Source organism: Cavia porcellus, unplaced genomic scaffold, assembly GCF_034190915.1.
Source record: "Cavia porcellus strain 051 isolate PalLab524CR breed Dunkin Hartley unplaced genomic scaffold, mCavPor4.1 scaffold_32, whole genome shotgun sequence".
NCBI classification, from domain to species: domain Eukaryota; kingdom Metazoa; phylum Chordata; class Mammalia; order Rodentia; family Caviidae; genus Cavia; species Cavia porcellus.
In genome coordinates, this window is record NW_026947515.1 from 12,210,565 (window position 1) to 12,338,026 (window position 127,462).

General features: G+C 45.3%; 2 protein-coding genes across 7 annotated transcripts; one reads left to right on the forward strand and one right to left on the reverse strand.

Annotated features, from left to right (window-relative positions):
* Positions 1 to 6,951: 6,951 nt before the first annotated feature.
* Positions 6,952 to 103,004, forward strand: Epn2 (epsin 2). Of its 6 annotated transcripts, none has more exons than XM_003465224.4 (11): positions 6,965 to 7,105; positions 51,415 to 51,513; positions 52,511 to 53,266; positions 55,430 to 55,600; positions 79,250 to 79,362; positions 81,356 to 81,448; positions 82,445 to 82,619; positions 94,623 to 94,796; positions 95,343 to 95,429; positions 97,826 to 98,041; positions 100,378 to 103,004. In XM_003465224.4, the coding sequence occupies exons 3-11, from the start codon at positions 52,672 to 52,674 to the stop codon at positions 100,674 to 100,676; spliced, it is 1,923 nt and encodes a 640-aa protein (XP_003465272.1). In that variant the 5' UTR covers positions 6,965 to 7,105; positions 51,415 to 51,513; positions 52,511 to 52,671; the 3' UTR covers positions 100,677 to 103,004. The 6 variants fall into 6 exon arrangements, with proteins under 6 accessions (XP_063097794.1, XP_003465272.1, XP_003465273.1 ...); XM_063241722.1 differs by lacking the exon at positions 6,965 to 7,105 and adding an exon at positions 9,923 to 10,055; XM_003465225.4 differs by lacking the exon at positions 55,430 to 55,600.
* A 4,112-nt stretch (positions 103,005 to 107,116) lies between these two features.
* B9d1 (B9 domain containing 1) lies at positions 107,117 to 116,401 on the reverse strand. Its single transcript, XM_003465228.5, has 7 exons — positions 116,204 to 116,401; positions 114,693 to 114,761; positions 112,189 to 112,300; positions 110,251 to 110,347; positions 109,808 to 109,870; positions 107,816 to 107,883; positions 107,117 to 107,437 (listed from the first exon to the last, which is right to left on the reverse strand). The coding sequence occupies exons 1-7, from the start codon at positions 116,264 to 116,266 to the stop codon at positions 107,295 to 107,297; spliced, it is 615 nt and encodes a 204-aa protein (XP_003465276.1). The 5' UTR covers positions 116,267 to 116,401; the 3' UTR covers positions 107,117 to 107,294.
* Between the last annotated feature and the right edge of the window lie 11,061 nt (positions 116,402 to 127,462).

Sequence of the window (127,462 nt, forward strand, 5' to 3'; positions counted from 1 at the left end):
AGAAGTGGAGTACATGCTCAGCTTGCTTAGCATCCTGAGTTTGATCCCCAGCACTGCAAAAGGAAGAAAGAATGACAACAAAAATGAGCTGTATATGGATGAGATTTAATGAGTACTGCAAGTATGCAAGCCTGGAACTGTCAAAAAATTAAATGAAAACCATGATGGTGCATGCCCCTGATGGTCCATGCCTGTAATCCTAGCATTCTGGGAGGCTGAGGCAGGAGGACCACAAGTTCGAAGCCAGGCAATTTATTGAGACCCTGTCTTGAAATTTTTAAAAAAGGTTTTTTTTAAATTTATTTTTATTTTAAAAAAAGTTTTCAAAGGGCTGTTGGTAGGGTACACTTTTGTAAATGCTAGCTCTTGGGAGACTGAGGCAGGATGATCACCTTGAGTTTGAAAACGCTGGGTACTATGTGAGTTTGAAGCCAGCCTACTACACAGTTAAGAGTTAACGATTTGAGCCAACAGTTAAACAGTTTGGGTCTGTTTAAATGGGGGATCTGGGAACTGTCCTGTCTCAAAAAAAAAAAAAAAAAAAAGGTTGCCACATAGCTCAGTGGGAGGGCCCTGGGTTCAATCCCTAGTGCCAAACAAACAAACAAACCTATTGGGAAAAGGGATCATTGTGAGGATTCAGCACTGGCCAATGAAATTGCAAGTCAACTGGCTGAAGGAGAAAAGGGAATGGAAACAGTGACCATTGCTTGATCCCTCCCAGCATTTGCTCCCCTCACATAATTCTGTCCTCAACTTCAAGAGTGAGCCCTGATTGGCCCCTAAGCCAATTACTGTAACTCTCCATATCACCCTTCTTCCAATCAGGGCAAAGCTTGGGTTCTAGTCTGTCAAGTTGTGACAGAGAGGTGCCTGTCTGCTTATGGGTAGTGTGGATACAAATAAGAATCTGCTACAGTCAACTAACAGCTAGTCAGGGCACCAGCCAAGGAAAATGATCCTATGTCTAGGAAGTGTATGTCCAAAACAAGACGGCAGAACCTTGATCATTATATACCTGAAGCCATAGCTCTGGAGATTTTAGTTAAATGAGTTGACTGAGTCTAATCATCATTTAAGCCAGTTTGAAGTGGGTTTTCTATAGGTCTCTAATGGATTTATTGGCGTGGGCTGGGAAATCCAGGGTGAGAGAGTTAGGTATGGCTGGTTAAAAGTGTCCCTTGTCATCAGGGTACTTATTTTTTCTCTCAATTCTGCCCCTACCTGTTGGTTTCGTTCTTAGGCTGGTTCTTCAATGTGCAGTTAAGTACTTATGCACTCATAAACTCAGCAGCCTGATGGCAGAATTTTCCATGATTCTCTGGAAGTCCTAGGCTTGAGTCTTGTTGGCCTGCCTGGAATCAGGCAGTCCTGAACCAATCACAGTGACGGAGAGAGAATGCTGTTTGACTCAGTCTGGGTTGTACACCTGCTCTCAGAGCTGGCAGAGAGCGGTCTCCTCCCTTTACCCTATTCAAATTCCTCTTCAGTTTAGCTCTGCAATCCAGCAGGCCTGGAATTTTCTGCTCCATGTGTTCTTGACTCCTCCATCCTTCTAGGATTCTGGGAGGGACTGGGATGACTCTGCTAGTCTCTGTCTTTATTTTTTTTTTTTCCCAGACAGGGTCTTGCTATGTTGTTAAGGCTGGCCTTGAACTCACTATGTAGCTCAGACAGGCCTTGAAATCATGGTGATCCTCCTGCCTCAATTTTCCTAGTCCTGGGATTATAGGTGTGCACCACCACGCCCGGCAGTTTCTTTTCTTCTAAATCCATTATAGCCCAATCCCTTAAAGAAATTTTTTTTCCCCCCATCGGTACCAGGGATGGAACTCATGACCATGCGCTTGCAAAGCAGGCACTTATGTTGCTGAGCTAAATCCCCAGCCCTAAAGAAACTTTAAATCCATAAATTAATTTGGTTGATAAACCAGTTATGGTGGCACATACCTGTAATCCTAGAACTCTGGAGGCTGAGGCAGGATTGTTTTGAATTCGAGGCCAGCATGAACTATATAATGAAACCTTATCTCAAAAAACCAAAACATAAACAAGCAAGACTAGTTGATAGAGGACCAAAACCTAATTTTAAGATAAAGGAACAAGCCAGGCTTTTTTATTCTTTTCTTTTTCTTTTTCTTTTTTTTTTTTTGAGAGAAGGTCTCCTTACGTAGTTCAGATTGACAGTCATTCTGGTCCTTCCCCCAGAAGCCTAGAAGGAAGAAGTCAAGAACACAAACAGCAGGAAGTTCTACGCCTGTCTGATTGCCAAGCCAGGCATTTTGGTTTATAATCTTAGAATCTGGAAAGCTGAAGTAGGAAGATCTCCATGAGTGTAAGCCTGGGTTACATAGCAAGTTCAAGTCCAGCTTGAGCTACATAGCCAGAGCCTGTCTCAATGTATTAGAAATAAAAGAAAGAAAGAAAAAAAAAAAAAGGAATAGATTGAGAAGGTTTAAAAAAATGTTTTTAGACAAAACTTCTTTGTTTGCTTTTTTTTTTTTTTAATACAGGGTCTTGATATGTAGTTCAGGCTGGCCTTAAACTCTCTGTGATCCTCCTGGTTGAAACCCCAAGTACTGGGATTCTAGGTGTGTGCCACCATGCCTGGTGAGGCAAACATTTTACTTTATGTATTTATTATTATTATTATTTTTTTTTATCGCTACCGGGGATCGAACTCACAACCACGTGCTTGAAGGCAGATGCTTATGCCGCTGAGCTAAATCTCCAGCCCCCAAACATTTTAGATTACCTCCTCTAAAGACACTGGGTGCCCATGACTTTCACTTGTAAAATGAACTAGCCTCTTTCTGGGGCGGGCGATCCTTTTTCAGATAAACCAAGACCAAGAGGAAACAAATTCCACAGATTCAAAAACACATACAGCTGGGGATACAGCTCCGAGACAGCACCTGCCTGGCAAGCACAAGGTCCTAAGTTTGATTCCTTGTACCAAAAACAAAAACACAAACAGCCCACTTATGAATTTCTGGCTCCAAGCAGTAGTGAACTTATCTCTTCAGGACACTCATTCTCCTTTCCTGACTGTAAACTTGCACATTTGTGCCGAATGCCTTTGTGCCTCTTTCACATCCTGCAAGTACTTGTTCTGTGACAGAATGTTGCAAACTTGCAGTTTACTCCAGTTGAGGCAGGATAGGTTAGGTTCCCCATCATTGCTTTGGAAACCTTGGACCCTATCTGGTGACGAAGCCAAGGCCTTTGGTTTTATTTTCAGACACAGTTTAGCTAAATTGTTGAATTTTCCAGGCTGGACTGAAACTTTCAGCCTTCCTGCCTCAGCTTACCAGAGAGCTGGGATTACAGGTGTGCCCCACTGCCTCTCTCTGCTTGTCTGTCAATCTCCCTGTCAGAGTCACTCCCCACTTGAAGCCCTCCTCTAATCCCACAGAAATCCCTGGCCTGCCCTGTTCTCTCTGTCTCTGTCTGTCTGTCTGTCTGTCTGGAATACAGCCCTCTTACTAGCTGTAGTCATTCTGCTCCATTACCCATATAGAGCCAACTTCCAAAGCCTTGGGGAAGGGCAGATGGTCATTGCTGTAGGCAGCTGAGTTAGAAGTATAGGCAGGTTGATTAGGGCTGCCTATTAACAGGAGCCAGTGCAGAAGGCCAGCAACCTTGGAGGAGACAGACATTTCTGCTGTGGGCCAGATCTCAAGAAAAAAGGCAAAACAAATGCAACCACACCCAAAGTATAAATTGATATTCCAAATAGGTATCGGTCTCCTTGAGGAAGTCAGAAGGAGCCATTAACCCAACACTTTACCATCGAAGATCCTATTCTATATTCAGCTCGCTTGTTATATGACTCACCTCCCCGTATGAAACCAATTTAACCAAATTTATTGAGTAATTACACTTGTAATCATATGGGTTGACCATAGTTCTGTCCAACCTCATGTCCCCCTGCCTTTCAGGTTTCTATTGTTCCCACCTTAGACCCTCTTTACCTCTTGATTTTGCTCTATACAAATCTCTAGAGAAGGTACAGTCCTTGACAACCCACTTGGGACCCCCTGTGTCTCTCTCTGGGACAGAAGCTCTCTGTCTTTCAATAAATATATTTTGCTCTTAACCCCTGTTGTTCCTAAAAATTCATTGTTTGATTTTAGAGAACACAAACTCATACTGCACATCCGTTAGGTTGGGAGTTCTTTTCCCTATAGCAGGGCCAGTTCAGTCCCCTTAGAATGCTTTGGAAAAGTGTCAGCTTATTCCACACTCAACTCTACAAGATTCCTGGAGACTTGGTAGAAATTCCAGCACTACTGTGTTTTCCTTTTGTTTGCTCATCTGTAAAATGGTAAAAGAGCTGTGGACTTCAAGGGTACATGTGAGGGAGTGTGATACACTTTGAAGGGGGCTGGGGAAGGAGGAATGACTTAGAGGAATTCAGGATGTCCCCTCTGACCTTACAGGTGGGTGATAGTCTTCTGACCACTCCCAAAGCTGGTTTAGTTTCTGGCTTTCGAGCTTATTTCCTGTCATACATGTGTTAGCCTGTCACCTCTTTCTTGTATTCAGCTGTTTTCCAAGCTTGTGTCTTATCTCTGTAACTAAACACATTTGCTAGCAGGGTGATTCAGGGGGTGTCTGCCTGGTGAAACATGGGCCTGGATGCACAAGCCCAGCATCTTTCCACTTAAAATGTGGACAATAAGAATGTATATCTTGTGGACATGTTGATGCACCCCTATGGTCCCAGCAACTGGGTGGGTGGGGGGCAGCTGAGGCAGGATGATCTCACTTTGAGCCCAACCTTGACAATATAGTGAGACAATGAATTGCCTCGAGTTTGAGGCTAGCCTGAACCATAATAGTGAGACAGTGTCTCAAGTCCCCTCCCCCCAAAGGGGGGTATAACTCAGTGTGAAGGCCCCACTTTAATCCCCAGGATCAAAAACCAAAAATATTCCTCAACACCCCAAAGTATAGCACTTTGGCATGCTGAGAACTTTGAACTGGAGATCAGAAGCAGATTCTATAATCTTTTTCTGCTATTCTTTTGTCCCGCTTTGTGCCCCAAGGCAGGTCACAGAAACTAGAACTCTCCACCAAAGATAGCCACAAAATTTAAACATGTTACTTTAACCTTCTCTCCATGTTCCTGTATAGCAGCTGGCTAGAGAGAAATTCTTTGACTTAGTGTACCTTGACTGATAGTTTATGAGACCCTCGTTCTAAAAGGAGGCTTGGCCTATATCTGGTAGGAAGGAAAGCCGGAGAGACCAAAAAGAATGTGAGCAGACAGGCCTTGCTGGGTTCCCCTCTACATTACATCATTTGTTTTTGTCCAATCACATTTCTGCATGGAAACTAAGCATGAAATAGCTTTCTCTGCATCTTTGGATCTTCATTTCTGAAAGCTCCTATAAAACTTTGATTAAATAAATGTCATTTTTCTCTCATTAACCTGTCTTTAGGAGTATTGACCATGACTTTATGTTGGGGAGGGAAGAGACTGTATACACCTTTCCACCTTTATCTGGCTGACCAAGTTCAAAACAAAGTTACAATTCTTGCCAAGAGGCAGACACATAAGGTGTAATTCACTCCTCTGGTGGAGAGCAACATTGAATAGTGGAAGTGAAGGGCTTCTAGCATCTAGAACTTTCCACTCTTAGACTTTTCAAGTAAAAAGTAGCCATATGGGTTTGTAGCTATGCTAGGTCTCCTCTCCCCAATTTAACTGTGTTTTTGTGAGACAAGAGCAGTTCAATTACAGCTTCTGAGACCCACCTGGTGCCTTTTAAAGAGAAAATTAATTTGTGGCTCAGAGAAGCACAGTGATTTGTTAAGGGTCTCTCTGTGAGCATGCAGAGTAGGACTTCTATGAGCAGCTTCCTTGAAGCCAGAGCTTGACATTGTTAATATTACCCAGGTGATGCAGAGGGTACCCTCTAGCCTTATTGCAAGCCCAGCTGTTGGGTGGGGGTGGGGGGTCTCTGCTGATACCTGCTTTGACTAGAGCTTTGAGGTGCAGCCTCCATTCTGATCCCCAGGTTCTGGCTGTCTCTTTCTGGGCCCAGCACACAGCCTGGAACATAAGACATGCCTTGTGGGTGATGATGTAACCAATGGGAAGAGATCACTTGTCTTGCTTTTGTGTGTATGTGTGTGTGTGTGTGTGTGTGTGTGTATGACCATGTGGCCTGCATTTGTTTTGTTTGTGTAAATCCCCAGTGATCAAGGGTTTCTGCCTTTTTTGTGCAAGAACGCTTTTGCCTAGTGAAGCATGTGAGCCCTTCGCTACAGTACTTTTGGGGTATAGTTTATTGAACACATACACACACACAGAATGGTGCACACATCTAATGAGCATTTTCACAAAGCGCACACACTTGCAGCATAAGAAATCAACCGTGACCGGAGCCCCAGAGGCTCCCCAGAGCTCCCAGGCTCTATCCAGTCTCCACCTTCCAAAAGGAGCCTCTTCGCAATGCTTTCAAATGCAAATTCCTAGAGTAGGGCCTGAGGCGAGGGTGTGAGTGTGGGGTGAGGGTGACGGTGGTGTGTGGAGTTGTGGGAAGTGTACAAGGGTGGGAACATTTTGTGGGGGTTTGAGCAAACGTTGCTAAACAGGAGGTTAGGGTATTAACGTGGCGGCTGGGATACAGGGGTTGTCCAGGCAGTTTGGGCGTAGCTGCGGGGCGGTGTCGGAGGGCAGGCTGTCCAAGCAGGGTACAAGTAACTGAGGAGAGACTGTGCGGGACTGCGCAGAGTGCAGGAGGGGAGCATGCGGGGAGGGGCGGGGCCTGGAGAGGCTGGGCCGCGCGTGGGTTTGGGGGACCAGGGTAGCAGGGTAAATGGGCGGGGCCTCGAAGGGATTCCTCCGGGGTCTCAGGGGCGGGGCTGGTGGGTGCCGGGGCGTGGCTTCAGGGGGCGTGACCGGCGGGCGCGCGCACGCCGCCGGCGCGCCCCCTCCCGGCCGCCATGTTGGCTGGTGTGTGGGTGTCAAACGGAGCCAGACGCGGCGGCAGCGGCGGCTGTAGCGGGAGCTCCGCGGACTCGGGTCGTCCCGGTTTTTTTGGCGCTGCCGGCGGCCGCAGCCGCGCACCCGCGCCGGAGCGGCGGAGCGGAGGTGAGCCGGCACTCAGGGAGCTCGAGCTCCCGGGCGGGACTTAGGGCGCGGGGCCTCTTTCCTAGGCGCGGACACCCCCGAGGCACAAGCTGCCTCCACCCCAGCAGTCCCCCAGAGCGTGCACCCCTGCTGCCCCAACTTGAACCCATTCTGGGAGGGACTCCCTTCTTTCCAGCCAGGCCCCACCCCACAGGCTGGAGCATGCCCCCCTCCTCACCTGGATCCCGCTTCTCTCTGCAAAGGACCCCCGTTTCCCTATCGGGAAGCGCTTCGTTTTATATCCTTGGTGTTGGAGGCTCCTACTAGCCCACTTCAAGTCCAGGAGGCCTTTCACATTGGAGCAGCGCCGCCCTCCTCCCCAGAGCACATTCTGACCCCTCCCGGACCGGGCGCCCCTTCCTCCAGACCCCAGCTTGGTCTCCTCCCGCCCCCGTAGGGACAGCCACCCGGCCTCCCCTAGGGATCGGCGGAGGGGTTCCCTGCCCGTCACGATTTCGGCCTGTGTTCCTTCCCTTGGGGCTGGAGCGGGGCCCCCTTTCTCTCTTGGGGGACTACGTTCCCCCCTCCCCAGCCTCCACCCCCACAGCACAGAGGGGACGGAGGTGGCAGAGCCAGGCTCCAGCTGCCTTTTGTTCCGCGTGGGACGGCAGAGACCCGGCCTGGCGGTCTTGCTTCGCTAATTGGGGTGGGTGAAACGGTGCGTAGGGCCGGCGTCTTCCAAGAGACCCTTCCTCTTTCTCCTGGGGCGGCTCCCGGAGCGGGAGTCTACCGTTTGCAAAAGGTAGGGCCTTCCTAGCAGAGGTGGTGCCAACAGGTTTTTGTTTGCGACCCGAAGTTGGCCCAGTGGCTTTCCAGAGGGGCAACTTGAGCTCCCTAGAAATCCCAGCAAGGCCTGTGAAAGCCATTTCTCAGTCATCTGCCTTGGCGGCTTTTTCGTTGTTGTGTTAACTTGGGATGAATTTGAAGTCCACTTTAAGAGAGTAAGGAGCTTAACCATCACCGGGTTTTTACCAAGAGAAACTGAGGTCCGGAAATGCAGTGATTTGCCCAAGGTCATATACCAATACTCTGGCAGTGGCACAGTTGGAAGTTCAGTCTCCAAGGTTTTTCACCACACCTAATTATTGTTTTAAAAGAGAGATGTTCAGGGTTCCCTCCAACCTCCTGCCTTCTGTTTTTAATGTTTACACAAGAAAATAGGCAGGAACAGATGAGAAATATGAATTATTTCCATCTCCAGAATGTGGCTTGGGAAAGAGACTGGTTGAAATGATTGAAAAAGATCAATTTTAATTGTTTTCATGCTCCTCCATTATGTAATATAATGAAAATTTGGCAGAAAATGTGCATCTTGTAGCTGTAAACATGGAGTGATAGCTACTGAGAAAATCACATACTAAATTCTGCACAGCAGTGATTGAGTTTACACTGATAATTAAGTTTTCTTCTGTGTTTAAATGAACACCAAAAGGGACTCAATTTGTTTCTGAATGGTACTTGTTCAGGTGCTTAGTTTTGGACAAATTATTGTTTTGGGGAGACCACCTAGATGTGCGTATCATCTTTATCTGCATTTTGTTTTTTATATTTGTACACAATTCTTTTTTGACACTGGGAATCGAACTCAGGACCTCGAACTTGCCAGGAAGGCACTGTGCCTTTTATTAAAGTTTTTTTTTCTTTCAAGTTTTAAAATTGGGCTACTCATTCTTACCAGTCTCATTTTTGTAGCTATTTGTTGTTAATAGTTTGGTAGATTATCATAAGGCATGGATCAAGATTGCTCACATCTTACAAGTTCTTGGACTAGGAACAATTTTGGATAGTCCTATGGAATTTATTGATCTCTCCAAGTGGTAATACCTGGCATGCTGTATGGAGTCATGAAAAATGACCCATCCTTTTTAGAAATCCTCTGTAGAAATACGTCTGCCACTTGTATAACCTTCTTTCATAATCCTTCTTTCCAATGAGTGGATTTCCTAAGAGTTGAGATTCTGATAAGGCTCCTACAAAAGTTGAAAAGTGTTTGGGACTCTTATTTTAATGATTTTTTTTTTCCCCCTGAAGAAAAGGAAGACCTTTTTTTATGAGGTGGACTGGCAGTTTCCAGTTCTTTATGGTCTAAAGTGCTAAGAAAATGTATTTCATGAAACTCATGGAATTGTCACTGTCGTACTTTTGGGACCACCATAAAGTTTTCCTTTTTTTGTGTTTTTATTTTTTTGAGACAGTGTGATGAATTCACCCTATAGTCCAGGCTGACCTCAAAATGCAGGTGGATCCTCCTGGTTTAGCCTTCTCAGTGTTAGAGTGTTAGGATTACAGGGGTGTGCCTTCACACCTGGCCACACCTTTAAAATTTTCTAAACTTACAGGCAGTTTGTTTTTACTGTTTCTCAGAGCCTTCCTATCATGTGGATGGGATGTGAATTATTTTATGGCATATGTACCTGGTGACCCAGAGTCTTGAAGTCAAAGTGCTTGAATTTGAAGGTTTGAAGCACAGAGGAGGAATTATGTAGTTTTACTCCTTTAACTCATGTGTTCTGTTACACAAACTTCTGTCAGGCCTTTGCCAGCCAGCTCCACTGGGATCCTGTTCAGCTATCCTAGCCTCCCCATTCCATGTCATTTTGAGCTTTTTGTGCATTGTGTGTCTGGGACCTTTTTGACACTGACATTTTTGAGGCCAGTGGTTGCCTTGTCTTCTTTAATGGCTAACTCAGTCTGTGACACAGGATAGATGTCTGGTAAAGGTCTGTAATAAGTACACCTGTGGCAATGGAACACATTTTTATTGATTCTTTACTACAGGCTCTCCACGGTTGTCTTTTGGTCTTGCATAAACCACTGCTATTGATCCAGCAGTCAGGTACCCAGTCGCACAGGTGTCATTTCCCTTTCTAGGGATGAGGAAGCCGAGAGCCTGTATGTTCAGGATCACACAGTAAGTGATGAGACTGGGGTTTGAACGGGTGTGTTGAATGCTTAGAATATTATTAAACCTGTGTCCTCATTTGAGAAACTGAGTCTCACAGGTGTAAAGAGATGTACGCCAGGTTAACAAGGGATGTGGAATGATACAGTTAAGAGCATCAAGAGTAGAGAGCACATTTTGTTTTTGTCATGTGCTGTGAGATGACTGTTTCATCTGTTGAGTTTTTGAAAATTGACAAGCTTTCTAGTAAGTTAGTGGAATATTTTTCTTAATGAGCTTGTTCATAGTACCTAAAAATAGAAATTTAAATACAGTGAAATAAGTTTGCATGCAGTTAAATATATGTTCAATCACTTCCCTCTGTGACTATGCTTGACTGTACCAGATAAGATACTTTGCATGTTCTGATTTTATTTGATTTATTTAGTATGGTTCTGGGGGAACTGAACCCAGGGCCTTTGAACTGAGGCTTGACACGTAAAATGTTTTGTGTAGAAACAGTGTTTTGATAAGTTTTCTAAGTTGTCCAAACTGGGCTCAAATTTGGAATCCTCCTGCCTCAATCTCCCAGAGTACTAGGATTTGCAAATTACGTGTCATCACAACTGGCTCATGTTCAGAAATCTTTTGAAAGCTGTTTCAGTAGTCTTTAAGAAAACAAAAGAGAGACAAACAATTCATTTTAATTTCACATTGGCATATAACAGGGATTACCACTCATCTGTGAATGGAAAACTTGAGACTCAAGAGAGGTTAAGTAATCTGAGAGGAACTTGGCATAGCCAGGACTCAAACCGAGGTCTATGTGATTTCCAGATCTGAGTCCCTTTTCTTCTAGCAGCTACCATAGAAAATGCTGGAGAATAATGGATATTCATTACTTTTTGGGGTAAATCTGTGACCTGAAAGCATTGTCAGGTTTATTTAGATGGCTGGGAACTGGAATGAGATTTCTGGTTTTCTTCTAACCATAGGCTCTATGAAAGCATTGTTGTTTGAATGTCAGTAATTTAGTGTGTCAGTTTATCTGACAGAGGCTAGATTTAGGGTTTGATTAAAACAAAAAACTAAAACAGTCCAGCCTCCTTTGAACCAGATCTGCAGCCTTGTTACAGTGCTCTCTATATGTGTTGGATTCTTTCTGGTGACTCACTCTCACCTTTCCTGGGTACTGGATCTGCTGCCTTTCTGCATACTGAAAGGCTTTTTCCTGGTTTTGTTTTCGCTGATCTTGGTCTAGGTGTAGTGTGTTGCAGTTTTAAGCCTGTTTTAGAGACAGAACAGGTAACTTCTCTTTCTGTTAAAGAGTAGTGCATGAAATTGGGCACTCAGAGAGCTGTAAATAAAGGGACTCTCATCTCCTTTTCATGTGACCCAACTGATCAATAGCACAGGGAAAATAGGCTCATCCTGGGGGATGACTGGCCATTTAGGGCTAATGCATGATGTGGATTTAAAAGCATTTATAATTAATCACTTCTGAGTGCCTGCATCCGTCCTCTCCCACCTCTCTGTGGTAATGTCACACTGAAGCAGCTCAGTAGCTGAGTACCAAATGGCACAGACAATTTGGCTACAAAGGCTGTGTTGAAGATTGCCCTGGAATCCGATATGGGTGCTAATGAACATCCTGGCTGAGTGGCTTGGGACACCTCAATCATTGAGCTTTGGTTTCCTCTTCTCTGACATGGGGCTAGTAATGACCACTTTATGGAATAGTTCACAGTGCTTTTCAAACCCTAGCATGGATTAGATCACCAAGGATGCTAGTCAGTACGTTGGTAGGCTATATCCTAGAGTTTCTGATCAGTAGGCAAGACCTAACCAACCTTCAAGTGCTACTGATGCTGCCAATCTGGGTTGGCAGAAAAGGCATTAAGCATTTGGTGGTAGATCACACACCCAGCCTGCACAAAACCCTGGGTTCAGTCCCCAGCACTAGTTGGTGGTGGGGATTAGTGTAGGTATCCAGTACCGCCTGGCCATGCAGAGGAAACTCAGAATGATGGTTCCTTTCTGCCATTGAAGTGCTTCTACATATTGCTGTAAAGATGGTGGTATAACATTGGGAAAGGAAACTTGGCCAGGTGTTTGTATTGTGGTTATAACTTCAGTGGGTTTGTAGAAATGTTATCCTCTTTAGAGGGAATGTGAGATGTCAGTGGCCTTCAAAAAAGCAGTGAGTTCATTTTCACGCACTTGGCAAGAGGCTCACTGTTGAGGCAGCTTTTGGAAACATAAGTGGAAGAGGTGGTTGTTGTTGGTGGTGATAGGTCTCAGCCTACTCAATGGACCACTGGGGATGGACCACTATTCTGTTTTCCAGACTGATCATAAAAAGCCTAGCACACGCATCACCCCTCCCCCTCACTGGGGAATTGAACCCCAGGACCTTGCATAAACGGGGCAAGCAGTTCACCGCTGAGTTATTTCCCAGCACTTTTTATCTTTTCTTCTCAGGCAGGATCTCAGTAAGTTGACTGTCTTCAAATGTGTGATCCTTCTGCCTTACTTTTGAAAGCAGCCAGGCTTGTGCCACCAATTCCAGCTCTCGTTTCTCTTTTCTCTTATCTCTCCTCTCTTTGACAGAGTCTCACTATGTAGTTCAGGCTGGCTTTGAACTCATTAGACACTGAAGGCTTGTGTTGAACCTGCAGTGATCTTCCTGCCTCAGCTTCCTGAGTGCTGAGGTTATGGGCATTTGCTACCACTCCTGACCCATTTCTCTTTTTGTTATTTATTTGTTTACTTTCTTATTTATTTTTTGAGACAGGTTGGTTTTGAATTCACTTATGTAGTGTAGGTTGTCCAAAAATTCACGGGATCTGGAGTGCTGGTCCTTTCTCTTTTTGCATTTGAAAATAAACAAGATTCAGGGGTCAGTAACCTGCTCCAGGGTATACAGCCAGTGAGAGTGTCCCAGCTGGTATTTGCTGCCATCTGTGTCAGCTTCAGAACCACATTGTTGAGGCCAGGGGGTTTAGCTCAGCAGTGTAAGTGCCTGCCTGGCAAGCATGAGATCGAAAGTTCGATCCCTGGTACCAAAAAAAAAAAAAAAAAAAAAAAACCACTGAAAAAGCTCTGGTAGTAGTGTTAAAACAATGATCACATTTGTGCAGATGAACATGGTATATTTAAAAAGTTGTATGCAAGTGAAAATTTAAAGTGTCTCCTCCCTGTTTTGGTGATTAACACAGGAGTTCCGGCCAGTGGGTGGTTTTCTCTGGTCTTGTAGTGCCCCAAAGAGGCTGGGGTTTGGGCACTTTCCCAAGGCTTGAAAAGTGCCTGCAGGTCTTGATCTGAGAATGGTAAACAGCTCTCTGTGTTGGTGCCTGCCCTGCTCTTGTAGGAGGCCCTAGAAGTTTGGACTAGTTTTGTAGACTTTTTAAGACTGATGTGAAAAAATGAATGTGAGCAAAACATTGCTATTAAATGACAGCCCCCTACTCTATCTTACCCTCGAAAGTCATAGCAATGAAGGAATGCTGACAGGCTAAAGGTGATTCTCACTTTTTTTGAAAGCGAAGTCCTCTGTGTGCATGTTTGATATCCAGAGCTGTCCTGGGAATACAATGGCTCTACTATGTTTGTTTTTGTGGTTTTTTTTTTTTTTTTGGAGACAGGGTTGCGTAGTTCAGGCTGGTCTTGAGCTCACTATGTAGTCTAGGCTGGCCTCTAACTTGGGTGATCCTCTTGGGTCACCCTCCCAAGTGCTAGAATTACAGGCATGCACCACCACACCCAACCTAACCACTCTACTTTGGATCAAAATATTTGGGAACCATGATCAGAGAAAGGGGTTTTATGACACTTGTAGGAGAGAGGCAGTGAGGAGATGTAGAGCTTGTAGATGGACATTTCGAGGACAGTTTCGTGACAGTAGAGGAGAATATCTGAGGTCTTTGTTAGCTTGAAAAATATGCAGTATATGGTCTCAGTTCTACTAGTGGGTGTACATGAAATACCATGATTCTTGTCACCCTGAGTTTAATCTAGTTGAGAATGCAAAGTTAACATTTGTGAGACAGCAGACTAGCAACGTGTTTTACAGTGATTTTGATTTGTCAAGAGGTCAAGAATGAAGAAACAAGCATCTAAAAATTAGGAAAGGTGACAAAGAAAAGAAAGAATTTGAGCTCTGTCTTGAAGAAACATGACTCCTTTCTTTATTTTTGTGGGAAAGCAGATGGGCAGGCATTTCACATTTAGGGACCTGGAGGCAGCATGCTTGATGTGGGCCTGCATGTGGTATAGGGGTGTGTGTGTGTGAGAGGGAGAGAGAGAGGGAGAGAGAGAATGTGTTTTTGTCTGTGCTTGCCCACCTGTGTATGTGCAGGCTTTTAAGCAGCTTTGCCCTGAGGATGCCTGCTGGGTGTAGTGAGGACTGAGGTAGCCAGACATCCCCAGCTCTGATGAAACAACAGCCTTGGGACTTTTTTTTTGTGGCGGGGAGGTTGCTGGGAATTGAGTCCAGGGCCTTTTGCATACACAGCATGAACTCTATCACTGAGCATCCCCATGTAGGATGTGTTTTTATTGGCTGTAAGAACAAGAGAGTGTTTTTGTTCTTGTTGTTGTTGTGTGTTTGTTTGTTGTTGTTTTTGAGACAGGGTCTCACTGTGTAGTTCAGGCTAGTTTTGAGTTCACTGTGTAGCCCAGACTGGCCTTTAACTCACAGTGATCCTCCTGTTGCTAGGATTTCAGGGGGCTGCCACCAGGCCCTGCTAAGGTAGGTCTTGAGTGTGTACCATATGTGGGGGAAAGGAGCCCTCTGGCAGTAGCTGCACAGTGAAGTGCTTCCTATCTTCCGATGGTGAGGGCCTATCCTGGGCTGGCTCCAGGAAAGTGGCTATATCAAAGTTGCACAGACCAGGTGTGAAGTGAGGCCAGAATCTAGCTTTGTGTGTGGGAGACCGCAGGGCCTTGCTGTGAAGTTTAGAGTTGACACCCTGAGATCCTGCAAGTCTTATCCCTGGTTGCACCTGAAAATCACGTGGTCTGGAAAGCTTTTAAAAAATGCTTCTGCAGGAGCCCTACCCCAGACCACTCAGGGTGGAGTCGGTAATTTTTAGAAGTGCCCCAGACAGTTCTAATGGTCTGTGTGGGCTGAGAAATTGAGTGCTCAGGGGAGCCTATGGGAGTGTCAGGAATTGGAAGGTGGGAGGAAGTTGGAATCAAGGAGAAGAGTAATGAGGTGTGGATGCTGGGGCTTTGAGCGCTCTTAAATTTCTGGATGGGCTGCCCAGAGAGACTGTCACCTCTGAGCCTCCTTGGAGAAGAGGGTAATTCAGCAGAGTGTAAAAAAGGTGAGGGCAGGAGGAGACGTTACCATCCACCTGGTTGGTACTCCTCCTTGCCAGTTCTTAGGCATGTAGCTGGCAAATCAGGTTCTTATCTGTTCTTTCAAGCTTGCCAGTCAGGTTCCTTCCCACACCATGAACTGTGATGACCACAGCAGACAGTACTAACAGAATCTAAAACTGCACTTCCTGATTGGGTGTGATGATGCACACCTGTAATCTCAGCTCTGGGAAGGCTGAGGCAGGACGGTTACTGAGTTCATGGCCAGCCTGGGATACATAAGAAAGTTCAAGACCTACCTGGACTACATAGTGAGACTATGTTTAACAAAACAAAACAAAACACATTTGAAAAGTGCCCCAAGTTAAGTTCTTTGATGTATGTGCTGGGATGCAGGGTGGGGCAGGGAGGGAGCAGCTGAAGCTTCTCCTAGATAACCTTCATAGCCCTCACTCTTTAGTGTGCAAGTGAGAAAGGTAGAGCTGGGCGGAGTTTCTGTCCCCCCTCTCATCTAGGCCAGTTTCTTAGGTTCAGTGTGACAGCTTGGTGATGGGTTGGTGCTGCAGATGAGCCTGCCCCTTGGAACTAGAACTCTATTTTCCAGAAATTCCTAGAGAGTTTATGACCACGTGGTAAGGAAAAGGTTCATCCTGATTAATTTGAGACATACCAGAGAGCCACTGTTAGTAGATCTGTGCTGGGTGCTGAGGAGATCATCCCAGCTCTCAGATCTTCCATGTCTGGACTAGAGAAAATCTGTGGGTACATTAAGACTATAGTGGGGCTGGGGATTTAGCTCAGCGGCATAAGCGCCTGCCTTGCAAGCAGGCAGTCGTGAGTTCGATCCCCGGTACCGATAAAAAGGAAAAAGACAAAAAAAAAATAGAAGACTATAGAAGTTTCTGTTTAGCTGTATGTACTTTGCTTCTTTTTAAATGTTCACACTGGATTATTGCTGCGTCAGTTTCCTGCTGGTGCTATATCAACTGACCATAAACTGCTAGTTAGAACATCACAGCTGTATAGGCCAGAGATCCAGCATGGGTCTGAGAGAAATAAGATCATCTCCTGGCTACATTCTTTTAGAAGGCTCTTAAGGGAGAATCCATTTCCTTACCTTGTCCACTTTCTAGGTCAGTGATGGTGAACTTTTTCTCTTTTTCTTTTCTTTTCTTGCACTGGGAATTGAATTCAGGACCTCATGTTTGCCAGGTAGGTGCTGTACATTCCCAGCTCCATCTCTGAGCTATATTTCCAGCTCCACGGTGAGCCTTTTAGAAACCAAGTGTCCAGACTGCAACCCAAAACCCATTTATTCATCACAGAGTGCCAATACTGCAGTTAAACAATTATTAGCTGATGTTTGGCTGCTGGGGCTACTTGGCTTGGTTGCTGGCTGGGGCTCTGCTGTGGCCGTGTGCCACAGGATTGCCACCATTGGTCTAGGCCATCTGGATTTCTTGGTTCATGCCTCTTTTGTCCTCATAGCCAGCTGTATCAGTCTCATCTACCTCACAGCTTCTGTCTGACTCTGATTCTCCAACCTTGCATTTCCACTTTGAAGAACACTTGTGATTACATTGACTTCAGTCTGTCTTCCTATTTAAAACCAGCTGTTTAGAAACTAATTGTACCACCTTCATTCCCCTGTTCTATGTAGTCTTACATTTGCAGACAGGTTCCAGGATTAGGATGTGGTCATCTTTGGGAGACCATTTTGTCGAATATAGTTGCCAACATTAAGATCAGGAGATCTTGCATAGCCATCCACACTTGCAGCTTTATGGACAAATCAGAATACTTGGCAGTCAGGGTTGCACTGTTGCCAGGCAACAGTGGGTCAGAGCCAGTACTGGGCACCATCTCTAGATGGGACCTGTACATACCAGTTCTCTGCAGGCCCCAGGCCTCTCTGTGGTGCCCACTCATTTCCTTTTGTCTGGTCTCTCCTCTGGGCAAACAGGCTTATGCAGAGTCCAGTAGAGGCAGTGTGCTACGTTCAGGATGGTTGAACTTGCCCCCTCCCTGTTTGTACTCTTCTCCTGCACTTTATATCCACTGCTGGACCTCAGACTCTTGTCCAACCTCTTGCCTCTGCCTGGTACATACTGTTCCTCCTCCTCTCATGGCCTAAGGCTTTGTGCTCTGCAGCATCTCTGAAGCTATTGTTTGTCCTCTGACACCTTGTCTCCCATCCTCTCCGTTTCTGGCAGCTAACTCTGGGACATCTTGGTGTCTTCGGCTCTGTCTTTAATTGGAGTTTGTGAAAAGCAGGTTTTCATGATACACCTTTACAACGGTTCAAAAGTCAGGGTAACACAAGCATGTAGTCAGACACCTCTGTGGTGTGCATTCCTAGACAATGGGGGTGCAACACAAAATGAGATAAAGACTCTCGTCTGCCTTCCCTACAAATCTGGTTTTACAAGATTGGGCAGGACAGCCAAGTGAATAGGCAGTTACTGTATCAACTTCCTACTGCATCTAGGGGGTTTTCTTCCCTCAGCCTTGAGGCCTGGAGGTATCTCTGTTTGCACTGTGTATGAATGTTGTTTCAGGCTCTTGTTTGAGGCATTTTGGTTAAAGATCTGCTCATTTCTGAACATTGCCTGACGACAATTACATTTTGAGCAGACATCTTGAGGCCTGATTATCATTGGTTTGTAGTGGGAAGACCTGGGCCACACATCGTCCCGCATTGTGCTGGTGATCTCAGCTGGTGCTCTGGTTAATTCTGAGGAGGCTTTATTTTGCCAGTGGAGAGGCCTGTGTCCTGTGACCTTGAACTGTTAGCCTCAGGATGTGGAGGGTGCCCAGGGTCTCCCTATGTAGTTCAAGTTGGTGTTGGGCACTTTGAAGCCCAGGCTGGTTTCTAACTCTCTTGCCTCAGCCTCCCAAGTGCACCACCATGCCTGGCTTTTTTTTTGTACCAGGGACTTATAACCTGACACGTGCTTGAGCCACTGAGCTAAATCCTAGCGCGCCCCCCCCCCCATCCTTTTTAAAGACAGGGTCCTCGAACTTGTGGCAGTCCTCTGCTTCAGCCTCCTCTGAGTGCTGAGCACAGGTGTGCACCACCATGCCTGGTGCATTAAGAATTTTACCTTGTCCAAATATTTAAAGGCAAATCCTAGGGTTTCCTCCCCCATCCAGTGCTGGGGTTTGAACCCAGAAGCTTTACACTGTGCTGCATGGCTCACTCCTTTTTTTTTTTTTTTTTTAAAGTTGGTACTGGAGATCGAACTCATGACCGTGTGCTTGCAAGGCAGACACTTATGCCACTGAGCTAAATCCCCAGCTCCTTTTTTGGTGTTTTTGAGACAGGACCTCACTGTGCAGTTCAACCAGGCCTTGAACTCACTTTGTAGCCCAGGCTGGTCCCCAGGCTGGTCTTGAACTTGCAGTGATCCTCCTGCCTCAGCCTCCTGAGTGCTAGAATTACAGGCGTGCACCACCACACTATGCAAGCTTATCTGTCTTTATGGCAAAGTGGTACTCTATTGTATAAGATAACTCACATCATTGTTTTTTGAAGACATCTACACAGCCAATTTTATTTTTTTCCAAATCCATTTTACTTCCAAGGATAAAAAAAAAAAAGAAAAAAAAACCTACAAAATTTTAAAGCATGTTTATCAGGGAGCAACAGTGGTACATACATTGCAGTGTCATCCCCTAATCATTCACCCACAGCACAAGACGTCTGCCTTCAATTGTCTAAACAATACAAGCACAGATCTTTCTCTTCAGTGAACTCAGAAGTCAGTAGTATAACTATCTTAACTATTACTTTTATACACATATGTATTCACATATGTTTTTCAGCTTCTCACACTAATGAGACAGTATAGTGTTTATACATGTCTTGTCTCACTAATGAATATGTTCTCAAGATGCATCCATTTGCCTGTAAAGTCTCCAGTATGTCCTTCTTTGCAGCTGAGTAGTAGTCTATTGTAAAAAAAAAATACCACATCTTTTTTTATCCATTTTTCAGTTGTTGGGCATTTAGGTTTTTTCCAAGATCTGGCTACTATAAGCTGTGCTGCTGTAAACATGGGCTCACATATTCACTGTGAAAAGGATGTTTTAATTCTTTTGGGAAGATATCCTGAAGGGGAATAGTTGAGTCAAATGGGACCTCCAATCCTAGTTTTTTTGAGGAATGTCTACACTGATTTCCACAGTGGTTACACCAGTCTGCGTTCTCACCAGTGGCAGAGAAGAGTTCCTTCCTGTCCAGCATTTGTTATTGCTTGTTTCTTGACAGTAGCCATTCTCTAAAGGATAAAGTGGAATCTCAGTGTTTTTAAAAATTTGCTCTAATGACCAGTGATGTTGAACATTGATTCATGTATTTATTTGCTGTTTGTATTTTTTCATCTGAAAAGTGTGTATTCATTTCAGATGCCCATTTTTGGGTTGGGTGTTTAAATTTGGGAGGACTAATTTTTTTGAGTTCTTTATATGTTCTCGATTGTAACCCTTTGAGGAACAGCTGGAAAACATTTTGTCCCACATTATGGGTTGTCTTTTCACTCTAGTGGTGGTTTCTCATGCTGTGCTAGATTTTCAGTAGGGTGAGATCCCAGTTATTGATTTTTTGTGATAGTTCCTGTGCGATCTAGGTTTTGTTCATAAAGTCTTTGCCTATACAAATGTCTTCAAGGGTTTTCCAGCAGATATGTTTCTGTTTTGATATTAAGATCTTTGATCCATTCTGATTCTGGCATAGTGAATGGTGAAAGATACAGCTCCAGTTTTAATCTTCAGCATGTGTCGAGTTAGTTTTTCTAGCACCATTTATTAAAGAGGCAGTCTTTCTTCTAGTGAATGTTTGACATCTTTATCAAAGATAAAGTGGCTTGGTATGTCTGGAGTTGTTTCTGCATCTTCTAATCTGTTCCACTGACCTTTGGGTCTTTTTTTTTTTTTTTTTTTTGCTAATACCACAGTTTTTATCACAGTGGCTTTACAATATAATTTCAAGATAGAGATTGTGATGCCCTCTGCCTTGCATCTGTTGCCCAGGATTGTCTTTGCTATTCTATAGTGTTTTTTTTTTTTTTTTTTGGTACCAGGGATCGACCTGGCATTTACCAGGCAGGCACTTATGCTGCTAAGCTAAAACCCCAGCCCAGCCTTTGCTATTCTAGATCCCATTTTTTTTTTTTTTTTGTATTTGAGATTGAACTCATGATCTTGCACTTGCCAGGCAGATGCCTGTGCTGCTGAGCTAAATCCCTGGCCTCTAGATCTCTTCTGCTTCCAGATGAATTTTACAATTGTTTCTTGTAATTTCGTGAGATATGGTATTGAAATTTTGATTGAGATTGCATTGAATCTGTATAACAGTTTTGGAAGTAGGACCATTTTCATAGTATTGGTTCTTCCTACCCAAGAGCATGGGATATCTCTGCATTTTCTAATATCTTCAGTCTCCTCTACTATAATTTTCAGTGGTCTTTTACATCCTTTGTTCGATTGGTTCCTAGGTATTTTCATTTTTATGGATGCTATTGTAAAAGATATTTTTTTTTTTTTTTGTCTTTTTCGTTTTTATCGGTACCAGGGATCGAACTCACAACTGCCTGCTTGCAAGGCAGGCGCTTATGCCACTGAGCTAAACCCCCAACCCCTTGTAAAAGATATTGTTTCCGTGATTTCTCTCTTTCAGTGAGTTTGTTATTTGTGTACAAGAAGGCTATTGTTTTTGTTTGTTTGTCTTTTTGAGACAAGATCTTGTCATGTGGTTCAGGCTGGTCTTGAGTTCACCTTGTAGACCAGGCTGGTCTGGAACTTACAGTGATCTTTCTGCTTTAGCCTCCCAAGTGCTGGGATTACAGGAGTGCACCACTATGCCCGGCCTTTGTGTGTGTGTGTGTGTGTGTGTGTGTGTGTGTGTGTGTCTTTTTGAGACAAGGAATATTGATTTTTGAGTGTTGACTTTGTAACCAGCTACATTACTGAATTTCCTTATTCTATCTAGAAGCCTTTTGGTGGAGTTTTTGGGCCTTCTAAGTAGAGTATTATGCTATCTGCAAATAATGATAGTTTAACTTTATCCTTTCCTATCTTTATTCCTTTTATTTCTTTCTCTCTGATTGCTCCAGCTAAAGTTTCCAGGACTATGTCGAATTAAGAATGGAAACAGTGGACATTCTTGTCTTGTACCTGATTTTAGAGTGAAAACTGAGTTTTTGTCTATTTGGTATGATGTTGGCTGTTGGTTTGTTGTAGATGGCTTTTATAAGATTGAGATAAAGACCACTATTGCAATTTTCTGTAGGGTTTTTATCGTGAATGTGTCCTGAACTTGGTCAAAAGCTTTTCTTGCATCTATTGAGATGATCATATGATTTTCTTTTTTATCATATTTGTTTTTGTCCTTGACTCTGTTAATATGGTGCATTCTAGTTACGGATTTACGTATGCTGAACCATCCTTACATTCCTGGGATGAATCTTACTTGATCATGGTGTACAATCTTCTTGACAATTTGCTGCAGTCTGTTTACCAATATCTTATTGAGGATTTTTGCATCAGTGTTCACTAGGGAGACTGGTCTGTAATTCTCTTTTGTTGGGTCCTTTTCTAGTCCTTGTATCAAAGTAATGTTTGCTTCTAGGAATGAATTTGGAAGCAATTTCATTAAAGAGTTTGGGAAGTAGTGGTGTTAGGTTTTCTCTAAATTTCTTGTAGAGTTCGGCAGTGAATCCATCAGGCTTTTCTTTGTTGGTGAAATTGTATCTTTGATTTTATTTATTGATTTTGGGTTACTTAGGATTTTTATGTCTTCTTGATTTATCTTTGGTAATTCATGTGTATCTAGAAACATCATTTCTTCTATATTTTCCATCTTATTAGGATACAAGTTCAAAGTAGACATAGATGATTTTCTGGATTCCTGCAAGGTCTGTTGCAGTTTTGCTCTTTTCATTCCTAATTGCATGGATTTGAGTCTTTTCTTTCCTTTTTTTGATAAGGTTGGCTAAGGGTTTGTCCGTTTTGTTTAAACTTTCAAAGAATCAACTCTTGGATTCACTGATTCTTTATATATATATATATATATATTTTAGTCTCCAGTGTGTTAATTTCTGCTCTGATCCTTATAATTTCCTCCCTTGTGTGAGCTTTTGGTTTAGCCTGCTCTTCTTTTCCTTGGAAGTTTGAGGTTCCACATTAAGTTGTTTACATGTACTTGCTCTGTTTTCCTGATATGGGTATTTACTGCTATAAATTTCCCTCAGTACTGCTTTCATTGTGTCTCACAAGTTCCAGTATGTTGTATTGTCATTATCATTCAACTGTAAAACCTAATTTCTTTTTTTTTGTCTTTTTGAGAAAGGGTCTCTCTATGCAGTTCAGGCTGACCTTGAGCTCATTTTATAGCCTAGGCTTGTCGGAGCTGGCAACATCCTGCCTCAGCCTCAGCCTCAGCCTCAGCCTCCCCAGTGCTGGGATTACAGGCATGAGCCACCACGCCCAGCTCAAAACTATCTAATTTCTTCTTTAATTTTATCTGTAACCCATTGGTTGTTCAGTAAGGTGCTATTTAATTTCCATGTGTTAATGCAGTTCTTGTGGTTTCCTGTGGCATGGATTTCCAGTTTCATTGCACTGTAATCTAATAGTGTATGCATGAGATAATTTCAGTTCCTTTGCATTTACTTAAGCATGTTCTATGAGCTAGTATATGGTCTGTTTTGGAGAATGTGCCATGTGCAACTGAGAAGAATGTGTATTCTGATGTTGTGGGGTGGGACAGTAGATATCTGCTACATCCATATGTTAAAAAGTTTGATTTAGTTCAGTATTTAATTACTGATTTTTTTGTCCAGTTAATCTGTCTTTTTGTGTCATAATTTTCATGTCTATTAGTAATTGTTCCAAAAAAAAAAGTAATTGTTTTATATAGTTGGGTGCACTGGTATTTGTTGCATATATATATATATGATTGTTAGTGCTTCCTCTTCGATCGTTCCCTTTATGAGGATATAGTGACCTTTTTTATCTCTCTTAATGAGACTTGGCTTGAAATTTACTTTGTCTGCAAATAGAATAGTTACCCCTACTTTTTTTCTGGGTTCCTGTTACATAGAGTACTGTTTTCCATCCTTTGACTTGCAGTCTATGAATTTCTTTTTGAATTAAGTATATTTCTTATATGTAGCATATTGTTGGATCTTGCTTATTGATCCATTCTGCCAGTCTGTATCTTGTGACTGGTAAATTGAGACTATTGATATTGAAGGATATATCTGAAATGTATTGGCTTATCCTTGTCATGTTATTTTTCTGGTTCCCCCTGTTTTTTCCTTCCTTTTCTCTATTTGTTTGCCTTCCCTGGTGGATTCCTTCTGTTGGAGTTCATAGAGCTGTACTTCTTATTATCTGTTTCTAGAATGTCCTTCAGAACATCTTGGAGTGCTGGTTTGGTGATCATAAATTTCCTCAGATGTTCTTTGTCATGGAAGTATCTTTATTTTTCCATCTTTTTTTTTTTTCTTTTTGAGACAGAGTCTTCTCTATGCAATTCAGGCTGGCCTTGAGCTCACTTTGTAGCTTAGGCTGATCTCAAAGTTGAAACAATCCTCCTGCCTCAGCCTCCTGAGTGCTGGGATTACAGGCGTGAGCCAGCACGCCCAGCTTTCTCCATCTATTTTGAAAAATAGTTTTGTGGGGCACATCAATCTGGGTTGAAAGTTATTTTCCTTTAGAATTTTTGAGTACTTCAAACTCTCCTTGACTTGAGACTCTGTGCTGAGAAGTCATCTGTAATTCTGATGGGCTTTTCTTTTTATAGGTGATTTGTTTTTCTCTAATAGCTTTTAGGATTCTATTCTTATATTGGATTTGTGGAATCTTGGCTATGAATGCCTGTCTGTACATTTTTTTTTTTTTTTTGATCATTGCTAATTGGAGGTCTACATGCCTCACTTACTTACATGTCAAATTCTTTTTCTCTACCAGGAAAGTTTTCTGTCATGATGTCTGCAAACAGGTTTTTAATGTTATTTGTGGTATCTCCTGCTTGTTCATTGACTCCAGTTAATCTTTTTTTATTTTTTGGTACTGGGGTTCAAACTCAAGACTGCGCGCCTATGCCACTGAGCTAAATCCTCAGCCCCAACTCCAGTTAATCTTAAATTATTCTTTGTCTTATCTAGCAGCTGCTGGATTGATTTCTCATGGCCCCTTGCTATATTTGAGAAGTCTTTCTTTTCCTGATTGCTAACTGCAAGCATGTCTTCAGTGTGTCCTCACACTGGCCTAATCTGCTTTGAATACTTTCGGTGGAGTTTTTATTCTCCTGGATATCTGCTTTAATCTGCTTTATGGATTCCTTTTCTTTCCTATGCTGAACTTACATTATTTGCTTAAGCTCACCTATTTTTCTGTTTGTTTGTTTGTGTCTGCTCTAACATCTGTAAGCATGGTATGTATTTTGGTAATTTCTGTAGTTATCTGAGAGATTATTTCTGATTTCATTTTTTCCAGATCCTCATTCAATTGATTTGATGTTTCTCCTTCAGAGAGACCTGGTGGGGGGCTTTTGAATTGTCCCACCTCGTTGCCCTTTGATTTGCCTTTGGTAAACTGATTATCTGAGGTAGCATTTTGCTTAAATGCTCATTTTATTTTCTCTTTTTTTTAGTTTAATTTCTGGGGTGGTGCTTTTAAGTTGCCTGTGGTGGATTGCTTTATTGATAATATTTAGGACCCTTAGATGATGATTACTTCGCTGAGGTATCTTACAGGTATAGCTGGTTTTTGGGTTTTGAGTCTATTGGAAGATTTTACCTCTTCAGTTTGTTGGAGATGAGAAATTGTTGCTTATTCGGCCTAGTCCCCGTTTTTTGTTTTTTTTTGGAACTGTGCCACTGTATTTTCTTTGACCCTTAGTTAATCTCAGTCATGGATTATCAGGACCAACAGTTTATTTAGAACAATTATGTCAATTTTGGCTACAGTGATACCAGTAGCATCAAACACAGCCTAGAAGAGAACAAACTGAGCTAATCCTTACTTTGTAACTTTTAACCCTGTGAACGAGATTTGTAGAACAAACCCAAATAATTATATGCAATACATAAGTCTAATGTGTCAGTTTTGCCCTGGGTGTTAACATTTAAAATGGATTAATGAGAAAATAGAGAAGGTAAAGAAGAGAAAGAGATTAAAAGTAAAGTTGGAGGACAAGGAGGGAGCACACCAACTTGGGGAAACTGATGCAGAACACTAAAGGAAACGAGAGAGATAGAAGAGATAAAAGAGCAAAATAGGCAGGCATGGTGGTGCATGCCTGTAGTCCCAGCGCTTGGGAGGCTGAGGCAGGAGGATTGTTGTGAGTTCAAGTGCCCAAGACCAGCCTAAAACCGTATAGTGAGACTTTGTCTCAAAAAGACAGAAAACACCGGGTGTGATGGCTCACGCCAGTGATCCCAGCACTTGGAAGGCTGAGGCATGAGGATTGTTGTGAGTTCGAGACTATCTTGGAGTACAAAGTAAGCTCAAGACCAGACTCATTGGGCTCACCACAGTCCAAGCTATTGCCACAGGTCTGCACCTAGCTAGGAGCTGCTAGAAAAAGCTGGCAGCAGTTATGGGTTCCGGGCTTATTGGGACTGACTTCAAAATGGCTTCCAGCTAGTCACTCTCCCCCCACAGGAGGGCTGAGTCCTCTGCACTCACCACCAGCCAATGCAGTCTTCCATGTGTGCTGCTCCCCTCCACTGCTGTGTTTCTCTGCAGAGGCCTTTGGAGTCGCCAGCTGTCACTGGCACTGTGTGCCCCCAGGTTCCAACAGTTCCTGTCTCATAGTGAGTGCTGTCTCAGGGCGCAGGTGCTGCCAGCTACCAATTTCTTCTTTGGTGAAATTTTTCTTTTTACTATCTCTGAAGGCTTCAGTTCACATGTCAGATTCTTCCTGGGTCTGAGGGACCCACTTCCTTTTTTCTTAGCACTTCTACCATCTTCCCAGAGGTCCCCAAACCACATCTTCTTTATCCATTCACCAGTTGTTGGGCATTTAGGCTATTTCCAAGATTTGGCTATTACAAACTGCCACTGTGAACAGTCCACTCTTTTTGAGATAGGGTACACTAAAAATTGCCCAAGCTGTGTTTGAATTTGCTGACCTCCTGCCTCAACCTTCCAGAATGCTGGAGTCACACGTACTTGGTTCAGATACAGACTACTGGGGCTGGAGATTTAGCTTAGCAGCTCGAGTTTGATCCCCGGTACCACCCCCCCCCAAAAAAAAAAAACCTAAACAAACAAATAAAAAAACCACATACAGACTATTTGCAAATTTAAAAATAAAGATTGACCACCAGCTCTCCTAATTCTGATTTTTTTTTTGACACAGAGTCTTACTATGTAACCCAGGTTAGGCCTCAGTGAGACCTCAAACTCATGGTGAGGCTTCAGCCTTCCAAGTGCTGGAATGATGGCCATGTGCCACCACATCTAGCTGAATTCTGATTTTTATACTCTGTTCAAACCTGATTTTGTTTTTTAAATGTTCTCTCTATAGTTCAGATTGGTATTGAACTTACTTTGTAGCACAAGTAGACTTTTGAGTTTGTGATGATCCTTTTGCCTCTGCCTCTTGAGTGCTAGGATTATAGGTGTGTGCCACCATGCCCAGATAAAAGATGATTTTTTAAAAATTGTGTAATGATGATCATTTTTCCACAAATTTTCATTTGCATTGATATTTTGTTTCTTTTTTTTTTTTTTTTTGGTCTTTTTTGTTTTTTTTATCCGTACCAGGGATCGAACTCACGACTGCCTGCTTGTAAGGCAGGCGCTTATGCCGCTGAGCAAAATCCCCAGCCCCTTGTTTTTGTTGCTTTGAGACAGGGTTTCACTATGTAGTTCAGGCTGGCGTTGAACTCACTATGTAATCTAGGCCAGCCTTGTACTTGGAGATATTCCTGCCTCAACCACCCAAGTGTAGGGATTATAGGAATGTGCTATGACACCTAGTATTTATGTTGATTTTTTTTTCTTGTACCAGAAATCGAACTCAGGATCTTGCACTTGCCAGGCAGGCACTGTGCCACTGAACTATATCCCCAGCCTTATGTTGAGTTTTTTTTGTTTTTGTTTTTGTTTTTTTTTTAGCAGCTGTTTTAGGGCAAAATAATGAGAGTCTTGATATTTTATTTGTCTTTTAAATACAGGATCTCACTATGTAGTTCAGTGGCCTTAAACTCATAGTGCATCCCAGGCTGGTCTAGAACTGGCAATCCTCCTTCCTCAGGCTCCTGAATGCTGGGATTACAGGCATGTGCTACCATGTCTGGCCTATGTGATTTTTTAAAATTATAAAATACACATAAAATTTACCATTGTAGGCATTTAAAAGTGAATTGTTCAGTGACATTGAGTACAGTGTTGTAGTTTTAGAGCTTTTTTTATCACTCCAAAAGAACGACTCCAATCTTTCCCCATCCCCTGGTCACTAAGTTTGTGTGTGTGTGTGTGTGTGTGTGTGTGTGTGTGTGTGTGTGTGTGTATGTGTATGATACCTGGGATCGAGCTCACAACTTTGCGCTTGCCAGGCAGACAGTTATACCGCTGAACTAAATCCCCGATCCAACATTTGAGGGGTTTTTTGTTTGTTTGTTTGGTTGGTTTTTGTTTTTGGTACTGGGGATTGAACTCAAAACCTTATGCATGCCAGGCAGGCACTTGTGCTGCTGACTGACCTAAATCCTCAGCCCACCCCTGGTAATCATTAAGCTACTGTTATCTCTGGATATGCCTAACCTGTTTGTTTCAAATCAATTGAATCATTTATTATGTGCTCTTTTCGTTTGGTTTTTCTTTGTTTTGTTTTTTGGATACAGAGGATCAAACTCATGACCTTTCGCTTGCCAGGCAGGCGCTTGTGCCACTGAGCTAAATCCCTGGCTTTGCTTCCTTTCCTTTCTCTCTTTCTTTCTTTCTTGTGTTTTTTTTTTTTTTTTTTTTTTTTTTGAAAGTGTCACTATATAGTTCAAGCTGGTTTTGAACTCACTTTGTAGCTGATGATCGATCCCATCAGCTTTGTGGGGCTCTTCCTACCTCAGCCTCTTAAATGCTGGGATTATAAATGTGTGCCACTACGTCTGGTTACGTGACCTTTTCATTAGTCTGTTTCACTGTGTAGTAGCATGTACCAAGACTTGGTTCCTTTTCATGGTTCTACCCTAAGGCTAGACTACAATTTGTTTACCCATTGGTGATCATTTGTGTTATTTGTATCTTTGGCTCCTTTGAATACTTGGTATTTTAACTTGTTGCTTAATCTGAAATGTGGTGAAGTTCGTCAGTCAAAGAGAAGGCAGAAGGGCAATTTGGTTTTGATTTTATTTATTGCTACACATTTTGGAAGATATACAGAAATACAAGGCTCAGTATATCCAAAGTTAGAGGCCACTTTTTTTCCTCCCCTTTTTGGTGACCATCAGACCTGCTTAAGAAACAGCTCATCTGATGGACAAACCTTACCATGCTTTGTAGCTTGAGAGACCCACTGCAGGTGTGAGGTGAGGTTGGATGGGTGGAGGAAGTATGCAGCAATCTCTGGGATTTGGGTTCTCCTTCTGAGTTACAGGGATTGGCAGACGTGTACTTTTAGTGTTTCCATGAGAGCCATTGACAGAACAATTTTTTTCTGAGTACTGAGCTAGTACCTTTATTTGTGTGCCTCAGTAAAGGAGTCAGAAAGCCTACATTTTTGTCTTAGCTTTGTATTTTTCTGCTGTGATTCAAGAGAGCAGATTACATACATTGTTATCAGAGTAGAAAATGAAGTGGATTTATTGGGTAGCTCCTTCTAAAAGTGGCTTGCCAAATACACATTACAGGGTTCTGGGTTGCTTGCATCTCCTTCTGGAAGTTTTTACGTTGAACAAAAAATTGAATGATGAGCAAGAAGCAGTAGCAAAATTCATTTGAAAAGTGCTGGGTATAGTGGCACATGCGTGTAATCCCAGCACCTGGGAGGCTGAGGCAGGAGGATTGACTTCAAGTTAGAGGCTAGCCTGGGCTCCTTAGTGAATTCAAGGTTGTCCTGAACTACATAGTGAGACCCTATTTCAGAAAATCAAAAAAAATGAAGAAAAAGTGAAAGTGAAGAGTGAGAGGGACAAACCAGCTCTGCACATTGAGGTTTTACTGTATAAAAGAAGAAAAAAAGCAAGATTAAAGTACACCCTGGAGAAAGCAGGGTGGGTTATCATGAGGAGAGCCACAATAGCATGCTCTTCTTTTCATCTGGCTCTTTTTGTACTGTCCAGATCTGGAGGAAGCCCACAAGAACTTCTACCTAGGAATCCTGAGGGGCGGTGCTGCGATCTCATCCTCAGGCTGACGTCAGATCCAGAGTGCCCTATTGAAAACCTGCTGGGGTTTTCTCAGCGTTCATGTGTGGGCCTGTGGGAACCATTCTGCCTCTGTGTTCTGGAATCTCATGATTAACTGGTCCACTTCCCCAGCCAGTTTTGCCATGCCCTAATATCCTATGTCAGATTGGTAGGATTCTTTTTATGCAGGACATTGAATTCATGGAGGATTTAGTGGGCAGGAGGGCATCCTTCTAGAGGACTCCTGTGAACTGTGCTCCCTGAGACAGGTGAAAAGTGGCCCCTGCCACATTTCTGGATAGCATACCCTACTACATTGTCTCAAAAAAAAAAAAGAAAACCCCAAAGCAACAAAAAATAGATGATACACATTATGCTGTGTCCAAGCAGATTTCCTTTTTTATTATATGTCTCTGGGGTTTTAAAGGATTGTTGTGTTTGTTTGGTATTTTTTTTTTTGTGGTACCAGGGACTGAACTCATGACCTTGCACTTGCCAGGCAGGCTCTTACGCCGCTGAGCTAAATCCCCAGCCCTGTTTGGTATTTTTTTTTGTTGGTTTATTTTTGCTTATTTCTTTTGTGGTACTGGGTATGGAACCCAAGACTCACTTATACTGAGTAAACATTGTACCACCGAGTCCCCAGCCCATTTTATTTGGAGAGAGGGTCTCACTGGGTTGCCAAGGCTGGCCTTGAACTTGTGATCCTCTTGCCCCAGTCTCCTGAGTAGTCCCTGTTACAGGCCTGCATCATGCTCTGTTTTTCTTAAAGGAAACAATCTGTCATTTGCTGAACACACTGGTCACTGAATCAAGCTCTCAGAAAACTGAGGCTTTTTAAAAAATGAAAATCTTTTTTTTTTTTTTTTGGTGCTGGAGATCAAACTCATGACCTGGTTTGCCAAGCAGGTACTTAACGCTGCTGAGCTAAACCGCTGGACCCCTAAAAATGAAAATCTTTGATGCCCATGGAAATATAATTTGGAATTGGTTGGCCTTAGGTTTTCTTCCAGTAGGTGATGTGGAAGCACGATTTTGTTGTTTTTTTTTCTTGAATGTGAGAGCAGTAACTTGCTTATCAGGTATCTTTTGAACTTTGGGTCAGTTTAGAGAGGAATTTCCAGAAAATGAACCTCATCCCTTAGAGGCTCAAAGTCTTTCATCTTTACTCACAGCTTTTTTTTTTTTGAATGCAAAATTATTGAAAGTGCAGTGGAACTTGTTGAAAGCTTAAAATACTGGGACTCGAACTAAGGACCTTGTGCTTGCCAGGCAGGTGCTTGTGCCACTGAGCTGCATCCCTGGCATGGCTTCCTTTCCTGCTGCTCTTCTCTAATTTTTCTCAGCTAAGCTGTGCAGCGAGCTACCCATTTTGCTTGAATGTGCTTTACTTGCTGCTCACCCACCTTGTCTAGCCCCTTGCCTGCTCAGTGCCTGACCTGAAAGGCACCTGTTATCATCTGTTTTGCTTGCGTCCTGCGCACCATGTCATCTGAGCTCTTCCAAACAGGCTGTGTCAGGTGGACCTGCCCCCTCAGCTCCATACCCAGTGCCTGGGGAGCTCAGTGCTGAGGAAAGGCATGCCACATGAGTGGCTGTCGAGCAAACTGTCCTGCCTGGCTGAGCCTGTCCCTGTATGGAGGCACAGACCTGCTCAGGACTACATTGGTTGTGGGATACACAGTGCTGAGTGATTCGTAGGAGAGGGAAAGCTCAGAGCAGAAAGAATGGTGGGTTGAATGGGGCTGTGAACAGGGTGGGGAAGCCACCAGCGTGTGACCCAACGTGTGAACTAGAGGAGAGTCATAGAGGGAAGGGACAGCAGCAGGAAGGACTGCAGCCCTTATCCTTTAGCTGACAGGTATTGGTGCCTGGCTCTGTACTTGTGGACACAAAGGATATGGGTTAGTCTGATTGGGACTCATTACTTGACTACTAAGCATCTAAGATCTATTGGCCAAAAGTTTTGATGTGACTCTGGGATCCCATTTTTTCCCTCAATGAGATGGGCTTTTTTTTTTGAAATGGTAATTTTAATAGGCAGTGTGTTTTTCCTTACTCATTCTGAGTGGCTGTCTTTCACCTCTGGTTTTCTCCTTTTCCATCTTGAAATAAATTGCTGCTTTTTATTTTAAAAACAAATTGAAAGAGCGTTATAATATACTTTGAAGAAATACTGCCATTTATTCCTGATGTCATCTGCTCTGTCTGCCATTCTAGCTGATAACCACTTTTGTATTTTGAACATTCTAGTTTTTTTGTAGAATCTTACTTTTCTTCTGCTAAATAAAAGATAGGATATTGTGTAAACTATCCTACACCTGGCTGTTTTTTTTATTGAATAATGTATTTTATAGATTTTTATTTTTATTTTTGAGATGAGGTTCTTGCTTTATAGCTCAGCCTGGCCTTCAACCCACTATATAACGCAGGCTCTTCTCAGACTTGAAGCGGTCCTCCTGTCTCAGCCTCCTGAATGGTGGGATTGCTGGGATTACAGGCTTGGGTCACAACACTTGGCTATAGATTTCCTATATCAGTACATAGAGAGTCATTGTTATTCTTTCAGTGTAATATTACTGAATCTTAAAAGAAAAATTTCATCTCATAACCTGAAGAAAAAGGCATGTGGGTCATCTCCAGCATGCTGTTTCATGACATGTCTGCAGCGTGTTGTCTTCTGTATCATCTCCCACATGTGCATGTGGTCCTCAGGGCTGCCTACCACAGCCTAGGATCAGTAAGGAGACACATTTGTCATTTTGGCAGATTTTGCACAGTTCTCCTCCAGCATGGGTGTGCTTATTGTCTTTCTGCCAGCCCCATACATGACTGCATGTCCAAGTCTTGTCACCAGCAGATATAGTCAACTGTGTGGATTCCTGCCAGCCTGACAGGTGTATAGAGCATCTCAGTATAGTTCTCATTTACATTTTTCTGGAAAGACTGATGATGCTGTCGTGTTTAAGGATTTATATTTTTCCATGTTTAAGGATCATTTACATTTTCTGTTCTCATTTTTCTGTTGAGTTGTTGCTCACTTCTTGATTTTTTGTATAGTTTTGAAAGGTTGGTTTATTGGGTAATAAGTTGTATTTTTCCAAAGAGCACTGAGATTGAGGGTTGGCCTCCCTGAGTCTTCTGTAGAGGGGATAGGGCCCAGGAGAGAAAGCACAGAGCCTCTCCTCAGCTCTGTGACTTTCCCTCTCTTCACTTGCAAGATTGGTTCTTTGAGCCATGTGGATCAATGCTGGGCACATAGGAACTCAGTACATTACGCCCATCACCTTTGTACATTTGACCAGAAATTGTGATTGAGATACTCTTTGAGTAACTCCATTCTCCAGTTTTTTGGGCTTAGAGATTCAAACTGTGGCCTTGGGACAGAGCTTGCTTCCTACTGAATTACAGGGGGAATTACAATTTTCTCCTGGATAGAATTACAACCTTGGCTTTTAGGATTTTAAGTTAATTGGCCACAGGCAGCTTTCAGCACAAACATATGATGGGTGGGTGTGCTTGAGTTGAATCTGAGTGGGCTCCGTGATGCTGTGAGGACATCGGCTCTCAATCTCAGGGTCTGGTGGCACAGCATGACTTGTTTTTCCCTGGTTCTGTGTGTCCAGTGTGTGTGTGTGGGGGACTTCAACCCTTGCAGTCATTGATGAACCTCAGATGATGGCAACACAAGCCTTTTCCATTGTTACTAAGTTTTATTGGTCCATAATTTGTGTATGTACCATGTAATAAAATGTAAAAGTTCACCCATTTGAAGTGTACAAATGGCTTTTATTTTAAAGAGAAAAAAACAATAAAAAAAGTAAAGAATTTCAATAACAAGATAATAGGAAATTGACAATGGTTAATATACTTTTAGTATTGTGTCTCAGTACTTTTTAGTACTATTTAGAGTTGTACATTCTCCATCAGTCTTACTGTAGAACATTCTTCACCCCAAAAGGAAACCCTGTGCCCACTGAGCATTGTCTCCTCTGCTCTTTCCTCATGCTCTGGCAGCTATCACTCTGCTTTGTTTCCTGAAGGCTTTGCTTGTTCTGAACATTGTGTGTAAGTAGAATCACGTAATAAGACATAGCTCTTGGGAAGGAGACAGCGCAGCTGCCATGGATTGTATGCTCCTTTCCATGTCCTCATCTTAATAAACCTGTTTGTTTTGTTAAAAAAAAAAAAAAAAAAAAAAAAAGAGATGCTCTTGGAGCCTGCTTTTTTCACTGAGCATTGTGTTTTCAAGCTTAATCTGTGTTGTAACGTGCTAGGACATTATTCTTCAAGACTGAGTAATATGGGGCTGGGGATTTAGCTCAGCGGCATAAGCGCCTGCCTTGCAAGCAGGCAGTTGTGAGTTTGATCCCCGGTACTGATAAAAAGGAAAAAGACAAAAAAAAAAAAAAAAAAAAAAAAGAGGACTGAGTAATATTCCATTGCATGGACGGACCATGTTCATTTATTCATGAACACAGCCTTCTCCACTTTGTAGTGAGTAGTAGAGCTGTGCACATAGTACATGAATCTGTGTGTGCGAATCTGGGTTCATGTGCCTTCCTCTCTGGTAGAAGAGAGTCTGTTTTGACACCAGTGTTCACTGTCACTTCCATGGTGGGAGGGGAATGTGGAGAACAAATTCTGCCTTCTAATGCGTTTAACAAGCACTCTGGGTTGCTGCAGTAGGGGGTTTGAAAGTTCAAGTTCAACCTTAGCCACTTGATAGGAACTTAGTGAGACTTTGTCTCTTTAGAGGAGTGGGCTGGGAATGTAGCTCAGTGCAAAGGGCTTGGATTCAATTCCTAGTTCCCTTCTCCCTCATGTTTGCAAGGAGTAACAGTAACATGTCTCACCTCTGTCTCATCTCATTGTCCAGTGCCAAGACTGACTGTCTTTTCTCATTGCGGAGACAAACTACCTGATACCCAAAGTTAAAGGAGGAGAGGTTAATTTTGACTTGGAGTTTGTACAGGTTTCAATTTATAGTTGGCTGGCGCCAAGGCAGAATGGCATGGCATGGGGAAATGGCAGTGGAGAAACAGTCCCTGGTGAGGCAGGTGGAAGGCAGTGAGCAGCTGCAGCAAGCCTGCTTTCTTTTTTTTCTCTGCCTTTTATTTTCCATCCATACTACAAGCTTATTGATTGATTCCATCTACACCCAGGGTGGGCTGCCATTATCCACATCGACCTTTAATCCGCAGTCATGCACCCAAATCAGATCCAGCCATCTTCAAAACTCCCCACGTTTGACCACATGAGGCCTTGGATACAAGCCATAACACTGACTTCAGAGAAGGTGAGAGGAAGGTCATTTCTGTTCTAGGTTCAGCAGGAACTGCACATATGTGGGAGAACCGATATACCAGAACCGAGGAGAGGGTAGGCCCCAAGAAAGTGGTCCATTGTGGGTAGATACTCTGGAAAACACATATCAGTTTGGGTTTCCAGGCTAGAAGTTACATGGATTGACCTTAAAAGGTTCTTGGTGAACTACCTCGTATCTTCAGAGGGCATCTTAGATGTATAGCATGGTGATACTCTGGTAGAAAAGGGTAAGCCCCTAGGAGGAAGGCTGCACTAGCCTAAAGTGGAGGATTGAGCCCTTTGGGGTCTTCAGTGGAGGCAGTGTGGCTCAGGAGAGCATAGAGCCTTATCCCAGCTCTGTGGTTTGCCTCTGTCTTTGTACTTGTACTTTGTATTTTGTACTTGTAAAATGGCTCCCCTGCAGAATTGCAGTAAGATCTGTGCTGTGACCCGCCTGGGCCAGTGAGTGCTGAGGTACAGTAGTACTCAGTAATTTAGAACCATCGCCTGGGTGCGTGTGACACTGTGGTAACGTTTGAAGACCTCCATATTGCCAGGCCTTACCTTCCAACGTTCATGGTTTCCATGAGATACATAAATGTGCTCACAGTCAGCCCAGTTCTCGTGGCCTGCTTTCCTTGTGGAAGTTGAAGGAGAAGGGGGCAGAGCTGACAATGAGCAGTGTGTGTTGGGAGGGCAAGCTAACCATACTTCCTTGGCCTCTTAGTGCAGGTTTCTAAAGTAGAGCGTTTGCTGGGCACAGGAGCAGCTGGGCAGATGCATGTAACTAGCTCACTAAGTTGTCAGTGCTGGAAACATTCCCCTTGATGATTATTTTCCCAAACAAAGCAGGACAATGGCAGTGTAAACACTGTTTGAATAAAAGCATGTGGCTAATGGAGATAAAACCAAAAGGAAAATAACAACTTTCATTTCATGTTGGTTTTTGTGTTTTGACATTTGGCAGCACACTTCTAATCTTTCAAGAATTCAAAAATTATATGGTATGCAAACCTTCTGTTTGTTTATGCTTGTTAAATTTAGTGTGAAATAGACTCAAAAATTCCCTTCCTGTTCCTTGTCAGCTTGCTGTGTTTTGCTTTTCTTCTGGGGGGGGTGTGGTCAAGGGAGGGGTGGGTTAGGGAAAACAGTCAGAAGCTGTGGGACACATGGGTACTCCTGCTGCTGAAGTAAAAACAGCCTTATTTCCTGCAGCTCTGAGGTCCTTTGTCTTGCTGATGTTTGAAAGCTATTCCCACTTTATGAACAGAGCACTGAGGTTCATCAGGTGACTAAATAGGTAGACCAGTGATCTCTCTATTCTTTGGAATTGTTTTAAAGCTGTGTATGAGACTCTGTTTGAAGTGGGAGTGGTGATATATTCCTGTAATCCCAGCACTCAGGAGGCTGAGAGTGGCATATCCCTGTGAGTTTGAGGCAAACCTGGGCTGTTCTTAGTGAGTTCAAGACCAGCCTGAACTGTCTCAAGCAAGACCCTGTCTCAAATAAAAAAAGGTGTCACTTTGTTGGCTTATGTATGAATCTGACTTGAGAATATTCTTCTGGGGCTGGAGATACAGCTCAGTGGCACAGTGCCTGCCTGGCAAGCATGAAGTAGAGTTCAGTTCCCAGTAAACTCCCCCCTGCCGCCGTGTTCTGGAATTGAGCTCGTTCATAAGTTCAGGAATTACTGCAGAACAAGATAAATAGACCGTGTTTTATATTTAGTGTGGGCATTTGGGGGTGTTTGCTTTGCTTTGGAGGTTTGGTGGTGGAGGTAGGGTTGATCAGAGAGCTCCAAGGAGAAAGGGAGAGGAGAGAGTGTGAACACATGGGGGCTGGACTCAGTGCCCTGCAGGGTCATTCATTCCTGTAGCAGATGTGTGCCAGGCCCAGCCTGCAGCAGTAAACAGACAGTTGGGGCCTCTGTTTCCTGAGAGCCTTGCATCCAGAGGTCATGGGAGGAAAGAGTAAGGGTGGAAGGAGAGGTGGAAGCCAAGATGGGCTCTGTTGCCCCTGGCTGTGTCTGCCTGGTGGCAGCTGGTTGATCCTGGGCATAGGAACCCTGAGGGATGGGGAAGAGGGAGCAGACAGGGAATGAGAAGCAATCTGTTTAGTTTTATCCTGAGATTAGTGTATGACAAAGGTGTGTACTAGGGTACCTGTGCCATTCTTGGTTGACATTGGTAGGAGAAGGAATTCTTCTGTGCACAGTTACAAAAGTGTGCCCCTCTACCCTCTGCACCCCTGGTGCTGAATGCATTTATCCGTGCCTTTCTCCTGGCCTCTTTGCTGACCACTACTTGTGTCTTCCTAATTTGTATCCTGTCCCTGAAGACCTGTGCTCTGTTGCCTAGCCCTCCTACCTTTTCCTCCCAGATACATATGCTGGCTTTGGTGCCACTCCTATCTCTGTTTCTGGCCTGTCCTGCCAGCGCACCAGATACATTTGTTGGAAATAAAACTAAGTATTCTGTCTCATCTCTTTCCCTGGAACCTCTTTAGTTTTACTTTCGGCCAAGCTTTACTTTGTCCTGGGTATTCCTTCCCCTCTATGTTACCACACTGACATTTGATAATCAGGTTCTGTGTTCCTTTCTCTGTTTATGACCATTTGCCACCCTTCCCCATTCCCTCGTCACATCCAGATTCAGGCCCAAATGTTTTCTTTTTTTTTTTTTTTTGTCTTTTTTGTTTTTATCGGTACCAAGGATCGAACTCACGACTGCCCGCTTACAAGGCAGGCGCTTATGCCGCTGAGCTAAATCCCCAGCCCCACCAAATGTTTTCTTAACACTCTGTTGTGGCATTGAAGCATCCTCTCTTCCTTCCTCTGCCCCATCTTCTCTCCTTTGCTGCTTGACGAGGATTCAGAAATACTGTTCTGATCACATCAGTTCTCTGTTCCAAAACCAAACAAAAACCAGGGCTTCAGTACCTTCCCTTTCAGTAGTACTTAGCCTAAAACAAATTTTAAGTAGTATGCATTTCAGTGATGTTAGGATTTTTTTTTGGGGGGGGTGTTTTGTTTGTTTGCTTTTTGGTTTTTTTAGACACTGTGTTGCTGTGTAGCCCAGGCTGGCCTCAAAATTTGCAGCAATCCTCTTGCCTATGCCTCCTAAGTGCTAGGATTCACCATGCCCAGCCTAGTAAATATTTTTTCTCCTCTCCTCTCCTCTCCTCTCCTCTCCTCTCCTCTCCCTCTCCCTCTCCCTCTCGCTCTCCCTCTCCCTCTCCCTCTCCCTCTCCCTCTCCCTCTCTCCCTTCCCCTCCCTTCTCCCTCCCCCTCCCTTCCCCTCCCCCTCTCCCTCCCCCTCTCCCCATTCCTATTCCTGTTCTTCATTTGTCTTTTTGAGACAGGGTCTTGTTACACAGTTCAGGTTGGCCTTGAGCTCATTTTGTAGGCTAGGCTGGTCTTGAACTCATAAGGATCTTCCTACCTCAGCCTCCTAACTGCTAGGATTATAGGTATGTACCATCATGCCTGGCCAGCCTAATAAATCTTTAATTTTAAAATGGCTGTAATACTTTGGGAGTTCCTTAAAGAGTTAAACATTATATTAACATAGGACCTAGCAGTTCCATTTATTAGTATATACACAGGAGAGCTAAAAACACACCTCCGCAAAAATGTTTATACAGGTATTCTTCTGACTTTTTTTTTTGTAATGGGAATCGAACTCAGGACCTTGTGCTTGCCAGGCAGGTGCTTGTGCCTCTGAGCTATGTCCCTAGCCCCATGTTAACATTATTTGTAACAGCCAAAAAACTGCGACAGCCCAGATGCCCATCAACTAATGAATGGGTAAATAAGATGTGGTTTACCCATGCAGTGGGAAATTATTCAGCCATAAAATGCAATGTGCTGATACATAACCAGGGATGAACTTTAAAACTCGATACTAAGTGAAAGAAGCCAAACATGTATTGTGTTTTCCTTTTATATATGTAAAGTAATCAGAACAGACAAATTTATGGAGACAGAAAGTAAACTTGTAGTTGCTGGAACAGAGGGGAAAGGTTAGACTGCTGATGGATATGAGATTTCTTTTGGGGATGACAGAAATATTCTGGGATGAGAGAGTAGTGATAGCTGCACATCATTTTGGGTATCTTTGTCTGTGTTTTTGATGTGATAACTTTTTTTTTTCCTTTTTTTCTTTTTTCTGGTACCAGGGATTGAACTCACAACCGCCTGCTTGCAAGGCAGGAGCTTATGCCACTGAGCTAAATCCCCAGCCCCTTTGTCAGTGTTTTTGAGATGGGGTCTTTTTTTCTTCAGTGCTGGGGATTGAACCTAGGACCTTACACATATTATATAAGTGTCTATCACTAAGCTACATCCCCAGCCCTTAAGATAAGGTCTTGCTTTATATAGTTCAGACTAGCCTTGAATTGGATGGAGCCCAGGCTTGGCTCGAACTCATAGTGTTCCTCCTGACTTAGCCTCCCCAGTACTGGGATTACAGCTGTGTGCCACCAGGCCTGGCTCATTTTAAATATAGCCCCCTGCTACAAAAGACAAAGCACTGAATTGCATACTTTAAAATTGGTGAGTTTTATTCTGCATAAGTCATGTCTCAATAATAATAAAACAAAAGGGCACTCTCTAATACTACTCTCTAATTTCATATGTGTTACTACCCAAAATTGGTATTTGAATTTAAAAGCAAATTGACTTAAAGAAAAATATTAAGCAAACAATAGCATAGTTTGTAGTAAGGATTCATTAGATTATTCCTGAGTACTTGCTGCAGAGTAAGTACTCTGTTAATTGTAATCATTGTTACTCTTTGGAGTTGATGGCAAGAATTTTAAAATGTAAATAACTAAAGTTATCAAGTCCATATTCCTCCCCTCCACTCCCCTTCCCTCTTCTTATACAGGATCTTGCTATGTAGTTCCATATATATTAGGCTTGGTCCGTATTTCTTAGCACACCTGATGAGGCCTTAGTAGCGAAGCCTGTTTCCTAGTGTATGGGTATCTTCCTGCTGCTCTGCTGCCTCAGCAAATGTATCTCTCTCTAAGGGCACCTGTTCTGCCTGTTCCTTAAGCAGTCTCTCCTCTGTCATTCTTCGTGGCATTGCTACCAATGCACTTAATGGCTTCAAGCCTGTCCCTGTCTTCTCAGGAGCTGCATGGAGCAACCAGTGAAAGTGTTTTTCTTGTCCTGTATGGGGTTGCCATTTCCTACTGCACTGGAGACCATGTCTTATGCTTTTATAAATCCCTTGTGCCTGCAGGCATCACCTTTATGCACAGTGTAGAAAGCACTTGTTAAATGTAGTATCAACTAAACTATCAGCATATCTTTATGACAATGAAATGATATTACCAAACAGAACTGCATCTCCGAAAGACATAAGACTAGCTGGCGTGGTGGCACATACTGTAATCCCAGCACTTGGGAACATGAGGCAGGAGTATCACCACGAGTTCAAGACCAGCATGCAATACATAGTGAGTGAGCTCAAGGCCAGCCTGTACTATCTATAGTGAGACCTGTTTCAAAAAGCAAAAAAAGAAGACACAGGACTGAAACCTAGGCTGTTTGCCCCAGGTGTGGAGGAGGGTATGGAGAGCTTAAAGAGGCCATGGGGTCAGGTGGCTCATTTTGTTTGTGCTTTACTTGTGGTTTGCATATACTGCCTTCTGTGTATTCAGCAGTCCATATCAAAACATTTCAGCAAACAGGAGGAGCAAAAGGAAAATAGCCATGGTCCCCCCTCCCCCCTCCCCGGCCCAGCGCCTGGGACTCCGGAGCACCTCAGACTCAGACATTTAAGAATTAGGAAGGAACATTTCCTCCCAGTGTAGCTAGTCAGTGTGGGGGAGTAAATAAAACACTGGGAATGTCTCCAGCAGAGGAGGAAAAGTAGTATTTTTATTTTGTACCAAAAAGGAAGTTTACCTCATAATTTTAAAAGGCCCATTTCAGAGGAGCAATGCAGACTTTTCAGGTCATTAAATTTGATGTGACTGATTTAGTAGAAGATATTGTTACAGCTAAAGTGGCATCATTTTTAAGAATAAGAGTTTTTTAAAAATAATATTTCTAGGAACTATTCTGAAGTTCATGTGGTCCTGCCTGCTTTTTTCAACTGATTGTGCTGTGCTGCTAACCTGTAGACTACGCTCTTTAAAGTAGAGCATTCTTTGACGCCCTCAGAGCTTCTTTCCCATTGCTGGCATTGGCATCCACATTCATACTTGGTGAGTCTGAGCCCTTCCCACTCCACTGTCTACTTCCTGCTTGTTTAATGTAGTGAGCCTGCTGAGAAAAGGACCTTTTGTGACCTGCTGAACAGGGTAGGAAGACAGTTGGTTCCCTGTCATCTTCTGGCCCCAAACATCTGGATAAGAAATCTTTTCTTTTTTTTTTTTTTTGGTATCAGGGATCAAACTCACGACCTCACGCTTGCCAGGCAGGCGCTTATGCTGCTAAATCCTCAGCCCCAAGAGATCTTTTCTAGGCTTCAGTGAATCTTCCCTTGCTGAGTCGCAAGGAAAAATTTCTTTCTAGACTTTGAGTGCTAGATTGTCTAAGCCAGAAAGAATAAGAATAAGAAATAGACTGGGATCTGTCACTTGGCTGGTAGTGCAGCCTTGGGCTAGTTAATTGCATAAGTTTTTTGGGCCTCAGGTTCCTCTGTAAAATGGGAATCAGGAGGTTAATGCCTTCCTAGGATTGTTACGAAGACCTGTGAAGTACTTTGAACAAGTGCTTGGGGACAGTGAGCTCTCACCCTGTTAGTGTTGCAGTCTTCTGCTAAAAGCCTCTGTTATTTTGCAGTACTTACAGTTCCGTTCTGCTACAGAACTTGTGCTTAGCAGCTTCTCTTTAGTGCCTGGTCCCCTCAGTCAAGCATCCTTGTTCCCTTTGAGGAACTGTGGTACTGGAAATGCAGAGGCTGTGAATACCTGGCTGAGGGCCCTGTGGCTCACTCCCCCCACACCCAGGAGATGGCGACAGCCCAGCACTTAGCAGCACCACGGCCACTAGCCAGGTCTAAATTAAGCACGAAATCATGGGAACTCGAGATTTTCCCATGCAGCTCTGCATTTTTTTTCTTTTTATTTTGGTACCAAGGATCGAACTCATGACCTCGCACTTGCCAGGCAGGCACTTGTGCCACTGAGCTAAATCCCTGGCCCTCTGTATTTTTTTCAAATGTCTCAAGCTAGAAAGTTTTACTAATATAGGCCACAGTGATCTATAGTGTTGCTTGCCTGGTGGCAAGGCATCGTCACCTTCCATTAGCATGTTTCCTGTGACAGAGTCATAGTGCATTTGAAACACTTTTTTCTTTAAGTATCGGAAATCAAACTCAGGACCTTGTGTTTGCCAGGCAAGGCATTGTGCCATTGAGCTAAATCCCTGTCCTTACAGTGCATTACAGGTGGAGAACTCTGTGTGTTTGCATTAGAGATGGAGAACTAGGGTAGGCAGAGCCAGGCTGCCTTCATCAGAGGCAAGGTGTTCTGAGGGCTGCACTTTACATTTTCAAGGGCCTAAGGAAAGACTTCCCTTTCGCTCCCCATGGAGCCCCACAAACCAATGGAAACATTTGCTGTTGTCTTATGGCCAGAGAGCCATCCTCTCAGCCTATGACCTGTGGCTGGGTTTGAGCTCTCAGGACACCATGGGAATAGCAGGGAACCAGCCTTTGGGACTGAAAGATTTGGGAATGGTCTCTGTTAGAAGCTTCTTTGGTGCCTCAGAGTAGTCACAGCACTGGACCTTGGTCTTGGTCACAGCACTAGATTTTGGTCCCTGATTTTCTGGGCTTTTTCTGTTATTTCTGTTTTTGCGGGGTACCTCTGTGAAACAATCTCACTGTGTAGTTCAGGTTGGCCTTGGACTTATTTGAAATGGTCTTCCTGCCTCAGTGTCCAGTGTGCCAGCACACTTGCTTCTTTTTGTGTGATTTTTAAAGACTGTTGTTCATGATTTGGTCTTTTGCAAAACTAAGGGGTAGAAATGAGGTGGAGCAATATTAAAGAATTCTCATTTTCCTTTAAACCATGTTTTATGCATCCTGTTTGTGCATAAACAGGTCTTCTACTTTGGGAGGGAGGTGCAGGCCATATGTCCTCATTCCTTGCCTAGACTAGGCTCAGATTTTTGATACGCTTCTCTCAGCTTTTCAAAGTGCTAGAATTATAGGCATGTACTGGGACCATAGGTCAAGTCTTAAGTGTTTGTTTTCTCTTGCAGTTCTTTAAGAATGTAAACATAAAGTTTCTTTAAGCTCACTTCTTGAATAGTAGTCTAAAATTTGGCTTCTCTAGCAAACAAGAAGCCATTGGAGCCAGGCATGGTGGTGCATGCCTATAGCCTATAATCCCAGCATTCGGCAGGTTTGAGACAGGAGGATCCTCTAAAGGCCAGCCTATACTACATAGTGAAATCAAGGCCAGCCTGAACTCACTCACACACTCTCTCTCTCCCCCTCCCCTCCCCTCCCCTCCCCTCTCTTTCCTCCCCTCCCCTCCCCTCTCTTTCCTCCCCTCCCCTCCCCTCCCCTCCCCTCCCCTCCCCTCCCCTCCCCTCTCCTCTCCTCTCCTCTCCTCTCCTCTCCTATCTTAAAAAAAGTCATTGGAATGAAGATACCTAGGTTAGGTTAGGAGAACATTTCTTTTTGGCTGAAACTCACTTTCTTTAGGTGTGAGAGAGAGAAAGGAATTTTTCCCCTTTTCATTTTTCCCCTCTGCATGAGCCACAGTTATTGGGCTTTAAATTAATACCAGTTTGGCTGAGGCAGGGTCATAATAGTCCTTTCTCTTTAGGCTGAAATGATTACTGTTGAAAAGAATGTGGCACTGTCCATATTGTCCTGACTGGGCCGTTGTCTTCTGGGGGGCCTGTTTGGCTAGGTCATGTGAACTGCAGCCTCAGCCACCCCTGACTAGGCCTCTTAATGATTGTCATGCCCTTTTCTCCAGTGGGAGGATAGAGGTGTATCCTCTTTCATGAGCTGCACATAGCTAGTGAATCAAGGACTGCTGAGTATTCACATGTTTTGGGTTCCTGCACACTGGATACCATGGTTCTCATTTCAGTATGCTTAAAAACCAACAGGCAGCTGGTTAGAATGTGACATCCCCTTGGCTGTATATAACTTATTTATTCTACTTCAGGATTTTTAAACAGGTTCTCAGGAGATCCCGATAATGTGGTCTATGGACAGCATTGGTATGACACTAGGGGAATGGAAGGTCCCTGCTGAGCCTACTTTTAGAAAAATGAGTAGATGTAAAGTTGCAGAAAGCTGCCAGACTCCCATTCTTTGAGCTGCCATCTGAGGTGAGCATGTTTAGTCAATTTGTTTAGTCAGATTTACTGATTGGGACTGGGTGACCACAGTTACAGTTGAGTGACTGTGGTTGTTAGGCGGGTATTGGAGGACAGATCTTCCTTCACAGCTCCTCATCCTTGGTAATGCCAGCTGAAGAGCCACTGCCCAAAATCTCCTTAGGGATTTGATGGAGACTTACTGGTAGGGTGCAAGGGGTGGGAGCTTTGACGCGCATATACCTGCATATACCTGGGCTGCTCAGAACCACATAAAACTTCTCTGTCTCCCGTGATCAAAGCCCTAGATTTGGAAGGAATTTCCCCACCTCGCTCTAAAACTTTGGAACACATATTTATGGAATTCTTATCTCTAGGAGTATCAGTCTAGCAGTGGAGTGTTTTCCAGTTTTTTTTTTTTTGTTTGTTTTGTTTTTTTTCTTTTTTCTATTTTATTCAGTCTCTCTTCAGTCTCCATTGCTATTTGGACTCTGATTGGGTTTTCAATATGCCAGAATGCCATGTTTTCAGTATGCCAGAATTTCCCCTTCTCTGGTTCTGCTTATGTATCACTTTTGTCATTCTTGCAAAAGAGCAGATGATCCCAGATTCTGGTTGAGGTTGCTTTGTTCTTAGGGAGTGTTGTGTTTTCCTAGGAGGATGCAGCCGCTCTGTCAGACTGGGGCTGGGGACTGGGTATGACTCTGGAGCCTGGCAGTGTCTCCACCCCTTACTTGAATGCTCTTGGGGAGTCTAGGGAGCACCGACAGCCTGTTGTTTCCCTTCCCTTATCCTCCTAGGTGCTCCTTGCACAGGGCTAGTGGTTACAAGTGAGAACACACCTATTACAGGTTACAAATGACTCCTGTGACTGAGAAATTTAGGGAATGAGTAGCTTCAGGCACAGGTGGACCAGAGGTTTGACTGATGGGAGGATGTATCATATACCCCTCTGTTCTTGGCTCCTTGCTGTCCCCACTGTCTGTTTTAGTCTTAAGTAACCTCTGCCCTGGCCCTTTGTTTCAGGGCCATCCAGGGAGGTCTTCAGGTATCACACTGTGTATTGTCCCTGGATCCCTCATCTGGCCACAGGGCTAGGTGACTGTGGTGCTCTGTTAGGCCCTGCCTGAGTTCCCAGTCTGCCTCATCCTGGCCAGTTTTCCAGGAAAGAGAGGGGCACTCTTTCCAGAACATTGGAGGTGTACACAGGCAAAGTCAGCAGGTTGTATTTCTAGGCTGAAACTTAAGTGTTTGATTTAAAGGAGCTTCCTAGTTAAGGAGACAAACAGTGGAAAACTGATTGTTTCCTTCCCTGCTAAATAGATGTGCTTTTGATAATGGAGTTTCCAAAGCTCCCAAAAAGGCTTCATAATTTTTTTTTTTAAACTGGAGGTGGAAACTTATGTTATTTTAAAGAGGAAAAAACCCAGAATTTCAAAACACAGTTTAGAGGGTAACAATGTATATACACTGTGTATTTTTATCTTCAAATCAGTTATTCAAGAGTACAATACATTACATTTAATCCTCCAAATAATACCAGCACAAACCTTTATCTTCACTGAGCTCAGGAAAATCAATAGTATAAATATCTTTTTTTTTAAAAAGTTTTTTTTTTGTCTTTTTCATTTTTATCAGTACCAGGGATCAAACTCACAACTGCCTGCTTGCAAGGCAGGCGCTTATGCCGCTGAGCTAAATCCCCAGCCCCAATATCTTAATTATCTTTTATGTATATAGTTTCTTTCAACTTATCATACTAGTGAGACAATGGATGTTTTACACATGCATGTCTGATTTATTTCACTAACAAGTACAGTCTCAAGTTGCATCCATTTACCTATAAAAGTCTCAAATTTATCCTTCTGTGTGGCTGAGTAGTATTCATTGTATAAAATACCACATCTTTTTTTTTTATCTGTTCCTTAGCTGGTGGGCATTTTGGTTGTTTCTATGATCTAGCTATTAACAAATTGTGCTAATGTAAACATAGGTGCACATATATTGCAATGGTATGATGTTTTTAATTCTTTATGGGAAGATACCCAGAAGGGAAATAGCTGGGTCAAATGGGACCTCCAATCCTAGTTTTTTTGAGGAATCTCTACACTGATTTCCATAGCACTTGCACCAGTCTACACTCCCACCAACAGTGGAGAAGGTTCTTTTTTCCCCACATCCTGCCCAGCATTTGTTATTGGTTGATTTCTTAATAATAGCTATTCTTTCCAGGGTGAGTTGGAATCTCAGTATTGTTTTAATTTGCATCTCTCGAATGACCAATGATGTTGAACATTGTTTCATATATTTATTTGCTGTTTGTATTTCTTCACCTGAGAAGTGTGTATTCATCTCAGATGCCCATTTTTGGGTTGGGTCTTTAAATTTGGGAGGACTAATTTTTTTGAGTTCTTTGTATGTTCTCGATAGTAATCCTTTGTCTGAGGAACAGCGGGCAAAACATTTTGTCTCACATTGTGGGTTGTCTTTTCACTCTATTGGTGGTTTCTCTTGCTGTGCTAAAGCTTTTTTTTTTTTTTTTTTTTTTGTCTTTTTCCTTTTTATCGGTACCGGGGATCGAACTCACGACTGCCTGCTTACAAGGCAGGTGCTTATGCTGCTGAGCTGAATCTCCAGCCCCGCTAAAGCTTTTTAATAAGATGAGATCCTAGTTGTTGATTCTCTATTCCTGTGCAATAGAGATTTTGTTCATAAAGTCTTTGCCTACACTTATGTCTTCCAAGAGTTTTACCTACTCTAACTTACAGTAAGTTTATTGTTTCTGTTTTAATATTTAGATCTTTGGCCCATTTTGAATTTAATGCATGGTGAAAGACATGGGTCTTGCTTTATTAAAATCTTTGGCATGTGTAAAGCTAGTTTTTCTAGCACCATATATTTTTTTTTTTTTTTGTCTTTTTCCTTTTTATCGGTACCAGGGATCGAACTCACGACTGCCTGCTTGCAAGGCAGGTGCTTACGCCGCTGAGCTAAACCCCCAGCCCCTCTAGCACCATATATTAAAGAGGCTATCTTGTCTTATACTCTGGGTGAATGATTTGGGGATGACAATGTACAGTAAATATGCCATTGTTTCCCTTGATTGACGTGTTTTGAATATTTGTTGTTTTTTTTTCTTTTCTTTTTATCCTTGAAATAATATGGATTTGAAAAAAGTAGAGAGGCTATTTTTCTTCCAGTGAATGTGTTTAGTACCTTTGTCAAAGATAAGGTGGCTTAATGTGTCTGAAGTTGTTTCTGCATCTTCTAATCTGTTCCACTGGTCTTTGGGCCTGTTTTTTTTTTTTTTTTTTTCCCCAGTACCATGCTGTTTTTGCCACAGTGGCTTTTAGTATAATTTCAAGTTGGAGATTATGATATCTTTTGCCTTGCCTTTGTTGGCCAGGATTGCCTTTGCTATTCTAGGTCTTCTTCAGTTCTGTGAGATAAGTTACTGGAATTTTGATTGGGATTGCATTGAATCTGTGTAACAGTTTTGGAAATATGGTCATTTTCACTACCTTGATTCTTCCTACCCAGGAACACGGGATCTCTCTCCATTTTCTAATATCCTCTTCAATCTCCTTTTTCAGAGTACTGTAGTTTTCAGTGTAGAGGTTTTTTACATCCTTTGTTAAATTGATTCCCAGCTATTTCATTTTTTGGGGTGCTGTTGTGAAAGGTGTTAAAACCATGGTTTCTTGCATACCAGGCAGGTGCTGTTACTGAGCTGCACCCCTAGTCAACAGTGTGAACTTCACAGGCCAGCTAGTACACTGTTTCTTTCTGTTGGAATTTTATCCACTTACTGTGGTTGATAGATAGTGGTTATCTTATGTACACTTGAAACTTTGATTCTTAATAAAGTGAGTTATTAATAAATACAGTATCAAAACAGGCTTTTTAGGACTGGGGTTAGCATGGGACAGGGAGGTAGTGTTGAACATCTTTGGCTGTGGTCCTACCTGGTTCTGTTCAATTTCTGATAGGCATAGAAAGTTTGTTCACTTTGTATGATGAATTCTAATGTGAAGTCATTTTGTTTACTCCAGTCAGAAATATTTAAAAGTATAACAGCTCCATAAACTCACAATGGCATTTGGCCCTTCAGTTGTCACTGTGTAATTTATAAAAATAAGCCCTTCTAGCGGGCTGGTAATTCAGTTATAGTGGCATAAATGCTTGCCTGGCAAGTTCAACTTTGTGAGTTCAATCCCCAGCACCAAAAAAAGCTCTTCTACTTTTTTTTTGCTCCTATTTTTGTTCTAAATCTTTAACAAAATTTATTTTTCCACCTTTTTTTAAAATTTGAGACTGGGTCTCACTGTGTAGTTCAGGCTGACATTGAACTCACTAGTCCATGCTGGATTCAGTCTTGATTATTCTGCCTCATCTTGAATGCTGGGATTACAGGTGTATCTGTAACCCCACCTGGCTCTGTATTGGAATCCTTAAAGCATGATTTGTGAACTATTATACTTCCTCAGGTTTGACTGAGGAGTCCATAAGGTAACAAATGATTCTGATGTAGCATGCTCATTAATTCATCCTCAGCAGACTGGAAATGAAGAAAATGAGGGAGTTTGGAAGGGGAAAGTGGAGTGTGTAAGCCATTCAGAAGAAAGTGAAAATAAAGCAAAACTCGGGTTCTGGAAATACCAAGGGTATGTTCAGGGACAGGAGCGTGGGTTAGAGGTGGGTTAGAGGCTTACCCTCGGGAGGGTGTCATGGTAGAGGTTTGCTACGAGAGGAACTGATTCAGCGTTTGCAGCCCAGTTCTGAGGGTGAGGGAGAGAAGTTTAACCGAGTTCCACTGGCTTGAACCACTGGTGGTACATACCTGACTGTCGGGGAGGTTGGAGCCCCGCCCAGTGGGACTGTTCCTGCTGCCAGATGGGTTAAGCTGGCAGGAATGTAGCACATTCAAATTAGTGCTGCCCAGCAGCAAGACATAAGAATTACAGCCCTGTTGTGAATGTGTTTAAAATGAGAAAGTGAGGTCTGAGTATCACGGCCCAGTTTGGCAAAGCTGTGGAGGTTCAGGTGTTTGAAGCTTGAAGCTCTGCCTGCTTCAAGGGTCCTGCTGCTTTGCTAGTGTTGATCTTACAGTTCAGAGTTTCAGTTTGCAGCATGTTACTTCAGTAAGGTGCACAGCCCAGTCAGTGTAGAAGATAGTCACCTGGTGTCCTTTCAAACTACTGGGTATCTTATCCCCAGATATCTCCCTTACCATCTGTTGGTTCTGAAACTTGGCGGTTAAGCCTTAAGAAAATAGTAGCTACCCAACACCATGGAAAACTAAAGTAGGAGTGTTTTAAGTTCTAAGTAAGTCCTGCTGGGTAACTTCGCAAGACCCTGTCTTCAAAAAGGGTGGTACGGTGGGTACTAAGAATGTAGGTCAGTGTGAAGGCCCTGGGTTCAGTCCTTAGTACTGTACACAGGTGCGTGCAGACACACACACACACACACACACACACACACACACACAGTAGCTAGGTAGTAAATTACATGGATTATGGATTGGCTTGCTTTCTTTTTGTAACTGTAGCAAATATTGTATTAGCTTTTTTGCTTCTTTGTGAAGCCCAAGTATTTCAGAAGTCACAGCAGACTGAACCTGTTACAGAAAGGCCTGCCTCTCCAATGGCCCTGGTTTCTGAATTGCTAATTGCTTGGCATTCCTTTCCCAACCCCTGTATATTCTAGTCTTCCTCACAGAAATACCTGCTGGTTTTTTTGTTTTTTTTTTTTTTTTTTTTTTTTTTTTTTTTTTGGCTACAGGCCTAGAGAGGGAGCTTTGGACCTCTCTCAACCCTCTGGAGGATGCTGGACCCAGTGAGACATCTGCCAGCAGCCCACATCCTATCTCCCCTGCCCAGGTGGCCAGACTGGAAGGCAATAGAACAGAGGTTACTGTATCTCCCTTGGGGAGAGCATCCTTTTTGTTTTTCTGTGGTATCCCCAGCCATTAGAGGCCGTTTGTAGCAGCACCATTTACTCTTGTGCTTCATTGAAGCTTGGAGGGTGGTGCCCAGTTGTGCTCACTTCTACGAAGAGTAGGCCAGGCATGCCTGCGGTTCACCAACTAGAATGACAAATATGGAAGTACTGGGGGCCCTGGCATATCACAGGACTCCTGGGCATTACTGCTGATTTTGGCATGTATTTGCAATTTAAATTAGGAAGTACTGAAAATTAGAGTGTTTTTTCCCCTCTTTGTGAGGTCTATTCCATTTATGCCAGTAGCAAATGTAGCATTTTGAATGAAAAACCTTGTAAAGTCAAGTATGTCGGTTAGCATGAAAAGTTTTATCTCTAGTCCTCTGACAGGCTTTGGAGGATTCATGAGAGATGGACAGATGGGTGGAGAAGCAGAATATACCTCTCTTAGGTAAAGTCGGTTTTGTGGCCTCAAAAGAAGATATGAAAACTTGGCATTACTATGGTGAGAAAGTGGTGAAGCGTTACGAACTGCCCCCTTCTCACTTGGGTGACATGTGTGACGACTGGCCTCTGCATTCCCTGTGCCCTTACTTTTTCTGACTTGTTTATTTTTCATGTACCCATTTTCACCTAAGGTTTAGATGAGGAAGCTGGAGCTGTCCAGTATTTCTCTGGTATAAGCAGAATGGCAGCTAAGTGCAGCGTAAAAGCCTCTGTGGGGAGAGAGAGGAGGTTTTAGATCCTGGGCTACTCTGGGCAGTTGTGTCAGGACGCAGGTTGGTGAGAGGGGGGTGGAAACAGGTCCTAGTTAGACAGTCATAATTAGCCAGCATAGTGACTCTAGGCCTGGGTTCCTCATTGGTACGTAGGAAGAATGTCCTCATCTGAAAGTTTTTCATGAGCAATAAATTAGAGCCTGACTTGAAGGACTCCAAATGGTCAAGTAGGTGACCATGGTAGATTGGGTCTCACTTTCTCTGCGGGCGCCAAGTGTGCTGTTGTATCTGTGGGCACTCCTGGAGACTTCTGGGCCTCAGTTTCTTCATTTTATAGATGAGAATCTCTGTCCTCTGCTTGGGGACTAATTTATGGACTTTGGAACATTGCTTGACTTTGGAATGTCATATATTCAACAGTGTTTATTCCATGTTTGACACAGTAATAGGTGCTGGGTACTCATTGTGAACAAGACAGATGTCGGTCACCAGGCTTGAGGACCAGAGCCGTGTGTCAGAGATGTGGACCTGACTCTAGCTCTGTAAGTACTTTTCATGTGGAAGAAGAAGGGGATGGGTGTGTTTGGAGCGAGTGAATGTGCAGTCTTGGTCTCAGTTTTGTCTCCTGTGACATGAAGTAATTGGCCAGAACCAGGAAAGTTTTCAGGGTGTTTTAGCTGAGCTAGGTGCTGGAAGATCTTCAAAGCCCAGTGGAGGTTGTTAGCCTTGCCCTGGTAGAGCAGTCAGAAACTTCATAAATTCTTGAGCAGGGAAGGTCTGGAGTGAAGTGGCCATTAAGGAGAATTCCCTGAGTGGTTGGATGCCTGGTGGACCAACATCAAATGTTTAGCAATCTTAAAGATAGAGATAGGCACTTTGAAGTTGAGAGAACCCTGAAATGACATTCTTGCCCTGCATACAGTTTTGAAACTTGAATTCGGCTGCATGTAGCTCAATGGTAGAGTGCATGCTTAGCATGCACAAGGCCCTGGGTTTAATTTCCAGCACTTGGGTACACATGTGCACAGACACACACACACAAATAAATCTGTCTGATTCAGCTTCCCAATGTCCTGATTGTACTTGACATTGAAAGTGCAACTCACGAAATATCTGTTGTCCAATGAAAGCCTTTTGAAAGTACAATAATTTTTTTCAGGCTTAAACTTGATTTTAATGTTATTCATTATTAATTGATTTTATTGACTTTATTTTGGAGACAGGGTCTTGCAGTGTAATTCAGGCTGACCTTGAACTCAGCATGTAGGGCAGGTTGGCCTTGAACTCACAGCAGTCCTTCTACTTTAGCCTCCTGAGTGATGGGATTACAGGTGTGCACCACCACACTTTGCACTGATGTTACTGATCTTGTCTTAGTTTTGAAAGCAGGATGGACTCTTTCACCCCAGAATAGACAGTCTGTCCATTCACAAAGCTCAGCTAGTCACCCAGTACCTGCCATGTATGGAAGTACTTTAGCTAGGCTCTCTCTCCCTTGTGGACTGCTTGGCTCACAGTGGAGTGTATTTTCTCCTTTAGGTCATGGCTAGTTTCTTGGATCTGAGGCTCCAGAGGAGGAAATGACTTCAAGCCTCTTACCCCAGCTTGATCACAGAAAGTGGACCTTCATAGGGTGTGGACTTACTGAACATAGGAAATTCTGTCTTTTTGAAAGGCTTTAAATTTGTAACAAAATAAAAATGACGACTTCATCTATTAGACGACAGATGAAAAACATTGTGAACAATTACTCAGAGGCTGAAATTAAAGTCCGGGAAGCCACCTCTAATGACCCGTGGGGCCCATCCAGCTCTCTGATGACTGAAATTGCTGACCTGACCTACAATGTGGTGGCCTTCTCAGAGATCATGAGCATGGTGTGGAAGCGGCTCAATGACCACGGCAAGAACTGGCGGCACGTGTACAAGGCACTGACACTGCTGGACTACCTCATCAAGACAGGCTCTGAGCGTGTGGCCCAGCAGTGTCGTGAGAACATATTCGCCATCCAGACTCTGAAAGACTTTCAGTACATTGACCGTGATGGCAAGGACCAGGGCATCAATGTGCGTGAGAAATCAAAGCAACTGGTGGCCCTTCTGAAGGATGAGGAACGGCTGAAGGCTGAACGGGCCCAGGCTCTCAAAACCAAAGAGCGCATGGCCCAGGTGGCCACTGGCATGGGTAGCAACCAAATCACTTTTGGCCGTGGCTCCAGTCAGCCCAACTTGTCAACCAGCTACTCGGAGCAGGAGTACGGCAAGGCTGGGGGATCTCCAGCCTCCTATCATGGCTGTGAGTAATCAGAGTGCTCCCTGTCCCTTGTGTGACTGGACACCTTGTACAGATGTGGCAGCAGGGGAGGGGGAGGTAGGTAGTATGGTATGTGTGCCCTGGTGCTGAGGGAGTAGTGGCCACCCCAGGGCCTGACTCTGTTCTCAATTCTCAGCTTTTGGCAACCTAGACAACTTCCCTTGGTCTGGATTGAGATATGGTCACTAAAAGGCTTTTGAGTCCTTTGAGTGCTCTGTGGGTCTCCTGCTTCTGGGTAGAGCAGCCCCTGTGGCTTCCTGGGTTCTCAGGAAAAGATGGATACTAAGGTAGGTCTTAGAATTTCCCTTCTGAGAAGGTGTGCCAACAAAAAGATTGTCCTGCTCAAACAATGGGGAACTGGCTCTGGTAGCCAGAAAAAAAATAAGTGTTTTTTTCTTGATCATCTTATTTCTTTAATCTCTCCACCCCCCACCCCCCACCCCCCCGTATCAGGAATTGAACTCATGGCCGTGTGCTTGCCAGACAAGCACTGTGCTGCTGATCTACATCCTTGACCCCGATATCTTTCTTCTTTTTTTTCTTCCTTTTTCTCCAAGTTTCTTTAATCTTGTATTAAATTGTTTCCTACTGAATGAGCTGCAGGTCTCTTGAATGGCTCAGTGCATTTATTCTATTTCAGCATCACACAGGATGGAGGTTTGATTTCTCTGTTTAAAAGAGGGAAAACTGTGAAGAAACCTTTACATGTGGTTAGTATGAATTCCAGTCCCTGTAATTTGGTTGCATAGTTGTATTTGCACTGGGTAGAGGCGGCCTGTGTTTTGGATTTGCATGTTGGGTCACTGTAGGCCTTTGCTGTTGGTTCAGAATTGATCTGTGGGAGTAGAAGTGGTGTTCAGGAAGTGATGGATGCTGGTCTTTGAACCATGTTGGCATCCTGGTTTTTCACTGAAAGACTCTTGGAACATTGCCCTTCCTCCACCTTCACTGTGCTGTGTTGCCAAGTATGGACCCCATACTCAGCAAGGTGGCTCTGGTGGCCTTGTTTTATGGGGAAGGTATGACACAAAAATTGTATCTTCTGGCTGCAAAAACAAAAGTGCAGGGTTTTTTTGTTTGTTTGTTTGTGTTTTACAGTGCAGGTTTTCATTTCCTGATTTTTTAAGAATTAGTAACACTATATCAGCATAGCACAAAAATTTTTTAAAGGAAGTTGTTTGTAGTTTGACAAATCCATCTCAACCCTTGCTTGGTTAATGATTTTGTCACTGGACCACTTACTAACATTTCCTGCTTTTGCAGGTTCAGTTAGACTTTGTATCACCTGCCACCAAGAGTTTGAGAAACGTGGCAAATGAGAGATATACGTATTGAAGTCAAGCTCTCTAGGAATTCTAAATTACTATCAAGTGTGGTGCAGGTTAGCATTTTCTTGTGTCATTTTAAATTCTTATTTCCTCTTAGTTCGAACTGCTTTGCTTAAATGATGATTGTGACCTCTGTGAAACCAGTTGAAAATGATTCAACCTTAATCTACATTGGTCTCCTTTAGGGCTTAAGTTTGAACTCCCACCCCCACTCCAAGATTGCCCTTTAAGTAGGGAAATTGATTTGTTTCTCTCAAGGACCTTCCTGCCATCGCCCCAGAAAAGGTTGTCTTTGCATTGCCTTAGTGTCCCATTCCCTTGCCTTTCTCTGTTCTACACTGCTGTGGTTGTGATGTATGGTCAGAGGAGTAGCACTTTTCTTTCCGTGCCTCTTATAGTCATTGTATCTTTGGAAGCTAGAGGGTACAAAGCAAGGAGCTGAAACAGCATCATGTTCATGAACAGTCTGTGGAACATTCCACACACAGGAGCAAGACTGAGGGCACAGGAGTCTGTTTGATCTGGCCCTTCCTCCTTATTTTGAACCAGAGCCGTGGGTCTTGCTGGGCTTCCACTGGGCTGAATGATGCTCCAGCTCTGAAGTTTGTAGTTCCCCCAGACCTTGAGTCTGAATTACATAATTAGGGTCAGATTGTAGTCAACAGGCTCTTTATGACTAGCTTCCAAGCCCAGGGGACGGCAGGTGTGGTGCAGGGCTCTGGGTGGCCTCAACCCATGCCCCCTGCAGGACTGCTGCACATCCTCTAATGGTCTGTCTCTCTCTGTGTGTATGTGTGTGTGTGTCCCTGCCCAACAGCGCCTGAGGCCTCGCTGTGCCCTCAGCACCGCACAGGGCCCCCACTGGGTCAGAGCGAGGAGCTACAGCCACTGAGCCAGCGCCACCCTTTCCTGCCGCACCTGGGGCTGGCTTCCCGCCCAAATGGCGACTGGGCCCAGCCTTGCCTCACTTGTGACCGTACAGCCCGAGGTGGGAAGGCAGTTTGCTTTTCTCCTTCCTAGAAATGCTGGGCAGCTTGCTGGGGGATGCTTGTACCAGTACAGCCAACTCTCTTCCTTTCTCCTGCAGGGCCTGGAGGTCCAACCTCTAGCAGTCTGGGACCCTCTTACACGTTTGTCCCTAGGAGATCTTGGCCTAGCCATGCTCCCTTTCACGTGATCACATACCTCTTGCTTAGTATGCTTGGAATGCTTTTTGGGTGGGCATGGGTGCTGGCTCCTGGTCTCCCCATGTCTCATGTCCTGACAAATTGGAGAGGGCTCTGCTGCCTGCCAGGCTACCAATGGTGGTAGACCAGACCACTTGACTTGTTGAAGTGGAAATATCTCATTTAAGCCTCACATTGCTGGGCACCCACCAGATCCTCAATTGATGGTCACTGGAAGCCATCATCCTTTATGCAATAATTGATGCTTTGCTGATTATCCATTAGGATTGCTTTTGCTTCCCAGTCAATTGCTGTCATTCCTGAAATCCCTATTAACCACAGTAAATAGAGAGTTAGCTGTACTGTCAATTCTAGGTTATCGTGTTTGAAGATGCTGAATTCAATGAGTAACTAAAAATGGTGCTTCTCTTTTTAACTAAATAATGTATCCTGGTCAGAGCGTACACTGGTGCAGGTTAAACTGGAAACAGGTTGTCGCTGTTGCCTATAAGAAAATCCTCTCAGTCTAACCTTCCTTTGGTTGAAGGTGGGGGTCTGTGCTTGTGAAGAAAGCTGTCTTTTCTACTCTGACCAAAGGGGCTCCGACAGCAAGCTTTTGTGTGATTTCTCTGGTAAGGTAGCCAGCCTCTTAAGCAGCCCTGGAGAGTTACTGTTCATTCATGCTTTATTAGTATTACAGCTTTATTTGACTTGGTGTTTGTGTGATCACTGTATTTAGCCCTGAGATATTTTCCTTTATCTTCCTGTCTTCCCCTAACAGTTTATACAAGATTTTGGTTTCTTCTACACTGATCTTAAAAAAATGTAAGTAGGACCAACTTTGTGCTGAAAAAAATGTCAAGGTCAAAGCTTATTTAAATGGGCACATGAATTACATGTCCATTTTTCTTTATCTGTCCCTGTAGTTTTGGCTTTCTTGGGACATACTTTTTTTTTTTTTTTTTTTTTTTTTGGGACAGGGTCTCACTGTGTAATTCAGGCTGGCCTTAAATTCACTATATAGCCAAGACTGGCCTTGAATTTGTAGTGATCCTTCTGCCTCAGCCTCCCAGGTGCTGTGATTGCAGGTGTGTGCCACTGTGCCTGACAACATTTGTGTATTAAAACCAGGCCTGGTTATCTTCTGTTGGGCCCTCTCTGGTCCTCCCTCTGTACCTTTGCCTGTGTGATTCATTCTGCATGGATAGCTACCCCCAAATCAGGCAAGCTGCTCAAGGTATACAGTCCATGTGAATCTCTATTCTTTTTCATCTCTGGTATGAATTAAAAATAAAAATCATTGTCTTTATTTAATAATTTTTTATACCCTGGATGAATTTTCAGCAACAAGTGCTACCTGGAATTGCAGTTCATCCTTAACTGTTTGGTATGAGCATTGCTTTCCATATTCTTCACCTGTCCTGTGATGCCATGGAGGTACTTTTCTGTTTTTTCTTGTGTTAACTGTTAGGTAGGTGGATTTGGAATGCACCCATTTGGAATCTAGCCATACCCTGCAGGAGCAGAGGCAACCAGTTGCTGAGAAGCCTCCTTGCATGAGAGCAGCCATAGTGGGATGGTGTCTCATGCGTTTGACTGTTGTCTTATTGGGTAGTAATGTGCTGGTGTTTGGGGACTGCTTTCTAGCATGAACTAGATGTCATTTCATCCCTCCTCTTTCTCACTGCCCTGACCATGGATATCTGTCATATTCTGTCTATTAATCTCATTTTGTCACTTCAGACTAGTGCTAATCTTTTGATTATTTTTTTTCCATTTCTTTATTGTGACAGAGTCATGCTGTGCAGTTCATGCTAACCTTCAATTCACTTTGTAGCCCACTGGCCTCAAACTCACAGCAATCCTCCTACTTCAGCCTCTCACGTGTTGGGATTGCAGGCGTGTACCACAGTGCCAGGCTTTGATTGATTTCTTTCCCGTTAGCCTATACCTATATCCAGCCTCATTTTTACCCTTGCTCTTGGTTCTAGAGCTTAGATGCCAGCTTGCCTGCAGGTCATACCTGAGTTTTTGTCAAGGCAAATGAAGCCTTCCCTGGTTGACCTTGGTGTCACCTCCTTCTCTCTCTCTCTCTCTCTCTCTCTCTCTCTCTCTCTCTCTCTCTCTCTCATACACACACACACACACACACACAGACACACAGTATGTCTGGGTCCTTGTCCTTGCACAAAAGCACCTCAGATCTCAGGTCTGTTCATGTCTGCCCACAGTGCAAGGCTTTAGGTTCTGCCTTTGTAGCTCATCCCACCTGTGCTCTAGGCTCTTACATTCCCTTTGACACATTGTTTCCTGAGTTCCTAGCCACACCTTGCTTTTAATCTTTGGAGCTGGTGAAGGAGAGTAGCTGGTAGGGCAGTAGAACATGCTCAAGTCTGGCCTGTAGAAGGCGTAGGGCAGAGTTGCTCAAACTACTTTTGCCAAGGAACATTCCTTTAATTCCTAGTCTGTCCTGGTCAGATACTTGTGTGTCAGTGTTTGGATGTTGTAGCAGTGTCCGATGGCTATAAAAAGCGCCTCACTGTATTTGTCTTGTCACAGACCACATGCTTTACTCTGTGAACTGGCATGTGGCCTGGGTCACATCAAAAGGCCTGTTGGGTTTTACTCACCCAGATGGGGAGCTGGGGAGAGGTGGTTTGAATGTAGGACAGAGTCCAACTGAATTAAGGATGAGAAGGATTAGGAGGATCGCTCTGGCTATATGTGGGGTTGGGCAGGAACAGGATACTGCCCTGGTCCAGAGGAAGACCATGTGCTGCAGGAGTGTGGGAAGTGGCCAGGCCTTTCGGAGCAACTTACTGAAGGCATGTGAGCAGGGTGCTGGGAGTGAGACCGGGTGCAGCAGGTTTGAGGAGGACATGTTGAAATTGTGTACCTGACATGCAAGTAGAGATGTTGAGACTTCTGGAGTATGGGGGAGTGTCCCAGGCTAAAAAGGGAGGTATTGGTACTAGATAGTGCTTCTGACTTTTAGATCTTTGGCCTCTCTATGCTCATGTTTTCTTAAAGGCTCAGGGCATATTGGCTGCCTCCCCACCCCTAAGGCCTCAGCTTAACCAAATTAGCTATCCTCATATGGTCCTGGTACATGGTTGGCACTTGGGACTATATCATTGGCCAAAGCTGTGTTGCTTGTAGGAGGCCTCTCAGCTTAGAGGGTTGAGAGATTCACCCAAGATCACAGAAGTAGGAGCCACTTGGATTGGGAACCAGACAAGAGCACTCTACTTGTTCACACAGCCAGGGATTTTGTCTTCCTCTCAGCTTTTGTGGGACTGACCATAGCACTTCATAGGCTGTAAGAAATTACAAAAGCTCTTGGAAAATAGTGGGAACCTTGCTATGTCAAAGGTCTGTGAAGGGGTCTGTGAAGATCCTAGATACAAGGCTGAGGTTTGAGGGAAAAAAGAATTGCTACTGTCCTATGTGGGTGGAGTTGGGGCTACATCTCCTCCTCCTCCTGTCTCTCCTGCTCTGGCTTGGCCTCTATTGGAAGCCAGTGGGAGGCAGCAATGCCTGCCTACCTCCATAGTCTTTGCTTTTTTGCTGATCTTCCTCAACTTTTGGTGATGTACCCTCTGTCGTGATATACCATGAACTAAACTCTGTGTTTTTGGTGGGACTTTAACTGCTAGTATCCCTGTTCTTAAAAAAAAAAGAAAGAAAGAAAAAGGAAGGAAGGAAATCAGAGTATAAATTCTTGTTACCTACTAATTTGCTTTAATGAATCAGAACAATTTTAATTCTAGAACCAGGGTTTTGGTGTTGGGCTTTTCCTCAGGTGAATGCTACCATTCAATCCTCATCTTCACCAAACTGCCTGACAGCCATATCTGTTTGAGTAATGCCTTTGGCACTGTGTCTGGGCAGGGCAGCAAGCTTTCGTGTGGTTCCGGTCTTCTCACAGAGGATCGTTAGTGAGCCCTTCACCTCAAGGTCCTCATGCAGCGGCTGCTCACCTCATGTACTGCAAGCATTGGGTTACTAAGTGATTACTGGAGATTATGACTGTTTAATGTATTTGCCCTGCTTTACTCTAGAAAGGATTTGAGTTAGCTTGCAGAACACAGGATGCCAGAGGATTAACTAGAGACCAGAAGAAACTGGGCCAAAAGGGAAATAAGGGTGACAAAACCGGACCAGGGTCATACACAGTTGGTAGAGGTGGATCCAAATTTGGCTTTGACCTTCTTAGCCACCAACATCAAGAAGACAGTATCTCTTTGGATTCTGGACAGATATCCAGGGAGAAGATACAAGTACAGGGATTCAGGGATTCAGGTGCTTACTCTGGTGCAGGTGAAAGGGGCAGGCAGGGCCTGAAAGCAGCTGCCTAGAACAGCTGGCACAGTGGTAGGCACTCTTCTGCAGCTGTCCTCCCAGTGCTGAGCCTGGAGCCACCTGGCTTTGACCTCACACCCTAGTGTTCCAGCTCGGAGGAATCTGAAGGGAGTTCCAGGTCTCTTCGTAGCTATTGTATTTCCTCCACAGTAAGTAGCCATTCTAAACTGAGTGGGAGAATCTGAAGGCTTCTTGTCACCATGTCATAGGGTATGTGGGAAGTCCACAGGGGCAATGTGCTTTCTGACAAACTGATTCTCTTTGGCACAGGAGCCTTAGGAGTAAACCAGGGTGGCCATGGGCCCAACCCTGCTGGCCAGACTGTGGGAGAAGATCTGGAACTTGTTCACCCACAGAAGAAAACACTTAAAAAGTAGATGTCTGAGAAAGGAAGTCCAATCCAGGCTTGTTTTTGAAAACCTTAGGTGGTTGGGGAAATATATTAGTTTAAGGAAAAAAAGAAACCCAAACCAGTGGAGCCAGTCTGAGTTCCCCCAGAGGATGGTGGGGTGGGGGAGGATAGGCAGGGAACCTCCGAGGGGTAGGACATAGAGTGGAGGGTAAAATAGGACTTAGCCATTACTACTTCTAGTCAGGAAAGGCCAGGGACAGACAGCCAGCCACTAGAGAAGATGCTTGGCCTTTAGGGGCTTCTACCACCTTTGAGGTGGGGCAGGCATTTGGTGGGAGATGAAACTCATTTGCACAGTTTTACTGAAACAGGTGCTCTGCACATTCTGGGAACCTTGTGTCTTTGCAGCAGTAAAACCAGGGCAGGGACAGTTGAAAAACTTATTGTCTTTGAATGAAAAACAAAATTATGGAGAATGCTGATCTGTAGTATGTGAACATTGTTGAAGGTGGCAGTTTTATTGACACGTGTATCTTAAGTGTTAGATGTATAAGATACTCATTCTTGCCACAGGGGCTTAGTTCTTAAGGGGGATTTGAATTTGAATGTGAAAGGTTGGTTGGATGAGCTGTGGAAGCTGAGGTTTGCCAGAGAGCCAGAGGGCCCAAGGGTCACCTCTCCGAGCCTCTGCTTTCCCTTGTGAGAAGGCCATTTGTTTCCCACAGATGCTCCAGGAGTTAGGAAGGGTGGGTGTGGTTAAGTAGGAATTAGGAAATTGAGATGGACTCGCTTCACAAATCCACTTAGTTAGAAGGGAAGAAGCCAGAATTTGAATGGGGCTTTTGGGGAATACTGATTCTTTCTTCCTCTTTCTTTCCTTTTTAAAATATGTATGTATGTATGGATTGAGACTGGGTCTCACTATCTCATTATGCAGTTTAGACCACCTTGAACTCAATGGTGATCTTTCTGCCTCAGCCTCTGTTAGTGCTGGGATTATAGGTGTGTGCCACCATCCCTGACTGGTTCTCTTTTCTTTCCCTACAATTAAAAAGTAGTTTTCAACTTTGTTTATGAAATAGAGGTATAGTATATGCCTCTTGCAATTTCAGGATTGTATGGTTCAGCTTAAATAGTTCTTTCACTTTTTGTAGTTTTTATAAGCATAAAACTATTTAGTTGAGGGATGATAATACAAGCCTGTAATCTCAGGCGACTGAGGCAAGAACGTCACAAGTTAAAGTTGAGCCTGATAAAATTTTATCAAACCCTGTCTCAAAATAAAAAGGGGTGGGGCTATAGTTTAGGAGTGGAATGCTAGGCTAGGATGTGCAAGGCCTGTGATAAGTACTTGCCCCAGTACTGGAAAACAAAATTAAGAATGTCTGAGTAAACTAACTCTAACTTGAGATCCAGGTCTTACAGAGCTCTCTGATGGCAAAGAGGATGAAATTGGTCTGAGAATTCAAACACGGCTTCAAAATTATCGATTAGGGATTATTAATTACACAATTGACTTGTGCCACAGAAAGTTGAAATCAGCAGTATAATATCCATGTGCTTTAAAGCATCCTTAGTAGTACAAACAAAACACTATTGATAACACTATCAGTAAGTGTGTTGAGAAAAGGAAAGTGTTATCAGGTTAAACAACCTGGTCACAGTCAGTGACTGTCAGGGACGCTCAGGATAGTAGTCACTAGTAGTCAGCTTTAAGGTCTTGCTTAGAAGTTATGTGAGTAAGAGCCGGCAGTGGTGGTACATACCTGATTTCCCAGCACTTGGGAGGCTGAGGAGGCAGGATTATCACTGTGAGTTCAAGAAGGCCATCCTGGGCTACAAAGTGAGTTCAAGGTTAGCTTGAACCGTATGGCAAAACCCTGTCTTAACCAACCCCCAAATGTGAATAAAAATAGAAAGATTTAAATATATAGTGTATTTTTCTTTATGTGAGGAAATAGACATAGAAGCTCTCCATCCTGGGACAAATTAGAGGAGAAACAGTTGGTTTTTACTGATAGTTTTGGAGGTTTTAGTCATGTTGTACATTACTTTGCTGCTGAGGGAAGGCCAAACATAGTGTCAGAGCTGTGTGGTGAGGCAAAGTTGTTTATCTTTTGGCAGCTGGGAAGAAGAAAGAGGGCAAGAGGAGGAAGTGGGTGCAAAATATACCCTTCAAGGGCTGAATCCCAGTGATTTACTTCCTACAAATAGGATCCATCTCCAAGTCTCCACTACTTCCCAAAAGCTCATTAAGCTGTGAACCCATCTATGGATCAGTCCATTCATGAGGTCAGAGCCTTATAATCCAATCACTTCCCAGGAGCCCAGCCTCTGAATCCGTATTGTGTAGCAACTAACACTTTAACATGAGCTTCCTTCCAGTAGACATTTAAGATTCAAACTATGGCATAGGCCATATAAAATTTGAATATATAATCTCTCTCTACCATCCAGTTATCCAGTATGGTTTTAACCATCTGAGATTCTCCAATTTGTCTTCTCTCTCTTTTTATCTTTTTGAGACAGTGTCTCACTATGCAATTGGCATTACTTACTTTGTAACCCAGGCTGGTCTGGAACTTTTAATGATCCTCCTGCCTCAGGCTCCTGAGTGCTGGGATTATAGGTGTGTGTCACCACACCTGGCTCCTACTGTAGTATTTTTATATGACATGGTTATCTCTTGATATCAGTCCTGTGTATGTTAATAATTTGAAAATAAGTTTTCCAGGCATGCAGAAATATTTTATATACACTTGTGTGACATTTCCGTCAGTGATAGGCCATATACTTGACGGTGGTTCAGTAAGATTATAATGGAGCTGAAAAATTCCTGTCACCTAGGATTTTTTGTATTTTGTCCATATGGAGTGTTTAGTGCTTATCATAATGATTTGCCACTGAGCTACACCATCAACCCTCATCTAGATTGTTTTTGTGTGACTCAAGAGATTGAACCTGTGGTCTTCATACCAAGACTGGGTTTGAGTCTGCCTTTCTTACAAATGATATCACCATACTCAGCTCAGCTAAAGGATTCTTTATTCATTTCCCTTCACCTCCTGACTAGGTAGCAGTGCCCTTTTACAGAGTTACAGGCCACTGGTGATAGTCAGTTCTCAGCAGCTTCGAGATTGGTGTTGCAAACTGGCTTAGTCCCTTCCTGCTGACTGTTAAAGGAGAGCTCAGTTCTGATGGGCGCCCTCTCTTTTTAGCCCCCAGAGACTAATTTTGTCAACACAAGGCAGAAACATGGGTCTGTCAAACCCATGCCTATTCTTTAGAATATTTCTACTGATGAATTATTTTAGTTTTATGAGTTTTATTATATTAAACAATGAATAGTTAACAGGAAAAAATCACAAAGAGAGCACTTAACAGGAAAAATCCCCACAAAAGTACTGTTTTTAACATTTATTGAATGTTTATAAAAAATCAAAATTTTCAACATTGGTTTTTGGTGTACAGAGTCTAAAAAACATCAGAAATAAGGGAAACTACTCATAACAGTCTATAAAATAGTAATCTTTATCCCATTTATCACACTTAAGGCAGCCTGCACATATAGCAGCATGTTCCATACCCAAACATACACTGACAACACATATCTTGTGCATTCCTGGCCTTGTAGGACATACTTGACATTTCAGTGGTCTTGCTATCTTGTCAGGAGGTTCTTACTATATTATGTAGTGTGTAGTTGGTAGGAACATAAAACATCATTAAATTCCTTTTCCCCCCCAAATCCATTTTATTTCGAGGATAAAAAAAGAAACTAGCAAAATTTCAAAACGTATCAATCAGTGGGCAGTAGTGGTACATACACTGCTCATTGTCATCATCTGTTGTTCTTAATATGTATTGTGCATTTAGAGTAGACATCAGCATTTTCACATCAGCTGTGTACTTGCTTAGAAAACCTAAAAGGTTTTCTTTTTTTTTTTTTTTTTTGTCTTTTTCCTTTTTTATCGGTACCGGGGATCGAACTCACGACTGCCTGCTTGCAAGGCAGGCGCTTATGCCGCTGAGCTAAATCCCCAGCCTCAAAAGGTTTTCTAAGAAATAAATTCCTACATGAACTACAGTGGAAACACCAATAGAACTCTACCACAAAAATAAACTTTGCTTCAACTCTTACAACCAAAGCAGTTTTCACACATGGCAACTGCATGTTCATGCATGTATCTCGCTTACACTGACATGCATGTGTGCTTAGCTTTCCTTTCCTGTGTGGCAGTCTTGTCCCTTCTCTTCTCTTGCTGTGTTAGGAGCTTTGTACTATATCGCACAACATACACTTAGGGAATAAGATGTCAATAAAATAAAATAAAATATCAAATATGTAATGAATGCTTGGAACTACATGAATACTATATAACTACAATATAAACACAAGCAAAGGCCTACTACAGAAATAAGCTTTGTTTCAATTATCTCACCCAAGGCAGGCTTCATACATGACAGCTGCATGTTCCATACACAAGTATCACTTACACTATGATAGTGTGTGTTTTATTTTCCTTTACATTATTGTAGGGCACAGTTGGCATCTTGTTTTCCTGTTGTCATAGTAGGTCTGTGTCATGCCGTGCCTTCCTGTTCTCCTGTCAGCTCACCAGTGTGCTCCACAGTCTTTTTTTTTTTTACATAGTTCCCTGGGCAGAAACATTTTGCTTTTTCTGTGTCATAAATGATCTCTTGTGAGTTCCAGTTCCCATTTTCTAAGAAACTTTCTCCATATTTTACACTTGATTGTTTCTATGCAAACTGTCAAATTATTGGTGCCGCACATGTTGAGGATCAAGTAAAACACAAACATTGGCCAGTGCTTTATGTTTCAAGCGACATCATAGTTGCTGCATAACTCATCAACAAATTGTACTCAGCCTTGGTTTTTTCCTGTAAAGTTTCCATCTCAGGCTTCCCTATCTATCATGGTGAAATATTGTCAACAGTACTAGTTTTTTTTTTTTTTTTGCTATATATAATGTTACAATGTTACATCTTTCTGCATGTAAAGGTTGTACTATATAGTTCTCTGATTTGAAATTGCAACATTTCATTTGGAATTTTTGCTTTGTTCCTGTGTACAGTTCCTGCACTGATCAACTTGTGCTCTGTTAGCAAATGGAACATCAACTGGAAACTGGTAAACCAATTGTCAAATGTCATATTCTGATTACTTTGTGGGATGGGGGCAACAAGTCTGTTTACAGCATCATTTGGTTTATTGCTATATAAATAAGGACCAGATAGCTGAGTTCCAGGATAAATGTCTAAATTGAAAACATAGTATGTCTTCTTATCTACAAAGGCATATACTTCTATGCTATATTTTGACACATCACTTTCCCATAAACCTTTTGCATTTCTGCAATCATCATAAGAAATCTGTGTTGTCTGGGTGTGGTGGTGCATGTCAGTAATCGCAGCATTGGGGAGGCTGAGGCAGGAGGATCACCCCAAGTTTGAGGCTAGCCTAGACTACTTAGACCTTGTCTCAAAAAAAAAAAAAAAAAAAAAAAAAAAAAAGAAAGAAATCCTTGCTAGGTACAAGGCTTATGAATGCTTTCATCTAGTGAGGTATCATAAGAAATTTTTAAAATATGGCTGTTGGTGCATACAGAATTTTTTACTTGTGTATTTCACAACATCTTGTAGCATTTCATCTGTTATAATTTCCAGCACTAAATGACAGAGCTGGCATTCTGTCCAATATGTGTCTCCCCTGGAAGATCTTTACTATATTTTGGACCTAGTTTTGACATTGGATTGTTCTGTTTGATGGCATGGCCATTTCACAGCATTCCGACTAGTCACGTATGTACTTACATTGCTGTTTTCTTGGTTCTCTGAATCAAGGAGGGCTGCGTACCTTGTGTCTGTCAGTCTATTCTCACTCCATTTCACTGGCTCACATGACCAATATCAAAGTCATCATTACCATACACTGTACCATTCTTCTATTATGAAAGCATGCATTTTACGGGTAATAGATCATCTTCATTATCCATGCATGAGTAACATCTATCTGTCTTGTCTGTTTCTTTCTTTTTTTTTGATACTAGAGATTAAACTCACCACTTTGTGCTTACCAGGCAAACACTTGAGCCGCTGATCTAAATCCCCAGCCCAATGCATGGGTAATCTGATGGTTTCATTTGACCATTTCCAAAATTTACAAATCAGGTTTTTCATGTGCCATTGTATTGAACTGGGCTATTTCTACCAGAAAAATCAAAGCTGTTTTCTTTAAACAAATGCTAGAGTTTTGTGTATCTGTTGGACCTTCTGTGTTGCTTGGAGAAACATGCACAAAACCAATGGGCAGGGGCTGGGGTTTAGCTCAGCAGCACAAGTGCCTGCTTGGCAAGCGTGAAGTTGTAAGTTCCATACCTGGTACTGAGGAGGGGGAAGAAAAAACAGTTGGACAAAGCATAAAGGTGGGTCCAAATCCTGTTGTGATACTTTTGCACACTTGCATAGTCCTCGCTGTTCATCATACCAAGTAAGTAAACACACAAGTGGCTTCTTATATCCCTCAGGGAAAGGTACCGAAATGTATAGCTAGCTACTGTTATACTGATGCACAAATTTACAGTGGAAAGTAAGGGATAGGCCTGCTGAACCCACTCTTACGTTTATAAGCAGCAAGTGGCCGTGAAATAAGTGATTGTGCTTGATTTTTATTATGTAAGTAATGCATGTCCATTAAGTGACAGTGTATAGAAGGTAGGGAAAAAGGATAACAGAAACCTGTCCTCTTACACAAACCACTGTTCATTTATCTGTTAGTGTATTTCCTCTTCAGGACTCTTTGCCTAAGCATTTTCTTTTCTACATGCGGTTACTGCTGTAATGCATCTTTGGCAGTCTTACTTTCTGTCCCATAATACTATAACAGAACATTTTTCTTGTTCAACCCTGTAAACATTTTAACAGCTGCACACAATGTAATCAGCTCTGAGTATCTTCAGGGGATTGGTTCCAGGACCACTAGATTGGGGCCACTCACTTTATGGCCCCCTTCTGTCGTTCTTAGATAGAAGCTTGTTTTCTCCCAATAAAGTCTTCCTACTCTTAACCAGGACCCCCAGAGTATACTAGAATCCAAGCATGCTCAACACTCTTACCTAAATGGTGCAGTATTTACTTACAGCCCATGCCCATTGTCCCATATAGTTTAAATCATCTCTATATCTTGGATGAGTGTGCTAATGCCATGCCAGCCCGTGAACACTGGATTACTGTATTCCACTGGGTGAAGAGTCCTTGCTTTGATGTGTAAATGTCAGACATTCCCCGTGTTCACACCACATACCTCAGCAGTTTGTTAACGACATGGTCTGAGCTGCTCAGACTATCACTGAGGGCATTTGTGACCCTCTAGATTATGCATTATTCCCATGGTCATCAACAAACAGATCAGCATAGACTTGCTACAATGACTCATGTGAACTTCAGTTGTGAACAGTGTCCAATGAGAAGAATTTTTTTTTTTTGTCTTTTTCATTTTTATCGGTACCAGGGATCGAACTCACGACTGCCTGCTTGCAAGGCAGGCGCTTATGCTGCTGAGCTAAATCCCCAACCCCCCAGAAGAAATTTTACATAATATATTATTCAGATAATACAACAGTATCATGGACATTCTTTTCATAACCATGTACCATATTCAAAGCACTTTTTTTTTTTTTTTTTTTCCCTTTTTGAGACAGGGTCTTACTGTGTAGTTCAGGCTGGCCTTGGATTCACTTTGTAGCCCAGGCTGGCCTTGAACTGTTGGTGGTTCTCCTGTCTCATTCTCCTGAGTGCTGGGATTACAGCTGTGTGCCACCACACTTGGCCTCAGAGCACCTTCTCACAAGTGGTAGTTTGTTCTGTTTGCTCAATTTTTACATCTGTGCATGTCAGGCCCAGCCAGTAGCTAGTGACTGAGACCTTGTCCTTCATGAGCCTAATTCAGGAGAGGTAGGTGCATCAGTAGTGTGCTGAGTGGTGCCTGGGGCTGGGTGTAGAAACTAGGGCAGGTGTTGCAGTGTCTTTAACCACTGGCTGTTGAACCCTTGGCTCTACCATATCCCTGGCATTGGGCAAGTGAGTAGCAGAATGGGATATGAGTGCAAAAGCAATTCCTTCTCCTCTTCTCCCCTGCCCACGAATCTGCAGAGGATGCCCCTCAGCTGATTTTGAAATAAGACAAATGTACGCTATTCTTTTTCACCCAACTCTATATACGTTTCTTTCTTTTCTCACTGTCTCTCTTTCTTTCTCTCTCTCCCCTTTCCTCTTTTTTCCTCTCTGTCCCTTTCCCTGATTTTTGAGACAAGGTCTAACTTTGTAGTTCAGCCTGGCCTTGAACTCACTATGCAGCCCAGTCTGGGTTTGAAGTCATGGTGAATCCTTCTGCCTTAGTCTCTTGAGTGCTAGGATTACAGGCATATAGATGGCATGCCAAGCTCAAGTTATACTTTAAAGATTACACTTTGTCAATACATGGGGAAAATGCCAAGCCTGCGGGTATGTGCCTGTAATCCCAGCATTTGGAGGCTGAGGCATGAGGATTGCTGCGAGTTAGAGGCCAGCCTGAACTGCATAGTAAAACCCTGTCTTAAAAATAACAAAAAGCAAATAAATAAACAGACCTTGGACAAGTTCTTAACTTCTCTGAGTTTAAATTATTTAATCTGTAAAGTGAGCATATCCCATTTCCTGGGTTATTTTGTAATTTGCAGATCCTGATACACTCTCATACACATACAAAATGCTCCAGAAGTGGATTATTCATTGTTAACCTTATGGACAGAATTATTTTTAGGTTCTCATTGTTATAAATAAAACTGTGATAAATTCCTTGTGTAGGCAGTTCTTTTTTTTTTTTTTTTAAGGATTTTTAGATTATTTCTATATAGAATTCCCAGATATAAGATGAAAAAAGTGTGAATACTGTTCTTTCTTTTTTTTTAAATTTTATTTAAGGAGAAAAAAAAACAGAAAAAGGGTACAAGTTATGCAGAATTTCAGAAAAAATAAACAGTAGGAAATCACTAGTTAATAGATTACATAGTGTCATCTTAGAAATAGTTGTTCAGGTTACAAAATTAAAGCATATAAAGTGGACTTTCAAACAGTAAGACTGCAAACAGTTCTGTTCAATGATCCAACAAAACTCAGTATCTATCTTATACACTTAAATGTACATGCAGTTATATCCTTTAGAGCACTTTCTTTTCCTCTCTTTTGTACAGTGACAATTACACATTTTGGGTTTTATTACTCCCACAATTGTTATTACTTATTTTTGAAGAGAGTAGAACCAAATGTGACATAACAGAACAGAGTCAGTATACTGTTCTTTCTGGAAGCATTGCAGATACTTTTCAAATTTTGCCCCCAGCAGCAGATGTGAGTGCTCAATTGACAGCCTCTGAGCCTGCAGTGGGTACTATAATTTTAAAAGTTATCAATTTAGTAAATGAAAATCACTATCATAATAGAAAGTAAAACTCATTTTAAAAAGGGTTGAAGGAAGGGGAAAGGTAGAAGAAAAAGAATAACATATGTATAGGAACAAATTCCCTATGATGAATGTGACTAATACATGCTTCTAAAATGTACCAATAAAATTAATGTTAAAAAAATAGGTTGCTCCCTGGGTGTGGTGGTGTCTGTAACCTCAGCACTTGGGAGGCTGAGGCAGGAGGATTGCCATGAATTTGGGGCCAGTCTGGGCTACAGAGTGAGTTCAGGACCAGCCTAAAGTGCACACCAAGAGCCAGTTTCCAGTGTCTCCCTGCCAAGGATTTTACCACTGAAAGTGGTACATGCCTGTAATCCCAACTACTTCAGAGACTGAGAGGAGCATCACAATACTGAGATCAGTCTCAGTAACTGAGATCCTGTCTCAAAAAGGTGAAGTTGTAGCTCAGAAGTAGAATGCTTACCTAGCTTTCTTTTAGGTTCTGGGTTCAACACCTTTAACTGGAAAAAAAAATTAAGTTAAAAAAAAAAAGATGGGGGAGGTCCCCCATTTTATTTTTGCTTTTTTTAAAAACTTTTTATCGGTACCAGGGATCGAACTCACGACCGCCTGCTTGCAAGGCAGGTGCTTATGCCGCTGAGCTAAATCCCCAGCCCCTCCATTTTATTTTTTTGGTACTGAAAATTGAACTCGCAACTGTGGGCTTGCCAGGCAGGCACCGTGCTGCTGAGCTGTATCATTGGCCCTCCCCCCCCCCCCTTTTTTTTACGTCTTTTTCTTTTTTTTTTTTATCGGTACCAGGGATCGAACTCACGACTGCCTGCTTGCAAGGCAGGCGTTATGCCGCTGAGCTAAATCCCCAGCCCCGGCCCTCCCTTTTAAAATACAGTTGACTGTACTTTATTCAAAATGCTTGGAACCACATGAGGCTCTGGGTTCATCTCCATCACTACCAAAAAACAAACCCAAAATACTTCGGACCAGAGCTGTATCAAACTTAAAGTTGATTCACATTTTGGAATATCTGTGTGTAATCAGATGTCTCGGGGATAGGACCCAAATCCAAAACTCACTTGTGCTTCATACATACCGTATACACATAGTCTCAAGGTAACTTTATGTTATTTTTTAGTGTGCCTGTGTTTTGATGGTGACTTGTTACATGAAGTTAGGGGTGACATCATTCATGTACACACTCAAAAAGGTTTTGAACAGTGCAGTGTTTTGTTTTGGATATTTTGGATATTTTCTTACGAAAATTCTCTAGGCATTGAACTTCTTTAGGGTTGTGATTGACTTAAGAGGAAAAGTGTGTATCTGTCTTGAAGTCCTCAGCTCACTTGGTGCTGACTCACAAGCTTGGGTATCTGCTGGGTATCCCTTTCCGCTCCCTGGCTCCAGCCTGAGAGCTGAGTCGCCCCAGGCAAGGCATGCAGGCTTCCTTTCCCTACCCCTGGATCCCGGCTACCTAGAGGTCCACACTCTACCTATGGAGAGGCAGACTCTGCCTTTGTTATTTTTTCTATGGACAGAAGCAGTAGCAGTGGAATCCCTGGGGAAAAAGCACTTGATGTTTTGGATAAGCCCTCCTTTTCCTTTGTAAGGGAGAGGGTTTAGTCTGTACCCCCCAAGAGAACAGCACAAACCTGCTTATTATTCAGATCAAGAATGGGGTTTGTACCATGTTGAAAAGTACTGTAGGACTGCCTTTTGCCTCTGCTCCACTCTCCTCTGTCTCCCTCCCCAGCCCTGTGCTAGGTCCTAAACATGACTATTGTTCAGCCTCTGCTTTTTCTCCCTGGGCTCCAGCTTCCTTGCCTAGCATAGCAGTGAGGAAGTTACAGGCATTACTAGTTTTCACCAGAAGCTAAGCTTGAAGCTAACCTGATAGATATTTCAGGGCCTGCCCTGTACAGAAACAAACGATTTGTGGCTCTGGTTTCCTTAGTTGACATCCAGGGAAGAGGGAGCTGGCTATGAGCAAGTTAGTAAAGTAGAATACACAGTTGGAGATGATACAGACTACAAAGTGGGCGCTTTGTGGGTAATGTAGTTGCACTAAGTCTGCTGTGCCCAAGGCCTGCTTCAGGTGCCTGGAATCCTGATGACTAAACCTGTGAACCCCCCTCCTTGACCTCTTGTGGCTGCCCTGGTCTAGTGAAAGACTGTCCTAGTGGCATACTTAGGAAGATGTGTTTGAGAAGGTGTTGTTGGAGCTGCCGTTTAGAGATAAGCACTTCTCTTTCCCATCCGAGGACCACCGGGAGAGTGCGCAATAAAGGGAGTGACCTGGGTGGGCACAGGGCTCAAGGAAGGAGAGAGTCTGGTGTGGGAGAGGGAGTGTGGCTCAAGAGCTATTCCAGCCAGGGGACAAGGCAGTCTGTTCCCAGCATGGGAGGCAGTGGGGGTAGTTGGAGAGGCGTAGAGGAAGAGGCTTTGGTGCTAGGGCTGCTGCTACATAGCTCCATCTCCATGCAGTGGAAGATGTCAGAAGTGGATCATTTCACTGCTCTGGAGACCAGAAGTCCAAGAATATGACAGAGTCATGTGTCCTCTGAAACCTACAGGGAACTTCCTTCCTTGCCTGCTTCTTGTGGTAGCTGGCAGCTGTGTTCCTCTAGTTTCTGCCTCTGTTATTCCCTGGCCTCCTCCTCATTTGTCTGTACCTTTATCTCTTCATCTTTTTATAAGAATACTAGTCATACAGAGTGTAGGATCTGCTCCATTTTAATTCCATTTTCTTATACATTATCAGGCCTCTCGTTTTAATTTTGGTGATAGGGACTGGGGATTTAGCTCAGCAGCATAAGCACCTGCCTTGCAAGTGTGTGGTCATGAGTTCGATCCCTGGTAACAATAAAAAAGAAAAAGAAAAAAAAAAAAAAAAGACCAGTCTGAACTACAAAGCAAAACACTGTCTTAAAAAGTTAATTAATTTTGGTGATGGTGACCTTTTTACAAGTAGTCACATTCTCAAGTACTGGGACTTAAAACATATTTTTTGGAGGACCCAGTCCTACTTACAGCCTGGGATCAGAAGAAAATGCCAAGACTGTACCCATGCAGCAGTACCCCTGGAAGTGTCCTGCATACACACTATAAGACTTGAGGCAGGCCATGCTGGATGTCCTCATGTGACCTTTAGTGATTCAGAAACATTCTATATACCATAAAATCTCAGTTAAATGGATCATCTTGCATTCATTATCTTGTATTTCCTTGAAAGCCATCATTCTGGTCCCAGCTAATATTACTGCTCCCCAGACCTATCAGATGGCATTGTTGTTCTACTTAGACTTTCACAAAGCCTTTTGTAAGGCCTGAGCTCCATATCTTCCCATGTACCCTGTGTACCCTCTGTTTATACCTGAACTAGAGCAGAAGCTCCTACTCCTTGCTGGCTCCCAGGCCTCTGCCTGAGTCTCCTGTCAAAGAGATTCTGTGTCATGTTGTTTCACATCTGTCTTTGTTTTTGTTTTTTGGAAGGCCCTCTCTGGTATACTCAAGTATCACCAACTGAGAGTCTTAAACCTTCTTCAGGGTGCTAGGTGCAGGTGTAGAGTTTAGGCTTTGAGTTCTGATCCTGCCACTGCCCATTTAACCTCTCTGAGGCATAGTTGCCTTAATTATGAAAAAAGTTTTTAAGACCTGGAGGTGTAGCTCAAGGTTATGGCTCACTTTACACGCAGAAATCCCTGGGTTCTATCCCTAGACACTCACACATACAGGGTTGATACAGAAGAGCAGGCCCTTTAGTAATAGACCTGTCATCCCTAGCTGGTGGCCTTGGGCAGGTCAGTGCCCTCTGAGCCTCAACCCTGGTGTGTATAGACTCAGGTCAATGAGAAATCCATGAAAGCTGTGTAGTTATAATGTATTTTTCACAAAGTAACTATTTTTATTCTCACAACAACCCTGAGAGACAAATACTTTTGTCTCCATTTTGTAGGGAAAACTGAGGCACAGGAAGATAAATATCCTAGGCCAACTTCACACATTAAGAAGCAACAGAAGCTGGATATGGTCCCTGGCACGTGCCTATAATCCCAGCACTCAGGAGGTTGAGGTAGGAAGATCACAGTGAGTTGGAGGCCAGCCTGGGCTACATTGAGTTCAAAGCCAACCCAAACTACATATCAAGACCCTGTCTGAAAGGAAAAACAAAACCAAATAAAACAGAATGGCAGCAGAGCCCAGATCTCAGTCTAGTTATTTAGACCTCAGAGCCAGCAATCACCCCTGCTAGGTATTTTCTCTTGAAACTAAAAAGGCGTACACTAGGTCAGGACCAGTTAGGAAATGCAGGACATGGCAGAGAGTAAGATACAGCCCCTTCTCTAGAAGAGAACTGTACCCCCTATACCTATACATGGGGCACATGGGAAAAGCTGTGTTGGTGGGGATCACAAGAAAATGTGAACAGCTGCTGCTTCTAGGGAGCGCGTCATGTGGGCTGGTTGAGAGGAACAGCCTACACTGCCTTTTATGCTTAAAAAACCAGTTTATTGTGTTTCCACCCCTAAAATTTGAGGATGCCTCTCCTCCTGGATAGTCAGAAGCCACTGTCATACCTCACAAAGCCAGAAATTGTTAATATCCTCCTACCCAAGCCAAATACAGATTTTGACAGTTGTCTTTAAGATGTCTTGTGCAGGACTGTTCAAAGGGAGAATGTGGGCCATTTTCTTCAGGGCCCTGATGTGCCAAGGACCCTGGGCTGGCCGTCCAGTGAGGCGTCCCTTACCTGGGTCTGTTTGTGACCTCTTGACACATTCATCTACATCCTCACCTTGAATTCCCTGTGACATGGGAATCACATCGAGAACTTGAACTCCACTCATGTTAGTATTTTGCTGGACATCTTTGTGGTGGTGGTGTGACATCACCTGATATGCAGCCATCCTACCACTGGGGATTCTAGGTGGCCACATGGCATGGAGATGGTTGTAGTTTGTTCCTCTTTTGTAAAGTATAGCTAGGCAGTAATTCGGCTGTGGTCTTGCTTTGGTTCATTCCCCCTCCTGTATATTTATATCTTTTTCTCTTTTTAAATGTGTATTAGAGATAATCTGAGCTTGTTTTCTCATAATTCATCTTGTCTTGAGTGAAAATAGTCCTTCCTGATAGGAGGCAAACCCAAGCCACCTGCATTTAGAAGTTTGAGCTGAGGCTGGAGGTTGTGGGGTAGGAGGCTAGGATTAGAACTGCCTCAGGAAGCAGCCCAGGGAACTGCAGGAAGATGTCACACATTGAGAAAGAACTATCAAGTGCTTCCCTGCAGTGTAGTAATGAAGAAGGAACTTGGACTGAAGAATAGGTCACCCAATGAAGGAAACTGGCCCTCAGCTGGTCCTGGATTCAGTGTGAGCTCTTCCTCCCCTTCCTGTGAAGGACAGACCTAGGCAGAAAGAAGACAGAGTCTAGGTAGGCTAGAGCCCAGGCCTGTTCCCATGGAGTTCCGAAAGGGCGGGTTTTTCTGCTGTTAGGTGGAGGGTATGGGTGTCAGCCCCTCTGATGAAGGAGACAGTACCACTGGCCCGGATTAAGACTGGAATCCCCAGAGGAGGGCCAGCTGTGTCCTCCACAAGCCCCATTAGTCTCCATTTCACAGAAGCTCTGAAAGGATAGGCCCTTGAGATGTGACCCAAGTGCTGATCCAAAGTGGGCTCAGGATTTGTCTAGTTGGTGCCTTCTCCAGCCTGATCTCCCCTTGGCTGACATGTGTGGGGGTAGAAAGGGCAGCAGCAATGCTTGGATTAGCATGAGGTCTTTTCAGGTCCCTGTGGCTGGGCAACCTTGGAATTTGTGTCTCAGGGCCAGGACACAGTCAAGGCCCTTCCTCTGTGTCTTCCTGTGGTCTATGTGAGGCTCACAGACTGGAAGTCATGCTTGTCACTGCACAGTAATCATGTCGAATGTATGGTAGCTGTTCCCTTAAGTCAGCATTCTGTGCCTGGCAGCCACTACTTCCGTACTTTCTAGGAAAATTACAAAATATAGCTAAAAAGAACCAACTTCCTATTTTTCTATCAGTATGACTGCTTTGCTTTCTTTCTTATTTAAAAGTTACCTAAAATTGGTCAATGGCCAACGGCCAATGGTAGCATCTTCTTTAGGAAGTCTCGCCTTTGTCTTTAGGATGACATTTGGGAAGGGGGCCTTGCCTGGATGGTACCTGGAGCAAGCGGAATGGAGTTGAGTTAGAGCAACTTCTGTCTCCCTAAGCTGGGAGGAAGTTGCTTGTTCTTCCTGTTAGACTGGAATATGAGGGAGTGTTCAGCAACAGACTAGAAAGAATGAAAGTGATCCTACCCATGGTTACAGTTTCTGGCCATAGTCAGTGAGGACTTTGAGCTCTTCCAGGTGGGGCTGGTAACATAGAAACCTGTCTTAGAGAAGAAGGCCCATGTTGCATTTGGTGCTATTTAGTGATTAGCTTAAACTAACAATTTCTCTTCTTCCCTCTCCAGTGTGTCTGCGAGAGGAAGCAGCCAGCAGCATGGATAGTGGCCCATTTCTCCAGCACTTGTTTCTTCTTTGGTGCTAGGGCTCAGGTGGTAGAAGGGTTCATTCAGGCCCATCACACAATGACATCTGTGTTCCCTATCATGTGTCTGTGCACAAGAGGTCCTTTGTGGGCTGAGATGCTGTCACTAAGGCAAGAGCATTTCTGCTGGAATCCTCCTTCTATGCCAGGACCCACTCATCTGATGTCGAGGGACAGTAACTGTTCATTCTGCCACCTGCGGAACTGAGAGCTATACATCTGTTTATAAAAACCACAGCATGCAGGGGAATACCCTTGGTCTTGATTGATGTGGTGAGCTATTTCTGGCTGTGTGTCATTTTCATCGCATCACTGATGGTGGATGTGAGCATACATTTATGTTTGAAACTACTCTGGCCTTGCAGGTGTGCCAAAGAGTTCAGAGAAGAAGACAGTCCTCAGTGCTGCAGCAGGTCCTCATCCATTCATCCCTGGCCTGGCTGACTCAACCCCTGTGGCTGTGCAGCCAAGGAGCAGCTCACCCTGCCAGGATGCAGCTCATTTTCCAGAACACTCTTAGAGACAGGAGGAGTGGGTATGGGGCTTCTTTCTTTATTTACTCATGATTTCCATTTGGTTATAAACAGGACATCGGGTGCTGTATCTGATGTAAACTGAGGGTTTTGTGAGCCAACTCTCAGATTCTTTACCAGCACTGAGGCTGGGAATGGGGGCTCAGTGTTAATAATTTGGATAGCGGAGCTGCATTTAGTGGGTGGGAGGCCTCAGAACCTCCCCTAGAACTCTCTGGTTGCCTTTGTTCTCTCCAATTTGGATGGTGCAGCTTTGCTTCTTGAGCACAAGAAAGCCAACATCTGATTGGTATCGGTGAGTTTGGGAACAAACCCAATAAAACAGTGTACTTTTTTTGGTGTATTGTTAAGAAATCTAGTTATTAAGAAGGATTTGAGGACTTTTCCATTTCTATCTAGTTTTATTTCTAAAGAATACTAAAGTTACTTTGGAAAATATAATTGTGGTAACATACTAGGATGGGATATGACTTGATTTTTAAATAGAGAAATTACCTTTTTTTAAAAAAAAAAAAAAAAACTGCAGTGGTTTCCTTTTCCTTTCCATCCCTCCCTCCCTCCTTGCTATGCAGTTTAAGCTGGCCTTGAACACATGGCAGTAGTCCTGCCTCAGCCTCTCAAGTGCTGGGATTACAGGAATGTGCTACCTTGCCTGGCTTGGTTGCTGTATTTCTTTTAAAAATGACATTAAATCCTAACAAATGCACTATGCTTTGTGCTTAGAACTATTCCATGTTCAGTTTTAATGCTACAGGTTTTGATATATTTTCAAAAATGTATAGAGAAGTGTCTCTGCTTGATAGTGTCACAGTGTGAGAAGTTTAGCATCTTGTGCACTGTCCAGGCTGTCTCCCGGAAGCATCCTCTTGCTGTCTTACAGTCCTGTGGATCACCTTCGAGGCCTGAACTAGGCCTCTTTTCCTGTTCCATTCAAATAACCAGGGCCAGCTATCTAGAAGCTGCCTTGGCAGGAATCATTCCTGGCCTTTGACTTTCTACCAGAGGCAGATCCTTGGCAGCTGGTTTAGATTAGAGATGTAATTAGAAGTAACATTTATGTGACTAGATCCTGCTAGTTAGATTTGGTGGAATTCATATTATAAAAGAAGAAAATAAACTAACACACAGCTAAAACATTTTAAACTACCACTGAGACATGAAGTTGAGTGTTCCATCTATTCATCCATTTACCCACCCATCTCTATGCATGTAGCCATCCATGTGGGAGATTTTTGTGAGCCTAGATTGAATATAGTGGGGCAAGATAGAGTCTGTCCTGCAGGGCATGCTCATGGTGGCTGAACTCTGTAAACTGAGGAACAGGGGCAGGAGGTGGGGAGCTGAGCTGCACAGAGCCCAGAGGATGCAGAGCCAGGAAACCTGCCAGTAGCAGCATCAAGCCTTCTTCAAAGGGCAGGTCTTACTATGTGGCTTTTAGGGAACCTCTGGACCCTCTACTGGGATGGACAAATGTGGGCACTCAGCCTTCTGCTCCTCCAAGTCTATACCTGGTTTCTGAAGACATCCAAGACTCCCTGATCTACAGGATTCTGGGGTGTGGAAAGCCCTGCTTGGGTTACAGGGTGAATGAAGATCTTCCTCATTTGAGCTTTGTTATATCAGCTGGGAATTCATGTCGCATCCCTTCAGTAATAACTATCTTTCCAGGAGCTGTTTACAAGTGTTCCAACTAGCTAAGTACAGCAGAAATGTCTGCACCTGTATACATTGCTAGACAACAAAATATTCAGGATCGTCACGGAAACAGGTGGGCTTCGTCTTGCTCATCAAATTTTGACGTAACAGATGGTCCCCATGCCATGTGCCTGACTTTGGTCCAGCTCTTACAGAGCTCTACTTGGGTTCTGTCTGAGTGAGTCCCTGTCTTTGGAGCAGCACAGATCTTCAGTGAAGACTGAGGCTCCGATCTTCTGGAGGCCTGGGACCTGCACATTAAAAGGACTCTTCTCTGTCAGCACTATATGACTTTAACATAGTTGTGAAGCCACATTTGACAGATACTTGAAGTTAACCTGACAAATCTGTAGCCCATTCTTATCCTCTGCCTGTGTCATAGGGCTCTTGCTGGCCTATCTTGTGAGATAGGAATGGAATGTTCTCTAACTGGGGAACTCCTGGCACAAAAGGGCCAACCCTGTCTTTGCATATGGTGATTGTGCCTTCCTTCCACAGCCACCTCCCCGCGAGTGTCCTCTGAGCTGGAGCAGGCCCGACCACAGACTAGCGGAGAAGAGGAGCTACAGTTGCAGCTGGCACTTGCCATGAGCAGAGAAGTGGCAGAGCAGGTCAGTGTCCCAGATGGGTCTGCACCACATTGATTGTTGGAAGGGTGTGGCTTCCAGGGAGTATCGTCACACAGGCCCTGTTTTCAGAGCATCTCACAGGTGCTTGCTGGGTTCATGGCACAAGAGCATTGTTACCTACAGCTCCCAGTTCATGAGGGAGACTGCACAATCACATTGAAGAAGAGTTTTCCAGAATTCATTGCCAAACAAGTGCTTCTCAGAAACATACGTGCAGACACAGCTAGTGTCTGAGGTGCCCTGAGTGAGCAGAGTTCACATGGCTTCTTCAAAGGGTAAGCATACAGGGCAGGCACAAGAAACCAGCTTGAGGGATAGGGGTGGGTCTATCCGCCCCCTCTGCCCCAATTTGGTGAGTGGCAGAGGGATGGGAAGGGCTACAAGGAAATGCTCTGTTAATTTTGTTTGGTTTGTGGTAGGTGGAATGTAACCCAGCTCCTTTGACATGTTCGCCAAGTGTTCTACCACGGAACCATACCCCCTTGGGCACTGTATGAGTGGTTTTAATTTTAATTTTTTTTTTTTTTAAGTTTCCATTTTTCTTTATCTTGTGGTTGGTTTTTTTTTTTTTTTTTTTTCCCTGAGCAAAGGTCTCATATGTAGTTTAGGTTGGCTCAAACTCACTGTGTAGCCCAGCCTGGCTGCAAACTGCTGCCTCAGCCTCCCAAGTGCTGAGATTACAGGTGTGTGCTACTCTGCCTGACTTTTTTTTAAAAATGGTACCAGGGATTGAACTCACAACTGCCTGCTTGCAAGGCAGGCGCTTATGCCGCTGAGCTAAATCCCCAGCCCCCTGACTTATTTTTTTTTAATAGGCATGAATAACTTTAAAATAGGGGAAGGCAGGAAAGGAGAAATTAAAACTGACCTTAGTGGATTTCATTCCCTTGGTTAACAGTTGTCACAGGGTTAGTGGAGCCAGAGGTAGATCAAGGACACCTGTCATTTAGATGGTGTTCACAGAAAAATGGTAGGAATGGTTAGATTTGAGGGTGCTTGGAAGGGCTGATTATGAAGCACAGAGATGGGTAGATGGTTTGAACCTTTTAAAGCTAATATTTATAAGTAAAATATGAGGAATATGTCATAATCATTATATAAAAGCTGGGGCAAACCTGTCTTTTGCACATAGTGACTGTGCCTTAAATAAGTATCATGAGTCATTTCTATTAAAAATCACAGAACTATATAGCAGCCACAGTGGGAGGTGGAATGATATGTAATTTTCATTTTTTCTAATTCCATCCTGAGTTGTCAGATTTGTGATTTAAAAAGAGATATACAGCTTCTGTAAGTAGCGTTATAAAGCTTTTTAAAAAAATTTCTTTTACAGTGATGGAGATTGAACTCAAGCCCTCACAAATGCTAAGCAAATACTATACCACTGAGCTATGTTTCTACCCCTTTTTAATTTGTTTTTTCTTTTTTTCTTTCTTTCTTTTCTTTTTTTTTGTCTTTTTGAGATAGAGTCTCACTATGCAGTTCAGGCTGGGCTTGAGCTCACTTTGTAGGCCAGGCTGATCTTGAACTCCTTTTTTAATTTTTTATAAATATTTTTTGAGACAGAGTCTTGCTAAGTTGTCCTTAACTGGCCCTCAAGCTTTTGATCCTACTGTCTCAGACTCCTGAATAGGCAGGATTACAGGTGCATGCCACCATATCTGGTCTAAAATTGTTTTCATTTTGAGAAAAAAATATTTTAGATTAAATATTCCCCTAATTTGTGGTGCCTGGGTACAACTCAAAGGGGTTGAAATCATATGTAGTATGGTAAGGAAAGAGCCTTCCGAGCACACACTGGGATTGGGAAGTAATTGTGTTTTACGGGTTGATTTTTGAATCCTCCTTTGGAATAACATACTACAATATGCATTTCCTGTTGCTGCCTGGAGTGGCTTTGTTCCTTGGTAGTCACCAGAGCAGTTAATGTTATTAAGATTACCACCAGCTTCAGTCTCCCATTGTCCCTCTACAGGAAGAACGCCTTAGGCGAGGTGATGACCTCAGATTGCAGATGGCCTTGGAAGAAAGCCGGAGAGACACAGTTAAAGTTCCAAAAAAGAAAGAGGTAAGAGCTTACTGGAAGGTAAATATTTGAGACTGTCCTGTGGTTGTTGCTGTACTGTGAGGTCCTGTGCACCCCCTCAACACTGTGATGGGGACACAGTGAGTTCTCTACCCTTAGTAAATAACCTGCATGCCTGTGAGCAAAATGAGGATGCAGTTGAAAGCCCATCCCAACCAAGAGAGGACTGTCCCTGTGCCTCAGTGCCCTCATTCATAACATGAGGATGATGGTGATTCTTGCTTCCTGCGGTAATTGGTGGCTGTTAAATAAGCTAAATGGCTGTGCTTTGGGACATTTTCCTGGGTCAGGTGAGTTCCCAATAGTGTTGGTCTTCAATATCACTGTTGTACTCTGCCAGGCTTCCTACTTTGACATAGATATAAGCAGAGCATGGCTTTCTTCCGGATAAGCTCATTATCACTCAACCAAAGAGGTACGCGTACACGCACGCACACATACACTCAGCCACCTCCACTTCATGAGACTCCAGTGGCCTCCCCCATTCTGATGCCACAGGCTCCTGCTAACAAAGTTGGTAGTCACTGGAGTGACAAGGATGGGACAGCCCTCAAAAGAGAGAGAGTGGCCCTGCGTGGCACCTGTCAGCTAGGTGGGTGAGTGGGTGGAGAGAGTGGAAGGAAATTGCAGCCTGGGCAAAGTACAGTGTTATCCTGCAAACATCTTGGGAGCACTGTGGTATTTTGGTTTGTTTTTGTTTTTGTTTTGCACTGTGGCATTTTGAACTCTGAAAGCCTGTGGTATGTTTGGCAAATGGCAAATAGCTGGGGCCCAAGCTCTCGTAGGGACTAATAACATTGGGGTGGAGCTGGTGGGTGCAGGATAGGAGAGGGGCTAGCTGAATTTCCATATCCCTGTTAGCTCCTTCCAAAGTGCCTATGCTGTGGTAAGAGACATGGGCGATATTTATGGCTAGTGCATGGGTATTTACTAGAACCGTAGCAAAGTAAAACCATCCCCTTCTCTTTGTCTTAAAAGCACGGCTCCCATCCACAGCAGACTACTCTTTTGGACTTAATGGATGCTCTGCCCAGCTCTGGCGCTGCTGCCCAGAAGGTGGAACCCTGGGGCCCATCAGCACCTGCTAATCAGACCAACCCCTGGGGTGGACCAGCAGCTCCTGCAAGTTCTTCAGATCCCTGGCCATCATTTGGTAAAGATCCCTCCCTTGATTGCTTGTGTTTGTCTCTGGGATGGTTGAGAGGGACACAGCAAGGCCTCACATCCGTCTCCCCTGGTCCAGGCCTTTGTGGTGGGGGTGCAGCCTCCTCTGGTCCTGAAAGTGATGCCCAACAGGCTGTCAACCTTCTTCTTGGAGACAGAGGCACAGAGCTCTCTTTCTTTTCACTTTGAATGGTTTTCTGCTCGATAGAAGGAAGGCTGACTTCCTCCTGCCCCCTCATGTATCAGAAATGACTTATTCCTATTATGGAACATAGTTTAGTTCTCTCAGTCTCAGAATTATATCCAGCGCCCCCGCTAAAGAAGCTGTAATACCCAGCATGAAATATCTAAATCAAGTTGCTATAATTAGCTGGAAATTCTCATGTGCTTACCACTGCTGCTAATGGAAAAGAGGATACATTAGCTGTAATTCTACTTACTCGTTATTTAAAGCACTAGTGAATCAGTTTAATAGGGTAAATGAATATTTTCAAGTTTTGCTCAGTGCCACTGTTAGAGAAGGGAGATGAAAACATGAACATGACAGAATTGGTTTGTGCATGTGCTCCTGGGCACATGAGTTTCTTAATTGCTGGGCAGGGCCTTGGCCTCGTAGCCTTGGAAAGGGCTTCTGGCCTGTTGCCCTGGGAACCCCTCTTGGTGTTCTAAACTGTGCTTGCTGGAGCAGACCTATGAGTTTTTTGCTCAAGAAGTGTGAATTGCATATTTAGAACATCTTGCCTGTACCTCTTGGAGTCTTTGTCTTCCCAAACTAGAATAATCTTTTGTATTTAGTTCAGTTCCCTGGATGTTTGCTAAAGTGTACAAACGCCAGGCTGTGTCCTGCCATGAGAAGATTCTGAGATGAACAGGTGATGGTTCTTGTCTCAGGCCCTGATCATGTGTGTATATGAGGGAATGCATTGTGATGGTACTGTGTGGTTCAGGCTTGTGTGGAGGTTATGTGAGGGCACCCTGGAGCAGCCAGGAGGCCAGAGGGTTTGCATCCTGCAGGAAGGAGCATCCTGGAGGAAGGCTGCTTCCATCGAATCTTCATGGAAGAGCAGGTGGGCAGGCAATGAGAAGCAAAATGTTCCCTGCAGAAGATAGCTTGTCAGAAGGCATGAGGGTGTGAGGGGTGGAGTTAGGGTAGGTACAGGGACTGTATAGTATGAAGCAGGCAGCAGGGAAATGCAGTAAGGAATGAGGGAAAAAGAGGAGGGCATTTAGGTCACTTGGCCTCAGCCTTGCTAAGTGCTTGGACATGGCCCAGGAGGCCATGTTAGCCCCAGGTGCCCTTTTGTGCTTTTGCTGGCCTCAGAGACCACATGGAGCCCTGTGCTTCTTTGATAGGTGGAATTGTCCAGAGTTCTCACTCACTCACTGAAGGGTGCTTGGAGGTTGGTTCTCATTGTCCATCACTGTGTTCCAAGGAGCCTGTGATGGTTGTGGTCTGGCCGAACACACATATGGACAATGTGAGGGAGTTGACTGGAGATGCACAGGGTGTCCAGGGGGATAGCTAGCTCCTCAGGGAGTGACTTTGACTTCATTGTCAAATCAGAAGAATGATTATTCAGTCAGGTGACAGCCACTTTAGGTCAGAGATGGGATATTTTCAGGAAAACTATTCTGTCCCTTTCAAAGTTCTTTGAGAGACCATTAAATGAGGAGTAACTTCTCAGTGCCCAGGAAAGAGTGCAGACATCCTGGAGCCGGGTGAGCTTAGGATAGTTCCTTTCTACCTACTTTCTACTGCATGTTGAACAGAGGGATGGCACAAGGTTAGTAGAAGGAGGACCTGGCTTTCACAGTTTACCTTTTTATACCATCTGGCTTATTTACCAGGGGTGTGTTTTACCTGGTCAGGAAAGACGAAATAGTGAGTTTTTTTGGATGATGATGGGCAGGGCTATGTCCTGGTCCTGGTCCTGGTCCTGGTCCTTGAGGCCCAGCTGTGGAGTCAGAGTTACCTCCATAGCCTGAACTCTAATCTCTGCAGGCTGGGAAGCCGCAAAAGCCCAGCTACCCAAGACTTGGGGAGGAGGGGCAGTTTGGGTGAGGCAGTGTGCATCGCATGGGCATATATGGAGCTCCTGCTCTTCCAGGCTTCAGAAAATTCAGATAAAATTCACCTTTTGAGACTATAAATGGGCAATCCAGTGGTTTTTAGCACATTAGCAGTGTCACACAACTACCACTACCATCTAATTCTAGAACATTTCAATCACCCCAAAAAGAAGTCCATACCCAGTCTCTGGCAACCACTGACCTGCTTTCTGTCTCCAAGGATTTACCTCTTAGGGACATTTCATATGAGTAGAATCACAGAGTATGTGATTTTGTGGAGAGTATGTGATTTCTCTCCGTTGTATGGTTATATACCACATTTTGTTTAACCAGCCAGCAACTATTATACATTTGGGTTGTTTCTCCTTTCTGGCTCTTGTGACTCCAGTATTTTAAAGTAAAGATTGAAACGTGGGTATTTTCTTCTAATAGTGCTAAAGTTTTATTTAAGGTAGGAAAAGAAACAGGTTCTGCAGAATAAGTTTGGGCCAAATAAAAGTAGGAACACAGTGAAAAAACCTAGATTTTAAAAATCTGTTAATGTTAAATATTGACAATGATTTCAAAAAATTTAGAACATGGCTAGAGTGCATCACAGTCTGTCTGAGAGTGGCCACATGTAGTTTTTGTCTGCCTGTTCGCTGTTTCTTGCCACTTCCCCACTTACGGTCTTCTTTGTTTTGCTGCACTTGGTATTTTTACCAGTGAGTGAAGGAACAAACAGGCCACAAAGCTCAGAGAGGCTCTTCATCCTTCTGGGTTCACCCATGTTAGTGACAAGTATGCTGCTTAAAGCACTATATCCTGGACTTGTCACACCATCACGCATTGCTGCTCTGGCAAGTCCTGGAAAATACCTCAGCTTCTAGTATCAAGAGGGCTTAGAGCCTGGCATGGAGGCACATGCCTGTAATCCTAGCACTTATACTTCAGAGGCTAAGGGTCATTGTGAGTTCAGTTTTAGCCTGAGCTACATAGTGAGGTCCTGTCTCAAAGGGGTGGGGGGTGGGGGGGCATTGTCAAAATGTGAATTACTTGCTTCCTGTTTTTCTTTAGCATTATATTTCACATAGCTGAGGCTTTGTTTGTTTGTTTTTGAGACAGGATCTCACTATGTAGTTCAGGCTGGCCTTGAACTTGTGGTGATCCTCTTGCCTCAGCCTCCCAAGTGCAAGGCCATATTATTATATATAATTTCATCTATCTATGTACACACACACGCATCATTAGAAACTGAAAAACATTGTGCTAATGGGACCTGTTACGTATTGTATGGAGATGGTTTTGCAGTCCTAGCACTGTTTTCGGCAGGAAAAGACTCTGGAAGCACACTGTTTGCATGGGAACTCTCAGCAGTCATGTGTGTGACCAGCTGCAGGAGGCTGGCCTTGTGCCAGCTCCCCAGCTCACCGTTGCAAGCCAAGTCAGACATTTTGCTTCCTTGTACTATAGACCTGGCTTCAGAGCAAGCAATTGGTGTTGGGTTTATTGTTTGGCCTCTGGCAAAATCCAGTAGTGTGTATTTTCATGACCGTACTTCATCCTGAGATGGTTATAAATCAGAAAGATTAGAGTCTCTGCCCATACCACTGAGAGCTGTATCCTCTAGATGAAAGAAGCACTGTTTTGAAAGCCACCATTTTTAGTGGGCCCTGTCATTACCAGTTCTTTCCAAGCAACACTGGGACCAAGTGGCTTTGGGAGGAAATGCTGAGAGCTGAGAAGGGGAAATTGAAGCCTGCCAGGTCAGCAGGGCACTTCCCCCTCAGTTGCAGACACAAAGCGGCCACCTGGTCTGAGGAGGCCTCACAGCCTGGGGATTCAGAAGCTTTGGCCGGCTCAGCCTCCTTCTGCCCACCCACCACCACCTGGGCTGGTACAGAGCCTGTCTTCCGTTCTGGTGGCAGCAGGTGGTGCTGCCAACTTCTTGGTGACCCTTGCATGGCTTTGACTGCCTTCCTGTGCACATGAATATTCATCTCTAAGAGTCAGATACATGGCTGATGGAATGCATTTGAATGGGCCCCACAGAAGAAGAGCCCGGAAGCTGCTTAATCTTTCTGACCTTGATCCCATCCTCCTTTCCTCTCATTCACTTGAGCTTTCAACAAGTGTTTATTTATTGGCTGTGTGGCAAGGCCTGGATGCCACTGAGGCCATGGAGGCTGAGAGTACAGAGGAGCCTTGCAGCAGCTCTACTATCCATCCATTCAAGGACAGGAGCCAGCAGTGTTCTCTGGGCAGCTGGGCCCTGGCCCCATACTGGCTGCCTTCCCACGGAAGGAGTGGGGGGGGGGAGCATTTTGTGTCCTTATGCCACATTTGAAGAAAGTCTTACTGGCCACAGGACTGTTTACCTGTGTCTGTGGAGGGGAAGATTTGGTCATGTGGCATAATCTAAATTCATCCACGTAGCTTGCACAGAGCTAGTACCTGGACACATCTAGGTTCACGGTGTCCTAGGTGATGAGCCTGGTTTTCATTCTAGGTCCAGAACTCTGAGCTTTGATGAACTTTATCTCTCCAGGTGTGGAGTAGGGGTACCTTTTGACAGTGTACACTGCCTAGGCTGCTGAGCTTTTAACATCCTTGACCATGCTGTTTTTGTCATTTCAGCAGTAGAAGCTCCAGAAGTAGACAGGTGGGAACTGACTGCAGGTGTTGGGAGGGCTGCTGGCTGATCAGTAGCATGTATCTGTGTTTCTCTCAGACACAGGGATCTTCCTGGGGCTGGGTGAGTGCTGCTTGAGTAGAAGAAGATGACTCTGTGGGAGGCAGAACTTGTGCCCATCAAGTAAGATTCACAGTGCGTGTCTGAGCAGGGCCCTCACTCCAGAAAGTTGGCAAGGGCAGAGGGGACCAGGAGCTTGTGGTTCTCACACATTCTGGTGCTACATTTGTGTTACCTGAGGAGCTTCTAAAGTTGTATCCAGGTCTCCCCAGAATCTTTGTGTGTGAGCGGAGGGGACAGCATCAATATTTTACTGATGCGCCCCAAGAGCTTCCCAAGAGCAGCATGATTGAGAGTCATTCTGGGGTGCTCTCAAGAATTATGTTCATGAGCTCCATTTAATGTAAGGCTTTGAAAATGCCCTGTGTAGCCTTGAGGACAGAGATAAGGTTACAGTTCTCACCTGCATATCTAACACGTGAATCAGACATTTAGCTGGTTTGAAGTGGTCACTGATACCTCCTGAAGGGGTTAGAGCAGATGAACTACAAAGCCCCTTCAAGCCTGGTGGAGGCCAAAAGGGAAGGGAAGCAGCTGTCTATCTGCAGGGAGGCCAGTGCCCAGTGTAGTCAGAGCTGCAAGAGCAACCAAGGCTCCCTGGCCCTGGGCTTGCAGGCACAGTCCAGCTGAGAGAGCATGGGGCTTGCAGCAGGCTCGCTTCCGTGTATGGACCTGGGAAGGTGCCTCAGGTGCTAGTGAGCACTGAGAGGGGAGGAAGGTGTGCTAATGGGCTGGTGTCTCTGCTCCCTGGCTGTGTCTGTTCTGTTGTATCACAGGCAGTTCTGAGGATGCAGCATAGTACCTGTAGTTTGCTAACAGCTCTACCTGATGAACTGTTTTCCTCGTGTCACTTCCTGACCCTATGGTCCCTATTGTGGAGCAGAGCAAGACAAGATTCCACTTCGTGCTATGTCCCCTCACCATTTCAGGCAGAAGTGGACCTGGGAGAACAGATTGAGTTGCAAGAAGAGATGGTTCTGCATGAGACACTGGAAAAGCTGTGGTGAGGGTCAGAAGGAGCTTCTAGAGGGAGACAGTATTTTGTAACCTCTGGAAGGTTGCAGGTTCTGGGTCAGCAGCAGAAGCTGTGAATTCTGTTTGGATAGAAGTTAATAGGCCATGAAGAAATGAAAGGGGTATATGTAACTTGTGGAGCCATATGCCTGTGTTGGCCCATAGCTTTTGGTTATGGTCAGCACTTACCTCTTCCCTTTCTCTGTACTGTTCCAGCTAGGTGCCAACTGACCTGGCCAAAGTAAAAAGGCAGTCAGGACAGTGGCTTATGTGTTTTAAGAGGCCAGACCTTTGGCATTTCAGAGTTCCAGACATACAAAGATAATAAAGTACGATTAGCAGTAGGCTCATCTTCATGAAAGCCATGGAATTTCCTACCATGCAGGAGCAGTAAAGCTAGGGCTGATATGAGAGGTAGAGGCCCAAGGAGTTGATTCCTGTTGAGCTCTTGGGGGAACATTCTCAGATCCTTTAAATTAGCAGGGCTTGCTGCTTCTCTGTGAGCCTCAGCTCAGCTGGGTTATCACAGCCTTGCTGGGTATCCCTTTATGTCTGGGCCCCTTACCCCAAAGGAGTTTGCAGTCTAGGGGAGACCTGTAGTCGACTGAGTCATTGTGTTGCTATATAAGTTGTTTAAAAGGTCAATGAAAATTCCAGAGGATTCAGGGAATACAAGAAGAGGAAGTAGAAGACAGAGGGCCGGGAGCTGCTCCTATATGTTTGGGGTAAGGAGTCAGTGTGGCAGGGCAGGCAATGGAGGCAGCAAGGGTGTCTAACTCGCATCTGGAGTTCAGAAGAGTCCTGTTGGGAAGATGACTGGGGGCTTTCAGGATTGTGGACTGGGCACGCAGATGCACAAGACCTAATGGGTCTTCTGGCTCTTTATCAGAAAGCTGCGTAACACAGAGGAGCACCCAGATAGATGGCTGTCTAAGGAAAGAGGACTGTTAACTGGACAGCAGACTGTGCAGCAGTGACCATAGACACAGAGAACTGTGGAAGTGTCATCAGTGTGTCCTGGAAGAAAATAACTGCCAGCCTAGGCATTTTTTCCTAGCAAAGTCATCATTCTTCTGAGAATGATGATGCTGAAAATGTTTTTACGTTTGGCAACAACTACAGAAAAAGTCTACCTCCAGATTTTTTTTTTTGTACCAGGGATCGAACTCAGAACCTTGTGCTTGCCAGCCAGGACCTCCTTCCCCTGAGCTAAATCCCCGGCACCCAGAATTTTTTTTTTTTTTAAATTCAAAATTGTTTGTTTGTTTTTAGGTAGAATCTTGCTAAGTAGCTCAGGCTGGCCTTGAACTTGTGTGATTCTCTTGCCTAAGCCTCCCAAGTGCTGTCCAGCTATCTCTAGACATCTATATTCAGTGAAGGCAGTCTTGAAGAATGAAGGTGCAATTACCAGGAGTGAAGTCACCTCCTGGTAATTGAACACTAAGAGTTTGTTGCTAATGTATGGTCAGTGTAGCAACACTGAGTGCAATTCTTCAGACTGACAGGGAAAAATACAGTAGAGACACAGATCTTATTTTAAAAGTATTGAGAATGGAAAAGGTTTAGTGGTGCAATTTATAAGCTAACAAATTTGTCATTCCTTACAATTAAGAGAATATATGTTCTTCTTTTTTGGTACCAGGGATCAAATTCATGACCTTGTACTTGCCCGGCAGGTGCTTGTGCCACTGAGCTAAATCCCCTGCCTGAGACTATACATTCTTTACAATTTCAAGCAGCATATTTGGAAAAAATTATGTGCTGGACAAAATGGATAGCCTCAACAAACTTTAAAAAAATCACATGACATTATAGTACATTTAAGTTCTGATCACAGTACTTTAAAAAAAAATTAGTAACAGTGGTTGGGGGTGTAGCTCAGTGGTAGAGCAATTGCTTTGCATGTATGAGGCCCTGGGTTTAATGCCCAGCACCACAAACACAAGGGTTAACAAAAAGATAAATAGATAACCTATATATGGTAACTTCTATAACCTTTGTATGGTGGTGCATATCTATAACCCCAGCACTGTGAGAGCCCAAGGCAGGAGGAAGATTCTAAGTTTGAGCCCGGCCTGGGCAGCTTAATGGGACCTTATGTCAAAATAACAAAAATTAATAAGGGCTGGGGTTGTAGCTCAGTGTGAAGGCTCTAGGTTCAATCTCTAATAAAAAGAGGGAGGGAGGTAGAGAGGGAAAGAGAAAAATCGTGTGTTTGAAATTTAAAAATTAATTTTAGTAGGGCGTATTGTCACATACCTGTAATCTCAGTACTTGGGAGGCTGAGGTAGGAGGATCATCTCGTGTTTGAGGCAGCAGCCTAAATGACATAGTGAATTCAAGGCCAGCCTTAATTGCACAGCAAGGCACTGTTTCAAAAAAACCAACCCTCTACCTCCCCAAATGTAAATTGCCAAGTCAAAGAAAAAAAAACTAATGAAAATCCAGAATGTTTTGAGCCACATAACATATTTTATAACAATTTATAGAAGAATTTAAGCAATAGTAAGCTTTAATATAACAATTTAAGCAATACTTAGCTTTAGTAAGTATAGCTTTTTTTTTTTTTTTTTTTTTGGCTTTTTCCTTTTTATCGGTACCAGGGATCGAACTCACGACTGCCTGCTTACAAGGCGGGCGCTTATGCCACTGAGCTAAATCCCCAGCCCCAAGTGTAGCTTTAATAAGCGCTGACATTAGTATGAAGAAAATCAGAATTAATGAGGATAGAATAGTATTTTATCTGGATAAAGCAGAAAGAAATCATAAGGAGACAAATTAATAAACTAGATAAACATAATATCCACAAAGAATGTCATAGTTTAAAAATAGTAATAACCCAATTTCTGATAGGTTTAATTTTTTTAAAAAATGGGATAAGTAGAGTTAGGGAATAAAACAGTATAACTCAAGACAGTGCTGGGATGTAATACAGAGCTAGAAAGCTTTTTTTTTTTTTTTTGTCTTTTTGAGAGAGTTTCACTATACAGTTCAGGCTGGCCTTGAATGCATTATAACCCAGGTTGGCCTCATCATGCAGCAGTCTTCCTGCCTTAGCCTCTTGTGTGCTGGGGTTACAGGTGTGCACTACCAAGCCCAATCTAGTGAGAAACTTTTTGATTAACTCTGTATTTACAAATCACAAACTCAGGTGAAATGTGTTAGAGAGAAAACTTGGCAAAGCTGACTGAAGAATAATAGGAAACATAAATACAGACAGTTCTGTCATCATGAAAGAAATTAGTACTTAAACTGAGTTCCCTTCCCAGATTTACCCAAAGAATGTTACAGACAAATTCTAGCCACATTCAAGAAACAGTTCCACTTTATACAGCCTTCTTCAGAGTAGGAAAACAGGGCATATTCCTAATTTTATAAGTCTGGCATACCCAGATAAAGATTAATACAGTATGAGAACAAACATTTCAGGCTACCTCACTAATGATTATAAGTACAAACATTCTAGTGAAAGAATTTTAAAATCAGGAAATTAAAAAAAAATATGGAAAATTTGGTAAGAACTGAGTTGTAGCCAGGCGTGGTGGCACATGCCTTAATCTCAGCACAGGGGAGGCTGATGCAGGAGGATCGTTGCAAGTTTGAGACCAGCTTGGGCTACAAAGTGAACTCAAGGCCAGCCTGAACTGCATAGTAAGACCCTGTCTCAAAAAGACAAAAAAGAAAAAGAACAACAATAACAACATAAAAACCCCAACTGGGTTGTCATTTATTGCAAAATTCTTGGCAAAATTGGAATAATGGGGAACTTTTTTTTTTTTTTTTTTTTTTTTTTGGTCTTTTTGAGACAGGGTCTCGCTATGCAGTTTCAGGCTGGCCTTGAGCTCACTTTGTAGCCTAGGCTGGTCTTGAACTCGCAAGGATCCTCCCACTTCAGCCTCTTGAGTATTGGGATGACAGGCATGAGCCACCACTGGCTATTATGGGGAACTTCTAACCTGATAAAAGACTCTAAAAGGAAGAAAAGCCCATAGCTAACATAAAGCTAAAGTGTTGAAAATTGATCCTGTAGGATCAAGAGCAAGGTAGAGATACCCATATCAAGCCTTCTTTCTGTTGTGCCTGGTGGTCCTCGCCAGTGCAGCAGGATAAGAAAAGGGCCATACAGCATTAGCAAGAAAACATCAGATAATTAGCACTGGCAGGTGATACCAAAATTTTTTGCAGATAAATTGTTAGGATTAAGAATTATTAGAATCAATTAGAATAACTTCCCATTGTTAATATTATTTAGCAATATTATTGGATACAAAGATAGTATACAAAATCATAAAATGATGCCAATTATTAGCATTGGTAGCAGGTTCCTAGGAATAAATCCTACAAAAGTTGCATAAACCTCTTATGGAGATAAAAGATAAAGATTAAATGTCAGTGAAAGATAATAATGACTTACATGAATATAGAGAGCTCTCCCATGGTTTTACTTTGGAAAACCCAATATTATTGTGATAATACTTTTTCTAGGTGATCTGGTACTCAGTGCAATTCTAGTGAAAGTCTCAAGCAGGTTTTTCTTTTTCATGTTTTAAAATTTTAATTTTTAATTTATAAGATGATTTTAAGATGAATGTGAAAGAGCTGAGGGCCAAGAACAGTGAAGACCCAGGTTGGAATTTTCTTTACTGGAGTTCAAGAATCGTAACGTGTATGAGGTAATTAAGAATGTGTTGCAGTGGAAGTTGATACACAGGTTGGTGCAGCAGAGTAGGGAGCCCTGTGATTAACTTGACAGCCTAACTTGCACGTCACCCCAGTGTAAATTAGCTTCACACCCACTGGACTGGCACAAATGAAGAAGTAAGATAAAGCGTACCTGAGAGGTGATGAGGCGACATCTGGGACCCCAGGACTAGCAGCCACTGCTGGGGAGGTACCAACTGTTTCAATTACAGAAGTGCTTTCAGCATCACTGGCTGAAGGTACTTGTAACCCAGAAGTCATGTGTGCCCTACACAAGGGAATGTGGACAAGAATAGGCATCAGAGCAAAGCGACAGCAGACTAAAACCAGCAGCCAGCAGTGTTGCCAGAGTGGAATACTGTACCCCAACAAAACAGACAGATTTCAGCTATAGGCGAACTTAGTTGAATCTCCCAGATACAGTGTGGACTGAACAAAGTCACAAAGGAAGACATAGTATATTTATATAAAGTTCAGGAAACAGGCACAGCTAAACAATAGATTGTTTCAAAAAGTGTGCAGAGTATGATTATCTAGAAGGAAAAGCAAGAGAATGGCTGATACGGGGTTTGTGATAATCGGGGTGGGAGAGGAGTCATGGGAGGTGTCTGTGGTCCTCTGAAGATAGCAGTGTGTGAGTGTGGTGCATTGCATGTGACTAGAAGACATCTGCATTATGGCTGACACTTTCTTTAGATGCGTGCTGCTTTTCTCAATTCAAAAAAGGTAATTGTGAGCCAAGTGTGGAGGTACATGCCTGTAATTCTGATACTTGGGAGGCTGAGGCAGGAGGGTTGCCGTGAGCTTGAGGCCAGCCTGGGGCTACATAGTGAGGTTCAAGACAAGTTTGAGCTGCATAGCAAGATCCAGTCTCAAAAAAAAGTTGTGACTCATTAAGTTGATCTTGATCTTCTACTCACAGTTGAAAGTGTTTTCTGTTTTTCTTTTTTTTCTTAAGCTGGTGGTAAGTATGTAGCTGTTTGTTTTGTTATTTCTCTTCATTTAGTACTTAGCCATCTACTCCTTCAGAAAGCAGAAACCACTCAAAGCATGTGAGAGAAGTGCCTCCAGGACCTCTGGACAGCTATCACAGAGTGAGCGAACTGCCAGGCTCCTTTGCCAGGTTGTGGGGGGCAGCTGGGTCCTGGCGAGAGAAGCTTGTCCCATAGTCTGTTGAAGTGGGGCTGGCCTAGGGAGCCCCTTGTAATGTAGGCCCTTGATATGGAAGGGAGTGTGGCGAGGTCTCAGCTGTAACCTCTCTGGTCTTCCCAGAAGGACTGTTCCCATCTCATGGCCTGACATTATGCCTTCGCAAAGGGTGGACCTCAGCTGCAGCTCTGCCCAGCCTTCGGTGACTGACTCACCTGACAGAGAGAGGGCAGAAACTCCAGTGTGGTCTATCTCTTTTCTCTTCTCGTCCCAGCTACTCAGAATTTCCTGAAGGCATCTCTAAGCCCTGACCCTGTCTTTCCTCAGGTGCCAAGCCGGCGGCCTCTGTGGACCCATGGGGAATACCCACCACGGCTAGCACACACTCTGTTCCCCAGAACTCTGACCCTTGGGCAGCTTCACAACTGCCTGCCCCCACTGCTGGGAAAGCAACAGATGCCTGGGGTGCACCCTCAGCTGGCAAGCCTGTGTCCGCCTCGGGTGAGAGCCCCATCTGTGCCTAGGCCCTTAGAGCCCAACCCAGAGCTCCCCTGCTCCCTAGCCGGTTGGTTTGCTGCGTTTGCTTCTCTACCCTCCTTAGCTTTTGATCCTGATCCCTAGATTCTGAGCATAGTAGAGAGAGTTAGGAGGTCACAAGCCCATCTGTGTGCCCCATCTCCCTCTGAGGAACTCCCCAGAGTGTTAGGACAGGTGGTACATGGTGACCCCAGTTGTGGTTTTGTCCTCACACCAGGCCAGTGGGCTGACTGTGACCACTCTCTCAGATCCCTTATTTCACACATGTGTCTGCACCTTCACTAGCCCCCTTCTATGTAGAGTGGAGCTAATGGAGGCCAGTGACCCTGCTCCTGTACTGGGAGGCCAGGGTCCCTGCCCCGTGCATCCTCCTTCCAGTGTACCAGTGAGTTCTGTCCCAGGAAGTGGAGTAAGTGGAGAGGCCTGCCCACCTCAGTGTAGACTGGGCAGCCACAGCCCTGTAGAGTTGAATGAGACGCGTCTGGGTCACTGGCTACTATATCTCCCCAGGGTCCTTTGAACTCTTCAGTAATTTCAATGGTACAGTTAAAGATGACTTTTCTGAATTTGACAACCTCCGAACTTCAAAAAAAACAGGTAGGTAAAGATGGCTTCTATAATATTCTGTGCATTTGACCAGCTCAGTTATTGCAGAAATCATAGTTTTCACATCTGTCAACGTCATATATTTTCTTTGCATTTTGATCTTGGGAGCCTGAAACTTTTAGTTCTGGGAATTCACAGATTGACAGTGAAAAGTCTTGAGGGTTTTCCTGTTAGCTCTTCCTCACACTGAGTCCTGTTTTGTGTCTGGTGCCCTCTCTTGGGCTGTTGTCTCCAGCAGCTTAGCTGCATGCAAATGGCCTGTCTGTAACCCACCTTTACAGTGTGGGCCACCTCAGGTCAAAGCTGTCTTGTCTAGCCACCTTCCCATCAACTTTCTACTCCCACTGGCCTCCTTTTCCCAGACAGCCTCCATTTGGCCAGGAGTGAAGCCAGGCTCTGCCCATTCCATCCCTGAGCTCCAGGTGACAGCTGCTACCTAGGAGACCCCAGTCCTGGTCAGACCCATTCCCCTTCTTCCTCACCTCCTAATCATGCATGCTTCCTTCTTCTTCTCCCTCTGCTCTCCATACTGCCTTCCCCATTTTCCCACCCCTCCTCCTGCCTACTCTTCTGCCCCTGTCTATCTTGTGTCTGCCCCCATTCCCTCCAGCCCCCAACAGCAACCACAGGTCTGCTGGGGCTGCTCGAGGGTAACTGCGTAGCAGCTCTCTGGCCCTCTTCTCCACCCCTTCTTCGCTCAGGGACTCCCAGCAAGGAGACCAGAGGCATCTTTGAGAACCTGTTGATTTGAAGAGTTTGTTTTTATTAAATAAAAAACAAGTTTCCGCAATTCTCTGTGGTCCAAAGTACAACCAAATCTGTCGTTGCTTCCAGCTCTTTGTGAGAAGGCAGCCTGGCCCTGGCTCACTGTTCACTTTTAAGTATTTATCCCCAATTCTAGCAGAATCCCATTGTAGAAAATTGGAAGCATTTATGGAAGCAAACAACAGTTACTTGCATTTCTTCTTTCTACACTCATCCAATATATTTCTTTCCAGTGTCTTTTTCTAAAGTCTTTTTGTTTTGTTTGAAACAGGGTTTATGTAGTCCAGGCCAGCCTTGAATAACAATTTTCCTGCCTTAGCCACCTGAATGCTGGGATTACAGACCTGTGCTACCACACCCACACCAGTTATTTTTCTCTGAACTCAGCAATCTTTGTTGTCGTTGCTTTTTAAAATTTTTTTGTTTTTGTTTTTGGTTTTGGTTTTGGTTTTCTGGAGCAGGGTCTCAACTGTAGTTCAGGCTGACCTTGAACTCATATTGAACCTCCCGTCTTAGCTTTTCGAGTGCAGGGGTTACAGGTTTAGCAGTTTTTTTTGTTTAACTCATAATAGCAGATAAAGTCATGTCCTTCCTTATCCTGATTTTTATGGGATAACAGATTGAAAACATTTTTTGTGGTTGTAAAAAAATCTATTAGATTCCTCAGTAATAGTGCCAGCTTCGGCAACACATATACATTGCTTACCAGTAATTTACAGTGATACTTTGGTTCTTGAACTCAGTTTTTTCCACAACTCTGATTGCATACCTAAAGGAATGAGAACTGAATCAAATTTTCTCATAAGGTCAGTATTGAACTTGACCATTGATTCAATTCAGTTCTCTTCTAATTTGGTTTGCAACCAGAATCATGGAAAGAAAAAGTTCATGAACTGATGCACCACTGTATTTAATCATCAGTTTGGGGAAGACATTGTAGGTTCATTTCCTGTTTTGCGAAAATAAATAATGCTGTGGTGAACATTTTTGTGCTTAAGTCTGGTTCACATTTTGCATTATTTCCCGAGACTGGGTTCATATAAGTGGCATTACTGAGTGAGAGAGTGATCTGAGCCCATGGTCACAGTGCAGCCCAGCAAGACAAAAGCATCCCAGCCAACCCATCGCACACCCTCTATTGACTGAACTTTAGGACACAGTTTCACTCTCCTCACTCTCAAGAATTCATGTTCATTGTAGAAAATGAAAATGTAAATGATACAAAAAATGTATATTATCCATGCATCACCAACAACCCCAAGTAACGTCTTAATATTTTTGAAGGGTTTTGCTGTACGTATTATTTTGAATATTTTGTTTTTTCTACTTATTATTTTGATATATTTTTCTTTGCTCACCATTAATTGTTCAGATGTCTCTGCAGTTTGGTGTTTGGTTACGTGGGCAAAACTTTAATCTGCTCGCAGCTGGCTATGTGTCTCTACTTGGGTCTGTTGGAAGAAGCACTGGAGGGGACATCGTACACAGTATGTGTGTGCTGGGAACCCTGGCATCAGGAATATCTGTATTCTGTTTTATGCTTGTGGAGTTGGCAGCTTTAGTTGCATGGTCTTGGGGCCTGAACTTGTGCTCACTTTGCCATGTGTATCTTTGTCTTGCAGCCGAGTCTGCACCCTCTCTGCCATCCCAGAACAGTGGAAGTACAAGCCCTGACCCCTTTGAGTCTCAGCCCCTGACTATGGCCTCGAGCAAGCCCAGCAGTGCCCGGAAAACACCCGAGTCCTTCCTAGGTCCCAACGCTGCTTTGGTGAACTTGGACTCACTGGTGACCAGGCCTACTCCACCAGCCCAGTCCCTTAACCCCTTCCTAGCACCAGGTAGGAATATGTCCACGCTTCATTTGGCTGCTTGCTTTGCTTACCCTCAGACTGCATGTGTGATGGCCCCAGAGCTGACTGCCTCCCACTTTGGGGTTCCTGTTCCTATAGTTCTCTACTTGTGGCCAGAGCTCCACGGGCTTCCCATGTGTGGCTGGAAAGGAGCAGAACCGTTAGGAACTCAGGATTACACAGCCATCTCTCTCTAGGGCCACATCTGTTTCAAAGGGAAAGAAGCTTCCCTTCTCCTCAGTTGAGACTACCAAGCAGAAACTGCCTAACTGGGTAGCCTTGGCAGGGATACCCTGAAGGGAGTGCTGGTTCTGGTCCAGACAGAGGGGCAGAGTGTGCTGGGATAGGGGAGAGCCAGGGTTCGCCACCCAACATCTGCCGGCTGTGGGCAGGAATTAATGTGGCCTGTTAACATAAGCCATTCACTCGGGACCTAAGGACCCTCTCCGTAGTCCCACACTGCAGAATTCTGCTCTGTGCCCTTTAGGGGCTCCATGTTGGGTGTAGGCCAGGCCCTCAGCTGTTTGACTCAGTAACTGGGGTTACTGTCTGGCTGTGGCATCCTAGTCTGGCCCCTTTGTCTTTCCTCTCCATGTACATCGTGTCTTCAGCTGCAGTGACTCTATGATGCTGCTCAAACATGAGACACTCCCTCTCTTTTACTTCCAGGGCACAACATTCCATCTCCTGCCTAGAGTATCCCCACTTCTCTTTCTTCCTTCACCCAGCCTAGATGACCTCTTCCTCTGAGAAGGCCTTCCTTCTCCTGCAGACTCCCCCAAGGACTTGCAGGAATGTGTGAGCCTCTGACCAGGCCCCAGGCTACAGAGCGTCAGAGGGTCCCAAGACCTGTGCTTCCTTCAACTTTGCAGAGGAGTAGCCATTGCCTCTAGAGGGCTTAGGCTGTGGCCGTAGGTGGAAGTGAATGTGAGGGGTTGCTGGGTCCCACTCATGAGGCCTAGGTCAGTAAGGATATGGTGGTTCACGGAGGGAAGCTCCATGGATAGAGCTGAATTAGGGCCTGAGAGCCTCAGTCAGTCTAGAGCCTATTCCTACCTAGAAGTTCCTGTCATCTCAACCCCCAGTGAGTAGTCAGGGTCCAAAGGAGCTCCTGTGCACAGCTCTGTCCTCCACTCTGAGGATATTTCCTTGCGATCTTGGGACAGTGAACCCATTGTGGACCCTAGGGAAGAGACTCAGACAGCCATTCTCCAGGCCACACAGGTGGTCCTGGCTGTCAGTTGGGGTTGCGTGGGCCAGAGATGCAGTTCTGGTTCCCTTCCTGGCTGGGCAGCTATGCCTCTGCAATCTGCTTTTCCTTAGCTGTGAACCAGGGGTGATTCTCAGAGTTCTCATGGCAGGCCTAGGAGGTGAGCCCTCCTTCCCCTTTAGGCTCAAAGAGCAGCAAGCAGCCTTGTCTCCTTGGTGGTGGCTTGGTCACTCTTGAGCAGCATGTTGCCTTGGTGAGCAGGGCAGGGCTGGGCTGGAGACTGGAAGCTGGCACCACCACAGCTGGTGGCAAAGAATCCCCAGCTATTTTGCTAATGGGTAAAAGACACTTCCTGTTAAAGGGAGGTGGGGAGACAGAGTGAAGCAGGCTGGTCAACAGGCTTCCCTGAGCCTTCATAGTGCTGGTATGTTGGTCCCGGGGTGCCACATGGGTACTGCCTTGCAAGCCACATGCTGTAGTTCCTGTGCCCCCAGCCATCCTTTCTCCCAGGCATCTGTGGCCATACCTGGGCAGACAGAATGAGGGTCAAGAACAGCTATTTGCTGCTGATGGTATTCTGGACACTAGCCCTGCAGAGGACCTGGGGGTCCTGAGCCTGGCATGCTGTGTCTTTCAGCTCTGTTTTTCAGCACTGCTAGCACTGTTTTTCAGCACAGGCCCGGAAAAGTCACAAGTTTCTGATAACTATATAGTTCCTGGCCCTCAGCAGGGCAATTCATGTGGTCAGCCTGTTTGCTAGTGTCTCCTGTGGATGTGACCACCACTGTTGTGGGCCCTCAGGGTGTATCAGGGACCAGAGCACAATAGGCCTGATCTGGATCCAGATGGAGGCCTGATGAGAATCCAGATAGAGCTGGTTGTGGTGGTGCACATCTGTATTCCCAGTACTTGGGAGGTTGAGGCAAGAGGATTGCTATGAGTTTGAGGCCTACCTGGGCTACATAGTGAGATCCTATCTCAAAAATGAAACAAAAAATAGAACATAGCTCCCTACAGACGAAGAGCTATGTTTCTTGAGGGTGACCATTCCCTACCACCGAGGGGACAGTGCTTTCCTAACAGTTCAACCTCTGCCCTCCTGCTTTTTCCCCAGGTACCACCACCACCTCGGCCCCTGTTAACCCCTTCCAGGTGAACCAGCCCCAGCCACTGACGCTGAACCAGCTGAGGGGGAGCCCAGTCTTGGGGAGCAGCACATCCTTCGGGCCTAGCACAGGGGTGGAGCCCATGGCTGTGGCCCCCATGACTTCAGCAGCCCCACATCCAGCTCTGGGGGCCACTGGCTCCACCTTGACACCACTGGGCCCCACAACAATGAACATGGTGGGCAGTGTGGGCATGCCTCCATCATCAGCACAGGCCCCCGGCACAACCAATCCTTTCCTTCTCTAGTGTCCTGGGCCTGGGACACACCCGGAGCACCTGTGCCAGAGGACACTGAGCGAGGACTCTGTGTGGGGTAGTGGCTGAGAGTGTGACCTGGGGGTACTGGGGCCTTTGGTTCCGGCTTCCTGGTAAAAGGATTGTCCTTTATTACCCTGGCCCTCAGACTTGAATGGCATGTGGCACGTGTCCTTGCCTTTCCCTGGCCTGACCAGGCTCCTCTGAGGCCTTGGATGCAGAATGAAGTTGTCAGTGTTGTCCTCATCGGCAACCTCAGCCCAGTGTCCCTAAATGCTGCCTAGCCCAGAATTTGGGACAGTCACCTTGTCTCTGTCTCCCACGACCCAGCCCCAGTCCTGGGTATGGACGGGATAAAACGCCAGCCCCATTCTACACTGACCTTGGCGAAGTGGTTGTGCATATTTTATTTCCCTTTGACTCATGTGTGAGTTCAAAGTAAACACTACCACCATGGACAACTTGTGAATTAAATCCACTAGAGCGAGCTTTAAAACTAATCTGAGCATAACCCTGCCATGTGGCTCTATGCTTGTACACGTTTGCACATATTTTGTTTAGTACAGTTTCATATTTGAGTTTGCAGAATTATCTAATAGTCTTTTTTTGGCTAATATTTTTATAATGTGGTTCTTATTTAACTGTCTAGTTTTGATAGAATTTACCAGGTCTGGCTGAATTAAGATCTTGGCATATGTCATTTTAGTGGTTTAAATCCTCTTATTTATGGTTTTAACTCTGTAAAAAAACTTAAAAAGGAGGAGATGTTTGGATGAGAAAAATATGCCTTATGGGGAACCTAAAACAAATTCTTTATAGGAAAAAATACACGAATTTGATTACACAAAAATGATGTTTATTTAAGGGAAAAACCCACCTCTACCAGTAACAAAAACCTGCTGCCTCCAGTTGCCTTTTCCTTTCTCTAGCTCCCTCTTTGTGAACTACCAAACCAATCAGCTCTCAGCCCTTTTGGCTGGGTCCTGAGAGAGGCTTTATTTCTTACCAGTATACCAACGTCCCAAAAGATAAAGGAAACAAATTAACATGAATGTGACTCACCAGTTTTTATCAACTAATTCCTTTTTTAATTAAAGGCACACAGGGATTAATAGGGGCTTCTGTTTACAGTGTGGGGAAAGTGGAGGGTGCACCTTAGCCTTGCATCTGTGCTCTCCTCTCACTGGGTCCTCACTCAGGGTAACAACAGGATCAGTGGAAACAGTGGTTGTCTCGGGTGGGAGGGGCTTTTGTGCCCACGGGTCCCCGGGGACAGTCCCCCTGACTGAGATGGGGACCAGGGCTTGCTTTGAACCACCTACCTGCCATCTCCAGACACAGGTTGCAGGCTGAGAAGTAGTCATCTCTTATTTTGGAGATGAGAGAATTCATTGTCACCTTGGATAGATTTTAACAAACATGCACTAATATTATCTCCCTCTTCCAACCTCCTGCTGTCCTCACCCTACTCACCACTGTGAAAGAAGTATTAAGTCCCAAATTACAGACCAGAGAAGACCTGCTTTTACCCAGGGAAGGGTCAGTCCTCCTGAGTCCTCCTGTATGTCCTGGCAGCCTGGTGGGTATTTCTGGCTTGCTTTGCAAAACAGACTTCTAATCTCCAGCTCCAAGGGCAGCAAACCACCTGGCTGCTCCTCTCTGGTTCCAGAAAGAGATCCAACCCTTAGTGCCAGCGCAAGAGGGATTGCAGTGTCCCTGGGCTGGAGGAGGCTATGAGGTCACTGAGTGAGGACTGCTCTGGTCCTGTGTGAGACTCCGCCCTCCCCCTTGCTCCAGTCCCTAATTCCTGATCAGCTACCCTTCCCAGCACTGCAGGCCTGTGGCTGGCCTTAGACTCCAGTGTCATTCAGGGAGGCTGGTAGAGGGTGAGTGGAGGGTACCTGCCCGCGATGGTGCTTTCCCTCCAGGGTTGTACAGCCTGGCAGCGTATAGGGCAGTGCATCAGACCCAGCTCCTGGGGTCAGTGATTCTTTGGAAATAGACAAAAGCCCTTCCTGATAAGACCAACACCCCAACACAACAACCACGGGCCACCAGGGTCTGAGAAGAGCCCCTCACCCTGCCTCCTGGCACAGGCCATCCTGAGCGCACATTGTTCCTGCTGCCCGCTGCACTGATCATGAAGCCACCGGCCACTGCGAGTTGCACATGTGCCACCGTACCCCTCCTGATGAGCACCAAGGTGGAGGAAGTCACCCAGCCATTTCTCAATTCCGGGGGCCGGTGGCTGGTTTTGAACTTGTGTTGACTGTTGATACTTATTTACTGTATAAATATAATTTATCATTTGTATCATGATGCAGTTTCTGGCTGTGTCCTTCTCCCATTCCATCTTTATCCATCTTGAGCTACTGGAGAGGACTGGGCAGGGTAGGGGGCCAGCGTCTGCCCAGGAGCAGCTTGACTTGATGAGACCACCATCTGATCCTGGTGGCCCTGAACTTTTGGGGAAGGTGCAGGAGACTTGCCATGGAAGGCTGCTCCCACAGGTCTGCAAAGTATGTTGAGGAAGTGTTCTGAGTCCCTTTCCTCTCTGGCTTCTGCCTCCGTGTACCCTCATGATGGACCCTGCCTTGAAGGAGGTGGCATTGAGTGTGCCAGCTCCAAGGCTGGGCCTCAGGTCTCCCGTGTTCTGCACTTCATACCACAGAAGAGCTCCAGAAAGAGCCACCACCTGCCATCTTGTCAGTTGGGTCCCATTTTTTACCCAGGGGAACAGGAAAAGGACCTGCCTTACACATTGCCAGGCACTGTCACAGCTGGTCTTTTGGCCACCAAATCATTCCCTCCACATGTAGGTCAGAAGGTCCTGTCAGTCTCTGTTTTCAGCTCAAAGCCAAAGGTCTCCATGGGACATGGGTGGGTGGAGGGGCTTCTCTGTGAGGCAGGCCGGGCCAGAGACGGTCACAACATCTAGACAGTTAAGGAGACATCTCAGCAGGGGTGATTTTCACAGGTGAGACTCCACTCACGGGATAGTGAAGTGGGAGGTATGAGTAACCACTGGACATGGGCAGTACCGGACCTCTGAGGTGGTTCTGTCTGAGAAAAGAGGAGAGGCTGGGAGGGCTCTGCTCTGGTGGGGAGGGTGTTGACAGACTTCCTTCAAGGTCTTGAGCTCTGTGCTGAGGGGAGGCCCATCCTGGCTTGTATCCCCTTGGTCACATCCGAGGTGGGTGTTAGAGCTCCGTGGGGATGGGGAGGCAGTACTCCATTGCTGCCTGCTGCCTGTACCTCCTGGCCAAGACCAAGACCAAGACTGTCTGAATCAAAGGCATTGGTCTGGGCCCACAGATCCTGTGGAAGCACATGCCCTCCAGACTTTGCCAGGGTTTTGAGTTCTTTGCTTCCCATTAGTTTTAAATACATTGTTTTGGTTAGGGTGACATTAGGCCCACCTCCCACCCCTCAGGGGCCTGTCTGCTAGTGTGGGCTGCTCTCACACTGCTAGGTGCATGGGACATCAGCATGGGTACAGTGCAGGCAGGGGTTTGATGCCGATGTGCGCGTGGTCTGCACTTAGCCTGGTCCTCATGACTTAGCTGCAGGCAGCTGCCCAAAGTTCAGACACAGGCCACATGGCAGAGCACTGGGGAGCGGCCACTGCAGGGGTGAGCATCAGGTGTACAGCCCAGTCCAGCTGAGCTCATTACCTAAAGAGTCAAGAGCCACAATAATGGAGCATCTGGGGTGACTTGTTAACAGCAACAGATAATGAATACTCATAAATTTCTTCCCTTCTTAGACATGAGCTGTCTCATCCTTGTTTGCCCTGCCTCTCTGTAAATGATGGATTACCATGAGGACATCTGGGCCACCATGGGAGGGCAAGCTCTTCATCCAGTACTTATCAGAAAACTGAGTTCTTGTGTTTAAATGAAGTTTTTGTTCGATCCTTATTATCTGAAGTACTTTTCGGTCTTATCTCTGCACCAATTCTAGCTTTTGGCAGTGTTTTCTCATCTTGTGTATGCTGGGGAAATACCCTATCCCTGAGTTGCATATTTTTATTTTGAGAGCATCTTGCTAAGTTTCCTAGCCTGGTCTTTAGCTTGCAATCCTCCTGTTTCAGCTACCCTAAAAGCTGAGATGTGTGCCACAGCTCCTGGCTTTCCTTTTTCAATCTTTTGATACCAACATTTTAAAGATTTATTTTGTTCCCTTCTATTTCTGCTTGCAAAACTAACAAGTTCTTCCTGAGTTTATGTGACAGCACAGCAATAGCCAACCACTGCAAATTCTGACTTCTCCTCCCATAGAGCCAGCAGCTCAGCAGCCACATAAGCCACCTCAAAGTCATCTTTTTAAAGGGGGATGACGGGGCTGGGGATTTAGCTCAGCGGCATAAGTACCTGCCTTGTAAGCAGGCGGTCGTGAGTTCGATCCCCGGTACCGATTAAAAAAAAAAAAAAAAAAGGGGGTGAGAAGCCTCAATCCAAGCTGGTTTGTATATTTGTTAAAACTCAGCAAGTGGTTGAGGGCACAGCCTAGTGGACTACTTACTTACATACATGTGTGAAGTCCTGAGTTCCATCCTCAGAACCAAAACAAAACTAACCCCAGCCAGCCAACCAAGTAACTCAGCACACAGCACAATTAAAGTTTGTGCATTTCATTGAGTATAAATAACCTCCCAAAGAACAATAAAAAAGTGTGCAGCTGCCTGTGGCGGCATATACCTCTAATCCCAGCACTTGAGATGCTGAGACGAGGATCACAGGTTTCAGGCCAGCCTGGTCAACTGAGCCCCTGTATCAAAGAGGAGTAGGGATGTAGTTCAGCACTCCCTAGGTTCACTTCTTAGTAGGTAGATAGATGATTGATAGATAGATAGGTGTCAAGAAGCCAAGGCAGCCAGCTTGGGGATGAGCACTCTGCAACTGTGACATCTGTGCGGAGCCAGCGGGCAGAAGCCACCATTGATTCTAGAGGAGGGGGCCTCAGAAAAGCATCTCTGGGGGTGTGGGTTTTGGTGCCAGGAGGGAGCTCTTTAGGGAGGGCTGAAGAGACAGGTGTGGAAGTTTCCTCAGAGATAAGAGGGAAATGCAGCCGGGGGCTGGGCAGGGTGCGAGCTACTGAGTGAAGCAGGGATGGAAGGTCGGCCTGCCCTCACTCCAGGTGTAGGCAACTGGGAGTCCCCCGCAGGGCTGAGTTTTGGACAGATGATGTACTGGAAAGGAGGATGTCCAGGGGCTCACAGATGAGTGCGTGTAATGACAACCATCAGTGCTGAAATGGGCAGAAGCCAGCAAGGGAAGAGGAGTTGGCAAAAAGGGGAAGGCTGGTGGCTTGGAGGTCTTGGATGAAGGGCTTGGACTGGGAGCCCCAGGGAAGACCTCATGAGGGAGTGGTCTGGCACAGCTTGGATACCTTACGCAACAGCTGGTTGACCAAGTAGTACTGACCCTGGAAATGGGTGGCTGCAAGGTAGAGGTCAAGATCAATGCAAGTGAGGGGGTAGAGGCCAAGCAGTTGGAGGGATCACTCATGCAGATTGCAATGTCACCAAGAATAGGTGCATGGGTCTGGGATGAAAAGTGGTGCTCGTGAGAGGTGTAGGGGACAGGGCAGTTTCAGAGGACATGGTCAGAACTATAGCAGTTTTGCTGAGGCTAAACCAGGAGTTGTAGAATGCACAGTGATGGGGGCAAAAGAGGGGGGTACCCTGCAAGATGAGGAAGATCTGTTCAGATGGTTGCTGTTCAGATAGGCCAGGTTCAAGGAACAGGCCAGAGACTTGCACAGTGCAACATAGCCTGGCATCCCACTGACGTGTGTCTCAGCCAGACATGGCTGTTCGAAGGGAAGCTGTGTGGCAGGCTGGGGTCTGCAGTGCTCCCTAGGCTGAAGAAGGGAAGGCTACCACACAGCCTTGCCAGGGTGTGTGCATGGAGAAGGGGAGGAGGCTCCATCTTGGCCTTCTTGTTGTGGTGTGGGGGCCTGTGTGCAAGTGGCCCAAGACCCTCACAGATGTCAGGGTGCTGGGCTATGGGGCTTGACAGAAAGTTACATTCTAACCAGCAGCATTCCACCCCAGAAGGTTTCCAGTTTGTCCTCAGGCTTCAAGAGAAACAGGCCAGGAGCTCCTGTCCCAGGGCCCCCACTACCCAGCTCCTGCTAAGAGGATGCTCTCCACACCGAGGGGCTGGCAGCAGTGGAGCACAGTTGGCCCAGAGAGTGCCAGGCACTGAGCAAGAGACTACTTAACCGAGTGCTGCTGAGTGTGTTGAGGTGCTGAAAAGGCCACACAGCCATGAGCAGCACAACTGGGGGTGTCAGAGCTCCCACTCGGGCTTGAGCAGCCTTCCCAGCACCATGCTCAGCAGGGCTGGAGGCAAGGGAAGGTCATGGAGACCTGCTCCCATGGGGAATGGGCGTGGTACAGGAAAGAGAAAGCAGCCTCAGCCTGGTTCTCTGCAAAGTGACTTTATTATATAAAACTATTTTGTTGTTCCCAAACCCCACAGCACCAAGCTGCACTTAAGATGATGGGTCAGTGGCGGACTCCAGGAAGGTGCCCTTGAACATCAGGGAGCTGCTTAGCTGCCCAGTGAGACTCAGGACGGGTGTGCATAGTACCCAGGGTCTTCACCTTGGGATGCCTTGGGGCAGGCTGGGCCCTGCAATGCCCTGTGTGTCTGCAGGCCCAGTGTCGTAGCCCAGCTTCCTCATGTCCTTGGTCACCACGTTGAAAAGGAGAGTGACAAAGCCCTGAGAGCGGACTCTGGTCACTGGGGACAGAGAGATGGCATCAGTTGGATGGGGTTGGGCAGAGATAGACCCAACTGCTTTGGACATCTCTAAGCCTCAGTGTTTTCTTCTGTGAAATGGGATGACAATGCTTGCCTGTGTCCTTCACTGGGAGGTAAAGAGGCTACAGTGGGACAAACAGACATGACAAACCCTCTGCTCCAACTGGGTATCATCTGCAAGGCACTCTGAAAAAAATTCTGAGGCCATCTCTGCAGTACCAGGTTTCAGATGCCTGGCAGTTTCTTGACCTTCACCCCAATCTATTTCTCAGGACCTTGGGTGCTAGGTCCTACCAAGTCCCTCTCCAGGCTCCAACCCACCTCAAGGCTGGGGTGGGGTGGGGCATCACACTTTACCTTCTCGGCCTTCGCCCTGCGCCACCACCTTGGGGTCCGTGTACTCAGGCCGTCGTCCCATGAACCAGCTGGGGACACAGGAGAGCATCCATAAGCAGGGCCCCATTTGGGAATTCCTGGCATCAGACACTGGACATGGCCCTCTGGTAGCCATGGCAATACAATGTACTGCTTGTGCCCTCTCTGAGGACAGGTACTAGCATTCTCAAGGTGCTTCACAGGGCTCTGGGCTCCATGTGCTGTGCTCACTGACTCCCAGTGATGGGCAGAGGCACCAATTCTCTGTGCCTCAGTTTCCCCACCATGAAGCAAGGCAAAGCTCTAACAGCACCCATCTCACAGGTGGCTGTGAGGACTGAGGCCTGGGGAGCAGCTCCCATCCTCACCACCATTTTCCCTGGTCTGCAGGCGTGTTTGCTCATAGGCTGAGAAGACAGACTGTTCAGGGGAGTGTTCAGGGCAAGGAAGGAACAGGCAGATGGGAAGCAAGCAGGGGAGAGCCAAGAAGTCAGCAGGGCACTGCAGTGTCCTGGCTGAAGTTAACCCTCAATTCAAGGGGATGTGACCGGGTGTGTCCGGCAGGGAGGGCTGGGCCCTGGGGCACACCATCTTACTAGCCACAGGAAGACTAGTCTAACAGCCCCCAGAGAAATGCGGCGCTTGTCCTGGGAACTGAATGCAACTTTATTTGGAAAGAGATTCTTTGAGAGCCCTTAAATTAAGGATTCTGTGATGTGGAGGGTCCTGGATGATCCTCGGTTATCTGGGATAACCCTAGTGATACCCTAACAGAACAGTCCTAATGGAACCACTGTCCTCATGGAAGGCTGCAGAGGGAGACATGACACAGAGGAGGCACGGAGACTGCAGAGACGCACCCCTAAGCCACAGAAGGCCAGCAGCCATGGGAAGCTGACAGCAGTGGGAGCAGGGCCTTCCCCAGAGCCTCCGGAAGGAGCACCATGCTGCCAGCACCCTGCTTTGGCATAATGATACGGGTTATGTACTTGTGGATGTCAAGTTTGTGACACCACCTCTTGGAAGGTCTGGCTGATCATGCTGCCTGCATTGCGCAGATCCCTCCCTGGTTCCATAATCCAAAAACACACAGCCTTGCCCATCTGGGAGCCCGTGTAAAGGGCTGGTGACTCCTGACACTGAGCTGACATCCCAAGGCACAGGCCAGAAGCCCGCCTATAAGTCTTCTATCTCTTCTCAGGGACCTCTCACTGGGGTGTGGGGAGGTTAAGCACGACAAACACTGTGGCAGAATGGCCACTGGGCACTCAAAGCCCCTTCTTCCCTAAACCCACAAACACGACCTGACCACTGCTTCCCAGACAGCTGCGGGGACAGGCACTGTCATGTCTAGGTGACACTGGGCCAGGGCATCTGGTTAAGAAGCCCTTTCCCATCGAGTGACCTTCCAGAGAGGCTTCTAGGGACAGTGGGCACCTAAACTGTTGGGTGGATGCCAGTGGGGAATGCTGCCCTTCCCCTCTGCGGGCCCTCAAAGTTCAGTGTGGCTTCTTGGGCCCTTATCTGTCTCTCTGCCCTGTAGGGTTCTAACCAGGTCTCACTCCCCAACTCTGATCAGACTTGTAGGGGGCAGGAACGGCTCTAGTCAGTGAGCTGGTGTCCACTGGCCCAAGGATAAGAAAGCTTCCTGCTGGGCTTGCTCCAAGCATCTGTCCCCTGGGCCCTCCCATGGGCCCTGTATCCTGACCCAGGCCTGCCCCCCTGCTCTCCCCACTCCTACCCCACCCTCGTCTCCTGGTTTGTCATTTTCTGACCTCCTGATTGCTTCTAAGAGGCTAACTGCATTTTCTCTTCAGGGCTAAGGGAGCCCAGACCTCAGTTCCATGTGTCCCCAGGAGGTAGAACAGACTCAGGCCTGGTAAGGTTGCCAGGCACATCACAAGGGCTGGAATGCAACAGCCACTCATCAAGTGCATGAGAAGAGCTGCTAGGGGCTTCAGACAGAACTCTCACCTTGTAAACTTCTGCAGTGTGGATGTAGACTCTGGCACAAACATGGGGATGGTTCTTTTGTGCCTAAAACAAATATTTTCACATGCAACTCAGCAGCAAGAAAGGGATGTGCCTTCAGAGCCTCTGCTAAGGTATGGAGAGACCCACATGGAGCAGGTGGTGTTGTGGCTGCAGCCCACACGGGGTGAGCCCAGGGGTCTTTTCTGGGCTTATTCCCCACTCTTCCCATCTGGGGTCTTCTGGCACCATGGCCCCCACGCACATGGGTCTCTTCCTGGACCTGGGCCACACCCGCCACACTCCAGGCTTAACTGCCCAGGCCCTCGGGACTCCAAGGCATAACCAGCCTGAGCCCAAGATGGCCTGCCAGGTAAGGGTACCCAATCTCAAGGACAGAATGACCCAGAAAAGGATAACCCAGAGAGGTCAGGGTGATAACTTACCGGCCAGGTGAGAAGGGCACATGCACTGCCCCATAGCCTCGGACCACATCATTTCCAAACACATCTGGTCCATACACGCTGAGCACGATCTGTGGCCCTTGGGAAGAAGGCCAGGGTCAGCGCATGGGGAAGCCGGAGGCAGAGAACAGGATGTCCAGCTAAGTCCTGGGACAGGTGGGCTCCAGGGAGGCACCATGGGCTCCCAGGCTCCTGAGAGGGCCCCTTCCCGTGTTCTGCTGCTTGCTGCTCACTGAGAAACAGCCAAAGTGGTATCCCCACTCTGTCACCTGACAGGCACAGGAAGCACCTCTGGACCCCATGCCAGGCACTGGCTCCTGTTGTGAGCAGAGCCAACAAGGGCCTGCTGCCTGCTCTCTGGCACCTTCTCTGATGGAGGTGGCGCACAGCTCATGGAACCCGGGAGGAGGGGCCTATTCAGGCGATTTCTTTGAGAAGCCAGGGGGAAAGCAAGGCCTCCCAGGTGTTTCCCTGTCAAATATTAGCAGCTGCATCCATTTCCTGTTCACACCAAGGTTCTTCACCTTAACACCAAGGTCCCTTCACCTATTAGGTTTTGTGTCCTCTGCATGTAGGAAGAGATCACAGCCTCCAGTGACAGGGTGAGGCCCCAGACCAGGCTGGGAACCATCTTGCCCAGGCAAGCTATGCACTCTCTCTGAGTCTCAACTTCCTTAGCTACAAATTTTCATCATTATTCACTCCAAAATATTTCCTAATTTCATTATTTCTTCCTCGCCATCTGGGCTGGTTTTAGAAGTGATTTTCTTGTTTTTGAACATATGGAGGAGATCTTTTTCTCCATCCTTTTGTCATTGGTTCCTAGCTTTAATTTCATAATAGTCAAAGAAAATATTCTCCAGAAACCAGGAGTGGTGGCATATGCCTTGTAATCCCAGTACTCAGGAGGCTGAGGCAGGAGGATCACTGTGAGTTTGAAGTCAGCCTGGGCTACATAAGGAGTTCCAAGGTCAGTCTGAACTTCACAGTGAAACCCTGTCTCAAAAAGACAAAATTAATAAAATAAAATAAAATTTATCTCTACTGCTGAGTTCTGTGGCAGCCCCTGAATCCTGCCAGGGCAAAATGCTTCTTCTGTGTACCCTTTTTCTTGTGAAGCATTGCACGGAGAGTTGGGAAATGCCTGAGATAGGGATCAGATGGCGTAAGTTCAAATCCAAACCTAGCTTTTAGGTGGACTGTTAGTTTGAAGGCAAGGGATGTTGCTGATGTGAATGGTTTTTCATTTTTCTTTTTTTTTAGCCAAGGCTGATGTAGTTCAGACTAGCCTCAAACATGTGGCAATCCTCTTGCCTCAGCCTCCTCAGTGCTGGCATAACAGGCATTAGACAAGGCAGGAGGGAAATACTTCGAGCAGATGGCGCTTGGGAAAGAGTTCAGGTGTGGCTATGGGAGGGCAGCCAGGTAGAGCGAGAAGCTTGAACAAGGGCTCAGAGCAGGCAGCCTGAGGGACTGGCACGGGAGGCGCACATGTTGGGGGAGGCTGGAGCACAACATGCCACAGGAAGTTGGGAGATGCCGGGCCCGGGGATTTGACCACCTCTGAACTTTCTGAAGGGCCACTGCCCAGCATGTGAAAGATAAGCTGAGGGTGGGGAAGATCAGGAAGAAATAGAGAAATGGACAAGAACTTCAAAGGTTGGTGCAAGACCCATTGGATGAGCCAGGTGAGGTGGCACACGCTTGTAGTCCCGGATTTGGGAGGCTGAGACAGGAAGATTGCCATGAGTTTGAGGCCCACCTGGGCAGTATAATGAAAGAAAAAAAAAAAAAAAGATCCAGATGATAGTGATGATCTAAATGTGACCAGTGGTGGGGGACGAGGAACAGGGTGATGTGGGGGTGCTATCGGGGAGCTCCAGCCCCTCATGTCCCTGTCCTTCAGGCCTGCAGACTCACAGCCATAGGGGTTGGTGCTCTTAAAGGTGACGTCGATGGGGAAGTTCCACACCAGGGCTCGCCGCATGTCTTGGCTCTTGGATGTGATTTGTGAGATCCCCTCCTCCAGACCCTGTGGGACAACAGTGACAGCTGATCTGAGTGCCAGGGGGTTACACCCCGCAGGTGTTGGAGCGCTGTTTTTTCAACCATCTTCTAGCGAAATCTGCACTGCAAAACGAACAGAACTAAGAGACAGGCAGGCCCTCCCAGGCACAGCAGCTCCTTCCCGGAGAAGGCAGCTGCCAGGTGTGCAAGTTCTCTCTCGGGGAGGCCCGCGCGCATGCGTCACTTCTCTATCACGACCAATCCCCTTGCAGCTCCACTTCTTCCTCCACCCACCAGCCCATTCCCTACTAGGGGTATCGTGGCGAGCTGCTTCCGAAGACCCAGCTCGCCAGCTCCGCTCTCTGCTGCTCTTTGGTGAGCCCACTCTGAACAGAATATTGCTCTACTACTCACCAAGGGTTTCTATAAATAATACCAGTGACTATGAGGTTGCTATTTCTAGTCATTTCTCTGCCTCATTTTATTTGATCCATCAGAACACCTTACAGATCTGATCGGCTTCTTTCGTGTACGTGTGCGTGTGCGTGTGCGTGTAGGTCTCACTATGTGGCCCAGGCTGCTCTTGAGTGATCCTCCTGTTTCAACCTCCTGGTCTGTATGTTGATAGTCCCAGTTTTATGTCCTCTCTCTGAACCCAGATCAGTATCACTGCTGCCACCCTCATATCTCCACACAATGTCCGGTGACATTTCAGTCTTCACACACACCAGGCTGAGCTCTGAACAGTTCCCCCACATCTGCTTTGTCCAGTCTTCTCTCAGCACAGCAGCGCTCTTCTGTTTGTGAGCGCTCAGCCGCCCTCCTGCCTCCCACCCGTCTAGCAGGAAAGCCTGGTGGCTCCATCTTTAAACCTGAGCTCCAGCCATGTCTCACTCTCCCCCCACCACCGTGCTCCCTCTCAGCTGGGCCCTGCGCAGCCTACTGGCCTCCCCACTCTTGTGCTAGCTCTCAGCCCAGACACCAGGGGAGTCTCCTAGCACAGACACCAGGGGAGACTTTCCCTTCCTTTCTCTTTCTTTTCTTCCTTCCCTTCCTCCTTTCCTTTTTCTTGTCTTTTTCCTTTTGCAGTGTTAGGGATAGAATCCAGAGCTTCAAACTTGCTAGGCAAGGATTCCAATGAAGCCACGCCTCCCTCCCTCCCAATCCTTTGAAACTTTCTGGGAGGGCCCCTGCTCCCCTGGGTAAAGGTCCTGGTGCTTACCTCTGCCCCGTGCGTCCCTGTATGTTTCCAGTCATCTTCTGCTTACCCTCCTCACTGGCCATCTTGCCTCCCAGCTGCTCCTCAAACACACCAGGCATCTTTGTGCCTTAGGGCCTTTGAACTCTGCTCCTTTTCCTCATAAAGTTTTCCCCACAGGTTTCCACATGGCCTGTCCCCACTTCCTTCAGATCTTTACTTAGGAGCAGTCGTCTCAGTGGGGCTTCCCAGGCCACCTTCCCCAGAGCCCAGCTTTCCTCATATCCCATATCCCTTATACCCGCTGCTTGCTAACCTTATTCTCCCTCGGTAATTGCTATTAGCTAACATAACAGAATGTGTACTACTCACTATCCATCTTCCCCAAGAGTGTGTACTTTAGGAAGACACAGAGTTCTTAGATAAGATCTAGCTATGTAGTTTAGGCTGGTCTTGAATTCACTATTGTAGCACAGGCTGGCTTTGAACTCATGGTGATCCTCCTGCCTTAGCTTCTCAAGTGCTAGGATTACAGATGTGTGCCACTGTGCGCAGAAAGATAAGGATTTTTGTCTGGCTTTGGTCACCATGGTTATTCTCAACATGCAGGAGACTCAATGATAGTTATTCAATGAATGGCTGATGGTAAATAAGTATCATTAGATCAGTCAGCTGTACAGATGAAGAAACTGAGGCTCAGAGAGGTCACATAAGTTGGGCTCCTCTTCCTACACTGTTGTAAGGATTAAAAAAATAAATGCAAACACTGAAGCATAATGCCAGCTGAGGTCTTCTCTTCCACTGCTCCCCAGATGGAGGCCCCAAGAAGTCTTGGAATGAGAGCCACTAACTGACCTGCCCCTCCAGAGCTCCCCAACACCTCTGGGAAGGGGACTACAGAGCATCTACAACTGAGCCGCTTCCTGGCTGGCTCTGGGGGCCCTGCCCACACATATCTATTGGCCAACTACCAGTTCACAGGAAAGGCTCCGTGAGGAGTGCAGATGGGGGATAGGCAGGGCCCCAGTGTGGGCTGTGTTCTCTGTACCAGCTTTGCCAGGAACAGTCTCATGGTTAGGTTCCCTCTGCCCTCAGTGTCAACTTCTCAGCTGGTTCTGGAAGGTGTGTGTGTATGGGGGGGTGGGGGTGGAGAGCTTGAGGATCATCTTCAGAAACCTTGACAGTCAAGGAGTAAAGTAGGCCCAAGAGCCCAGCTTACCGCTGTGGGAGCCCAGTCCTGGCCATACACAAAGCAGTACTTGCAGTAGAGGTCATCGTATTCTGGAAACTGCAGAGAAAGCACAGGGATTCTGTTCTCTGGGACTCAAGTTGAGACCCATGTATTGGCTAAGCAGGAGCAGTTGACAGGCATTCTGAACACGAGGCATCTGGAAACCAAGACATGGAGTTCAGCCGAAGCTGGGGCCTGAGATGAGGGAGCCGGTGGGAGAGAGACCCAGCTGCTACTGCCCCAAGGCCTCTGTGCTCAGGCTCTGCCTTTTTTCCCCCCCTCTTTTTGGCATCGGGGATGGAACTTACGACCTCGTACTTGCCAGGCAGGTGTTGTGCCGCTGAGCTAAATCCCAGGCTCTTTTTTTCTTTTTTTTTTTTTTGACATAGGGTCTCCCTATGTAATTCAGGTTTGCCTTGAACTCACTCTGTAGCCCAGGCTGGCCTCAAACAAATGGCAATTCTCCTGTTGGGATTACAGGTGTGTGCTACCACGCCTGGCTTCTGCTGTCTTATGTGCTTTCCCATTTTATCATCTTGCAAACTCCTGCACATCCTTTAAAACACAACCTTCAGAGAGCAGAGCCTGCCTTGATGCCCAAGGCTGTTGTTAAGGTCACCTCGGGCTCCTTTAGTCTCTGTACTTTCCTGTATCAAGGTGCTGAATACCTGTGTGTCTGTGTCTGTCATCCCCACTGAACCGTGAAGGGGAAAAAGGTTTCACAGTTCTCTGTGTCTCCACTGTCTGCCACAAGGGTGAGCACAGGTGAGATCTAAGGGAACAGTATTTCCATGAAAGGTCTATCAACCCAGGAACCACAAGAGCACACAGCATAAGCATGGTGGAGCTGAGAGCTGGAGGACAGGGAGAGGCCCAGAGCAGAGGGAAGAGCTTCGGGGATGGGCGGTGCTGAAAGCACTCAGCCCACCTGGGAGACCTCATAGGGCAGAATAGGAGAAGGGGAAGAAGGTCTTGGGTACCAGGTCTTGGGTGCACAGGGGTGGGTGCTGGGTGCAGTATCCCTGATGAAGCAGGAACAACCACGGTTGGATCAGACTAACCAAAATATCCCAATTCTAATCCAAGCTCAAGGATGGGGGTTTGGCAAACAGGGCACTCACTGCGCACAGTACAGACACCCTAGACAGTCATTTAAGGACGAGGCCCTGTGTACCCGCCGAGACTCTTGTTTCTCCGTGAGTCACTGGAGGCTCCTGCCAGTGACAACCAAGTGGCTCGGAGCCGGGGTGTACCGGGTTGGCCAAGTGTGACCTCTGCACCAGCTCAACCTCTCGAGATGTATTCTTACAACTGTCCATTGAGACTAAGGTTCCCCAGCAACCTGGCACCAAGCGCCTCAAGGCCGTTCTCTTCCCCAGCCTAACCAAGAAGCTCGGAGGAATGACATGGCTCCGAGCCACGAAGCGGCCGTCGGGGTTGCGGGAAAGGACTCTGGAAGAACTGGAAGATGGGTCCCAGAAGGGTCCGTGGCTGCTCACCTGGGCGCTCTCCACCTGGCCGTTTACCATGAGCAGGAAAACACTGGGATTTGCCGCTGCCATGGCGAGGGAAAGGCGCAGCAGGCCCACCCCGGGCCGCACGCGTGGTTGCTAGGAGGCACTGGGGTTGCCTTAGAAACAGACGGAGTGGCGCGAGGGACACATTTCTTATTTTGGCGAAGGTATGCGCGTGTGTGGCGGTGCGCAGGCGTAGTTAGAGATTGCTGTCAACAAAGGTGCAGTTTGTGGGCGCGGGGCCAGGTGGGCGCGGAGCTACGCTACCCCACACTACTTTTGGGGACTTAAGGACCTTCCCCCTTAATAGCCCCGGCCGCATCTAATTACCCCATCTGGAAACTTGTGCGCACTGTGACTCAGCACCACCGTGTTTGAATAGCGGGAACAGCTGAGTGGTGGGGAGAAGCTCCTTAGATTGAAACCCACCAGAAGCCAAGTGTTAAAAACACCCCTTAGCCACGAGGTGGCACTGTAGTCCTACAGGCAGGATGCAGAAGGACGCTGAGGACGCGGCCAGTGCTCTCACAGCGCCTCTGGGTTAAACTCTTAGCGCTAAGTGGACCTACCTTGGGCCAAGCAGCTCCCTGACTCAGGTGAAGGATATGCGTTAGGGTGGCTTTTGAGACCCTTGCCTCCGAAAGTTTGTTTATTAAACAAACTTTAGGGTCCAAGGATTTAGCTTAGAGGAACAGCGCCTGCCTGGCAAGAGCAAGGTCGTGAGCTCGAATCCAGATATAAACAGACAGACAAAATACCCCCAAACAACCAAAAAACCTTGCCTCCTGCCCTTAAGGATCAACACATGCAAGTCACAGGTCCTCAGTGTGAAGCTGAGGAAACAGGCCCACCGACTCTAGTCACCCCGCATTCAGAGGTGCTGACCAGGCTCACAGATCTGTCAGGACTGTTCAAATAACAGCTGCTTGCTTGGCCACCACTACCCAAGGAGTCATAGACTCTGTTAACGCATGTATGAAACCGCTGAATTTTGTGTTTGCACATTTGTGGTTGCACACTCATTATTGTCATAATTCCAGCTGATGCTTCTTTCTCCCGCCAGCTCTGAGTGTCCAGGAGCGACCTCAGTCTCGTACCCTTGTTTCTTGGCACACAGTAAACCCTCCGCAACTACATTTTAAGTGAATACACACTTGAACACATCTGCATAAAAAAGCAAATTGAACCCAGTGCCTCTGTACATGCTCAGCTCTTTTTATTTTTTTGAGGAAGGATCTTGCTAAGTTGCCCAGGCTGAGCTGGAACTTGTGATCCTCCTGCCTCAGTCTCTGGAGTGCTGGGGTTACAGGCTTGTGCCCACCTGTCCAGCTGAACACAACTGCATTTTTTAGGGGAGGAAACTGAGATTCAGGCAGGGAAGGTGTTTTGGACACAATCACAGAAATAGCTCTGTACCAGAGTCACAATTCACACCCAGGACCTCACAAGTTAAAGACTTTCACTTCCTCCAGACCTTGTCCTGGACTAGGCTCAAGATTCCTCTCAAGAAGATATTGAGACCTTATCTCGAATTCAGGAAATGAAGGAATGCATGGAGTGTAGACTTCAGGGAGGCTGAGCCTCCACAGGGACTCCAGATCATTGCACTCTGCAGCAACTAGCTGCCAGGTCAGGAGCAGATGGGGGCGGTTCCAACAGCCACCAGTGCAGGACAGAAATGTCATGGTTGCAGCCCAGCTGTACCTCCCACAGTACCACCCCACTCACCTACCTCCCCACCCTAGGTGAGTAATGATTACTGGCCAGGAAGGGGGCCGTAGGCAGCCAGGATTCATGCATCTGACAGGAGACTCTGGGGGCCTGATAGGTTGGGGATCCTAAGTGTGAAATACATTGCACAGGGAAGGACATGTCTGCCTCCTGGGACCTTACTCATACTGCTTTCCTCCTGTTCTCACTTCTCTTTCCAGTTAAAATGCTTTCTCCCACGGATTCTACTGGTCTTGTCCAACTCTTTCCTTTTTGTAACCTTTAAGGCTCAGTGTCACATGAAAATTAGTTTTCAGCAAATATATTTGGATTACCAAATAATCGGGTGCACCCAGCACCTTAGACCCTGGCCACACATCAAAGGCTGTTTCAATTTTAAATAGGATGTGATGGGGGAGTCTGAACAAGGGCAGAAGGCTGTGGGGTGGATCTCAGGAATGCCGATAAACATGACCTCTGGATGCTGGGGGGTGAGAGGCCCTGGAGCAGGAGGGATGGTGGCCAGGCCCAATTCTTCTAACTTTAATGGCATGAGAAGGGACTTGAGGGGAGGGGATTTGTGGTTTGCTCAGGGTCTGCTGGCATCATCACCACCAGCTCAGATGGGCTAGCCAGGGCCTGGTGTACTACACGCCTGCAGGCACCTTCTCTCTCAGGCTGGGGAAGTCAGGCTGCAGCAGAAAAGAATCTTTGCAGACACTGACATGCTGTGGTACCAGCAGGATATGGTACAGCTCTTGAGGTGGGACATAGGGGTCTGTGTAAAGTGGGGACTGACGCTTAGGCTGGGCTTTTTGTTGGGTTTGCACTAGCCCAGCCTGCTTGTTTGTTAACAGTACCATACTTCTCTGCCTGCTTGCTGAGGACCCTGTCCCCAGCTGACACCCCAGCTTCTCCCTGCTTTCCCTGACACTCCTCATTGCCACTTCACTCTTGGTCCAACCCCATCTTCTGCAGACAGCTCCCCCTGGCTCCTCCTAATGCTGCCTTGTCCACCCTGTGCCTCAGCCTCCCAGTGCTGGGTGCCCGCACCCACCTTCCTGACAGTGGTGAGTTCATTTCCTAGTGAGGAGAAATCTGCTTGGCCGGAGATCCTCTGGCATCCCAGTGCACAATGCTGTGGCATTCTGCATGTTATATTCTCTCTGCAGTGCTGTTCCTCCATGCTGATATGTCCTTCCTGCTGCTCCCCATCCCACTCCAGCCCCTCAGTCTGGCCCTGTCACATTGGTGGTATCCTTTAGTCTCCCTGGCTGACTCAGCCCTGGGCAGGGTTGCTGCCTTGGAGTCACTAAGTGCTTGTTCAAAGGTCACGTGAGTGAATGAATGAGTGGAGGTCTTTGAGGTCAGAGCAGAGAGAGAACACAGCATAATGATTAGGTCTGGGTCTGGGGATGGACCCTGGTGTTCAGGGCCCTTGCTTCCCATCTTCAGCCTGTCCCCATTGTGCAGGGTGGTCCTGGGCTGCTGATCGGCTTGCTTTGGCCTCAGAATCTTCATTAGTAGGGGGAGAGCAGTGCTAAAACAATCACCTCTCCTGCTAAGTCATCTGAAAGGCTGCAAGAATTCCTGGTCTTTCCACCCTCAGGAGTTGGGCATGGCCCCTAGTTCTTCAAGTTAAAGGGAGAAAGCTTCTTAAACAGCTTCTTCTAGGAACCCTGCCACAGAGAGAGGTGTAGAGAAGTGAATTAAGCAGCCCTCGGTTCCACTCTAGAGTCTGCCCCTCACCTGCCCTCACAAGACCTTCGGCTAATGGCTTAAACTTTCTGAGTTAACTTCCAGGAAAGTAGATATCGTAAGACCCCTACCTGGCACAGCTCAGTAAATGGCAGGAAAATTCTCCATGGTGAAGATGATGTGACTGGAAGTACCAGCTGTTCATGGACAAATTGAGTTGCTTGCCAAATTCCAAAAAATGTTACAGGTCTTTAAAAAACATTCATCTTTAATCAAACGGATGCAATCGAAAGCCAGGCAGATATGTGAAGCGTGTCAGGAGTACAGGTGCTGGGCACATGGCATAGCAGTTAGGCCTGCACTGGCCTAAATGTAACAGAAAACTTTAAATACATGAGGGTCTCAAAAATCAAGACAATTCACAAACCGTTATGGTTTGTGTCTGGATTCCCCCCAAGGCCTCATGCAGTCATGGGAGGTGGGCTTTTCAGAGGTGGCTGAATCTAGAGTTTGTGGTTGATTCATGGTCCAATACTGGGAGTCAGGGTGCAAATAAATGCTACATCTGCCTTAGGGCAGGTAGTCTATGTACAATATAAGGGACAGAAGGAAGCTTGTCTCCTCTGTTGTTGCTTTTGCTATCTTCCGCTGGCATGAATTGTTGTCCCCTTGCATGGAGCAAGCCAATTATGCACTGAAACCTCTGCAAACTGTGAGGTAAATAAACCTTTCTCTCTTTAATTTTGGGTGTTGAATATCTGGTCTCATTAACAAGAAAGGTAACTGAGACAAGAACTCGACTGGGCCATCAAGGATCCAGGTTACTCCCATTTTCTTTCTTCTGTTCTCAGCATGTGGCTTTTCTCTCATGATCATAAACTGGCTCATTCAACTCCAGATATAGGAACCATATCTGAGGCAGAAGGAGGTGGGTCATAAGAATTCCCAGAAAGCCTCCGAGGAGATGGGACACCCTCTTGAGACCAGTGGTGGGATGGGGACTTTTATACACAACCCATCAGTCAGGACCTGGTCATGTGGTACCTTTACCTGCAGGGGAGCTGGGAGCTCCAGCAGTGGTTACTCCACGACCATGGGAAACGATGGCAGGGGAAGAGGCAGCTGGAAGGAAGTGAGGTGTTAACTAGTTCTTCACTTCCATGAAAAGCCAGGCTTGCTTCTGTCGATCTTGAAAAGGTGATCTGTACATCTAGTTTTTGTTTCCTGCCTCTGTTGAAAGCTGTGGCTAATCCAAGTGTATCTCTGAGTGTTAGTTTGTTATTCTGGGGTCATGTTGTGGCATAAGTGGTGTCAGGGACACACAGCTGATAGGAAGAGGTGGCACTGGTTAGCCACTCTCCAGGGTCCGGGACAGATGGCTGTCCTCTTTTGAGATGTCACTCCTCCCCAACGCCTCTCAGCCATTGCCACGAGGCGAGAGACAGGTGGAGGAGGGAAGAGAGGCGGCCAGGCATGGGTGGGAGAGGCTCTCCAGGAGGAGTCACTGCAGGGAATAAGGAGAGCACAGAATGACAGAGTTTTTAAACGAACTAAGTCACCAGGTTGGAGCATGGGACAACCAGAAGATTTTTTCGTGTCCAGAGGAAGCACAATCACTTGAAGGTCTCTTTCCATACCTGCGTGATGGCCAAGGGGACTCTAGTGGAGAGAGCATCGTTCAAGTGGAACCTCGTTTCTTCTGTACTTGGTAAAAATTGTGATTTTTTAAAAAATGCTGTTGCAGAATCCACAGAACCATGTGTTACGTCTTTTCCATCACATGGCTGGCTGTAAGCAGCTGTGCTGGTTGTGCAAGGTAATAGCTACATTCTCCTATGCTGAGAAATAGTCTCTGTGTGTGTGGGTGTCCTACAATTAGGGGCTGCAGCGATGGCTTTCCTAGCTGTTCAGACACATGGTTTCCGCATGTTTATTTTTTGAGACAGACTTTTGCTAAATTGTCCAGGTTGGGCTTAAACTTGGAATCTTCCTGCTTCATCCTCCCAGAGTGCTAGATTATGGTTGAACAACATCACATATAGCTAGACAGGACTCTTAGATAGCTTTTTAGAATTGCTTTCAGTAAGCAGAAAAAGTGAGTTATCAAGCTCATCAGAGCCAAATGTTCTGAGCCTGGAGTTACTGCTCACTCCAAAAGTATTCACTGAGCACCCGCTATGTGTCTGGTCCTGTAAGGTGCGCTATAAAGTTGAGAACAAGACAAATACCACCTGTGATTTCATGGAGTCTCTTTTCTACTAGAGGACACAAGTAAACAGATGTCCAGAGTGATAAGCACAATGAAGGAAACTGAAAAGAGGGGTCCTAGAGGGGTGGGGAGTGATGAAGGGACATGCAGGGCTGTGATGGATGGGTGGACAGGGAAGGTCTCTCTGAGGAGGAGACGTCTGGCAATGTCCTGAAGAAGCGATGGTGAGCCCCGCAGGATCTGGGAGGGAGCACTTCTGGCAAAGGCCCTGAAGTAGAAGAGGGGCAGAATGGAGTCTGTTTGCCCCTACTCAGAAGTGGCAACTGTGCTCCTCTTCCCGAGTCTGCCCTCAGTGATGTCACATGGCCAATGTTATGGTTTGCATCTAGGTGGACCCCCAAGCCTCACGCAGTCTTGGAGGTGGCTGAATCTAGTATTTGTGATTGGTTTGTTGTCTAGTGCTGGGATTGGCGGTGTGAGTGCTACATCCAGTGGTGGAGTCAGCATACAGCATAAGAGAGGCAAGAAGGCATTTTTTCCCTCTTTTTTGCCCTGTTCATTTTTCCCATTTGCAGCTACCATGAATGGCTGCCCCTCAGCCACGCCACCCTGCCTTGGAGCCAGCTGAATATGGACTGAAACTGCCAAAAAATAAATCTCTAAGAAATAAATCTTTTTCCCTCTAATTTTGGGCATCAGGTATTTTGTCTCAGCAAAAAGAGAAAAGTAACCAAAACACACAGCTTGAAATCAGCCATAAAGGTAATGTTTACCAAAATTGGCCAATGCTAAAATCAGAGTGTGAGGTTTTTTTTTTTTTTTTTTTTTTTTTTTGGTAGTGGGACTCGAACTCACAACCTTGCATTTGTCAGGCAGGCACAGTGCAGAGATTTAGTTTTAAAATATTTTATTATATTTTTATTTGTGCATGCTGCCTGGGTAGATGAGGTCAGAGAGCTTTAGGTCATAATGTTCAGGGCCTCCAGGTGGGTGAAAGGTCTTGAACAGAGGAGGGATGTGAAGTGACTTGAGTTTCACAGCAACTCTGGCCACATTATGGGGGACAGACTGTGAGGGCAGAGGGGAAAGCTAGGTGGGTATGAGTCATCCAGGTAGCGTCATCAGTTTAGTAAATAAAAATTCAGAGCAAGGAGCCTGGGTTCCATTGCCAACAATACACACACACACAGACACAGACAGACACACACACCACAAATACAAGATTCCTGAAACACTTGATATACATTTGTAAGCTGGAAATCTGCTAGAAGACAGAGTAAGTAAAACTCTTGAAGACATTGGTGTAGGCAGAGACTTTATGTATGAAACCCAAGTTGCATAGGACTTACTGCAAAGAATCAACAAATGGCATCTCCTCCTACTGGAAGGCTTTTTGCACAGCAAGAGAAACCACCAATACAGTGAAGAGACAACCCACAATGTGGGAGAAAATCTCTGCCAGCTGTACCTCAGACAAAAGATTACTATGGAGCATGTATAAAGAACTAAAAAAAATCAGTCCTTTTCTTCTATTTGTTTTTGGTTTGTCATTTATTTTTAATTTCTTAAGGAAAGATATGAGGATATTTCATAACTTTCTTCTTTTCTAATAAATGTACTTAATGTCACACACACACACACACACACACATATCTGTAAGCTGGACATTGGGAGCACACACTTGTAATTCCAGATCTGGGAGACAGAGGCAGGAGAATCACTGTAAGTTCAATGCCAGCCTGAACTACTCAAGACAAAACAACAACAATGCCAGCAAGACTCTCAAAACAAAACAACAACAAAAATAAGTAAAAATAAAAAATAAAGCAAAACCAGGCATGGTGGTATACCCCTGTAACGCCAGCACTCAGGAGGCTGAGGCAGGAGGATTGCTATCAGTCCAGCAAGGCCAGCCTGTACTGCATGGCCAGACCCTATGTCACAACAACAACAGCAAAGGAATCGTTACCTGCATCCTGAACTGTATCTGGAAACCCCATGTCCAGGTGCCTGGCTAAAGAAGGTAGAGATTCACAGCTGCTTCTGGCAGGCTCTCCACTTGACTTTGCCTGCCCAGTCCTTGATGGGGGTCTCCCCATGGTCAACCCCTTTTCTGGGATGTTTGGAGGTACGGCCTTCACTATTTCATCTGGCCCATACCCTAACTTGTTGGATTGCCATGGCCTTCAGCCATTTCCTGCAGGTCTGAGGGAGGAAACTAGATAGGGGGCAGATCACAGATGAGTGAAGAGGATGATCTCACAGGAAACCAGCCACGCTGGAGTTCCACCACACCCTGGACTTGGGGAACCTGTTCCCTGCTCTGACTGCCGCCTCCTCCAGCCCTGCAGGTCCTGGTGATGGGCCTTACCCCGTGGGAAGGGAAGTTCTGCATCTCTACACGCAGAGCAAGCAGGGCAGTCCTCGGGGTGTGTTCTGGGATGGTCAATGTCAGTTTTGGAGCCAGCCACAGGGGCCCTCGTTTGGACACCGCTTGTTCTCCACAGGACTGGTTCTTGGTCTGGCCAGGATAGGAGGTGGGGTGGAATCTTTAAGTAGGGGTGGGAGGGTACCCGTAAGGTAATTAGGTCACGGGGGTGCTACCTCCAGTTGGGATGATCTATGCTTGTACTAGGCAGGGTACTTTATAAAGAAAAAGGTATTTAGCTCACAGACTTGAAAGTCTCCAGAAAATCTGAGAGTAGATTGTTATAAAAAGTGAGCTTGGTCTCTGAATCTCTCTGCCCATTTCACCATGTGATCTCTCTTCTTGCTGTGGTGTTGCTGGGCGGCCTTTGCCAGAGGCTAAACTAATGGGGATATACTCAATCTTAGACTCTGAAATCCGTGACCGGAACAAACTGATTTTATTTTTGTTGTCTTTTTCCTTTTTATCGGTACCAGGGATCAAACTCACAACTGCCTGCTTGCAAGGCAGGCACTTTATGCTGCTGAGCTAAATCCCCAGCCCCAAACTGATTTTTTTTTTGATAAAGCTCCTACCCTCAGGACCAACACAGGCATCGAAGAGGAACTCCAGGGCCCATGACGGCAGGTGCCTGGCCTCCCCAGCCTAGCTCCCTCGCAGGGCTGGACAGGGACTCAAGGCAGAGGCCCCAAACTGTGCCTGGAGCCATCTGGTCATGAGGTCATTCCACCGATGCAGGTCCCAGGAAGCCAGGCACAACCACTTCTCATGCTGCTTCCTACTGTCCCATCCACCAAAACCACACTCTCACTGCTGGCCTCAGGAACAGTCCTTTTCCCAGGGGAGGGTGCATCCAAATGTCACCCACTGGGCTCCTCTACCTCCTGTGGGCAGTGTGGCCCCAGACACAGTCCACCCCAGCCATCGAACTACACTGCCTTGAGGCTGCCTTGGGTGGTATCCCCCAAACCCCCATCTCATCACCTGCTCACCAAGTTGGCCAACAGGCCCAATCTGGGCTCCTGAGTCTTGGCTTTTATAAACTCTGCCCCTTATAGCAGGCGTTTGCCTCCCTGGGGAGCATTGCCCACTGTTCCCTGAATGTAAGGCATATTCGGGCAGATGGCATTCCTTCCCGTTCTCCTAGGATGCATGGGGAAGGATGCACCCAGCCAAAGGCAGACAAGCAGAAGCTCTAGAGGGAGTTTGTGGATGGGTCTGCAATTCTGTGTGTGACTTTGTACAAGTCTTATGTGTGTACCCAGCGTACGTCCGTGTGCACAGCCCTTGTGTGTGTAGGTGTGGCTTTGCAAGTACTCTACGAAAAACTGCACGTGCAAACTCTCATGGGACTGTAACAGTGTGTGTGTAAGAGTGTGTCCCTGCGTGGGTGTGGTCTGTGTAGGAGGGCATCCTCCTGGGGCTGAGTTCTCTGTGCGTCTGTGAGTGGTAATGTGTCACACACGTGTAATGGCATGATGGCCTGTGCACGCTGGGCCTGGAACCTCAGTTGGAGACTGAGGAGCAAGCTAAGTGTTCCAGACAGCATCTGCTTCACACGCTTGTCACCTCCTCAGCCTGTTCCTCTCCCTGGGTCCCCATCTTGGTGACATTTCCTTTGGCTACCCAGAAACTGACACCATCCACAGTCCTGCACCTGTCTCCCACTGCAAACCTCTCCAGAGCCCACTGGGGTGCTATCTGGACTGTCACAACAATCTATTCTGCCTCCAGCTCTGCTTACCATTAATTTCACTGCCCATGCTTCTCTCTCTCTCTCTCTTCTGTTTTTTGAGACAGGGTTTCACTACGCAGTTCATGCTACACTTGAACTCACTTTGTAGCCCTGATTGGCCTGGAAGTCACAGCAATCTTCTTGTCTCAGCCTCCTGAGTGCTGGGATAACAGGTGCGCACTGCCATGCCCAGCACCTCCCATGCTTTATGAGAAACTCCTTTTAGGATGGTAGTTCTTAAGGGTAGTGTTCTGCTCAAATCTCCAAAGGCTCCAGTAGCCTAAACCAGGAATCAAGCTCAGATGACTAGCATCTCTGTACCTGTCTCAATTTTGGAAACTCATGTCCTCTACGCTGTTTTGTTTCCTGGCCTTTAAGGAGATACAGGGCCCAGTGCTGCAAATATCATGATTAGTATCACACACTTGGCCTCTGGTGGGAGGCAGGGGGGATTGTGGAGAACTGGAGAGGCCATGTGTCTTTTTCTTTTCTTTTTGGTACTAGGGATCAAACTCAGGACCTTGTGCTGCTGAGCTAAATCCCTGTTTTTTTTTGTTGTTGTTGTTTGTTTTTTGAGACAGGGTTCAGCTGGCCTTGAACTCACTATGTTGCCCAAATTGACCTCAAGCTCTTCCTGTCTCGGCCTCCAGAGTGCTGAGATTACAGGCATGTGCAACTACATTCGGCTTGCCCATGCCTTTTCAGGGGTTGGGGTTCCAGCACATTATTGCCATGTGGAAATACAGGTCTAATATTGATAGATCTTTTGATTTTCCAGAAGAAACCAGAAATCAGGTTTTTATGAAATGGTATTCTTCATTTCTAACAGGGGCAAATAATTCTGATCTCTGAAAAGACGTACTGTGAATCATACTCCCACACTGCTAGTGAGTGCCTACACAACACAATCTCTAAAGATGAAAACTGGACACTGGCTGTTAAAGTTACAAGGGTAGTGCTCTCTGCTGGCACTCCTACTGTGGGTATGCTTCCTGCAGAAATACCTGCAGCATGCAATAATGTGTTCAAAAAGTTTATTGCAGGACTGTTTGCAATAGTAAAAACCTGAACTAATTTAAATGTATGTATACCAATAGGGTCTTGGCTAAACATTCTATTTGTGGAGGAATATTATGTAGCTGTAAAAAATGAGGGCATTTCTTAATGAGGCATCTATAGCACAAGTGACAATAACAAAATAGAGAAACTGGGCTTCATCAAAATTAAACACTTGTGTACACAGAAAGATGCTGTAGGGGCTGGGGATTTAGCTCAGCGACATAAGCGCCTGCCTTGCAAGCAGGCAGTCGTGAGTTCGATCCCTGGTATGGATAAAAATGAAAAAGACCAAAAAAAAAAAAAGAAAGAAAGAAAGAAAGATGCTGTAAAGAAAATGAAAGGTAAATCCAAGGAAGAGAAATAAATATTTGTAAATTATGTTGTGATAAGGGACTTATATACCCA

Coding starts and splice junctions, on each gene's coding strand:
- Epn2 (XM_003465224.4), top strand. CDS start 52,672: ATGACGACTTCATCTATTAGACGACAGATGAAAAACATTGTGAACAAT. Junction 94,797..95,342: donor CAAGCCTGTGTCCGCCTCGG/GTGAGAGCCCCA, acceptor ATATCTCCCCAG/GGTCCTTTGAACTCTTCAGT. Junction 98,042..100,377: donor TAACCCCTTCCTAGCACCAG/GTAGGAATATGT, acceptor CTTTTTCCCCAG/GTACCACCACCACCTCGGCC.
- B9d1 (XM_003465228.5), bottom strand. CDS start 116,266: ATGGCAGCGGCAAATCCCAGTGTTTTCCTGCTCATGGTAAACGGCCAG. Junction 114,762..116,203: donor GCCAGGTGGAGAGCGCCCAG/GTGAGCAGCCAC, acceptor CTTTCTCTGCAG/TTTCCAGAATACGATGACCT. Junction 109,871..110,250: donor GTGCCCTTCTCACCTGGCCG/GTAAGTTATCAC, acceptor TATTTGTTTTAG/GCACAAAAGAACCATCCCCA.